Source organism: Nannobrachium achirus (genome assembly GCF_963921795.1).
Source record: "Nannobrachium achirus genome assembly, chromosome: 12".
NCBI lineage: Eukaryota > Metazoa > Chordata > Actinopteri > Myctophiformes > Myctophidae > Nannobrachium > Nannobrachium achirus.
Window position 1 is genome coordinate 34,573,257 of NC_137832.1, and position 130,000 is coordinate 34,703,256.

Sequence of the window (130,000 nt, forward strand, 5' to 3'; positions counted from 1 at the left end):
AGCTTGGCTCTGTGAAAGTCTGTGCAAAACACCACAAGGCCAGGTCACTGTCTGGAGAGCTCTCTGCCTTATCAACTGTGGCGCCAAAACAACAGTCTAACTGGCTTTGTGGAAATATACTAGGACGACCCCCACATGTTTTTGATGGATGTGGCAACCTTGTCATATTGTCAGGAACCTATGAACTTGTCCCACGCCTAACTGTCATGTACTGTATTCTCTTATATACGAATGTCTGACCACCATCTTGTCAGAGAAAGCACAAACCTTGGAACCATTATTTCTGTACTGTTGTACCTGCCGGATGATGACTCTCTCTCCATGTGTCAAAGGTTATATATATATATATATATATATATATATTTTTTTTTTTTGGTAAAGATCCAACCTAAGGGGGAAAAAAGTAAGCAGTGGTGCGTGTGTGTGTGTGTGTGTGTGTGTGTGTGTGTGTGTGTGTGTGTGTGTGTGTGTGTGCGTGGCCGTGTGTGTAACAGTTCATTTCAGGGTTGCGTGTGTGTGCGCACGCGCGTGCATGTGTGTGCGTGCGTATGTGTGTGCTAGACAAGTGTGTGTGTCTGTCTGTGTGTGTGTGTGTGTGTGTGTGTGTGTGTGACGCAACAGCGGCACTTGGTCACCAGCGGTATTGCAGTTAATTCCCAGGCTACATAAATACACATAATACGCATAAATACATGCATAGATAGTAAACCTACCTGTCCTACACACACACTCACGCTTAAGAGTGGTGTGACCACCGCTAAATAAAAAAAGGCTTCTGTAATAATTTGGCTTTTAAGAGAAATGTGGGACACTAATGGTGAAAAAATGTCATACTTTACATGGTAAACATCAAAGACTAAGCTGTACACTATGTTGTCAATCAAATAAGAGAGAGAGAGAGAGAGAGAGAGAGAGAGAGAGAGAGAGAGGTTAGCCTACTCATGTCATAATAAGACCTCATGCTACGTGCATAAAAGGAAATCATACTATGGTTTGGATAAATACGTCAGGCTATATAGCCTACTGTTATCACTATCAAGTCTGACATACTATGAATTGTGTGCACAATACTTCTGCAGAATCCACATAAATACATCTATGGCACCACCTAGAGGATTCATGAAGTAATGCTATTTTAGTTTGACTAAACATGCAATGTTGAAAATGAATTTACAAATGCATATTTTTAAATCTGTGTAACAGATTTCTTTCATCAGCTCATTTTCTTAGACGAGATTCTAGCGACCGTTGGGTACCTCTTCTGGACTGGCTATCCATGTCACATGGTACTGAGTTAAGGGCCAATCGCAGGACAGTACCCCAGGAGCGCCCTGAGTTTACCGCTCCTCCAGGCTATGGGGGAAATTAGCAGTGTTGGCAAAAGTACTCAAATGTTTGTTGTCCCTGCTTAGCATTGACTTAGCATTGACAACATTGTCATGATCGTAAAACTATCTAGTTTCAGCCAGGGGGAAAAAAATCCATGAAGGACACGGAATGCAATCGTTCACTCGCCGTTGGAAAATTGACTTATTAGACTATTCTGGATGTGTGGCTAACGGCTAACGCTAGCTACGCTAGCTAGCGCTAGCTGCAGGCTAACGCAGGCATGTTACACACAATTACTCATGGAATAAAACGGCGACCCAACTCTATTTTTGCTCTTCTACAAGCTCACAACGCGAGGAGGTTAAGTCTGTCAGAACCGTCAGATTATCTTTCTAACTGAAGTTACACAAACACTGATTATGCTACATTTAGCAATGTTAGCCCGACCAATTTAGATAGGGCACGTAATAAATTCACTTCAACCTCGTGTTGAGCAGTTAAACCTATTTGCTATATACGTACGTCTACAAAAACATTCATATTTCAAAGATAAAGTGCTTGCTGAAGTCTCACAGATGTCACAGTATGGTACGCTCAAGCAGAATTACCCGTATCTTTCGTATTGTTTAATAAACAGCATTTTAATCCGATCAGACGTCATTTTCTGTTGTTTTTCAGCCATGCGACCCCATCGGTTGCGAGGTGTACTGCACTTAGATACATTAATACCTTTTTAAGGAAACAACGACCGATCGGATTAAAATGCTCCTCTTTAAATAATACGATCATTACGGGACATTCTGCTGGAGCGTACCCTATGGTGACATCCGTGAGCCTTCACTAAGCAATTTATCTTTGTAATCTGACCGTTTGTGTAGACGTACGGAGCAAATTGGTTAAACTGCTCAACAGCAGATTGTGTTGAATTCACGGTTGGCGCAGCGTAGCGTCTTTACATTTAGCCCAATAATGCTAATCTACAAAGCAATAACTACAGTTTAAAACATACATAAACCACTTTAGCCCTATGTTATACCAAGGCTATTTGAAAATAGCCGATCTACAAGCTCACAACGCATTGCGGTGCGACGCGTTGTGAGCTTGTAGATCTGCTATTTTCAAACATTTTGTACTTTTACTTTTGGTACTTTAAGTACATTTGGATACCAATACTTTTGTACTTTTACTCAAGTACATTTGTAATTCTGGACTTTTACTTGTAACAGAGTGATTCTACATTGCAGAATTGATACTTTTACTTAATTATAAAAATGTAGGTACTTTTTCCACCACTGTGTAAACGTTTGTGTTCTCATGCCAATAAAGCTTCTTTGAATTGAAGATTGAATTGAAGATTGCTCCCCATGTGGCGGAGTACACAATAATGGTAAATAAAGTAGCTTACTCTAAAATAATCCATCCATCCATCCATCCATCTTCAACCGCTTATCCAGCATCGGGTCACTGGGGTAACAGTTCCAACTGAGATTTCTAGAGTTCCTTAATAATAATAATTAAAATAAACAATACTAATGATTATAATTGCGACCGTCAGGTCGCCGTTACTATGAAAACCTCCACCGCCTGTCTGTCTGTCTGTCCGTCAGTCTGTCTGTCACGTCACATCACACTTTTTTGCCCCTATCCATGTGAAATTTTCCACACACAATCCTTGTCTGCCAATCCACAACCTCCACCCTTCCAGGGACCCCCGCAGCTCCAGGGACCCCCGCCAAATTTTTTAAAACACATTTTTGAATACTGCTCCTACAGTTTTTGCCCTAAAATCACACAAATCGCTACACAGTATGTCTACACTTATCTCATCGACATGGATCTGTCCCATATAGCGCCACCATCAGGTCGATTTTTTAACACATTTTTGGACCTAAACCTTTTTTTTCTAATTTTTTTTTTTCAAACTTTTTTTTTTTCAAAAAAAATTTTTTACAAACTTTTTTTACACTAAAACGAGCACACAGATTTTATATTGACTGTGTCAATTCTTGTTTAAATGACATCCATAATAGCCTATGTCCCGTTTTCTTCCACATAATTAAAATAATAGTAGCTGTTTTCAGTGGTTGCATTGACATTTAACATGTTCTTTTCATGAAAACATGCTCAACTAACCACCAGAAAACATGAACAAATGCATTGCGTGTCTGAATATGGTCTGAAATCAACGCTGAGACTGTTTGTCAATCACTCACTGCCTTTATGCAACCCTGTGGTGTGTATGTGCGCGTGTACAAACGTTAGAGAATGGGCACCCGCGTGCGTGGTAACGTGCGCATTGAGGGTCCCGGTTTTAGGCAACGGTTCACGTCCAGAACTCTATGTTCACGTCCCGCCCCGGTTTGAGCGGCCCACCCTATCCGTGACCCACAAAGGGGTTCCCAGTGTTTGGGAAATCGTGTATCTTTCCATACCATAGGATTATCTTTGATTTGAGTGACGTTTCCACTTTAGCAGCCCCCTGCCCGCTACATCCAATCACTGACGAACCCGTTCTTGTATTGCTGCGTTTTCAGCCAATCCGCAACATCTATCAACATGGTTCCGACCAATGATGTTGCAACATGTTCACCAGTCCAGCCCCTTGTTCAGTTCCAGGAAGTTGATGATGTGTATTTTTGTACACAGCCTTGACTCGAGAGAAGGGTTAGCGTATCATTCATCTCACATTACCGTCCGAAGCGGTTGTCTATTTTATTATTTTTCTTATAACGGCGTGATAAAGGCGAGCGCTCTAGAAGCGGGTATGTGTGTTTGACTCTGTCTGTGTGTCTGCCGCCTATCTCGCAAACAAACAACTGGACCGATTGGAGCTACATTTCTTTTTCCCAATGCCAGTGGGCCAAGGAAGTTAATCTGCGAATATTTTCACATAATTTTGTTTTTATGAGCGTGTGAACTGTGAATATATCTTTCACTTTCACACTTTCTGAAGTCATCATCTCCGCCGTCACCTCCATACTTGGGCAAGACTGATGACGTCGGAACCACGGAGAAGCCAGACTGTTTAGACCGGTGTAACTGTTTATTAGACCGGTGTCTAACTTGTCACCGGTTACAACAACACCATCCTGTTGTCACTGGTTACATGGAGATGTGACGTGAGTTCATGGTGAAGTGTTGACAGCTGTTATGTTGAATGTGTTTGCACTCCTCTCACATGCAACGACAGCCACGTATTGTATAGCCTACATACCATCAACTGGAAAAGTGGAGTTGTAGATGGGGTATGTGTCATTTGAAAATGTATGTAAACGGTGATGGCTGCTATAATGATCTGGCGTTACACCAGCTGCCGCCTCCTTGGAGGATGGGGTCCGCTTCTGTGTGTTCTTCTTGGGTCTTTGGTGGCACTCTGGATGCCAATGGTAGGGGTAGAAGATCAATGCTGTTCCATGCTCAAGGGCATGGCCCAGTTACGCTGCCAGCTCTGGGGGAGCTCCCAAAAGCCCACTGTTCAGTCAACCAGTCTCACGGTTCCCTTCACCGCCCTTGATGTCCTGCCTCTTAGGTCCAAACCAAGCAAAGGTAACTAAGCAGTCAATTTCCAAAATTAGGGCTGTGCTATTCTGTGTTAAAATATTGCAGTGACAAGAATGTATCTTCTTTTATTACAGAGACTGTGCTGGAGTCCAAAGCAGCTCTGCAGCTGGCATTGGAGATGAAAAAACAAGGGAAGAGAGATAAGGCTCACAAGCTGCTGATGCACGCCCTCAACATGAACCCTGACTTTGTGGATGCCCTGACAGAGCTTGGGACCATTCTGGAGGAGGAGAAGGATGTTGTTCAAGCAGACCACCTATATACCAAGGCCCTGGCTATCTCACCTTGTCATGAGAGGGCTCTGGTGAGCAGAGACCGCACCCTCCCTCTGGTGGAGGAGATTGACCAACGTCACTTTGGTATCATCGACAGCAAAGTGCGCAGGCTCATGTCCATTCCCAAGGGTAATTCTGCCCTCCGACGGGTAATGGAGGAAACATACTACCACCACATATACCACACGGTGGCCATCGAAGGTAACACGTTGACTCTATCGGAGATCCGCCACATCATTGAGACGCGATATGCCGTCCCTGGCAAGAGCCTGCAGGAGCAGAACGAGGCCATTGGCGTCGATGCAGCCATGAAATACATGAACACCACCCTGCTGTCTAGAGCTGGAGACATCAGCGTCACAGACATCCTGGAGATCCACCGGCGAGTTCTTGGCTACGCTGACCCCGTGGAGGCAGGTCGGCTGCGTACCAGCCAGGTGTTTGTAGGCCACCATATTCCACCACACCCTCAGGATCTTGACCGACACATGCAAGAACTGGTCCAGTGGCTCAACAGTGAGGACACCCTTCAACTGCACCCTGTCGAGTATGCAGCACTCGCCCACTACAAACTGGTATATGTACACCCCTTTGTCGATGGCAATGGACGTACATCACGGCTGCTAATGAACCTGGTACTCATGCAGGCACGGTACCCACCTATTACAATTCGCAAAGAACAAAGGTCTGAGTATTACGCAGCTCTGGACACGGCTAATGAGGGTGATGTCCGGCCTTTCATTCGTTTCATAGCCAAATGCACAGAGATCACTCTGGACACGCTGTTGATTGCTACTACTGAGCATGCTGTGGGTTTGCCAGGAGCTAATCACAACCAGGCCTGCCCTGACTGCAAACAGACTATCCCGGTACACTCCTGGGAAATGTGATGGAGCCAAAGTGATGATCAAATTGGGCATGCAGCGTTGTTCATACTATTTTGTCTGAAGATTCTTTGATAACATATTTATATTTCTGAACTTGGCCAAACACCTGGCTAAGCTTAATAATTTGTTTTTTATTTGTTTTTGAGTCTGACACTGTTACAGGGACATTTTGGCACCTCCGTAGCATGGCGCTAGGTGTTCAATCTCTCACTCCTGCCATAGACTTTGTCGAACTGAACTGAAATTAGATTGTTGCTGTGCTTGTTTTTGTGGACAGATACCTGTACATCTCCAAGGAAAATTAACTTCACACTTCTAGTTTATTCTCAGATAGGTAATTATGTGCTGCTGAAATGTGGAGGGATTTAAACATACTAGTAGTATACATTCATGTAGTACTATATTCAACCCTCATGTTTACCCCTGTAAATATGAAAATAAGTCTCATGCATTGATGTCTGTTTTATTTGGGATGCTTCACATTCACAATGCTGACAAATGGTATTGAAAATGTGTAGTTGGTGCTCAGATTGGCTCCCGATTTTCTTTATCTTTAAAGATTATTTCTCATTTCTGTCAAGCACTTTCACATTTCTAAATTATTTTATTAAATAAACTATTTTATTAGCTTCCAGTTGTATTGCTGTCAACCAGTACAAACTGTTCACTCAGAATACTGTGATCAAGGTTTTTTTTATTTATGAAAACTTAGACCAGAAACAAAATAGCATGACATGACATTTTACAGCAAAGGGTAGAGCAGTAAATTTAAAGTTATCAAATACTAACAATCAACTGTTCAACATGGCCAAAATATCCAGCTCTGGTTCCAATAAAGTCATGACCTTTTAAATTATTCCAAAACAATGCACAACACACCTTTCTATAGGATGTTTAGAGACCAATACTTTTTTAGATTAGGCCACTGTGGTGATAACATCAATACATATAGCTTTTATTCCTTCTTCTATGAAAGTCTAAATTGTTAAAACTATAGTGACCTGCGGGAAATTACAACAAACACAGAAAATATCCGTCCTGATCCAAAGGACAAATTAACTGACCATGGTACATGGAAAACCACTGTAGCAATACAAGGACAAAAGTGTTACTAAAAATAAAAAATAAATGCCATATTAACGCTTTACTTAATGCAAATGCTGCATAGTTTTATTTCCTCTAATAATGGTGGACTACGCAGGACAAATAAAAAAAAATCCAGACTATTTCAGAGCTGTCAGCTTATTACCCACTGGGACAGTAGCTACATACAGTAAGCGAGAATAAAATCCTGATCATAACATATTAATCAATGTGTGTATTTCCTCGGTTACTCTGCAACCGAGTTGATTTGCAAACTGCAAATAAATTATACGGGATTCCAATCACGTCAATGTTAAGCCAAATGTAAAAATGAACACAATATGAGTATATCCGGATCTGTCCTGTTGAATATCTTCCTAGTTATAGAAATGTTTTGTCAAATAATAGCCTAAGCCTTGTGCACAGTCACATTTTTCTTTACCCTGCAGTTCAATAGTTTCAGCAATTATAACCTTTCTCCCAATAAACCTAAAGTATAGTACTGAGTTTATCAGTAACATGACGCGTAGGGCAGGCATTTAACATATTTTTCTGCACTCTTTGACTTTTGCAGTTTTCCATTATGTCATAGAGGTTATTGTAACTCAGATGAAATTACATAATGAAAAGGGGGGGAGGAAAAGCAAACAACTGCATGTTAGCTGCGTCCTCTGTGTTCAAGATAAGCTGCACAACTTTGAGGATTTCCTGAAAGTATTTCTTTACGTTATTGTAATAAATACAACTTGTATACACACACAAACCACTTATAACACATCACATCTGAAATATCAAAGGTTTGCATATAACTTCTTAACATACATCATGTTTGGCTGTGAACATTTACAAAAATACTCTTCCCCTATGGATTTGCCAAACTGAATTACCTTTCATCAAGTCAGCATACCAGAACAATACACCCTGCAACTTGAGGTGTATAATTTGACATATTTACACAAAGTATTATGGATTTTCTTTTTTCTTTATAAAATATATTTGCCAACCTCCCCTAAAAAGCTGAACAACAGGTGGTCATTAAACATTCTATCATACTGGTGAAAAAGAATTTCCATCTTTGTTCAAAGGGATTTCTAAATAGGACATGAAGTGGGATTAAGGCTTTCTCACAGGAACTGACATAGGGACAGGACTAGATTAAAGGGTAGTCAATCAACCTAATGGCCATATTCACATAGTGACCAATGACCATTTTGCTCTTGCATCATATCTCTGTGTGCAGACTGTGCGCTCAATACAGTAAAATCACCACCACCAATCTTTAAAGGGCCACTTCACCTCTGGGACAACCCGATCTTATTTTATTGTTGTTTGGGACACGATCAACACAATCTTGAGTTATTTTTTTGTGTTCAATCTGTGTTTTTAGATATTTTGGTATTTCAGCATGTACTAGTGATGCATTTTGCATCATATGATGCAAAACGCATCACTGATGATGCAAAATGCATCACTAGTACATGCTGAAATACCAACATATCTAAAAACACAGATTGAACACAAAAAAATAACTCAGGATTGTGTTGATCGTGTCCCAAACAACAATAAAATAAGATGGGCCTTTAAGGACACAAGATGGCTTTGTCAGAAAGGTTGTCATCCTCTTCCCCTTCATCCTTTTACTTCTGGAGAAGCATTCTGGCAAAGTCTGAATTAGACAATTGTTTTGTCTGTGCCTCGACCCCAGTTTCTCCAGTTGCATTGACAACTGTACTGTCTGTCCCTGGTATGAGTTTAGTGGCAGTCCCATTCTCAGCTTTGTTTGCAGACCCACTCTGCCGTTGTAGCGACCGAGGAAGCAATGAGAGCTGTGTGCGTCCTCTCCCTCTCCTGGAAAAATAATCACAATACCAGTTGCAAGAATGTCAATATCACTGTAACTATAGCAGATGTCTATAGATGGTGCCTACTACCTAGCTTACACTTGGTATTAAAATGCAACTCGAGTAATCAGACAGCTATCAAACAGAATGAAATATTGCTAAATCCAATCTTTGTTTCAGCAATGATTTTAATCTGTTTATAATAATATTAAATTGTGTTTGTACTTTGACTTTTAAGATCAAATTTGACAAAATGCAATTTAATCAGTCTAATTAGATATACTATCCGTAACATTTACAATGAAAATTTATCAATTTAAGAGGTTTTAGTTTGAGGTGTGTTATCAGCAAACTTACGCTCCAAAGACCTGGCGAGGCTTCATGGCTGTCATGGGCGCACTAGAAGCCAGGTTATCCTTATTTCTTCGAGGTGGGTTACTGATGGCCACAGCTATGTTATTGCCCTCTATAACCATACCATCCAACTTCAACACTGCATGGGAAGCCTGGGCTTCATCAGCAAACTCAACATACGCCAGGCCCTGTAAAACCATGAAAAAGAAATGTAATGCAGGTTACACAGCACATCTGCTATGCATGCCCTATCATTCAATGGATCTTTTAGATTAGTGATTGAAATCATCCAGTAACCTATTTCCAATGGTCCAGCATATATACAGTAATTTGTTTAAACTTAATGTGCATCCCAAAAACAGATACTGTATGAATACAAAGTAACACATGCTAAATACAGTAAACCCTCCCTGCCTAAAAACAGCTTCAATTACACACACACACACACACACACACACACACACACACACACACACACACACACACACACACACACACACACACACACACACACACACACACACACACACACACACACACACACACACACAGTGACTATTACTTTTGTCATTCCAAAAGTCCAGATTATTATTTGTTGCATGCCTACCCCTTTCAGATTGTAGCTGTGTAATTATCATCCTACTTTTCAATAGCTGTCAACTTGAATAGCCCCAATGTCATTTACTGTTGTCCCAGAACTAAAACCTAAAGTGACACCACGGTAGTGCTTCTAAAGGACTTCCTACTCCTGATTCCAGGTCCACTGCTAATACAAATACTGGTTCAAAAATCTCCATTGCGGTGCAGATTCAATAGGCCTTAGATTAGAACAGTCATGGAAAAGAGCCATGCTGTACTTCCGGCTCACCTTGGGTTGGCCTGAGCGATACGTGACCAGACGGACATCTATGACAGTGCCATGATCCTTGCAGATCTCTGTTAACTGCTCCTTGGTGCATGAGTAAGGCAGCCCTGAGATGAAGATCTTGTGTTTCTCCAGAGTTTCATTGTATCTGAATACCTATAGAGATAATCAAGTAGACATTATTACTGCACAAAAACAAAAAGGTACACCGCCCTCTTGTGTCCAGTGCAAATACAATCAAACTTGTATTTACCATCCATTAAACCAACACAAACACAACAGGCATTTTTACCTTGAAGTTAGGATTTGTGTTTTTGTCCACACAGGGTGATACAAATACAGGTCTTCCTTCCACCTCTTGTCGGTCCAGCTTCAGGGCTTCAGGGACTGATGCTTGGCCTTCATACTGTATGTAACCATAACCTTTGAACTTCCCCTTGTTGCCGAAGACGAGGCGCACCTGCTGGATGGGACCACAGCGCTCAAACAGAGTCCGGAGCTTGTCTTCGGGCTCCTGCAGTGTGTATGCCAGGTTGCTGATGAATACACTGCAGTTATCGTTGCGCAGCTCGGGCTTGTCATCCTGTTTCTTCTGTTCAGTAACTGCCGCTGATCCCGTTTGGGCCCTTTTAGCACCAGGTGGTCCAGGCCTGTGACCAGTGGCCCCTTTCCGCCCAAATAATCCCATCTCTGTCTCCATTTGCTCCTCTGTACCTGGGTCAGCATCTACTCTGTGCCTCTTAGGAGCATGTCCTGTCACACAAGGATTATTATGTTATTATACTCAATTCCACTGATCATGTGTTTTCTTGAGTAAAAAACAACATTGCATAACTGAAAAACACAGGATATGTCTTTACCACCGTCTTCATCCCATTCATTCTGATAATCCTCCTGCTTGGCTTTCCTTTTCTCCCCAGCTCGGTTTCCTTTCTGACCCTTCTTCTGTGACTTCTTTTCTGCCCTATTCTTCTGCCGCTGATCGATCTTCCCTTCCTCCTGAAGTGCCAAGATGGCTTCTTTCTCAGCCACCTATGTGATGGATGGAGGAGATTAATATCAGCAGGCAGCAGTGAAAAAAGGCTATCTATTCAGTGTTGTGCAGACAAGAGTGCTTACTTTGACTCTCTGCTCATTGACTTTGTTCAATCGAGTCTCCGTCTTCTGCACTGCTGCGTCCCAGTCTTCCAGAGAACCTGAAGGTTACAGACATCTGATGAATGTATTCACTATCCCAGGGGTGGAGCGTCCGGTTAAGCTGAGTACGCGGCCGCTTACCGGCCCACGGGCCGCAGGGGCCCTGCCGTCAGCTATGGTCAGATCACATGATCTTATCATCTTTAGTTTATTAGGATGTGGACGCACTTTGCGTGCTCCGCCTCTAGGTGGGGCAGGCGGGCCCATTTAAAGCTTTATCATCTTCATGGTGCACGCTATGTCATCACCAATCACTTGTCAACACAAGACAGCTAGCCAGCTAGCCTTCAGCAGTGTGTTGTTTACGCATGGCTTAATCATGAGCGGAAATGCATAATATAAACTGTGCCGAGCGGTAATTCTCAAAATTGAGAAGGATTAAAAACTACTTGAGAAGCACAATGGGACAAGAGGGCGATCATTGTGGCTTGCATACAGGCCCGGTTCTGACTTGTTCCACCAGTGCACTATCCTACAACATTTAAATTTGTATTCATCCGGTGACAAGTCTGCTGAGAAACTGTGTTAAGTTTGCATTACATTCAATTCAACATTCAACTTGACCAGTAGACTGGGATAAACTTGTTTTGCAGTTTTCTGATCTAGTCTAGTGATAATCAGCGAGTGCGAACACAGCCTGTGTTCCCAAAAATAATTCCGTAGGAAACCAGGGGTGTCATAGTGGTAGGGCCAACCCATAAACCTCTGCAATCTTCTAATTCATCTTGGTAATGTTATGTCTTATTTGTTATGTTTTATTCAAACTCATACTAGGCTACTCAATTTGGCATTCATCTGAAGGAAAAACAACATTACGGTGCCTAACCGGATACAGATATTAGTAAGTAAGCCTTGCCGAGCCATGAGCCAATACTGATATTAGTCAGGTACTAATAACCAACCAGGTCACACTAGTGGGCTTTCTGCCATGTGGAAAGACTGGTGACGGTTTAGGGCATTACAAAAGGCTGATTCGCTGGTCAGGGTAATAAAAGGGGCAACAGTTCAGTTCCAAGCTCATCCTATAACATACAGGCTACCACTTGCTCAAAGTTTGTCAAGCAGTGTCCACTGAAGAACAAGATTTGACATAAAAGGCCATTACAGCTTTCCACATTGTTATTTTATTTTTTCCCCCATAGAAAATGACTGCATCTGTTGTAAAAACAGGTCAGTACCATTATGACCACAAGATGGCGCTCTTGGCCAACATATTGTCAAGAAAAACTGAACACTACTACTCTGTATTTATTTTCTGACTCCTGACAAATTTCAAGTAGGCTAGTTGCAGAATCAGTGTGACATATAGTGCAAAAATGAAATTACTCTAGTCTACAGCCTTTAGACTACTGAAAACAAAAGGTCAAATTACAGTTACTGACCTGAATCGATAGCCAATGAGGAGAAAGAAATGAAAAAGTGATGACTACTATAAACAGACAGCGTCTGTTTATTGACAGCTTTGGCAAGCTGTAAAAAGTACTGACCTGTTTATAATGTTTATCACTGATCTTTTGTCAAGTTGAGACATTAGTTGAGGAATTAGCATCAAGTATTATACATTTCTCTGCAATCTTTGTGAGACATACAGACCATTGATACTCCTCTTTGGTACCACCCCCAACAGAGCTCTGAAGTGATATTGATGAGAGCTATGTTTAAACACTTTCACATTAGAACAGGGTGGTGGTGTTGAAGATAGATCAGGTGCCGGCCTGAAAGCGCTAAAAAGTGCAGACTTTTCACAAGAAGTTGATGCCAAAACAGCGCTGTTGGTTCTTGCTTTGCTTTTCTTTGATGGATACACAGTATTACTTGGCATTAAGATGCAACCAACACATTCCATTATTCACCTTTAAATTGAACTCACCCTCTACTCTTTCGAAAGTGAGCAGGACTTCACACACATGCTCTGGGTAGTCTGTAGTGCACTGGACAGCCCGGTGTAGGGCCTTCCTGCAGTGCATGGGATCTCCATAAGACCTATTTATTTATAAATAAAAACAAACAAATGCATGTCGTTACATTATTGCTTACACATTATGCTTCTCTAACTTCATTTCTGGTAATCAAGACATACACTGGCTGACCTTTCAAGGTTATAGTACTCCAGCCACATGTTGGCATATTTGGCATTTCCTTTTGTCAAGATACTGTCCCACAGTTCTCTGGCCTTTTGCATGTTCTTGCAATACAGAGCCTGGCAAGAACAGGAAAGAAGAAATCAATTTATTTGTATCATTTGCAAATACCAAGGTTCATGGTTTATGTTGAATACTATTATCTTGAGGCACTGTACTGTCTCTCTGCATTCTATGCATGTGATTACCTTGATTATTTTAAATCGCTCTGGATAAGAGCGTCTTCTAAATGCACAAATTGTAATTGCATTCAGAGGCAGAATACACCACAACAAAAAGGTGTATTAAACTAATCAATGAATTAGCTCACTTTAAAATGTAGGAGCACATTTGTCTTTTAATTGTCACTGTCTTTATCATCTATATTACAAGATCTATTTCTAAGAACTGAAAAGTAAAATACTTACACTGCTACATTAAAAGTATACCATTTCTTTTTTTGTATTTACCTCTATCCTTGCCCAGATCTGCATTATGGTACAGGATGGATCTCCACTTTCACTGAACCCTGCAAGTGCACATCAGTGAGTGAAATGAAGTGAATTAAACTATAATTATAATAAAATGCAAATAAATGTGACATCAAAACCTACTCTCTTCCACATCTTGCTTCATGTAGTCCAGAGACCGTGAGAAGGCTGCCCGCAACTCCTCTAACTCTTTACTTGATTCTGAGGAATCAGAAACGTAATAGAAGCAGAAGAGTCAGAAAGGGACTGATCCACAAAATACAATCTCTCTTTTATTTAAATTTGCTCGAACCTTTGCTGAAATCGACACGCCTCCTCAGGTAGTCAAGGTATGCTTGCCAGATGTCCACATAATCGGTTGCTTGTATAAAACCAGCATTCAGTGCCTTTTCAAAAACATCTGTAAAGAAAACAGCCTAATGAATTAATAGCCTACCTAGTGACACACACACACACACACACACACACACACACACACACACACACACACACACACACACACACACACACACACACACACACACACACACACACACACACACACACACACACACACACACACACACACACACACACACACACAGGATTCGAAGCAGCAAATAATAATAATAATCATCATTCTAACTTTCTGTGAAATGCTGTTCGAACAATTCAGTAAATTATCGTTACAAATATGTGCGTGAAAACATGAAACATTTTCTCTCTCAGGGCTTTGACCATATGAAAGTGTCGCGGGCACGCACGGGCATGCCAGTGTATCTGTGGGGGTGTGCTTGTTGGTCAAAAAAGATGCTAGCAGGTCCTACGCCATAGCTACATCCCTGACTATAATAAATATGTACCACCATGAGATTATTGGTTACCTGACACAATATGATGGTCTGCATCATGCCTCTCCAGGGCTAGCAAGTAGCTCTTCCACAGACCCATTGTCCAGGGGCAGTTCCTGACAGAACGCTCATGAGAAGAAAGAACTAAATCTTTAATCTTCAGTCGGCGGTCCTATGGAGCCCAGAGGGAAAAGAATTTCAAACTTTAATGGTAATTAAATACATTTAATTTGTGTATTGTGGATTGCAGCACTTTCTAAAATTCCACACATTCTAACACATTTAAACGGTTTCAGGGCCTCAGTTCCACCCCGTTGATGTAGGCCATGTGCTCCTTGGGAGCCTGAGTACATCAGTTAAAATCCGACTCCAAATCTCTCTCACAGTCCTTGGTTTCCTGTCTCTCAACGATCTCCTCATAATTTGAAATATGACTCTTTAATTACGAAGCTAAAGCATTTCAATTAGGGCATACCATTAATTTAATTACTTCCCCCAGTAATCGGAAGGAGACTTTCATCATATGCCTAGAAACTTTGTATGTGACCTTAGGGCTCTGCATCTACACACTTTTAATCCAAGGGTGAAACACATGGGTCCAACAAGACATTTTGTGACAGAATCCAATGCAATACAACCAGCACTGTTTTCTCATCGTCAGGTCCGGGGACCACCAGGGGGTCCAAATGAACAAATGGAACCAAATGGGCCCCTTAACGGGTCAATTTGGTTCCATTTGTACACTCTCAAGAGTTAAATGAACACTGCAAATTTTACACTTTGTATTAGTTTAGATTGAGTTACGGACATGTACACGTCCATTGGGACCGACGTTGAGAACCAGTGCATTAAATGATCTTTCCACCAATCAAGACACGCAAAATGACCGGCATCTTGATGAATTATTGGCTATTGTCTGGGGTTAGCGTTTGCCATTTCAGCATCTCATTATCACCCCATTAAAGCAATTAAAACCCCCATGAATAAATTTCAGCGGGAGATGCAGGATAGATAGATGTCAGAGTAATTAAAATTAACACAGTGAAATACTGAGCCCCACACTGCGGCTTAGAGTGGGGGAGGTGATACTCACCAGATAGATGGTGTATTTTGCCCACATGTCTGGTACAAGGCAGTTCTCTGCCAGTGTCCGCTCAAAGATGATCTGGATCCGCAGCGGATCTCCTTCCTTCAGTTCATAATCAATGTAGGACTGATATTCTGCCAACTTTGGTGGTTCTGCCATAATCTGCAGCAAGACATTGACATATCAAAATGTAATTTGAACAGAACATTTCAGTCTAATATATGGTTAACATAATTGTCTTGTTTTTGGAGCTGTGTGAAGCACAGGCTCCCTATACGTGGCCGTGTGGGTCTGTCTGTCTGTGTGTGTGTGTGTGTGTGTCTGTATGTAGCCTGAACTTCCTAAACTTCGGCACGCTACTAGTCCCACAGTTTTGCCACCACACACTCGCGCCATATGTCAAATCGACCGGCTTACTCGGGAATCGTGGGCTAGTAACTTGCTAAGAGAAAGGTTCAATAGTTTAATTGATATTAATTTATTCGTGAATTAATTTTCCCCATTGACTTATAATGGGAATCGCAAAAACTCACATTCAATTATTTGTCTCTCGCAAACCATAGGGGCTAGAGTTTCAAGACTTGGAGAGGAGGTTCATAATGATTTCAAGGATTAAATAAAAAATAATTGTGTCATTTGGCCGCATGGTGGCGCCATAACACCCCACTTTACGTTTTGGCCTGTAACTCTTGAACCGTAGGTCGGAAAATTAAAAATATTTTTTCCCTGGATTCCTTGGGTCATGACGCATCTCCCCATATAGGCCACGCCCATTTGCGCCATGATAGATTTTCCGCCATCTTGAATTTTCTCCAAAACACACTTTTTGCTCCTTTTCCTACATATTTTCTTCAAATGTCACAAAAATCGGTACACATGATCCACACACACACACACACACACACACACACACACACACACACACACACACACACACACACACACACACACACACACACACACACACACACACACACACACACACACACACACACACACACACACACACACACACACACACACACACACACACAGCTCCACTTCACACGGGTGTGATTTTTTCAAACAGACAACATGAAAGGGTTTTATAAAATAGGTACCAGAGCATCTTCATATGGCTTGGACTTCTCCATCTGTTGCAGGATGCTTTTGTACAGTTTTGAAACCTTCTCAGGCACCCCCTGGTCAGACCACTCATCATACTCTGCATAGGTGGCCTCCATGTCTACAAGTACGCAAAAGAAAGTTTGCTCAATTGTAAGACCTTATGAATGTCCTTTTTCCAATCAAGATCATAAAAACAATGCAAATTATTATTATTAATAGTAGTAATAGTAGTATTTTACAAGAATAAAAATCCTAACATATTTATATGATTTAATTATCAGAGTTATGTTAAAGTGTATTAGATCAACTACTACATAAGTGGACATTTATTTTCCAATTATCTTTGTGTCATATTCGGTATAAAACTCTACAGTAAATAATTAAGGAGTGACTATAACCAGACAGCTGGCACACGTATTAACAAGATAGGCATCCAGAAATGTCCCCAGAAATTACTTTCATAGGCATTCAGCAGGAGCCAAAAAAAGGCAGTGGGCAACGCCAAACCATCTGGCTATCTCGCACAGTATTTACCCCTTCACTTAGCCAAGAGGCTAATTGGGCGCCATGGAACTGGGCCTAGTGCGGAAGTGTTAATTTTGTCAACATGTTAAGATTTTTCAAAAGCAGCAATTCAGTATTTCCTCAGATCTCAGAGTCTAGGCCGGTCACAATTATTACATAATCACCTAATTACAATTATTTGAAATAATCGATATTATTTTACATAATCATAACAATAATGCTGAACATCTTTCATGCATTTTCCAAAGATTTCAGAAATAGATCTACAAGTGCACTACATGTTGCATCGCTACTTGTTGTGAGCTTGTAGATCGGTTTTCCTACAATTTGTTTTATTTCGAAAGTATAACATTATTAAATGTCAGTCATTTCAAGTTTTTTGTCATATCTGTCCTGTGCAATATTTGTCTACAAAGTCTAAAAAGGTTCAACGAAAAGAAGAAACACAATTAAATCGTTAACCGGCACTATTTGTTTGACAAATAATCATCAAGTAAAATTCCATGATCGTGACAGCCCTAGTCATGATACTATTGGGCACTCCCCAATTTAGAGCACCTCCTCTGACCAGAGGAGGTGTATTCCATACCCATTAAAGGGATGGCAAGCTGGCGGCGGAACAGTGTATGAATGCGCTCAAGCTGAGCGTTCAGTAGCTCCAGCTGATCACGGGAGGGAACGCTGCCAGCGGGCGGCTGAAATGATGCAAAAGTAAAAAGGCATAAAAATATCAGTACCATATCTTTGTCTAGAATCCCAAGATTTCAATCATGCACATTGAATTTAGCATATTCTATTATTGAGCAACAGTGAGCCACCACAAATTGAAAACGTGGTACAACATTGCTTTTTTAATTTTTAAAACAAATACAAATTTTCATAGAGGCACACCAGAAGATTTTGATTGAGAGGATTCTTCTATGTCAAAATCTAACAACTTGGAATTTACTTATGCATGCAGCAAAGGCTGTGGGCAGAAACAAACATGCTAGAAATGGACACTTAGTGAAATCAGCACCAAGGAAGGAAACTCAGACCTGTACTGTGGACAGTATGGCATTCTCAAACTCCCTGTAAGCTTCCCACACTGATGCTCCCTTGGCCATGTGAAGGCCCACAGCTGTCAGGGCTCGCTCAAAAATGGACCTCGCTTTGTCCATCCCGCCAGGTAATCCCATTCCACCTATTGAGTACTGGGCATATTCAAGCCAGATATCTGGACCTGTATGTAAAGACAATGAAATAAATAAATATAATACTCGTTCTATGACAGTGTCAAACCAAAGGCAGTAATTATTCTACAGAGCACTTACAGATGTAGTCCTTCACAGCCCTCTCAAAGAGTTCGTAAACTTTCTCCCGGTTAGGCTCCTCCTCGGTTAGGCGGATCTCATCCTTGAGCCAGTCTAGCCAGATCTCTGCAAGGTGAAGATAATTAATACTTTGTGTTACATGACGGTGGGACAGCCATAGCTGAATGTGATGAGAGGCCAACTGGGAAACAGAAGGTCCTTGGTTTGCCCCCCAACCCCAGGTTTATGTGACCCTGTGCAAGACACTTGGCCCTAAGTGCACCCCAGGTGCAGTATTAATGTAATTTAGCCACTGCTTTTAATAGTTAGGATGGGTTAAATGCAGAGGACACATTTCACATTATATGCAAATGTACTGTGGGACCATAATATTATATTATTATTTCTTATGATGGTTCCCCAAAAATTAACTAGCACAACCATGTAACTGGTTGAAAATAACTCGAAACCAGTCATCCTCAGTGAGTGTGATGAAGTATGCATTTAGTCTTTAGTCAAATCATAATGTTAAGTTAACCAAATTGAACAATCAGAAACAGAATCAGCTTAATGAACACATCACATTTTTTAAATTGTAAAGAAGTGGGTGGAATTCTTTTTTTTGTTTGTTTTTTTTGTTACAGGCTCCAATAAATATATTACTGAACTTGGTCTGAGCTCTCTTTTTGCTGACCTGCATCTAGCCCCTTTCGGGACCCTAGTTACCTTTTTTTGTGTTTGGGAAGGCGGTATCTACTATCTAGGGTCCCTTCCTTGTCATTTCACTCTCCCCGATACGCAAGGGTACGAGCGTACCACTGTCTGATCACGGAAAGATCTCACGTCACTCAAGTGTTACTGACTGAGATTCAAGATACAGTAGGCTATTTTTGAAATTATTTTCCTCACTTCCCAAGTCCTGTGTTAGGGTGCGTTCGGATATGTACACTGGGAGCGCAACGAGCGCACTGTTACGGTACTAATACCCAATATGTGAGTGCACTCTCACCTCCCAGTGTACTAATCCGAACGCACCCTAATGTGGGACATGGAATTGGGAAGTGAGAAAAAGAAGCTACATTTCAAAAATAGATTACAAATACTTAATGCCGATTCACACACGTTTCCGTGGTAGCCTACTGCAATTCTTGGTATCTTTGAAGAATCTCAGTAACACTTGAGCAACGTTATATTTGTATGTGACCAGACAGTGGTACCAGACAGTATCAGGGAGAGTGAACTGACAAGCAAGGGGCCCTAGATACCGCCTTCCCAAATACAACAAGGTAACTAGGGTCCCGAAAGGGGCTAACCTGCATCTGCATGACAAGAAGACAGTTAACGTTACATACACACCTACCTTCAGTGAGTGGGAAAAGTTCACTCATTTTCTGCCTTGCCCTGCGCAGAGGGATCAGATCTCCCTCCTGCCTCAACAGCTTGATGAGATCCACATGGCAGTTGTAGTCAAACGCATTGATGGATAACTGAAAATACACACACAAACAAAACCTATTTGTACACATTGCCAAATGTGGCTGGGTTATCTGCTATACAAGTAAACATTAAAATATCCACCTCAGTCTGACTCTGAGATCATCAGACGAGATTACGAGAATACATTTCTGCAGTAGTAGTACGGTCTGGCAAGACTGGCAGTGGCAACCTGGCATACTAAACAGATTGTGACGTTGCTACAGTATGATTTTACTGTATTTTTCACACTGTGACTGGGCTGTAAAAGGTCCAAAGTCTTTAATCAAAAAGGGCGCGTGGGGAAAGGGAACTATGGTGGGGGACCGGCGGGCTAACTAACTATTAGCATTTGATATTAGCTAGAAAGCTAATGGGTTAACTTTGATCTTGTGGTCTTGTGAGTGCAACTATATTGCACTTGCAGGCACTTGCTTGCTCCGATAAGGTTGCATTGCATAACATATTATGATCAGATTCAGTTCACTGTTTTGAGGATCCCAGGGACAGCTAACTTTTGCTAATACTATAGCTGCTGTGTTTACCACCCATTCATTCATTCTAACGTTGTCCATTACCTGCTCCTCCAGGCGCTGGATTTCGGCTTCATTTTCTTTCTCGTCCTCTGATGATTCGCCTTCACTTTCATCTTCTGAATGTTCGACACCCATGCCCTCCTCGTCCGATTCCATCTCTCTTTCCATCCCTGCATCTTCCTCCTCCATCTCTTGTAAGTGCGTTTCCTCTGCGTTGCTGCTTGCAGCTGCCATGTTGGAAGGGCTGTCTGCCTGGTAACAGATTACTGACAACACGCTGACGCTGGCTCAGCGCGTCGCTATGCCCAAGACAAAAAAGTCAAGAGTCTGCGTGAGCAGCGTGAAGTAGGCGGCCCATGGGCGGCCCCCTTTTGTAGGAGACCGGATGCATGTTGGAGTCTTGGACCCGATCGTCACGAGCTAATCTTCCCAAGTTTTTCATACTAAAATGGCTTTTTGCAGAGAGACAAATCAGGAGAAATCGACTTTATTATCGACCTTTCCCAGTCACAGCAATTGATTTTTGCAACATAGGGTACCATTCGATTTCGACTTGTGTGGCTACAATTGGTACAGCGGACCTTTAAAAATGTATCATCTTTGATTTTAGCGTGTAGATAGTTGGAGGTGGAGCCTCCTCACGTCACTGAGCGCCGTGCTGTGAAGTTCGCTCGTTTACGGTCGCTCGATTCCGTCAAATCATCGTTTGTCAACAACATGGCGTTGGTGTCCTTACAGAAGTGTGCCTCTCTGATAGTATTTGGTCGAAGGTTACTGTTCCCGGAGCTAAAGGCGATTTGCCAATATCACGAAAAGGTAACTAAAATCATGTTGTGACCATTTAGGTTCGCATGACATTGGCATGATTCGCAATTCGCATGAACCTTGAATGACCGTGTACTTAGCATAGCAATAGACTAGCCACATGACTAGGAGCAGAAACGACAACAACACAATATTCTTACGTCTGTCTGTCTGTCTGTCTGTCTGTCTGTCTGTCTGTCTGTCTGTCTGTCGCTGTCGCTGTCTTAAGGTGGTGGACCACTATGAGAACCCAAGAAATGTGGGTTCCCTTGACAAAAACTCAAAGAATGTGGGGACAGGATTAGTGGGCGCACCAGCCTGTGGTGATGTAATGAAACTTCAGGTATGCCAGCCCTTGGATGGCTGTCCACATTCTTCAGTCTTTTTAATGGCCCATAATAAGCCATAGCTATTCATTTTCTGTTAACATTCACAAAACAGTGACTCTTTTTTTGTTTGTCTAAAGATCCAGGTGGATGACAATGGAAAGATTGTGGATGCGAGATTCAAAACCTTTGGTTGTGGTTCAGCTATTGCCTCCAGTTCTCTTGCAACCGAGTGGGTGAAGGGGAAATCTGTAAGTCTGGCTTATTTTAGCCCTAGAATGGCTTATATTGATTCCTTACATTGCATGTATGCCATAATATACACAGCACAGGGATTCTAACTTTTAGCAGTCTGTCTGTGTACTCAATCAATAATGAATTACTGTGACTTGGAGTCAGTTCTTGTCATCTGGTATTATCCATTTGAAAGTTCTGGCAGAAAGCATGTAGGTAGAATGTGGTCCTTGTGAATCTTATGGAATATTTTACTGAATATGTATTGTGCCAGAACATTCAAATGGAAACTGATACTCGATAACAATAGCTGACCCCAAGTTGCAGCAATTAGTTATTGGGTAAGTTTACATGCAGCACTACAAATGAGAACGCCCCATAAAATGTACAGAGGAAAAGTACAGAGGTTTCTATGTCTGTGTATATGCAATGTATGGAATATCAGTCTTTCTAGGGCTATAGGCTTGTCCTGTTACAAGCAACCATAGCCCATTATATCATGCTGCAGTTGTTTTGTTGGATTTCTTCATATTCTATATTCTTTCATGCAGGTTGATGAAGCTCTTAAGATAAAAAATACAGACATTGCCAAAGAACTCTGCCTTCCTCCCGTCAAACTTCATTGCTCGAGTAAGTTTGCAAAGAAGAAACAAAGGCAAACTTTGCTTTTTTGGTTCATTCATAGATTGTACTGTTGGTTTATTGTCCCATATGAATTCCATAATTTCCTAACGTGTTGAAGTTCATGCTCATGTCATTTTAATAACCTCGCTCATTTATTTGTAGTGCTCGCTGAAGATGCCATCAAAGCAGCTCTGTCAGACTACAGACTCAAACAAGTGGACAAGAAGAAGGAGGTTGCAGAAGTCAGCATTTAGTGCCATAAATATGCATGGTTTGGTACATGGGTTACTACACTCTTAATCTAGAAATGCAATAACATCCATAAATATGCATGGTTTGGTACATGGGTTACTACACTCTTAATCTAGAAATGCAATAACATTTACAAGAGTGTGGAGGGGGTTGTACATTCAACAGGTTGACCATTTTACAGAATATAAGTTCTGAGTGTTGTTGCTGCTGGTTAATTTGATCATCGTTGAAAATGAACATAAATACTGTTACTACTGTACATTACATTTTGAGCAAATTTGGAGTTTGTCATCTCTAATTGATAATTCTAATCAGTAAAGGGATAAGCTCCATCAATACTTCACAATGCGTATCTCTTAGGTATATGAATAGGCATTTATAATTTGAGGTGTGTATATTTTACAGTTGGGTTTCTGGATGTATAAATATAATTATGGGATGATTTACTTCAATATTCAGTTGTTTCATCAGATAAAGTAAACATACAGCCCATATACAAATTGAATTGTTGTGTATATTGTATATGCTTGTGTTATACTGACATAAGGACTTTCCATTCGCTAAATTAAAAAAAATGCTGAAATATAATTTTAAAGACACATTTTGCATTCATCTTTTGTTCCATACCACCATACAGTATTTACAAAATTATGTTTGCTTTAGTCATTAGGATTGTTGAAGTGGAGCCACCCGCTGGTGGTGAAGGAGAACCATTTTCAGCACCAGTAACACTCCCAATATTAGGAACGCTACCAGCACACACAACACAGCCAGCAGGGCGATGACTACTGGGGATAACTGTTGAGAGAATGGTCCAGGGTTGGGGGTAGGCAAGGAGCCAGCCTTGAATGTGGAAAGTAAAGACCCTGTTCCAAGTGAAGTGGAATTTCTCACAGGGTACTGTACTGTGATGTTGTCTATCCACATTGGTGGTTCTTCACTGGGGATAGAAGTTGTGGTTTTAACAAGGAGTGGAGTTAGTGACTGTGTTATATTGAGAGACAAACAATCCTCATAGCTAAGCATGTCTAAAGAGTTCTGTTCAGACAATATATGAGTCATTATACGAATGTCCTGAGGTTCAGAGGTGGTGGACGCTTCATTTGTTTTTTTCTGTGATGGAATATTTATCAGACCATCCAAATACCTTTTATTTACAAATGAATATTGGAAATCGGGTGTTGTGGTCTCCACTATGGAGTTCAACTTTCTCTCCAGTCTAGAGACGCCAAGCCTTAGGACCTGCTCATTTGGCTTTAGGACCCGGGGACAGATGGCCATGACCGACAGGTTTAGAAGAAGACGATGTGCAAGATGAGTTGGTTCAGTACACACAAGATCAGTGGCCATCTTCAGCCTGCCACTCAATAGCCAGCGATAAAGATACAGTATGTCACACTCACACACCCACAAATTATTTGCCAGTTCCACAGATCGGAGTCGAGGCAGACTGTCAAAAGCACTCTCCGGGACTGAGCGTAGGCAGTTACTGTTGATCTTCAGCACTTGCAAGTTGACCAGTGTGGACAGCGAGGGCAGGTCCAGGGCACTGATACAGTTCTTGGACACGTCTAGGTGGGTGATGGAGGCCGGCAGATTCAGAGGTAAACGTGTTAACTTGTTTCCCTTCAGTGTCAGGATCTGCAGCCTCCCAAGTCCCTGAAGTGCTCCAGGCTGTATGACACGAATGCGGTTGTCTTCCAAATCCAGGCGAGTTAGGTTCTGCAGTTGCCGCAGGGCACCAGAGGTGATATAAGTGATGTGGTTCTCTTGAAGCTGCAGGGTCTCCAGGCTTGGAGGTAATCCACGAGGGAAACGGGACAGTTGGTTATGACTGAGCCTGAGCTCCTGCAGACCAGAGAAGGGACCGAGTATGTGGTCTATGTTACAAAGCTGGTTTCTAGCCACAGAGAGGACTGAGGTGTTGAGTGGGACGAAGGGAGGGAGGGACTTGAGGCCCAAAGAGTCACAAAGTACCAGGAGTCCTGGATGAGGACAGCAGCAACCAGGGGGACAAAGGGACATCACTGGGAAAGCTAAAGGACAGACATAGAGAACCAGCACAATTTAGGCAGATGCTTATCCAGAGAGACAAGTGTGAAATCTGAATAAACAAACAGTAAGCATGAACTCCAGTCAATAAACAAGGTAGTCACCTAGAGTGCAGCGAGAACAGATAGTGCCTAATAGAAACTAGGATATTAGATAAACAATGAACCTAGTGTCTGTCAAAACAACATGCTATCTAACTAAGGATACCATGTAAACAACAAACCTAGCATTTGTCTAGTAAACAACATGCTATCTAAATAACATTCTGTACAATTGAAACTATAGGATACCAGGAAAACAATGAATCTGTAGTTTCTGTGTAAACAACATGCTATCTATTCTAAATAACATTCTTAGCATTTGTGGTAGAGAAATAACTAATCTAAGAAACAAAACATGAGAACAAGTGTCCATTATATAGCTGCATAGTAAACTAGCATTAAGAAGGTATACAATGTTTACTTGTGTGCCAGATCAACGCAACATAAATACATAAGCCACCACACGTGCGAGTCTTGACCAGGCCTGCCAGTAGGACACCACATGGGCACCAAGACATGACTCACTGTGAAAAGAAAAACACTAGTAGAAGCATATTATAAATACTTTAGAGACCTAAAATCCTGAGTGTTTATTTAATTCTGAGGGCGGAAAAGTTAGCAAATTGTATACTTTTACACACCCTGTGTACTGATTATAATTATGATTCGCAGTGTGTTACAGTACAGATTAATTATAACCATAATAAATAAAGTATTTATTCACTACCATACAAAGCATCTTAACTTACCATTCTCCTTCGGTTGTATCATCTGCACCTCCTAAGAGACAGACAAGCAAGTTTCCCAGGAGTCCAGGACCATAAGACTGTCGGTTTCTAAAGATAACCACCGCTTAGACAGAATTCCAAGCAGATGCTCATCAAACTTTTATCGTGCCCTTAAGGTGCTCTATTACCTATACTAACTGTATCCTCTTCATCATTCAAATTGAAAGCGCACTTTGCCACTATTTGTTCATGACGAACACAGAGGTACATTAAAATGTACCAAAGAATTGTGGAATATCTGCTGTGCAAAAAGCAACATAGCAGTCCCCCTAACTCTTATCTTATGAAAGGCTACTGTGGCTTGGAGGTCCATAAGTTGAACTAATAGTGTCAGCATTCTGGGCTTTGTCATTACCTTGTTGGGTGGTACTGTGGCTGTGTCCCTTTCTATTGTGGGAACAGTGAAAGTAATAGTAGTATTTTCCAGAATTATTTAGCACCTCATTGACAAAAGAGCAGGGAATCTGACCCTAGTGCCAGGGCCCTGTCTGAGCTCACATTTCCACCACTACAAGGTTACACCTGCTTTTGAGCTGTTCTGCCTTCATCTTTGATGTTTGCTCTTTGGTAAGTTGACACTGAAGATCTGGAGGTTATCATGGTTTGTTAAAAATAAGCTCATGTTAAGGAGCAAAATGTTCTGTTCCTATGGTACTGTACGTTGACCACTGTTGAAGCATGCATGTAATCATGTTTCAATTAATCATAACCAACAGCTAGGCTCTATTGCCTTTTCTCTTTTGTTTGTGTATGACATCATACGTACGTAAGTAGCTGTGCGTGTTAGGGTGTGCAGGCTCGCGTTTGCATGTGTGTACCTTCACTTTGTGGCAGGGAGCACATGATTAATTAAATGTTAATTGAACAGAAAGCTGTAGAATTTGTGGATAATGGATAAAGCTGACAGTGTAATTGCTTTAAAAAAATAAACAGTTATTCTTGAATTGAAAGCTTGCAATAATAGATCCCAGTTATAGTTAAACATGTACTACTATAGGCTACTGAGATCCCTGTCCCTGGTTTCTAACCTATTTTAATCCAAGGTCTCCTATTTAAGGCAGACTGTAGTTATGGGTCTTTCAGATGACAACGTTTTACATTTGTTCTACCATGTAATGCAAAAATGAAAGATTAATCAAGATTTACAATTTATTAAACTGATGAACTTAAGATGAATACATACAAAAAGGAAATATCCGTTAAAATCCTGGGTTTAAACTACAAAAAAAGAACAGCACAAAAGAAGCACATTTTCCTCCCTGGTTACAGTAACAGAATATCACACACATTTACATACCTACAGTCAACAGTATATAATGTGGGACAGAATTGAAACATTTCCCTGCAGACACATTTATTGTATGACATGGATTTCACATAGATGTAAAGGCGAAATAAGCAGAAAACTATTTCTAGTTGTCTTAATTAATGAAACTGGCCTCCATGAGTCATTTTTAACCATGTTAAAACAAAGGTACATGCACACACAAAAAAAGAAAAGCAAATGTTTCCAGTCCCAGTATTAGTTTTTGACTGCAAATAAAAAGATTCTAATGCTAAAATCTATCTTGTATATAAATATGCCCATTAGTCATTTTTAGACATTTGTTATCGTTAATAAAGTATTTATTCTGAAAACATGAGGAAAAAATGAAAACGAAATAATAATACTTTGGAAATACATCCAAAATGTATTCACAATAAATATTCAGGAAAGGAAATATCCGCAAAATAATGTTTTATCAGGTGCAATCTTTAGTATGTTAAAGCTTTGTGAACTACGCTCTAATATTATGTAAAAACAAAATTAAAAGTTAATATAAAAGTGAATACAGTATAAGGAAAGAATTTCTTACCACTCAATTAAAATAACATGTTATACATGTTTTTCTTTTTGCATAATTTACAGCACCAAAATGCTTATTTGATTCATCCAAAACAAGCGCTTCAAATCTTCACAAATAGCAATATGGATACACACCATCTCCCCTTCACAACTATCAATATTTCAGGATCAAATCTAATATTTCACAACAACTAATTTGAGCTCTAATGGTAATGCATGTACAGTAGGCTATAGAATATATATAACGTAGTAGAAAATCAAGTTAATAACAAGTTCAGCAGACACATTTTGGGTTACAGCAGTATCGTTCTATAATGTTTAAGAAGAATCCAATGTGTTAGCAGAAATATGCAACTATTCCTTTACATAAATTTGGAATATGTATTAATTGGAAATTTGGGACTATGGTTTGGCAGACATCCAACAAGAAACATCCTGTGATCATAGCCATATATATCTTATTATTATTATTATTTTACCTCAGATTTAAACAGTATCTAGTATTATTCACCTTTTCAATGTTTTAGGTTTTTATTTAGGATACAAATAACATATTTTAAATCTTGTTAGCAGTCACAATTCCATTTAATGGTCATTTTGCTTTGTGCTATAATACATTTTGAGGTATTTTTGCGCATGTCTGTGTGTTGTAATAAACAAATTCCTCCTTGTTTATTTACTTCCTGGTTGGATCCCCAACTTAGCACCTCTTACGTCAACAGCAGTGGTATATAAAACCTAGTGGTGGGCCTTCTTCAGATGGCAAGTGCAGACAACAGGCTGACTGAAGCTGGTGCTTGGACTGGAGCTGTGGTGCACCTCCTCTCTCTGCCTGGACGGCTCTTTGTACTTGGGCTCGTCCCTCCTTTTCTCCACCTCCTCTGCCTCTCTTACTTTTCGGACCTCCTGTCGAGGAGATGACCTTACATCCCTGCCCCTCTCGCCCACTAGTGCCTTTGAGGGCATGCGCAGATTCTTGGGTGATGCCATGCTCTGTGTCTGAATTCTCTTGACGTGGTCGACAGCATACGGTCTGTCCTGGAGCTCGCTTGCATGCTTGGCACTTGCGTTCTTGTCTGCCACGTGTTTCTTGGTGGCATTAGTAGCAGGCGGCTTGTAGGCCTCCAGCTTGCGCTTATGGCTCATGGCAGATGCACAGCAGATGATGAAGACCATGACAATGAGGAGAGAAGTCACAACAATGATGATGAGTAGATTCTCCTGTAAGAAGTCCACCACTCGGCTGAGGACAAAGTCCTTGAGTCGGATCATGGTGGTGGTGATGGTGTTGGTGAGTGTGGGAGCATCAGTGGGTGAGGTGACGTCAACAGGGGCGCGAGTAGAGACGGCGATGGGGAACAGGAGCTCAGGCTCCCCTCCATCACCGCTGCCGTCCATCATGGTGATGTTGTACAGTAAAGGAGAGGCATGGCCTCCATGGCCCCAGAGCAACACCAGGGCCACGCACGTCAGGTTCAAAACAAAGTGGGACTTCATCCTCTCTTCTCAATCCTACAAACACAAAGAGACTGCGTTGACTCAATGCACAAGTTTCATTGTTTGACAGTACAATCATCAGTGTATTTTGGATTCATGTCAATTTGTGTTTTCAGATATGGCCGGGAACACATTTTAGTGTATTACAGTACATGTACAGTATGTTGCAGCATATTTGTTTTTGTAATTTTTGAATAATATTGTTTTTCAGAAAACTTAGGTCAGGCCTAAATGGGTTAACCACTTGAACCGTCAATACTTAATAAACTTGACCTTTCACTCTGTAATTAGTCTGCTCTTTTTCCCCTCTACACCAAACCTCTTTGCCAAAAATAGCCGATCTACAAGCTCACAACGCCTCACAAGCTCACAATGCGAGGCGTTGTGAGCTTGCCTTGTAGATCTGCTATACGTTCACAGAGTAAGGACACTAGGGTTCATATACAAGAGTTTCTATCACACAAAGATTTGGAGGACCTAGGGGACCCGGACCCCCTGTTGAAGACCCCTGCTCTAGAAATGTATGGTACATGTTTCAGAAAATATTTCAATTTGTAAAAAAAAGTAATTCAAACATCCATGACTTTTCTCCCTGCATCTATTTTCAGGCTGAGTAGGCTAGGCATCATTTATTCGGGGTGGAGACTGTGAGTTTGGTGCTCTAGGGCTTATAATTTGTAAAGTGTAGGGAGGCCACCCATCCACCACACCAAAGCCAAGAGGAAGCTATATATGTTCCTCAAGGAGCCGAGAGGCGTGGGAGACCTGTGGCTGTGGCCTCTATATTTACACAGAGCAGCTGCTGCTGCTGTACAAAAGACTGGACTAGCAGTAGATATTAATGCATACAGGGAGGGTGTTGTGGATTTCAATTAGCTATTGTACCAATTAACTGGCTTTAATGTTTTACATGACCAACTAATATTAGTTCTATTATCTCTCCCATCCATATGTCACCCACCCACCCATCCATCCATCCATCCATCCATCCATCCATCCATCCATCCATCCATCCATCCATCACCTAATTCATCCATCTATGTATGTATGTAGGTATGTACAGTAGGTATGTACAGTAGGTATGTACAGTAGGTATGTTTGTATGTAGTATGTATGTATGTATGTATGTATGTATGTATGTATGTATGTGTCTGTCTGTCTGTCTGTCTGTCTGTCTGTCTGTCTGTCTGTCTGTCTGTCTGTCTGTCTGTCTGTCTGTCTGTCTATCCTTTAAGATAAGGTTTTATAGACTTCACCTCACCCATAGCTTACTGAGAAAACTTTTCTCAGTAAGCTACAGGTGAGGTGAAGTCTATAAAACCTTATCCTGTAGTCAAAATTGCAACCTTAAAGCACAGAGTCATCATTACTATCTTAACGTGGTATGTAATTAGACAAGGCTTAACTGAAAAGTCAAGCTACTAATCAGAATGTTAGAGCCAACCTTGACCAATCCAGCTTTTCCTTCTTTTTTCCTTTTTCTTTTATATCTTGAATAAATACCTTCCCAATGTCTACTTGTGTGGGCATACTGTTCTATATCTACGTAATATATACTGTAAAACCAGAAGATCACTGCTGTATGTACAGTACAGCTATAGTACATAATGCCCCATCAGTGCACCATTATATTAACTAGACATAATCATACCTCTTGGAAATCATTGGACATTCTTTAAAACTTCAGGTGAAGGACATTGAGAAGCCAAACATGCAAGTATTACTTTTTCATCCACACGCACGCACGCACGCACGCACGCACGCACGCACGCACGCACGCACGCACGCACGCACGCACGCACGCACGCACGCACGCACACACACACACACACACACACACACACACACACACACACACACACACACACACACTCACACACACACACACACACACACACACACACAAACTGATAGTTTAGTAATTATTTTAGTACACTATTAAAGGTAAGGTAAGTGATATATCTTTGTTAAAAAGCACTGTATTCTGATTCTTTCAGTAACAGGGTGTCTCTCCAGCTCTATTAAACAGAAAATAAAGATCAGGTCGAGATATCAATTCGATCCGATCAGGAGAGAGATCTCACGCAAAATATAGATTAAACAAGACATTGGAAATGATGACACACTGGAAACGCTAACATTTAAGCTCACTCCTGATTGGCTGAAAATGTCAACCCAGCTGAAAATATATTTTCTGTTTATTATAAAGCTGCAGAGCTTCTGAACAAACACTCTATAACAATTATTATTATGAGAATATAGTGCTTTAACCTTTTAAGATGTTATTGTTTGTTTTAATAAAAAAGATATATATAAATTACCTTAATAGCTTTTTTATTTTTGCATTTACTTGCAATAGAAGCACATAAAATATTAGACAGTCACAGCATATTGTGAGAAAAGGTCTTTGTAACTCTTGAACATGAACAGGAAATTGATGCAAATGCTCTTACTTCGGGTACAGTTTGCATCACCCAAAACACTGTATGCATATTATCTACCTTTACTTGTCTCTTCGTTATGTGCAAGTTCAGTTAAATGTATGTGAAATATGAATATATAATGTAAAAATGTAACAAAAAAGTCAGTATGTGTACTTACTAGATGTAATTTCTTGGGCTTGTCCTCTGAGCACAACACAACTTGAAGGAAATAGGGAGAAAGAGAGAACAAGAGGGAGACAAGAGTAATGAGAGGAAACTGAGAGAGCTTCCAAGCATACGCCCTCGCTTGGAAATTATACTGAGTTTTTTTCCCTGAGCTCTAAAAAGCCTGTTCATTGCAAAATGATGTCCATCCCTCTATTTTCGTCATCTCCTCCCTCTCAGTCTACTCTCCCCATCCTCCCTCCGCATCCAGGAACCAAGGGCGTCACAAGGGGGGGAAAGTGGGACTGGGTTACTATAGGGCCCAAGGTGGAGGGCCCTTAATTATTTTATACTTTAGCTATTGAAAAATAGCAGATATACAAGCTCACAGCGCGGCACCGAGTGCTGTGCTGCAAGCTTGTAGATCTGCTATTTTTGAAAAGTCGTGAAAATGTGTGCAAATCTTTGAATATATGTATTTTTAAGCGAACATTTGAAACTCAAATTTTGCTTCTGGGGGGTAAATATTTTGAGATGGGGGTCCGTGGCCAAATACATATCATTTTGGGGGTCCTTCACATGAAAAGGTTTGAGCACCACTGACATAGAAACATAGGTTTTTCAAAAAACCTTAGAGGGATTTGAAATATTCCGATTTTTCCCCCCAAAAAATAGCAGATCTACAAGTTCGCCGCGCTGTGAGCTTGTACATCTGCTATTTTTCAATAGTTAAAGCACAAAATGTGAGTGAATCCTTGTACCCAGGGCCCAGAATTTGGTGCGACAGCCCTGCCCCCATCCTCCATCCGCATCCAGGAACCAATCCAGGTTCAACCAGATTTTTTTCTAAACTGCTGTAGGCAACATCTCATAGTGACTGGACATTTTGAAACAATCTCATACATGATTAAGTCTTGAACTAAAATCAAGTGAATGTCATATCAATATAGTTTATTGCGTAATCATGTTTACTGATGATCATCACACTTGAGATTTCCATGTGAGATTCCCAAAACCATTACAGTTTGTGCATCACTCCTATGGTGAAGGTTAGCGTGTATTTCTGGCAGGGCGAGTCCCTAGATTTCTCTGCCTCCCACTGAGTCCTCTCTAATTAAGTTCCCTTGATTACAGCCTGCCTCGATTGGACATACAAGACCTATGAAGAGAGAGTAGGCACGCCTTTCATCCCAAAACATATGTACAGAGTGAACATATACGCTTTATGGTCTTGTACAAGTATTTATCTCCAGACGTATGCAGGACTTCTGTTTGGAACAAGTAAAAAGTTGTTCACAATTGGTGGAGGATCTTGATATTATGGCTGGTCAGCCGTTATCTATATTATCTATCTACATGCATAAGTGTTCAGAGAGGGCATTTGTACCATAAAATTCATCAAGGCATGGATTGAGCTTGTAGACAAAGACAACGCAAAGGCAAGTTTTCAAGGTCGCAAGGTCTGTGTTTTTCCTCCCTCACTTGTCAGCTCTACTGTCAGGAAATGGCTGCTGCTTTGAGTAACATGTAGCCTTGATACATGACATACATTGTATCACAGTCTTAGGAGTTTAGTTCAAAATAGTCTTTGCACTTTGACACCTGGGGTCTGTACATCTAGCCTACATAATATACTGTAGAAAAAAATTGGGGGGGGACAAACCCCCTAAAACACCTGAAGTGCATAGACAACTAAGCATGGCACACCTATAACACACAATACAAACAACAGGTCTTACACCTGCATCAGGCTACAGCATCACACTTGTTGGCGTATCTGTAATGTGTTGTTTTACAGGGTGGGGTTGTTAGCCTCGCGCCCCAACTCCATTCCTTTTTTCTTCTCTTTTTTGGGGGGCCCATTGGCCCACTGGTGTAGGCGGTATGCCAGATGCCCAGTCCACCTCTACTATCTATCCATCTCTCTCTCTCTCTAATATCTTGTCAGTTTATCTATCCATCTACCTAGTCGTAGCATAACATTACAAATAGTTTAATATTTTTTTAATTCTAGATTTTTGCATGTTATCATGTTTGGTGGGGAATTTTTGACGAATTAAAACTATATTTTCAACTTTTACAAATTTAAAACACCCAATAATTGAGAATTATACAGTGAAGCCACTTTTTTAAAATGTGTTTATTAATATTTCTTATAATCAACGTTTGATACTTGAAGCAGGAATAATGAACAAAAACGCTGAGCACACCTCCACATGAGGCTTAATCCTGGTATGTTTCTTCTGTGACTGATTTGTTTCTGTGTGTAATACCTGTGATAAGGTGGAGACTTCTTTTGTAATCACATGAGGGGTTATGGCAAGGCGCAGGAACAGAGAAGGGGAAACATTTAAAACATGTCATTGACCACATTCACAAGGTTGCCATTTTGTTTTATTTAATACTTGGGTATTAAGTAATTAATTAAATAAGAGTAAAATGGCCACTGTGTGAATATGGTTAATAACCCAACTCCCATACAATACCCTCTTCAGCACAACCACAATTAACAAAAACTAAAAGAAACAAAATAAAACAGAGACAAAAAACAAAACAAAAACAAAAAAAACATGGTTATTTACACAGCTTTCAATAATTTGCTAGGCCTTTATTTCAAATACTTCTACCTTGCAACTGCACATTCCTCCGACCTACAGTGTCCCTTTGAAAAACTATTCATTATATTCCATTCAATAGATCATAGCTCCTGTTCCTAGAGTGCTAAAAGAGACCAAAGACTATCAGTCTAATGTACACGAAAGGGCCGTCAGAATCAACATGACACATTTCCTTTAATATTAGACACATTTCTGTAGCATGTTTTAGATTTACTTTCACTGGTGGTCTGTGAACAAATGGTGCTGAAACCGAGCACGAATCAGTGGGCCTTGAATGTGGCCAGCAGCTGCCTGGGTTGTATTTGCTTTGTTGTTGTTTTCCCATTTTCATGTTTTGGTGGAAACCAATCAAACTTTGGGTGCATTCAGCAGTCACTCAAAGGAAGAGATACGATTTATGAATGCATCAAACCATATTTTAGCAGAAATTCTGTGTAGTACAAACAGTATACTGGAATGGGAAGGACTGAATGATGTCATCCAGGGGACTGAGTATGCTATAGGAAAATACAGGGTCCATTAAGGAGATGATTTGTGTCAAATACTTTCTTCAGCCCTTCAACATGAAACTTGGCCAACCTATCCAATGTCACTCCTATGCAACTCAAACCAATTCTATTCATCACTCCCATGGCACCACCTCTATGGCACTTTCTGGTCTTTTCAGTGGTAACAAACTTTAAAGGCAAACAACAGACTGAACGGTCTCACCTTCCTTCTAGAACACGTCCGCAACCAAAACAAACAATCATTTATCAACAGTTGGCAAACCCACGAAAATGTTTTAACTGAACAATCCGAATGCTTTGCTCTAATTACTTGGCCATACAAAATTGGGGCATTTAAGACATAACCATAAATAAAAAAAAGAGTGATAGTGCGAGGGAAACAAGCACAATTGAAAAGAAAGAGAAAAAAATATCAATGTAGCAAGGAATCAACAGTTCAATTCTCTGTAGTTACAGGCAAGTCTGTCACATTCCACTGTTCATTTCATAACCAACCACTTCATCACATTTCCTGTGTGTGAAGACAAAAAACAAAAAAACTAAAAAAAACAAAAACACAAAGAGCACATGAAACATTGTAGGTACATCCTTGCAATAACACCCGAAAGGCCAAAGACACCAGGCACGTTTTCACATACACTTAACGCTACACTGAAGCAATTTGTGCATTTATCAAACAAAACCTAGGGGGATCAATTACGTAGTCATTATTTTTGCACAAATTCCTGTCAGACATGTTCTAGGTTGTGCATATGAACAGGAATGAGCCAGTGGTGGCACATAATGGACTGGAATGATGGCAAGAGAATCCCCACCACACATGCCCTGAATTATACTTAGTTGCAGTCAGTGTCACACAATGACAATAGAAGATCTACAAGCCCACAACGCATCACACCTGCAATACACTGTGAGCTTGTAGCTCAGCTATTTTCAGTGCACAATACCATGCGCAACAAAGTATAAATCAGGCCTTGGTCTTGGAACACAAGCAACCTCACACATACAAAACATTGAGGTTGGCTGAACCCCTTATGACAACAAAGCAGAGCTAACACAGGCCTTTTCTTTGGAAAATTGACAATCCACAATGTCATTGGTCCTTCCAAGGGCAGACTGCAGAGGGGGGAAAAAAGAAAAGTCCACTAAACCTCATAAAGTTCACACTAACAGCCCACCGCTGTAGCAGAATCGGCACAATGGACCACAGTGAAGTGTTGACAGAGGAGAGAGAGGATTTTACAAAGTGTTATTTCTCACCCAATAAATGATGAATGAGATTCATCTGAGCCGTTGATCATTTTATACTCCTAAGTACAGGAGGCATGGTATTATGTCAGCTATGAAAGGACTGCATGCCTACATGACTTGCTGTGTGTAGTGATAGTAGAACAGATAAGCTTGGGGGAGAGGAGGGGGAATGAGGAGAAAGCAAGAAGAGTAGGAATAGGTTTACACAGATGTGAAAGACTGTGGCAGCTTAAGTAGTATACAAGGTCAATATTGATTTTCTTCCTAATTACAGGGTTTTTGAGTTGTCAGCCCATTGTGACCAACAGTCACGCTTTCCTTGATTGATATTGTGTAGTAAGTGATTGACTGATAGAACTCCCCTGCTCACATTAGCAGTCTACTGCGTTGTCCCTCACGGTTGCATTTTCAATCTTCCCACAAAAAGAAGACAAAAATACTGTCAAGGAGGTGTAAACAAAGTTACTTAAATTTGGCAACAGCGTAAGTAGGGGAGGATAAGAAATACTGATACCTGCTTTAAAAAAAAAGGAAAAACAGAAGGAAAAAAACATTTCAGTATACCAAAACATGGGACACACAGGATTCTTTCTTGGTCGTAATTCTAAAAGGAATGGGAAGAGTTAAGACTGTTTATACAACCTATGGACAAAACAAAAATGACTGCCACAGATTAAAAGGAATAGATTTCTCTTTCAACAACATAAAGAAAAACGAATATTTTCCATAAAAAAAAAGAAAAGAAAAAAAAAAGAAGAAACTGTCACACGTCCTTCTTTAATCCATCTGTGTTAACTGAGGGCTAGGGGCTGGATAAGAAAAAAAGTTTGTCTGGAATGTTGCTAGGGATTGTTGCTAGGTAGGCATCAGGCGGAACGCTGTCATTGAGATTGGCAGTGACGGGTCCCGCCCACCTCCCAGCCAATGGAACGTCCTGAATTGTAGCGGGTTGAGGGAGGGTCCTTAAATGGCAATTTTGGACATCTGCTCTTCAAGTTTGATGATTCGCTTCTCCTGACTGCTGACCAGGTCTTTGAGAGATTTGATTTCTTTCAAGATCTCTTCCAGCTTGGCTTCACTTTTCTGTGGGGAAAAAAAGAGAAGACATGTATGTGTAACATTTTAATGACATGACCATGTTTTGTGTTTATTATACCAATCTTTCAACAGATGCTATGAACATTTGCTGAAGGCAAATTTACAACTGCATTCTGATTAATGTCAAAACCTATAGCTGTGCACAAAACAGTCAATAACAGCAGCTCCTTTTTTATCAGTACTACCTACAGCTGGAGCTGCAAGTGCCATGTGGCAGAGCCTGGAACCCTGAGGGTTAACTCGTACTGCCTGGAGCCTGCATTTCAGGAGCCAGTGTGAGCTATGATTATAGGCCAAACGTGCAGAGAGCAGTGGAGGCATGGGCTGGGTCCCAGGGAGGGAGGCTGTGTTGTGGGCGAGATGGGGCAGGACGCCCAGTGGCTGGGTGCGCAGAGCACCAGCACACCCTCAGTTTGTGGGTCAGAGACAACATCTAAAAACCACTTCATGAATTCAGCCCGTAATCTTGAGCCTGACAATCCCTGCTGGTCTAGAGAGTGAAATGAAACATGATACATCCAGCACTGAGGGGCAGCCATGAGACGCAGCCATGGAAAAGCGCATGCTAAGGGCAGCGTAGTGATGGGGAGGACACTGTATACACAGTGGCAAAAATGTGAATGAATTCCTATCCTTGTTTGCATTTTCAAAAGCAACAGTCATGAATATGTGGTGGGTGTCTGGACTGGACTAATCTGGTACTGCATGGAACAAATCAGTACGTTATAGAGTACATCAGAGTGGGTTAGCCGACTCACAATGGATGGAGTTGGAGAGGCAGACTTGTTGGGGGGAGCCGCGTTCTCCGCGTTCTTGGTCAGCTTGCTGTCCAGAATGTTCTTCTTTACCACCTTGAGGTCGCGGTTCTTGCCCGGGACATAGCCGTGTTTAAGGGAGATAAGGACGGGGTCTCCATTCTTCCCATCAAACCACTCTTCTGCTTCCAGAACTGCGTCTGGACCTGCCGTGTCCGGATACAAGTCGTCCTGGAACAAGTCCGACTGGAGGGTAGAGAAAGAACAACACATTTAGGTACATGCCTGGCAGCAACAAAGAGAGGTGAAAAGAGGCCTTATATTATAGCAGTTTGTGTGTGGTTTAGGACAAGTGGTTCTCAACCTGTGGGTCGGGACCCCCAGGGGGGGGGTCCCCAAATTATTTCTGGGGGTCCGCAGATGATTAACTTAATGTGCAACATTGTTTTCTCACTCAGCAGTAAACAAACAACATAAAATGTAAGTGTATAGAGGGTATATGCACATTTCTAAAGTGACAATTTAAGGACTTTTTAATACCTCTAGAGGCAAAGATTGTGAAAATAGCGTTGCGAGGCGTTGTAGATCTGCTATTTTCACAATAGAACCATGTTATACAAAATGTAATTCCTCAACTCTTAGTGCTCGTCAGGGTAGGGGGGTCCCCAGTTCAAATATGATTATTTTGGGGGTTGCGGCCTGAAAAGGTTGAGAACCACTGATGTAGGATTTAGTCTCACCTTCCTAGGTACAGTCATGATGATAGGTTCACACTTCCTTTCATGGAGCTTATAGAATCTGTCAACACACAAGAAGAGGCCGATTACCCACTCTGTAATGCATTAAAAGAATACAAGCAACATACAATTTCACTGAGCCGTGTGTCGTTTCTTTCTTTCTTTTTTTATTTTACTGTGTGGGCATGCCAAGAGAACTTACTGATTGCATTGTGAGGAAGTACTACCTCCTAGTGGAGATGGCAGGAACAAGTACCCAGGGTTGACTAACAAAAACCTTTTTTTCTGGCCGTCAGATAATTTTTTTTCTTCAATTTTATTCAGAAGTCAGGACCACTCTTTTAAGTTAACATTTATTGTGGGCTCGCCTGGAAGGCGAGCACACGTATGTTATCTTCATTATTTATTTCTATACTATACTAGTCAGTATCCTCAAAACTTTGGCGCGCTTCATCTCTTAAACGCTTACACCTTTCAACACCATTCAAATTTTTATGTGTTCAGCTTACTGAGGACAAGTGTGCGTGTATTTTTCTTTTTGAAATGTTTTGTAGTATAATTATAAAAAAATAAAAATGTTTAACTTTAAGCACCCAATGCATTTCCAATGGGTTTAGTGAGGAAAGGGACCCATGTTTATATTAAGGCGCTGTGGCTGCAATATTCACACTTCAGATATGCTATTTATATCAATGCGTTCACACAGGTCTGCTCTCTGATTTGATCCAAATATCTAAGCTGTGTGATGTATAAAACTATAGTTATAGTTAAAACTATAAATAAATGTCCCTCTCCACTCTACTGATTACACAGCTGTGATCAAGAATCAAGTCCGGGCGATGGGATGTAAATCCCATAGCCATATATCCTAGAGCCCGCAGGGACAGTCAGCCATATTAGTGGTTGTTGTTGGTTGTCAGGGAGATATCAAAACCAATGCATTTCCAAGTCAGATCCACAAACACAATAAAAGCCATGCTCCACTCCTCAGTCTGGAGTGGCCACATAGAAGAACGCCTTGGTTATAGACATAGTGGAGGACAGATGTGATCTGGGATTGTTAGCCAATATGTATATGCACTCAATATACTCCACTACAGTTGGAGTCCATTTGACAGTTGCTGGTTCCCAAACACAGAATCAAAAATGTAGATCTAGAACACATAGAATATGTACAGTACAGTAAGGTTCAGTAGAGTACAGTAAAAGTACAGTAAGGTTCAGTAGAGTACAGTAAAGTACAGTAAGGTACAGAAAGGTACAGTACAGAAAGGTACAGTAGAGTACAGTACAGTAAGGTACAGTAAAGTACAATACAGTACAGTAAGGTACAGTAGAGTACAGTAAAGTACAGTAGAGTACAGTAAGGTACAGTAGAGTACAGTAAAGTACAGTATAGTAAGGTACAGTAGAGTACAGTACAGTAAGGTACAGTACGGCACAGTAGAGTACAGTACAGTATAGTACAGTAAGGTACAGTAGAGTACAGTAAAGTACAGTACAGTAAGGTACAGTACAGTAAGGTACAGTAGAGTACAGTAAAGTACAGTAAGGTACAGTACAGTAGAGTAGAGTAAAGTACAGTACAGTAAGGTACAGTAAGTTACAGTAGAGTACAGTAAAGTACAGTAAGGTACAGCAGAGTACAGTAAAGTACAGTACTGTAAGGTACAGTACAGTACAGTAGTGTACAGTAAAGTACAGTAAAGTACAGTAACGTACAGCACAGTAAGGTACAGCAAGATACAGTAGTGTACAGTAAAGTACAGTACAGTAAAGTACAATACAGTACAGTAAGGTACAGTAGAGTACAGTAAAGTACAGTAGAGTACAGTAAGGTACAGTAGAGTACAGTAAAGTACAGTATAGTAAGGTACAGTAGAGTACAGTACAGTAAGTTACAGTACGGCATAGTAGAGTACAGTACAGTATAGTACAGTAAGGTACAGTAGAGTACAGTTAAGTACAGTACAGTAAGGTACAGTACAGTAAGGTACAGTACAGTACAGTAAGGTACAGTAGAGTACAGTAAAGTACAGTACAGTAAGGTACAGTAGAGTACAGTAAAGTACAGTAAGTTACAGTAGAGTACAGTAAAGTACAGTAAGGTAAAGTACAGTAGAGTACAGTAAAGTACAGTAAGTTACAGTACAGTACAGTACAGTACAGTACAGTACAGTAAGGTGCAGTACAGTATAGTAAGGTACAGTACAATACTGTAGGGTACTGTACCTTACAGTACCTTAAAGTATCCTATTTGTTGGGTTGGAATCGAGCCCACACTGTTTCGAAGGAACAGTATTTCTAGTTATTAACATTATTTTACTATAGCAAAACATTTATGTTTGGCGATATGGTCGGCATTTGATCCAGCCTATTAGGAGCAGTGTGCTGTTCAAGTGAACGCACATGAAATTGTGGATCAATGAAATGTTCCGTTTCTTGCTCATGGACATCTAGAAATTAAGCCAGAAATTGAAACAGGAACCTTCCGATTCAAAGACAGCTGCTCTACAGTATGTCCTGACCAACTGCTAGTCCCTTTAGTAAAAGGTGAAAGGGCTTATTTGTCATGAAGAGAGACCTGAATAATTCAATTTGATTGGTGTGTGAATCAGCTGAGCTGTCAGCTGATGTGGATAGTTTCTCAGCTGAGCTATCAGCTGATTATCTGTAAAAGAGTTAGGAGCTTGACTACATGGCCTGTCTGAATTATCATGATACCCAGTAGATCTCAAAACAGAAAGCTCTGACTTACTGTATATAGGATCACTTTATTAACAGTTAGTATCTAAACCTCTGCCCTTATGTCAGTGAGTGAGTCAGTCAGTCACGCCTCATGTCACGCTCCATATATGGCCATTCATTTATAAGTTAATTAATTTTCCCCATTGATTTGAATGGGGAAGATTCAAATGGTAAGACAGAATGCATTTGCAAGTGTGACCCACGTTACGGCAACCACATAAATTAATTCTGTCCATGTCCCTTTGGCCTTTTATGCCCATATATGGAGATCCCTGATGTCATCGATATTAAGTCCATATCTGGACATATTGTGTTAGTTGATAACCAGAGTGGTTGCCGCAACGCGAGTCACACTTGCAAATGAATTCCGTCCATGTCCCTTTTATGCCCATATATGGAGATTTTATACCCATAGATGGAGATCGCGACCTCGCTCGTGTTTTACTAGTATTAAGTTCAAGTTGGGTGGCATATACCTATTATATTATCCTAACATTTTGCAAGACTAAACTGCCAGCCATAGAAAAATCTGCCAAAAGAGGAATAATAATGCAAACAGAAGGTTAACAGTTTTAATAGGCGATCTAAAAGAACTAAAGGCAACTGTCCTGGTGTTTATGTAATATAAGTAAACAGTATAGGTCGCACACACAAACTTTAGAAGGCAAATGTAGGCAATCAGGAGGCAATATGGGAAATGGGACAGATCCATGTTGATGACATGACTTTAGAGATACTGTGTACGCTTTGTGTGATTTTAGGGCAAAATATTTAGGAGCCGTGTCCAAAAGTGTGTTTTGCTAGAATCGGCCTCATGGTGGCGCTAGAAGAGGGCCATGTGAGAAATGAGGGATGTGGTTTGGCAGCCAAGGAGTGTGTGTGCAAAGTTTGGCATGGATCGGGGCAACGGTGGCAGAGATATGAGTAGGGCAAAAGTGTGACGTGACAAACTGACTGACAGCCGGTGGAGCTTTTCATAGTAACTTGCGACCTGACGGTTGCAATAATATACATACAGTAAATATAATTGCGTCACACTCGCATCATTGTCTTGATATACTGTATAACTGTGTTAGCCTATTTTATGTTCTCATAGCAAACACCCAGGACGGTGTGCGGGTGGCGTGCTTGGACGTGTCGATGTCACTCAAGACGTCTGAGGGGCCGTGTTTGGCCCAAACCTCCGGAAATCATGCGCCAGTAGGCTGTGTTTTGACGAATAAGTTCTACTGATTGCTGTAACCTACCAACCCACCAGCACTTTCTTCCCTCTTTTGTGGATCTACACTGATCCCATATACTGTTTGGCATCTATGCGTTCCAAATAACAGAAATCCGTCACTGAACTTAAAGCAATAGCAACAATTTGACCTTGAATGAAACACAACCACAATCAGTATCATTGGTAACACCTGTGTTTACCCAACTATTTAATGCAAACATGGCTTGTGTGGAAAAAACAAACCAGTGGTTCCTAAATGGTTTGCAGGGACCATGGTTTGCTCTTCAGGTGTGGCAAATTCTATACCCTCAAAACAATATATATTTAAAATGTCTTATTTGGCATTAGTAAATAAAAATGATTTGTAGTTATTTTCTATGGATATGAATACAGGTGAGATGTGACCTTTGAGGAGCCTTGTGGACAAAAGGTTTGAAAATCACCCTGTAGTCCAGCGGTCCAGGCACCTACTGTAAGCCAAGGGTCTTCAACAGGGGGTCCGGGACCCCTAGGGGGTCCTCAGAGTTACTACAGGGGGGTCCTCCAAATTTGTGTGTGATTATTTTCCTCCTTTTTTATATTAACCAACTGAACCCTAACACATCCATATTCGGCGAACTTTAGCCAAAAATAGCAGATTTACAAGCTCCGTGAGCTCGTAGATCGGCTATTTTCGGCAAAGAGGTTTGGTGTAGAGGGGAAAAAGAGCAGACAGAGTGAAAGGTCAAGTTTATTAAGTATTGACAGTTCAAGTGGTTAAATATCTGAAAACACAAATTGACATGAATCCAAAATACACTGATGATCGTGCTGTCAAACGATGAAACTATATGGAATCTATGAAAAGGTTGTGGGGGTCCCTGCTTCATATCTCTCTCAACTAAGGGGTCCTTGGCCTGAAAATGTTGAAGACCCCTGCTGTAAGCAGCCTCGTGTCTCGTTCCCGACGAGCTTTACCGCATGTCTCTCCCCATCTCTCTCCCCTGCTTCCTGTCTATCTCCACTATCAAACCATAAATAAAGGCAGAAAAAGGCCCAAAAATATCTTCTTTGAGCTTACCTTGCTATTTCACACTTATTGACATCGAGTCCCCTCTTGGGCATGTAGCCCATACCCCTCTGCGGCTCCTTGGTGGTGAAAGTGTTGAGGTAGTGGACAAACGGAGCCTCGTCCGTGATCTCAAAGTAACGAATGCTGCTGTCACCCTGTCAAACACCAACAAAATATAAAGTGGTGGTATTATTTCTGGCATTGAGCTACATAGAATTTGACCTAAAACTTCATTTGAACATGGTTTACAGGCAACATACCTTCCCACAAAGGTAGACCACATTGGTGTCTGGGTCATAGAAGGGCAGGAGGACTCCGTTGCTGGTGTCCATTTCATGGACAGAAATGGCTTCACCCATGTTTTGCTGAAAATGAAGCATGTGGTCAGAGTGGTCCTGTTGATGAGCTTCAACTCTAGAGGTTTTCATGGGAAAAAGGTCTCCAGAGAGTCCAGATACCAGCAGGAATGTTTGTTTTGTGTCCTATTGTACTATTGTTAGTATTATTTAATGTAAGCCTTTCTGGTTGCCTGTCAAAGTGAAAATCCATTTAGTGACTTGAATCTGCTGTATGCTTGTATGTTTTTAAACAAAAGAAAATCCCCATATATACGGAGTACCATGATGACAAGGAACCTTACCTAAAATACTGTCTACCCCAGATTTAAGGGCAATAGAAAGGAACCCTTGTCGATGTACAACATTTCATTTAGCACAAAAGTAACGCTGTGATGTTATATCATATCTCCATGGAAAGGCAACCTACCGGGTCCCAGAGGGCGAGCTGTCTCTCACTCATGCGGCTGAAACCTGTGGTGAAGACGTTCCCATCAGACAGGAAAATGGCCCTCATGGGTCGCGCTCCCTCATGTGCCTTATCCTTCTCCTGTGAAGTATAGGTCGCAGATCAACATACAACTCTTATCTGGCCATGGTTAATATTTGTATTCTCATCCCTAGTTGAAATTTGAATGGAACAGTACCCTATACTAGGGGTTTTCAAAGTGGGTGACGGGGCACCCTGGGGTGCCGCGACGGCAGTCCAGGGGTGCCTCGAGATAATTTGATAATATTTGGGATTTATTTGGACACTTGAAAAAATATTTAGTATCATTTTAAACTTGAAATGCAACGTTAATTTTGTCAGTTCAAACCAAAATGGCTATTATCTCAATGTTTTCCTCGCAACATAATCACTAAAATATCGTCACTGTCAGGCAGAAACCTTGTATCTCCAAGTTTCAAATGTGTACATCTTTTGGTAAAGCAAAGCCTTGCTTCTTCATACAAGACTGTCGCACAAAACTAGTGAAAACAGCAGATCTACAAGCACACAACGCCTTGCATTTTCACTAGTTTAGTACATTTTATAGATGATAAATACAAAATGAACGGTTTTGGACATACAAGGTTTCCACCCGACAATGACGATGTGCTATAAGGTGCTGGGAGTGAAAATTATAATGTAGGGGTGCCTCGGATTATTTATGGGGTGCCCTGAGACAAAAAGGTTTGGGAACCCCTGCCCTATACTTTTCCATCTTCCTCCCAATTTAGTTACGTCAATTCCCCACATGTTTATCATCCCTGTCACTGCTGACTCCTGTGGATCTAGAAGGGTCGACAACATGTCTCCTCAAATACACATGGCATTGCCAGACACTTCTTCTTCACCTAACAGTGAGGAGTTTCACTGGGAGGACGCAAAACGTGCAGAGGAACACGCTATCCTCTCCAACCCATTCCCTGCTCAACAACCTGTAGAAGTCACTCGTGCAGCAACAGAGAAAGCCAACTGTGCTGATGAAGCGACCAGGCAAGCTGGATGCAACGTGAAGGATTCAAACCGCAGTTCCCAAAGTGGAGGGCAGGGTCTTTATCCTGGATGCCCCTACCCTAGATTTTAAATATTTTTTATTTTTATTTAAGTTATTATATATTTCGGTTAACGCCTTCTTCAGGGTGTTACTGAGTGAGTAACACCTTGAAGAAGGCGTTTGCCGAAACGCGTTGGTGTTTTTTTTTCTAGCCTGTTGTCCAAAAAAAGGCCTTTTATTTCCAAATCCACCTGGACCTGGATTTTTTGTGCCTCTGTGGCACATTCTGTCCTCTTTTGCTCATTGTATTCCCTTTCATGAGCACCGGTGGTTTGAGGGATACCAGTAGCGCCCCTACTATCTTCTTTCTCCAAGTGAGATGCGTTGTCCTATACAGAAGGACGGCAAACATGAACAAATCAAAAACCCCACTCACAGCCACGAGCATTTCCTTTCGTGGGTCGATTACTCGGATGGCCTTGTCCTTGCAGGCAGTGCAGATGAGGCTGCCATTGCGGTTCCAGCATGCGCTGTAAATAACGTCCGGATGCATGTCCTCCAGGTTGATCATGGCCTCCCCCGTGCCAACGTTCCAGACGATGATCATGTTGTCACAGCCTAGCAAAAAAAAGAGCATGCATGCATTAAAAAAGCTATAGTACTTGACTGCTGATTCCAGATTCTAGCCAGAGATCTATGTTGACTTTGAAGCTCAGCAAGGGAAAAAGAAAGGGATATGTGGAACTTGATTTGATCACATAAGCACACAGCACTCCAGTACCACAACACCAGCACCGTATTATAACAACATGGTATTCCTAATTCATTTTGTTTCAGTCCAGCAAAAAAAGGACAATGTGAAATATTGTATTTAATTTTCAGCTTTGCACAATGCTTACAAATGAATGGCTTCATAATATTTTATACCCCAGCAGTAGCTTTCAAACAGCTTATTTTGGTCCTCCCAGGGCCAAGGAGGAAGGCACATACCTGCGCTGAGGAGGACGTTGCGTGCTGTAGGGTGCCATGAGATGATGCCAACCCGTTTGGAGTGGCCCTCCAGGACCACCACAGGTTCAGCCAGCGCGGTGACCAGACCGTTTTCAGGGATCTGCCATACCTACCAAGAAACATGACAGACAAACATCAGTAAACAAAGACCAGGGTTCCCACACATTTTTACCAGTTAATTTCCAAAACTTTTCCAAAACTTTTCCAGAATATTTAACCCAATTTCCAGGACTATATAACAATAATTCAGCTCAATAACAAGTCGCTTACTCCTACGCGCAATGCCCAAATACAGGTAGTGTATGCCAGTGGTTCTCAACCTTTTCAGGCTGTGACCCCAAGAGTTGAGGAATTTTGTATAACACGTTTCTATTGTGAAAATAGCCGATCTACATGCTCACAACGCCTCGCATTGCGAGGCGTTGTGAGCATGTAGATCGGCTATTTTCACAATTTCTGCCTCTAAGATTTGAGAATTTGGCCAATGTTTAATTTGTCATTTCAGAGGTATTAACAAAATCAATAACCAAAGACAATGCATAGCTATTTTTTCCAGGACCTTCCAGGACCCTTGATCAATTCCAAAACTTTTCCAGTACTGGAAAAATATTTTTCTAATTTCAAAATATTTCCAGGAATTTCATGACCGTGGGAAGTGGAACCCTGAAAGACAGACAAGGAGCAATACATATTCTTCTGTATATTCGGGTTATAGAAAGGCCATTAAGTCAAGTCCACAAATAACACATTAATACCAACATAACACACGGCTCGGCCGTAGCTGAATAGGCAGAGAGGCTGTCTGGGAAACAGAAAGTTCCTGGTTCAACCCCGGCCCCAGTCTATGAGTCGAACCAAGATACTTAACCCCCAACTGCTCCCGGGGAGCTGTAGTTAATAGATGGATAAATCTATGGGACACATTTCACAGTATGTGCTAATGTACTCTGACAAAATATAAGTGGGGAAATATATTATTATTATTATCAGATGACAATTCTCTCACAGATCCAGAAGGGGGCAGCAGAGACTAAGAAGTCAATGCATTGCATAGGATTTAATTTGATGACAGCATATAGACACAATTAGTTTGAATTAATCTTAATTATACAATTGAACCTCACCATTCCACGCGACACACACACACACACACACACACACACACACACACACACACACACACACACACACACACACACACACACACACACACACACACACACACACACACACACACACACACACACACACACACACACACACGATAAGTAAGGAAATCTTAAAACAAAACTAAACAGATCCTAGGCAGATTTTCCGTCCCCAAGAGGTTAAACTAAACGCTGGAAAGAAATCAAGTGATGGGTCCACTAATGCAAACATACAGGCCTGTGGAAACACTGCGTGTATTCAGTCCTGGGTAGTTGTATAGCCCTGAGCAGGTTAAACAGGGAAGTTGACTCTTTCAGGTAGAGCAAGTGGTAGCAGCTCTACCTACGCATCTGGCACCCACCGACCTCCCCTTCATGGGCCAAATAAGGACACAGTAAAGTATGTGTAGCACTAGATTCAAACAAATCAGTGACGTCAGCCCAATAAAGCAGCTACATCACCGCCCAGCTCTGATTCCTATGACACATATTTGTGCCTAATCTGATCCAGAGGGTGAGGTTTGTACCCATCCTGGGGCTATGAAAATCTGCTCTTTCACAACCAAAACATGTAGTCTCAAGTCAGTTACTAGCTGAAGTGTGTGTGTGTGTGTGTGTGTGTGTGTGTGTGTGTGTGTGTGTGTGTGTGTGTGTGTGTGTGTGTGTGTGTGTGTGTGAACAACTTGTCTCACTTAAGGTGTGCAGGATGACATCAAACTTACCATGACTGTGCAGTCCTCTGAGCCACTGGCAATGACCTGGTCATTGTGGGGACACCAGTCGATGTCTAACACAGGGCCTGTGTGACCACACACTGTGGGGTAGGATTTGTCAATGCGGCCTGTCTGTAAAGAGGAAGATAAATAAACAAGTAACAAGATTAAATTAGATAATTTGTTGGTGGCCATAAGTTGACAGGAAGAATAAATAGACCACAATTTAATTTGGTTTCAAACTCAAAACACAAGTGACAGCCGTAATATTTATATCTTTGCCTTGATGACACCATACAATCATTATTTTTGACAAAATAAAATAAATCTATCTTCTATAGTTATTCTATTAACATATTTTCATATCCAAGATAAAATATCCCATAGCACTGCATTGGTAGCTGTTGATGGTTGAATGCTGGCTGCCTGGAACACCTATCTGATGTCTTTATCCCTCTCTGACATCAATTTCTCGTCTCTAAATTAAAGCAAAACTGCCAAAACAGCTTCTCTTTAAAAAAGGAGACCTTTCCAGCCCTATCCACCAAACAAAACACTCCCATGAAGTTCTGTAAATGGAGCCTAACAACACGTTATTAGTCCTATTACATGGTCCATTCACGCATTATGTGCAGAGAAAGAGAGGCAGTCTGGGAAACAGAAGGTCCCCGAGTGAGAGAGGGGCGTGTGAACCCAAAAATAAATACCTGACATTGGTCAGACTAGTTTTGTCACTTTCAGCCAATATAGAAGCTTGGAGTGCATTGCAGCTATACCGAGCAGGCAGGCTCAGTATAGCAGAGAAAAAACTGAGAAAGAAACAGAAAAATAACCTTTTTTTACAGAGCACAAAGTAAAGTTTTTTATGCTTAGAAAAGTCAAATCAAACAACAAAAAACTTAACATTTGCTATAAAACGTCAACTTCAAAATTATGGAAAGGCCATTTGAAAAGTGCAAGATGAAATAAAATATTAAGAGAATGGGATCTATGGAAAGTTACACCCGTTTACCAAGCCCCTGATGCATGACAACAGATAATTCGTTTTCTGCATCTGTTCCTTTCTTAACTAAATGATCACTCTAGTCTGAGCCTTTTATATAATAATGCATTTGTACAAACAACCATGGACCAGACAACCACAAATACATTTCCGCCTGAAGGAGCGACACATAAGGACATGCACACCCAACTGTGTCAAACAATAGTCCTTTTCCACTAACTGTTCTGCTAGATCTAGTCCTTAATTCAAACAGACAACTAAATGTAAAAGCCAGGAATATCAGCTGCCTTCTCAACACACTGTTGAAAGCAATTAGGCCTGTCCCAATTATCATCACAAAATAATATATATATTAAAATGCAACCAGAAATGTAACTGGTATTCTTATGTTCTAATGTCCAATGCCAAACAATTGTTATTTGCAATTATTTGCTTGATAATTAAGATTTAGAAGATGTCATACTTGTGACAGCCCTAGAGAGCAATGCAGTAATATGAATTGAATATGGATGGATGATTATTATGAGACACGCCCTGTTCTTTGCTGTTGATTCCATATCAGGGCCATACAAGGGCCAGATTAGATGATGTCAGCTACAGTGATGCATGCTGCTGCTGCAGCACTATTTAAAGTATAATGGTTTCCCTAATAAAGAAATTACAAAAGATCTCACTACCCACAGACATTCTACCATTAGACTGGGCACAGTGACAATAGCTCCAGATCATAGACTGTAAAAAAAATATGGACGGTGGAAAGCCATTGGTTTCTATGCTGCGCAAAAGAAGCTTTTTTTAGCCATTGTATTGCTGACGCCATCATTGTAGAAATCAACATTCATTGGTAGCAATGGTACCACCTCGAATGCTATTGGCTGCCAACGGTCACGTGCAACCGCAGGGATACATGGGACATTGTCTTGAGCTTGCAGAAAATAAAGCACACAAAGAAGAATCATCACAAGCCTATGATCACAAGCCCCTCCTACAACATACCCAGCTATAACATCAAATATAACATGAATTGGACCATATTTTCACAAAACGCATATCATGGTGATTGAAACGAGCCTTTAAACTAGTGACAGGAACCATAAAGTATTTATGACAATGTTTATTAAGGTAAGAAAATCAAATGTAAAGGTTCGGGGGAAATGGATGGAATCCTATCAGTGACGTCAATACGTACGCGTCCCACGTCACGCACGCGTTCACATTGCCCAAGAACGCGTTCACGTCATGGTCCTGGTTGGGGACCATGACTGTCCTATGGAGAACAAGTTGCTTCTGGTGCCAGCAACTAGCGGCCGATCATAGGAACTTTCAGTTCCGTGTTGCTTCATTTTAAATCGGGACAACAATACCCCTGTTCCAGATAGGCTAAATGTAAGCACTATGCATTCACTCATGCTCTGGGAGTGTAGATTCTTTTTCCATGTACTTTAGAGAACAAAAAAGCGGAACACAATCCCAATGTTGTTCTAAGAAATAGATTCAAGCTACCCCCCCCCCCCCCCCCCCACACACACACACACACACACACACACACACACACCCCTTTCCAATAGACTAGAGCATGAAACGATTACAAACCCCAAAGAAGAACAGAAAGGGTGAACCCCATCCTTTTCTATGTCAGTAAGAAGAACCTAGTTTCTAGGTGTTAAAAGGGATATTGAGAAATAATCTAACGGCCCAAAACAAACTGATTAGGCTACTGCTTAACTTTCCATCTCATGCTCACTATACCCCTGATCATTTTGGCTCAGGGTAGATGACAGAGTACAGCATCTTGCAATGGGCCTGGTGTACAAGATACACTACACCACTGAGATACCCATGTACCTGACAAAATACTTCAAAAACGGATGCTCACAATTACAACAGAGGCAGCTCCACAAATAACGTCCAAACCAGATTTTGCTCAAACAAAGAGTTAAATTAATTTTCCTGCTATGCTGCAAAAATGTGGAATGCCCTACTGACGGCCCTGAAGGAGTGTAAATCCCTAACCCTCCTATAAAACCAATCTGAAAAGTCAGGTGGCTGCAACTCGAAATGGGTAAAAATGACAAAGACTATCCTTACACCCTGACCTTTTTACTGTAAATAACATCTATTTTCCGATGACATTTTCTGCATAGTATTGTGTTTTATTTGTCATTTAATGTTGTATGAATATGAATTGTAAAAAGGGACCCCAGTTGAAACAAGCTCAAAAGCTTTCTTGTGGTGTTTATCCTTTTTAGTTGAACTTTTCCTATGCAAACTTATAATAAAGTATTCAAATCAAATCAATCAATCAATCAATAAGCTACAATCTGTACGTTTTTATGTCTTCTCCCAGCAGAGAGAGGTACAACTGTCACACCTGGGCTTTGAACCCAGGTCCCCCGGAGGGGTGACCAAACCTCTAACACTCATCCAAGATGGAATGACATCTTGATCAGGGGAGATTTTCCAACTTTTTAAATATAATCTTTTATTTTTTGTAGGAAGAGAAAAATGTGTATTTTTACGAGTCATGATCCATAAAAATTGGTCTGTGACCCACAAATGGGTCGTGGCCCAGTGTTTGGGAACCAGTGCTGTAAGTGATCTGGGCCTGAATAGCAGACAGCGCGTCCAGGATATGAGTCAGTGCCTTGTTCAGGATTTCCAGTTTTCGGCATCACTTCCTTGCCTGCCTGGTCTACAGCAGACAACAAAGCCTAGCAGAGGTCGCCTCCAGTCTTCTGCCACAGCACAATACACTCCCGCAGTACTGGTACAAAAGTAGAAAGTACTCATTATGCAGAATTTCCCATTTCACAAGTTTTCGAATGTATACAAATATTTGAAAATCTACAAGCTCACAATGCATTGCAACGCATTGTGTTGTGAGCTTGTAGTTCGGCTATTTTCAAATGGCCGAAATGTATATAGGGCTGAAGTGGGTAATGTATATTTTGTAATAATATTCAAAATCTACAAAGTAACTAGTAACTAATGTGTTCAGATAAATATAGTGGACTAAAAGTAAAATATTTGCCTCTGCGATGTAGTGGAGTAGAAGTATTGGAACTTGGAAATACTCATGTAAAGTATAAATACCTCAAAATTGTACTTAAGTAAATGTACTTAGTTACTTTACACCACTGCCCGCAGTACTGTGGTTGCCATATGACTCAGATCTTACAAGGCCAGAGTCAATTTAGACTCATTGGAACATTTGGCCTGCTACAGTAGTAGGCCAGTGGAGGACTACAGAATGAGCAGAGCTACAAGTCAGTAATATCTATAATATAGTGGGCCTGTCCCTTATGTAATCACCTGACTGAAGCAGAGTTGGGCTAGACGGTGACACATACTACAACTCCAAGCCCGGAGATCAAAGTCCAGTGTAAGTCTCTGTGTGTGTGTGTGTGTGTGTGTGTGTGTGTGTGTGTGTGTGTGTGTGTGTGTGTGTGTGTGTGTGTGTGTGTGTGTGGGAAAGAAAGAGAGAAAGATAGAGATAATCCCAAGACCTGTGTCAAAAGCTGACCTGGGTGCGGTCCTATGACTACACCCAGTAGCCTAGCCAGCCTGGACCTGTAAGTCAGAAGTAAAGTGCCAGGTGACGTCGAGGGGAATCGGGAGATAATTGGTGACCCATAGACTAGTGAACAGGAGGTACGGTGGCGCAGTCACTAGTGCTGTCGCCTCACAAGGTCCTGTGTTCGATTTCCGCCGGGGACGCTGGGGGCGTGTTCTCTCCTCCGCATCATCAGTGCCCATACCCTAGTAAAGGCAAAAGGGCCTTTCTTTTCTTTTTTTCATAATTTTTATCCCACGATTTTGTAACCCATTTTTCACCCGGTGTCAATTATCTAATGCAGGGGTCTTCAACAGGGGGTCCTCACAACGGTGTTGTGAGCTTGTAGATCGGCAATTTTCGGCAAAGAGGTTTGGTGTACAGGGAAAAAAGAGCAGACTAAGTACAGAGTGAAAGTTCAAGTTTATTAAGTATTGACAGTTCAAGTGGTTAAATATCTGAAAACACAAATTGACATGAATCCAAAATACACTGATGAGTGATGATTGTGCTGTCAAACGATGAAACTATATGGAATCTATGAAAAGGTTTTGGGGGTCCCTGCTTCATCTTAGGGGTTCTTGGCCTGAAAGGTTGAAGACCCCTGATCTAATGTAATCCTGGGCGCTACACTCCCTTTGCCAACCTGGGGAGAGCAACAGACTGACCTCATGCTTCCTTCTATGCATTTGCCAACCCCACTTAGGGTGGGGTCCGCTCAATATGCCGACAGGCCGCTGTTCCGACTAGCGTCGGCAGGTTAGTTACTCGTCACGGTTACTGAGGTTAGGTTTAGGGTTAGGGTCGGAATACCGGCACGTCGGCATATTGATGCGGACCCACTTAGGGTATGGGCACTGATGACGAGGAGTAGAACACGCCCCCAGTGCCCACAGCGTCCCCAGTGACTGCGCCACCGTGCCTTCAGTCAAAATAAAGAAAACTACTTTGCTACTCACCTAACCAAAGGTAGTTTTGCGTTGTTGAATGTATATTGTCTGTGGTGAGAAACCTTTCAGCACCCCTCCCACTCTGTAAAATACACTATTTTTGTCATGAAATAAAACGCATCCAACTCGACGGCCACTTATTTCCGGGTTGTGTCTGCGGTGGCTCGGGGTGGGTAGACCAGAGAAATGCTGGTCTAGTCTCTGAGTCACGCGCCTGTCAGAGCGTCAGTAAGAACTCGCTGACGCTCTGGACCAGAGCTATGACTGACTGCACCTTGTGCTGTTTACATTCAAAGCATTCAATCAATCAATCAAGTCGAATGAAGTCGGGAGATCAGTCGGTTGGAAGGAAAAAGTTGCTGAATGCACCTGAGAGACAGACAGCTACTATCATGCTAAAAATAGCCTGGATGTCTTTTACAACAACAAATACATGAACATGCTTAAATCCTTTGTAAATTATAAAGATAACTACTGAACTGCAGGGTGCTTAGGGCATGTGAACAAGGTTATCTGTATTTAGACTATTTTGGTGTATCATATCTTTCATAATTAATGTTAATTAAAACAATAAACAGCAGCGTGCCTGCAGCAAGCGGCAGTGCAATGCACATTGCACACATGATCATATAATTTTGCTTCAACTAGTCTAATGATCAATATAATCATATAATAAAGTTTGAATGATTAGGGGGGAAAAAAATCTCATTTCTGTTCGAGTAGCCTACTGTAGGATAGGCTACTCGCCACACAAGCCTTGCGCATCCAACGTTTCATCATCATAATCATAATTTTTCAAATAAAAAATATGACAGCTGACAGCTGGTGTTTAAATGATGAGCTACATGTGAGCGCTCACATGTGACGTCTTACGCTTTGTCTGCATTTTGAGCACACATGGAGCTGTATATACAGTGGAGCTGTATATACAGTGGAGCTGTATATATACAGTACCATGGATAAATGTACCACATTTTAGAAAGGGTCCGACCCACACACCTCCCATTCAACATGAGATTTTCAGCAACAGACACTTTCCAACGCTTACCACCGCAGACGTCGGTGTGGTGGAGAGCACCCTGGCCACAATATCCACTGTGGGCTGCATAACTGAAGTGGCGGAAGTGCTGCGGTTAAGGGAAGTTACGTCACGCAGTGCATGTCTGTTTACATCCGCCAGCGAAACAAACCTAAATAGATTGTAGCTCTTAACTCGCTCTTTTAGGTGTAACTTTGTCAAAACCATGTTTTTGTTTGGATATTGTTTATTACGAGCGCAACCGAAGGGTCGGGAGAAGTAGAACGTTTTTTTTTCGCCAGCGGGGAATACACCACACTGTGAAAAAACAATAACATCCGGGGAAATTCTCCCGGCGGAAGTAGCACCATTCTATGCAGTCTCAGCCTCACGTCGTAACCAGGCTTTTCTCTTTGCAGATGACTCGAGTAAGCCTGGCTACGCGAGGCTAGGTGGAGTGCTACCTTAAGAGTGAACAAACCCCAATTCACTCAAATCTGTCATTACTTGATCTTATACATTTTGCCTACTTAAATAACAACCAAAAGAGAAGTTAGCTTAGTTTCAAGATTATGAACGCATCTGATCTCACTGTAGTGTTTTCTGCCCTGAGCCCCTCTGTTTAAAACAGGAAGTAAAACAGGGAGAATGCTGAATTGCTGACTTTACAGATCATCAGTTATAGTTGAGGCAGGAAAGGCACAAAAAGCTCAGATAGAAAACAAACTGAGTGAGTGTAGATAAGCTGCTTCAATCAAAACCATTTTAGCAACATTATAATCACTGCTACAGTTTGTTATGACAGGACCAAAGGATTATTCTGTTGATCTTATTATGTCACTTTCTCAAATCCTCTTGGTTTTTAATCAGACTGGGTGATTACATGTTAAGTTAGTGCACTACAGAGCTTTATATCCATCATATATCCATCCTATTCTCAGATGATACCGTGGTGGTCAGCCAGATCTCTGCCGACAACACGGCTGAGCATGATTCTTGGTGAGCGACACATTCATACAACTAAATATAAGTTAGGCTTAAGACGCTAGTGTATTTAAGACATTCATATTCCACAAACAATATTCTCTTGTGGTCAATATGTAGTAAAGTACACATATTGTAACGAACTAACTATAAGAGTACAACAAAAATACCAACAAGAATCACACACATCAAGCACACATACAGAACAGTGCTACTTCCTGTCTGTCTGGTATTTCCCTGCTCTGATGAATGCTATCCTCCACACAGCAGGCCGGCTGACACAGCCTGTGAAGATCAGGACCGCACACTCTATGATAAGATAAATATGTATTCAGGTGTCATAGCAGCAACAATAGTAAAGAGTGAAACACAAGATAGGTAAGAGTTGTGTCAAGAAGAGCCAAAGATACATATAATAGATACAGTAGATATAAAATAACAAAATAAGCTCTATAGTGCCTCAGGACACCAACATTTCACTTTCACAAAATCCAGTCCAGAGCAGACAGTGACACACTGGACTGTATATGAATTCCAGTACCGTCTCATATCAGACATTGCTCATGGTCATCATGCCAAAAATGATTAGAATCAGGTTTACTCGCCATATGCATTTTGTATGTTTCAACAACATGATCTGGTGGCATTTAGATGTGGGGTAAGCACATCACAAGCTCTTAAGTTAACAGCCTACTACTGTACATGGTGGTTTTGTGGCCGTGTAGGCCAGCAATGTTAAAGTTAAGCGCTGCAATCTGACATCCTGACCGGCCCAGACCAGAGAGCACGCCAGGGCTCGTGTCTTGCCACATTTTGAGGCAGCTGCCTGCCAGTTCACCAGAGAGCCAGGCGTTCCTCACATTCCACACCTCGGCCCCAGGCAGCTCTGGTATGGCTATGACTAAATGAGAGCAAGGGGGCTGCTGGGGTGTCAAATGTAGCACCCTTGGTGTTAATCATGTTTGTGTCCGATATACACAATTAAGAATTCCTAGGACTGAGCGAGGAGCACAAGTGGATCTGCCTGCACAAACATTACTCAATAGTGTGATTATCTACATAAGGCAGGAATGCGGTTCGTATGGAGTGAGGTAACCGTAATGGTTAGCACAAGCCAATAAACTGTGAAAACACCTCTGATGTGGAGCAGGTGTCACCACGCCAATTAAACAAAGCTCAAATTAGAAATACATGGTTTTTGCAGAGCCATGAAACACCGGTTGTACCAGAGGCCATATTAAACAATGTTCATAATGCTGAGCTTAGTTGCAGTTACAACAATGAGATCAACATTGAGAGCAGTGTAGACAAGTTGGCCTGTGGCAACCTGTCCCACACTCGTTTTTGCTCCTAGGAAGAGTCAGGGCCTAAGGGGTATATTCACACCCTGATTCACACCCTAAAGAATGTTCTACCCTTTACCTGCGTGTCCTACCGATCACAAACACTAGAATAAGTGATTCAGGAGAGGTTAGTAGTACCAGGTAAACCCAGTCCAATGTTGATATAAACAACTTTAAGGCGACATTCACACAGGCACGTTTTATGACGATTAAAACGAATCCTATAACGTATTGTTGGAAAATACACAGCGGTTGGGCATGTGTGAAGACGCATCCGTATTCTTTTTCGAATAAAAGAAACGAATGCAAATCCACAAAAAAACGGTGGTTTCGATGCGCTACCGCAAACGCTTCCCTGTTGGTGTGAATCCATCCGTCTCAAATACATGCAATGGAACATTGTGGTAGGCTATATAGAGCCATGTGCGGGTTAAATCCATAGCTATTTATAAAAGGTTAAATCCCCCCGTCTGTTCTCATTAGATTTCTGACGATTCTGGCCGCCTCCTCCCCTCAGTTGATTTCTGATCACCGCTCCCTCGATCGCACATGGTGTATTATTTGTGAGGAGTTGTTGCTCACAGTTAAATAAAAGGAAAGTGCCACAGGAGTCACTTGTATAGCTGTATATCATATAATATAGGCCGATGTGTGGGTCTTGCTCGCGCGCGCGGCTCTCTGTGCCAAATCGTGCGCAAAGAGGGAGCCAGCGGAGGGAAAGACGAGGGTCAGAGAGAGAGAGAGAGAGATAGACTGAGAGAGAGACTGAGAGAGAGAGAGAGAGAGAGAGAGAGACGTTGACGCTCTACTCTTCATATCTTGCTAAAGTATTTTCTGTCTGGTTTATTGCTGGTAGATTTTGCGAGTCCCTCCCGCCGCCGCTGGTTTTATTTTGTGATCGCCCGTTTACGACCGTCGACCGCAGATAAATAGGCTAATGCGGCGCTTGCGGGGGTCCTGCGGTTACATTGTGAGTTGAACTTGAAGAATTAATAAACACAGGGAGATGGAGGAGGCATTATTATGCAGCTTGGATACATACATGTCCCTGGACAGACGTGGACGATTCCTTGTTTCGGATGACAAAGTGCTGTGCGAGCGCAAACGTATCAATTAAATATGCAAGAATGTGGCAACTTTACCCCTCCCATTCGCACGACTAAACCGAATTATATTATGAGAATGTGGCCTAAGTGACAAACATTTGCTGGCCATAATACTGCAATGTCCCGTTTCAATTCTGCCTTTGGAGTCGCCCTCTGTCTGCCCTCACTTTCCTGTCCCTACATTATTTTAATAAACAAGGCTTAAAAAATTAAATAAAAACCTAAAATAAATCTTTAAACATTAACCATGTTAACTAGTAACTACGGTTATAAATCTGATATGGATAGAGTCTTATTAACCTCCGTCAGGGCCTTAGAAGTAAACGAAGGGGTTACTTGGCAGAGTGGTGGGTGACATCACAGGACACTTTCACAACACTGGAAAAAAGGCTGCTAACAGAATAAACCCACCAAGCAAGGAAAGGCAGAGCAGTGATCATCACCAAGGCAACCAGCCCAGAGGGAGCGTGGTTAGATGTAGGAGTGAGCATCATTCTGACCAGACGAGGGAGGTGAGAGCAGAGAAAACTGATATCTCCAGTGAAAAAACTAACATGTCCATAACTACACTAGACATTTACATCCTAGAGAGGAATGTCTGCAGCCAGGCAGGCACACTCACTTGTTGCTATGCAACTCATACGGCTGTACACAAATACTATACAAAATAAGAATGCATATCATTGCAGGAGATAAAAGCAGAACCGTTTGTACACAAAAGGAACGGATAAGGAAGAAGGACAAAAATGACTCAAAGCAATAAAGAACATTATTTTCACTCACACGATAAGCCGGGACACTTACTCACAACTCAACATGTTGCGCATGTGCGCACGCGCGCACACGCACACGCACACACGCACACACACACACAGAGGATCTTCCACCAGTGTGGCTCAACACACTTCATTGCTCCATGGAAATTTCCACTTTTCCTTTGCCTCTGTTGCCTTGAGAGACACACCGCTGAAGCAGTAACAGTAGCAGTTGCCCAGTCAGACACATGACTTATGTACACACAGTATATGTGATTTACAGCTTCTGAATGATAGGGGACCTACACAGTATATACTGACTACAGTCCAGTACAATACAGTTCAGCACAGTAGGGGGCGGGCAGACTTAAAGCTAATTTATACGTCAACGACGTACTTGAAATGTGTTGTGACTTTTTTCAGTTGAAAATATGTAATAATTTCTCACATGTGACAGGTTGTTTGACAAACTATAAGTAAGTGTTTATAACTATAAGGCCACTGGTATATGGCTTGTCAAGGTAAAGCAGGGGCCATGGAGGGTGATGAGTAGCAGTCAGCACCTAATTATATGCTACCTTTGTCTCTCTCTTTTCTAACATCACTGGTTCTGCAGCTGGGAACTAGCAGAAAGTATTCAATATTGAATGACAGATGGTGGTTCTTCTAGGAGAGAAACTACTGATGACAGAACTGTAGAGAGGGGACTGAAAATACAATTGCTCCTCAAGAAAGGATGCTTGATAAAAAAAAACGAGTTGTGTTTTATGCCATTTCTATCAAAGCAGTGGACAAAAACAAAAACACTGATTGGAATAGATATTATCAAGGGGAATATTGGTGCAACATGTCAATGGCATACTACCACTTGACTGATTAAGCCGTTGTCAAATATTAGAAGAAGAAATTGTGAAAATAGCCGAGCTACATGCTCACAACGCCTTGCGTTGAACATGAATATCTGCTATTGTCACAATAGGGCCGTGTTATACAAAATGTCCCCAGTTAAAATATGATTATTTTGGGGGTTGCGGCCTGAAAAGGTTGAGAACCACTGCTTTAAATTATTAGACATAATACTAGATTCCACAGAAGAAAACAACTTAAATCAATGAGTATACATTACATAATGTGGCATTGAAAGCCAGTGAATGACTGTGACACACAGGCAAACACATGACTCTAGAAACGCTTCTCTCATCCTGGCCGCGCTTCCTCTTCCAGCCTATCCCAGTATTCACATGTGTGCCGGCACTACGAGCAGCAGCCAATTGCAAGGCAGGGAGGAAATGGTCTTGGAAGGCTGTCAGGCAGGGAGCAGTGAATGACCATATATGGTAAAATCTGCAGTCAGCAGGACTCAGCGGCAGCAGTGGTGAAGGCAGAGGCAGCGAGGCAGTATAGACTCAGAGGTCCTGGAATACAGATTGAGCAGAGTATGGGGAAATACCCTTTGTATTAAGCACTTTAACCCTGCTATCCCTATCTTGGGCATGTCATTATAAGCAAGAAAATCTTCAAAAAGTAGCCAAAAAGTCAAAACAGCGTCATCAGTGACCATACCCTAGGTGGGTTTGCAATTTTTGAAAATAGCAAGTAGCTCATCTATATTCTACAAGCTCACAATAATGTGTCACATCGCATCACTTTGTGCACTTGTATTTTTGCTTGGAGTATGATTACGTTTATATAGGTCTTAAGTTGTTTAAACGGGGTTAATGTATTTGTATGTGTCTCTGTGTATAATGAGAATGAGAGACGTAGTAAGTAGCCAGCCGTGTGTGTTTGAGAGAGGGCAATAGAAAGTGTGTGTTTATGCACACGCCCAGGGATTTACTTACACCAAAGGTTGAGTAAAGGTGAATGGAGGATTGAGGGAATGGATCCAAATAAAACACACTCCAATTTCATTGTGCTGTTTGTATGAAGGCGGTGTCAGAGGTGCTAGCATGGAACATGCCTTTTACAGTACGCAATACACGATTTGGTGTTACAGCCATACTTTTAGACCATCTCAGAAAGAAAAGCCCAAAGCAGAAGCCAGAGATGCTAATACTGCCCTAAATATATTACACAGTAACTAACACTTGCAGACAGTGCGGAAAATGAAAATACTCCAGACAAGGAATGAGAACAGAACCATGTCATGTTTGCCTGCATCAAATAAGCAATTTCAAGGCATGGGGAATATATAAATCTATGGTCATTCACTGAGAGAGGGGGGGGGGTGCAGGAATGTCTCACTGCATGCTTGCTAGTTGCTGCATTCACACACCCACAGCTTCCTTCATATGGAAATAAGGGAATAAATTAGTGGGAATCTGAGAAAAATAGGGGAGATTGAAAGCATAAGGGAAGGGGATGACATGTGTTTAGTCAGACACCTGACACCCTCTCCACAAATCCCTATGTGTTCTGACAGGAGGCAGAAACAATGCTCATGGCTGAGTTGAGTCATGCTGGACTGCAGCACCAATCTCATCCAACACACACACACGCACACGCACACACACACACACACACACACACACACACACACACACACACACACACACACACACACACACACACAAAGAGCAAGCCAGACACTGGTCAGCTCCACTCACTGACCACTCCTATAGATGAACGTCAGAGCTCGGGTTAGGTCACAGACCCCAGACATTAACCTCTGCCCCCTGCAAGAAATGCTTTCTATGTCCAACTAGATGGAGATACAGTAAACGCAACAGACAGTGGCCTATAACCAAGGTATGCAAAAAAAGCAAGATGCCATTGTGGACGATTCAATAAAGTGAACGCAAGTGTTCTTGTGCGCCCATCATATTGTTAAGACAGAGTTGTACACTCTTGGGGCATATGAGACATATTTGGGGGGGGGGGGGGGTAGGAGCATGGTACCTCCACCTCCCCCCCACCAGAGTGTGGCAATGACAAAGGGCTTGGCTGGGAGCGAGTGTAGGACAAAGGCCTTGAGCAGCTGGCTGCCCACATAGGCTGAGAGCAGCACAGCATGGGCAGATGGACTATCCAGCCAGATGCACCCTCACACTGGGGGGAGGGCTGCGTGTCTTTGCAACAAAAAGGAAACTATACCCAATCGGTCTCGTCTGAAACCCATGTGCCCTGCAGAGATGCACAGAGCTTTGGCCATGGTGCAGGGTTAAATCCCACAAAAACACATGCATGGCGTAGAAGCATCTTCTACATTTCTGATACAAATCTATACAATGGTGCAACATCTATGAATAGGAACAGAGGTTTTGAAGGGCAACCCTGTAAAGGTGTCTACACACCAAACAGCCTACAGGAGACTCCTTCTGACTGTACACAGACTGCAAAGAACTGCAAAAAACTAAGCACTTATTTTTTATTTTATTTTTTTCAGACGACGCCGTCTGTAGTTACTGTATGGCAGTGGTGCCAGGTCTGCTCCTTATAAGCAACGTTGATCCTGTTTTCCTATAATGTTGCTAGATGTGGGTTGCTTTTGTTTGGGCTTGTTTCTGAAGTGTAGTTGCTTATTTGGCCTTGCTTTCAACATTATTTTATAAAATAACTAATGTAATAGAGTTCAGAGGTGAAACTGGTCGCGCTTTTGGGCTTATTTTCATAGACCTGGTCGCGTATTTCACTCACAGAATCTGGCAACACTAACCCGGCCGGAGGCAGCTCTGTTCTCCGTGCAGAGGAGGAAAAAAAAGAAAACAACAACACGGGCACTTGATGGACTATTACTAGCCTACTACTAGCTTTGCTTTGGATCCGATTGGAATAGGAATTGAGAGTTGAGATTGAGAATATGGTATTTAGTAAAAATATGCGACGGGAAAATGTCTCTGGCTTGTTTTGGCTTGGTTTTGGAGCAGTAGTAAACTATTCTACAACTCCCTCAATCTTACCGACGGCGAGGGGCGACTGAACAAAACTGAGCAAGTCCAGTTTTCCAGTTTTCGGTCGATAAGGTTCCCGACCCGCTGCCGAAAACCTGACGATGAGCTCCCGTTCGGCAACAGACGCTTTCCGCCGCCTTCCGCCGCCGAATCGTCGCCGAATCTGTGCGGTTAAAAGTGGCCTTAATACTGACCACTGCAGTGTATCTGTAACGGAAGTCTAGTCTCAGAACAGACTCTCCTCTCAGTCAGCCAGAGATCTGCGCTGTCAGCATTTAGGCGCTACAGATATGTCCAGTCTTGTTTTATAAAACATTACACGGGAGTTATTTGGAGATAACATAATAACAAAAGCCTTATAATACCAGAAAATACTACTGCAGTGAAGATTCCAAATTTGCGTTCATATTTCTTTTTAAATTATTAATATTTTGTTTTATTGGAATAATTATTACTAGAGACAAAAGTTTGCTCAGGCGTGATCTGGCTCAGCTGTAATCTGTACTAATTCTGATACTAGTTCTGATGTGAACGGTGTCACAAAAGGTAACTTCCGGACTTGCAAGGCTGATCTGCACCAAACTTGGCACAAACACTGTTCAGGGGTCTGCCAAGAGAATAGTCACACTAGGGCCACATGTGGCCCCCAGGGGGCCCGTCAGGAGCTCCCGGGGGCCACGGGGGCACATTTGTTCCGACCCTTACTAAACGTGGTACAAACACCATTCAGGGCTCTGCCATGACAATAGTCACACCGGGTGCCACAGGTGCACCATTGTTCCAATCCTTATCAAACTTGTGTTCCCTTTCTAATCAATGAAGGGTGCTCCATTGCAGTTCGGTGCTCCAGACTCAGTTTTCTTATTTTTTTACGCCAGCACGACGCCCGAGCTGCAGTGGTGCCCTGGTGTAAGAGATGCTCTTAGTTTTAGGCCTTCTATCCTTGGACCAGGGATGATCATAAATGCTAGATTTAATGGTCTACGGTCTTCTTAATGTAAGTATGTAATGTAATATTTATTTATTTAAGTTTATGTGTTCTCAGTTTGACACACCACAAAATAATGCGTTATTATTAACCAACAGACAAATTTTAATGATTAAAAACTTCGCTTTCAAAGTTGTGGAAAGAACAAGCTTTCATGGAGCTTGCTGTGGGAGTGCGTTGTTTGCATCTCTGGGAGCAAGCTAGGAGGGGATCAATAATAATTCATAATAATATGAATTTGGTCCATAGCTTTTTGGGTAGTTTTTTGTCACTGCATAATTGCAAATAAGTGAAATTTGTCCTCCTCATTTACCCATCATATAACCACTAGGAGCAGTGCCATTAGTACAGAGCACAGGAAGCAGTTAGGGGTTAAAAGTGTCAGGCACACTTTCCCAGGGCCGGGAATCTAACGCATGTATCAAAACAGCATCCCGGTATCGGCAGTGGAAGCTTGTGATTGGCTGAACCAGAGGTAGGGAGCGCTCCGTTGTGTTCCCCTGGACTGCGCGGAGGTGATGAAATTCGGGGCGCCGAAGATTTACTATTCTGTCCATAACGGCACATAAGTCGGTAACGGCGCTGAGTCAGCTCATGCGACCGTCGCAACGCTCGACTATGCGATGTTTCATAACATATATAATCATACACATTGTATATTTATAAGGTCAAGTATTAAACTTAATTGGGACTAATTAAGAACCATTATCATAGTTATAATAGGCCTACATTTACAGGCATTTTGGTTTGATAAGGTTGTGGGCAGAACAATTTGTCCTTGTTTGTTATTTGACTATTTTTACTTTAATTATAATTAAAGACACTTCATAGTGAATTAGTGATTATAATAAATAGCCTATGTCATGATTGCTAGATCAGATTGTGTTTATAATATAACGCCAGCGTGCCTCCATCATCTCCACCGAAAATAAGCGCTCCCCCTTGTTCCATCGTCGAAACCGGGATGCTGTTTTGATTCACGCGAATCTAACCTGGGACTTTCTGCTTCCCAGGTGGGCGCTCTACCCATTCAGCTATGGATGTACAAAGCATGATCAATGTATTTATCAAAGTCCATTTTCTTTAAAGGATCTCTAATTGACTGGTGAATATTCTCCTTTAGCTCCTCCTTAGTTCTTCAATGCATGCAATAATGAGAGGGAGGAAACACTTTGTGAGAGATTACTGCATGTCTCCATTGACAGCTTGTATGTGGGCAGATCAAAAATCAAGAGATTTTTTCAGTTTCTCACTTGCAGGAAATTGAACAGGCTTTACTTTGCACACAAAGACATCAGTCTCCGACCACTTTTAATTCAGCGCTGAAAGCAGACTTTGTTCCGTGAACACACCATCACTGTACTGCGACATGTCAGGCAGAGGGCAGTCCATTTCCAAGACGGAGACACAGAGAGGAGGACAGAAGGAGTGTGAAGCTAGCTAATCTAGCTCCCGGCTCCAACTCTGGGACAAGGCTCCGCATTCAGTGAGGTGCTGAGAGGCGTAAACTGTGTGATGACAGGCCAGGGGATCCGGTACCCCGTGCCAGAGCCGACTCATATGACACGCCAGTAATTACAGGCCCAGGTTGGATCTGTCAACACCACAGCAGCACTCGTGTCACTCATGGTGTTGTGTCTTGGACGCTGGGACACAGCGGGGGCAGTCAGAGACATTGGTAGTGTGCTGCTGGTGCTACTGCCAACGAGCAATTTGCCATCATAACATTTCCAAGGAGCAGTGTCAGGGGGTCCTGAGTGGTTAGAGCAGTCCTAGAGGTTGTGATGAGTGTTTGACCCATTGAATATTAAAAAACAAAAAGTAGATTTGCTCATGATGACAACCGGTGTAAACAACTAAATTGTTTACAGGCAAACTCTCTATAAACACTGCCTTTTTCCAAACACGCTTTGTGGTTGGAATAGAGTAATGGAAGGCCCTTATATGGATGGAGGTGAGGAGAATCAAGACAGATCCACCTCCCGGGCTTTGGTGTGGCTTCGGTTGCCATCTGTGTGAAATAGCTCTCTGCTCAATGTTAAGACCCACAGTATTGGGACTCAAAAGAGTCAGCAGTGCTGCTCACCGAATGTACTGTACGCAAAATAGTCATGAACAAAAGACTGAATGACAAAACAGTCCAGCTAGAGTAAAAAATGTACATACATCCACATTTTGTTAGTTCAAATGTCATCCTGCCGACCTGCAGATGTCACAGCTTTATTATTCCATTCATCTTATTGCTGACAAGACGATATAAAGGCTTTCTTCCCTCTAAAAATACCCTTTGGTAATCCTGTTACATCATCTGCATATGCATCAGCACACGCATAACTTCACTCTGGCAAGGGAGACAACAAAGCCTTTAAAAGGAGTTACAGCAATCAAATGTACAATTTCTCCTTTCTCCCTGAACAGCAAACACAATCTCAGCTTTAAAGCAACTTCTGATTACAGTACACGTCATCTGGAGCCAAACAGGTCATTAGGCTTTGAGGAGTAAGAGTGACTGCACTGACTGTGACGCCTTGCACCGACTGAGAAAAAAAAGAAAAAGACGATGAGACTGTATCACGGTAATCCCACTGATTCTACTAGCAGCAGAGCTGAGGAATGTGAGGGACTGCTGCAATACTCTGTGCTGCAACACATTGACTAGCCACTGGTCATCATAACATTCACACTCGCTCGCCAAGCGGCTCGCTCGGGCGCGCCCCACAAGCCTCAAGGCCTTACTGTTGGTGTGCCTGTAGATCAGCTATTTTCAGAGCACATCATTGGAAAAAGTACAACTCAGTGCTTAAAACTTAAATGCATCAATGCATCAACTGAAGAGAATCCCCCTACCACATTGCGTTTGTCTGCCTGCTAGTTTCGTATCCTATATCCATCTCCATAATCCATAATGATCGTTATTATGATTTTTTTTAGGGACAAAGTTCCCTCACGTATTCTTCTTCAGAAGTGTGCACTGCTATGCCCTGCTAAACCACGCCCATCAGGTTGAAACACCTGGGTTTTAGTTAGCGCATTCCACATCAGATCTAGTCTGCATGTCTCCACTCTCCACTGATCACCTGTGTGTCTTGTACTGAGCGAAGTACCAGTATAAAACCCACTCAATTAGGCCACCAGAGACCACACAGTCACACACCTAGAAGCTCTGCTAAATAGCAAACTGAGGCATAGCTCTTTAAAGGAGTGAGAAACCCCGCCTCTTTATTTGTTTTATCAGAATTCAGATGATGAAAATACATCTAAAATGTAGGCATGGTTATCTGTTGTTGTGATGCGAGGGGGCGGAGTAATCTGTGCATATCACCAGTAAGACTCCCTAATCGGGAGATAAGCGTCCGTCAGGTCACAGCGTGATTTTAGGGCAAAATGTGTAGGAGCAGTGTCCAAAAATGTGGTTGAAAAAATCGGCCTGATGGTGGAGCTATATGGGACATCCATATTGATGAGATGAGTGTAGACATACTGTGTACCGATTTGTGTGATTTTAGGGCAAAATCTGTAGGAGCAGTGTCCAAAAATGTGTTTTAAAAAATCAGCCTGAAGGTGGCGTTAAATGGGAGAGATCCATGTTGATGCCATGAGTGTAGACATACTGTGTAGCGATTTGTGTGATTTTAGGGCAAAATGTGTAGGAGTAGTGTCCAAAAATGTGTTTGAAAAAATCGGCCTGAAGGTGGCGCTAAATGGGAGAGATCCATGTTGATGACATGAGTGTAGACATACTGTGTAGCGATTTGCGTGATTTTAGGGCAAAATCTGTAGGAGTAGTGTCCAAAAATGTGTTTTGCAAGAATTGGCCTCACGGTGGCGCTAGAAGAGGGCCATGTGAGAAATGATGGAGGTGGAGGTTGTGGTTTGGCAGGCAAGGAGTGTGTGTGCAAAATTTGGCATGGATCGGGGCAACGGTTGCGGAGATATGAGCAGGGCAAAAGTGTGACGTGTGACAGAGACTGACTGACGGACGGACTCACAGCTGGTCGAGGTTTTGACAGTAACTGCGACCTGACGGTCGCAATTATATTCTGAAAGTAGCCACAGAGTGACTGAGCTTAAAACTAGGCACTGCAGGTGGAAAAATGATAAAGATTCCGCATATATCCCGTATATTTACCGGTAAACTAAAGATCTTACTAACAAGCCATCTAAGAGCCGTATCCATGATTTTAGCTTTCTCCACCCGTACTCTGTGCTGTTTTACCGCAACCGGAGCCTCGCAGGGATGTACACATTGAATTCTGGACGTTTAATTGTAACAGAGTGGTTCTACATTGCAGTATTGATACTTTACTGAAGTAAAAAATGTGAGTAGCTATATTTTCCACCTGTGTGTCAGACGACAGGCTGTCCACAGTGTTCTGTCACGTCATGTAAACACATGACGTCATATAAACACGTTTTCAACCTAGAAAATGGAAGTACACAGAAATAGCTACAGAGACAGCAGAAAGCTCTGAATCCACAAGCCCATGGGAAAATTGAACCATATCACTGCTCCCTATCACAAGTGACTCATTTATATATCTGTCTCAATCTGGCAGAGAGCCAGTCATCTCGGGAATTGTCATTATTCCCTACAGCCTATATGACGTTTTTTTTTTTTTCTCTCTAAAAAGATAATGCCACAACAGCATCTCATAATATCTAGGCTACATTTCACTTAAACGCCAGAGCTTAACTCTGCATATAAATAAGACTTTTTTTAATTAATGTGAGAGATCGAGACATAATTCTGTTGGTCCTCCCAGAATACAGCTAACATGCTAGTTTTCACCACCCTGTGTTAGCCATTTGTAGCCAAATGCGGTAATATCGGCGCTCCATTACCTAGCGTTGCAAATCACAGTATTTATCCCGTTAATGTAGTGCCACGTATGTTCCAAATGAACCATGTTACGTTGTTATAATGATTTAATCTATTATTTATTTATTTATTATTCAGCCGTTGACTGTTCTTCTTCTCGACTTTTGGGGGGAAAATGATCAGTTTCCTGCCTGGACCGGATGGCGAGGAGTGTCCTTTCTCACTGAGTTAGCTTAGCTTTGACTTAGAACAGTGTGTCATCGTAAACTATCTAGTTTTAACGTTCAGAGCGTTTTCTTTTTGGACAATAAAAACATTCACAGCCAGGAAAAAAATCCATCAGAAGGACACATGGAATGCTCGTTCACTCGCCGTCGGAAAATTGACTTATTAGACTATTCTAGATGACTGGCTGATGACTGGCTAACGGCTAACGCTAACGTTAGCTAGCGCTAGCAGCAGGCTAACGTAGGCATCTGTTGTATAAAAGGCGACCAAACTCTATTTTTGCTCTTCTACAAGCTCACAACGCGAGGCAGTTAAGCGTAGCCTATAGATTGTGGTTCATTATCAGAGTCAGATGATCCTTCAATCTGACTGAAGTTACACAAACACTCGACGATGTTATATAAAGCACAGTTAGCACAGTTAGCCGACAGGCTAACGGTGTTGCGCACGTAATAAATTCACTTCAACCTCGTGTTGAGCAGTTAAACCTATTTGCTACGTACGTCTACAAAAACGTTCATATTTCAAAGATAAAGTGCTTAGTGCTTACTGAAGTCTCACAGATGTCACAGTATGGTACGCTCAAGCAGAATTACCCGTATCTTTCGTATTGTTTAATAAACAGCATTTTAATCCGATCAGACGCCATTTTCTGTTGTTTTTCAGCCATGCGACCCCATCGGTTGCGAGGTGTACTGCACTTAGATACATTAATACCTTTTTAAGGAAACGACGACCGAACGGATTAAAATGCTCCTCGTTAAATAATACGATCATTACGGGACATTCTGCTGGAGCGTACCCTATGGTGACATCCGTGAGCCTTCACTAAGCAATTTATCTTTGTAATCTGACCGTTTGTGTAGACGTACGTAGCAAATTGGTTAAACTGCTCAACAGCAGATTGTGTTGAATTCACGGTTGGCGCAGCGTAGCGTCTTTACATTTAGCCCAATAATGCTAATCTACAAAGCAATAACTAAAGTTTAAAACATACATAAACCACTTTAGCCCTATGTTATACCAAGGCTATTTAAAAATAGCCGATCTACAAGCTCACAGCGCATTGCGGTGCGACGCGTTGTGAGCTTGTAGATCTGCTATTTTCAAACATTTTGTACTTTTACTTTTGGTACTTTAACTTCTTCAGTGCCATATGCAAAGTGGGACCTCTTATATTGCCACCAAAGGGTACAAAGGGTTAAAAAATAGTGTGCACGCTGGTGCACAAATTCGTGCACAGATCAAGCACTATGCATGTGCATGCTTTTCACAGCTTTCAAACAAAAAAATCCGCTTGGAAATCCGTTCAGGCATTCAGGAGAAAGGAGCCCTTATGTTTTCTTCAAATGTAAACAAACATGGCTGCCATGTTTGAAAGATGTGGTTGGTATGGGGGTTAAACATGCAATTTCGCGATCATGCCTAGTACACTGTTGGAGGTCCAAAAAAAAAAATTCAAAAATTTTTTTTGAAAAAAAAAAAAAAGATTTTTTTTTTTATTATTTTTTTAAAAAAGACGTCCAGAAGACGTCTGGCAGGGAGGTCCATAGTTAAAAAGACATTTTTATTATAGAAACGTCTTTTTTGGCAGGGTAGGTGTTAAGTACATTTGGATACCAATACTTTTGTACTTTTACTCAAGTACATTTTTAATTCTGGACTTTTACTTGTAACAGAGTGATTCTACATTGCAGAATTGATACTTTTACTTAATTATAAAATGTTGGTACTTTTTCCACCACTGTGTAAACGTTTGTGTTCTCATGCCAATAAAGCTTCTTTGAATTGAAGATTGAATTGAAGATTGCTCCCCATGTGGCGGAGTCAGGTCATTGCAGGTTAGAAATTTATTTAAAACTTGAATATCTCAAAAGTCCTATTTCAGCATGGCATCATTCTATAAGCCATATCTTCAAAACTGTTGGGTCAATCTCCACAACCAATATATCATTTTGTAGCTATGATCCCCAGCTTTCAAATGAAATGAAAGAATGAAAATGAAAAAAATTGCAATGACTGGCTCTCAGTGAGATTGGGACACATATATATAATAATATATATTAATATATATTTATAGAAAAAGTGATTTTGGGTTTCATGACTCTTTAAAAAATGGATGGAGAATGTACTCTTTGTAAATTAATATTTTAAGCAAGATAACTAGTTTTTCATCAGTACTGCAGCATGTCTGATCAATGTATGATTTCCTGCTGAGTGTGCAACTCTCAGTGGATGGAAAAGCAGTAAATAGTGCGACTAATTGCTGTCTGTGCTGGATCAGTGGCAGGATGGGATTTCAAGCCACACAGGTATGTGAAGGTATGTGGACCTTACGAGGCCCTGAGGTACTGTAGACAATGTACAGTAGCAGGCCAAAGTCAGCCATGTACTGTAACTTTACTAATATACTCTAAACCAGTGATTCTCAAACCTTTACATGTCAAGGTCTCCCCTTAACTCTAGACAGCATACAAATGGAACCCTATTTGGTTCCATTTGTATACTGTTAGTTACAGACTTGTATGGGTCAAGTATTAGACGCCCATAAAGGAACCCACAAAGTCCCTGAAATCCACTTTGAGAACCACTGCTCTAAACCATTCAAAACGACAAAAACAACAATTATTTTATGAACCTGTATCAAACCCTTTATTGGAAAAGATAAACATACCTTGTGAAGAGGAAGAACGAGGAAAGCTCCACCCCCACTGGCTTCAATGATTAGGGCAACAAATCTGGGGTTGACCGCACAGAAGGAGCTGTCCCATGTAACCCTTGATACCCGGATATCGTCGTAGCATTGGTCATTCTTTACCGCCTGGCCAAAGACATGACGGAATTTGCTCGCCCGTACAACTCGTCTGAACATATCTGTGCAGAGAAGAGGTGAGAGGATAATTCAGCATTGTTTGTTGACAAAATTAACCTTTTATCAATGAAGAGCACTGTTCAGTATGTTGTGTCAACTTTAAAACTTAACTATGAACTTAGTTTTACTAGATATTTGTTGCTGCTGAAACATGAACAGTAACACACACAGGGTACTGGAATTAGTTTACAACTTATGAGACTTTAGGGTGCAAAACATCCCAATACATACAGTATGCACTGCAGCTGGTACAACAGCTTGAGATCATGTGTGAACTTTTTTGTGTTAAACATTCCCCATCCAGATGTTTGAGGCTCTTTGACTCCAAATTTGTGTCGTAACAGACGCTCCCCTTGCCTCTCCTCTCTGACAGACCACCAACTGTCAGCAGACATGAGCTAATGTGGCTACCAATTAGCACATGGCTCAGTTGCAAGAATGGGGTGGTTATCACTGCTTTGCTCCTCCAACAACACGCATCAACTGGATACACGAACAAGAAGTTGTACAATGGGTAATGAATGTAATGATCAAATATGGTGAATTTATTGAACAGCTAGCCATACATACAAATAGATTCTTTATTATCTACACCAGGCCGGAAAGGATGAGGATTATGTTTTCGCTCCTGTGAGTCTGTCCATCCATTGGCGTGTGTTCATGTACACTCCCAGTAGGCCAAGGACGAAACTCAACCCAGATTTCTCAAATCAGCCTCATAGTGACTCTATAACAGGCTGCTCCATGTTTTGACCCATAACTGTTTGAACCGTACAGTAAAAAGAAATCCCCATGATTCCAACTCAACTCCCACGGCCACGGTTATTTGTGCCACTTTGTGATTTTCGCAAAACAACACTTTTTTTGCTACTAATAATTTTGTTCAAAACTCACGCAAATTGGTACCCATCATCTCTGGAGCCACTGGTGATCAAGATGTACAAGATTTTCCACATTCCATTTTGACTCCTACGACTTCCAAAGTTTGCAGGCCCGGTGTAACCAATCCTGGCTATAAAAAACACCTCATCTTATCTACGCGTCATAGAAGGCAGTGGAAAACTCGATTAAGCTGTCAGACGCTCTGAAATCCCTGCCCAGATCCTTACCCTAACCATAACCACACCACCAGACTGATGCATAACCTTACTAACCGTGCTTAACTTTAACCTAAACTGAACCAGCTGCAAGCTATTATAATTGGTTAAATGGTGCAGACTTTTGACTGTGCAGAGGGTCCGGATGCTGAATATGACACTGAATCCACTACCTGCTACGGCACACTCCCAATCTAAACAAAAACACTTTGTTGCCGTTTCTGCTGAAATTCTCAGCCAGGCAGACATAAAAAAAAAAGAAATCTGTTGGCAGACAAGAGAGGTTTGGCAAACAATCCTATTCCAAGAGCTACAAGAGCCATTACTCAGCCTACAATAACAGACCACCTCCAAAGACTACAGGAAAAAAGTCCAGTTTAAGATCAGTGTATAAAACCAAGTTCCAGTCGCATCTAAAACGCATGTTAGGACAAGCTAATTTAATCCTTCCTTATTGATACACTTTATGGTTCACAAACGTGATGTAGGACACAGGTTGCTGATACAAGAGACAGAAGAGATAGACAGAGAGAACAAGCATGAGATACATGCATGGCACGTTTTTCCTACTGCGGATGGATCCGATCCCAAACAGGAAGTTCATAGAGATATGGCTCAGTAGCAGGCATTCTCAACAATGTTACTTTGTAAAATTAGTCATTAAATGAATCTTTAACACATTTTGCACCATCTTTGAGGATAACAACTCCAAGACTTGGAGGTGAATAATTTGATGATAAAAAAACTGGTTATGGGTCCCCTTAACTTTTTCTCGATATTATGGTTCGGCACTATCCCTACTGGTAAATGCCGCATTTATAGAGCGCCTTTGTCCAAAGTCCTTTACAATGTGCATCACATTCACCCATTCACACACATTCAATCACCAAAGACAGGGGAGGAAACCATGCAAGGCACAAACCTGATCATCGACTGCAGTTCGGGGTAAGTGTCTTGCTCAAGGGTACATTGAAACAAGCCCAGGGCGAGCTGGGGATTGAACCAGGAAGCTTTCGGTTCCCACAAGACCACTTTACTTCCAGAGCCACTGTTTCATTAGGTTTAATTTTTGTGTAGCTAAAGTGTCTTGATAAATTAAATGAGATTCCAGCAGAGGTCTGAACAGACAAGCAGTTACCACCACCATCATCATCATCATCATCTTAAGACAGCTCAGCAGATGGGAGGATACATATGATTTAATCTTTTATTGTTATAATACTCAGTAATTTTATCATGGTGAGTTTTTCCATTATAGGGATGATCGTAAGCTCAGATGAGTGTGAAGATCCTCACGAGTGAGTCACTTGAAAACTGCTCAGAACGTACCAGTGTTCCTTCTGAGAGTTTAGTGCCAGAGGGCAGAAAGCCATATTAAGTGAACATGCTGACATTTTTGCACTTCAATCTGTCTTGAAAAAGACCAAGGTTTGGCATGTCTCACTCTCTAGGCTACAGTCTAGCAGTAGTGTTTGATGACACAGTGTTGTTCGGGTTACAGAGTGGATCCTTGGAGGCAAGCCACCTAGAAGAGCATCTGTGTGTGGGTACAGTATGTGTGTGTCTGTCCAGACTCCAGGGCTGGGGATATCAATCACATATTATGAAGATTTCATTTTTGAACAGTGCAAACCGCTCCTATGTTTCACTTTGTGTGTGTGGAGTAACCCCAACTTGTCCAATTTTATTCATAGAATAACCCCCAAAGTTTGCCGAACTACTCCTCACACAGTTTTGGCGGCACACACTCGACATCGGGAATCGTGTGCTTGCATTTTGCTAAGAGCTACATTGTTGTTGAGATAATTTATTAGTGAGTTAGTGTTCCCCATCGACTTAAAATGGAAAATGCAAAAACTGCAACCACACTTGCAATTTCCCAGAATTGCATCTTTCTAGTTTATTATCATTATTTATTTAAGACAAGTAGGAAACAAACAATAATGACATCTTTGTTTTAAGGGTTGAGCAACCATAAGGTCTGTTTACCTACTGTCCACCAGTAACTAAAGTAAGATATACCAAAGGTAGCTGGGCTGCAGTGGAAGTTGCATGTGAACCCACACCTAAATCAACAATCCTGCCCTCCCTGTCGAAGGCCAACTGACGCCAAGTAAAAAACCTCCGACATTTTCTCACTTGACCTTTTCAACTCCTAAACTGTCTTACATTAGCCTTGTCCTTCGTCTGCTTATTTCCGGAAACATAACAATTGTTGCTATTATGCCATAACATTTTAATGTGGGTTATCTATAATTGAATACTACTACAGAGAACAAACCAGCAACCACCATTCCTTATGCTGATGTAACACATGGAGAATATGGAACTCAAGCACTACTACATTCAGTGGTGTGATATTTTAGAAGTGGAGTGGTGCCCCTCTAAATTCGTGACGTGTGCGTGCTTGCGCGCGAGGCGGAGAGGCACGCACGCGTGCAGCTAAATAAGTCTGGGCTCGCCGAGCCCAACCGAGCCCACGGCATCTCACCCCTGACTACACTCACTGCCTACTACAGTAGCAAGCTGTGCAAGGATAACAGTCAGCCTAGAGTGGAGAGACTCACTGGGTGTTTATTCAGCATCTATGCAACCTGTGTGTGAATGTTCTGACAAGAAAATGTGAAATGTCATGGCAGTTAGGCTATGTTAAAGGAACAATTTGACCACACATTTTTTAATTATTCACTTTCCCAGGATTTCCAAACCCATACACATGTGCCTGTGTAGAAAGGAAAAGGCCCCAAGTTATTCGAACAATCTGCTGATTGTCCTGCCAAAAGCGGACACACACACACACACACACACACACACACACACACACACACACACACACACACACACACACACACACACACACACACACACACACACACACACACACACACACACACACACACACACACACACACACAGGTCAATGGTTTGAACAATGATAGTCTCAACTTGTCTGGTTCCGTTGTTACCTGTGCGTAACGTAGGGCAGTGGTTCTCAACCTGTGGGTCGGGACCCCCAGAGGGGTCCTCAAATTATTTTGGGGTGTTTAGCTACATCTTAACATTGTTTTCTCACTCAACAGTAATCAAACCAACACACAGTATAAGTGTATATAGGGTATCTGCACATTTCTTAAGTGTCAATTTAAGGACTTCAAAGACCTTTTTAGTACCTCAGTCTGGTCAAACACTGGTCAAATCGTGAAAATAGTCGATCTACATGCTCACAACGCCTCGCAACGTGAGGCGTTGTAGTATGTAGATCTGCTATTTTCACAATGGAAGAGATCGAGTCAAACTAAATGTAATGCCAACTCCTAAAATTCCAAGTGCTTGTGCAGGGTGGGGATCCCCAGTTCAAATATGAATATTTTGGGGGTCGCAGCCTGAAAAGGTTGAGAACCACTGACATTAGGGGACTGGTACTGTTGGCTGCTACATAAAGAACAGTCCATCCAACCTCTGCAGCATGAGATCCAATCAGGGATGGAACCAATTCATTCTGGTGTGTAAAAGACTAACTCTAGGCTCTAAATCTGCCATAATAGTATTCTGCCACCAGATTTCTAGTAGTATTTAAAATAAATAAATACAATTATTACATATATTTTCTATGATTAAATCAATGCATAGGCCTACATGGGATGGAAATATAAAATTCAGATTCTGATAAAGAAAATATAGTATTTGCCACAGAAATGCCAGACAAGCCACAGTATTAATATTAAACGGAGTGTCTGACAGGCACTTGGTTCTATGACAGGCTAAATGAGGGTCACTTCAAGTGTTCAATCAGCAGCACTAGTTTCCTACTGTTTGCAGATGGGACCATATGCTCTCTTGGCTGGAGTATAGTGTTCCCTGAAAGGGAGGAGTAGAGAAATGAAGGACTACACAACAATAGGCTTATCTGGCCAAAGAAAGCAAAGTAATCATCCTCTTATTTAAGTGCTTTTTAGTTACACAGGCTGGTCCTATATCTGAAACCGCAAAGTACCTTTAACAAATATTTTACAAGAGAAAATGGAACACTGGAATGACAGACACTGGTGTGCAGATTGGTCTACCACCTACTGTAGGTAATGTCTGGATTTTCAGATGACCAAACCTTGTCTCCTGGCTTGCTCAAGACCTGATCCAACTAGTGAACCCTTGGCAAACCTCAGGAAAGCACCTTGCTGCTCCAGATCACTCTCCAAACCTTGTGTCTCCCTTTGGAAAGCCTAATTGTCTCCACCAGCCGAAGGCTGAGGGAGAGTATGTTTTCCCCTCCGTCCGTCCGTCCGTCCGTCCGTCCGTGCGTCCGTCCGTGCGTGCGTGCGTCCGTGCGTCCTCGCAGTTTGTGAGCAGCTAATCTCAGTCACCGTTGGCCCGATCGCTGCCAAACTGAGCACACACACTCCCTGGATGCCAATCTAGAACCTCTGCCCCAAATTCTTCAAATCAGCCTCATGGTGGCGCTATAACAGGCCGATTTGTGTGGCCTGGTTGTTACCAGCTAATCTCCGGTGCCGTTGGCCCGATCGCTGCCAAACTTAGCACACACACTCCCTGGATGCTAATTCAGAACCTCTGCCCCACATTTCTTAAATCAGCCTCATGGTGGCGCTATAACAGGCCAATTTGTGTGGCCTGGTGGAGACCTGTGCTCGGAAGAGCACTACTTCTAGTTTTATGCTGCTTTCATGTCACTTTTCATGTCATGCCCACCTTACCGCTCATCACCACGAAAGTGTGGGGTGACTCAAAGTAGCTGACAGTCAGTACAGCATCTTGCAATGGGCCTGGTGTACAAGATACACAACACCTCCAAGATACCCATGTACCTGACAAACTACTTCCTAAAGGTCAAGGATGTCCACGATCACAACACCAGAGGCAGCTCCACTAATCATGTTGAACCTTAGATTTAACACTATAAAAGTTCGTTCTCCAGATATACCACCAACATGTGGAACGCCCTTCCGCAAGCCTTAAAGGAGAGCAAATCTCTAGCCTTCAGAATTGGTATGAAAAGTCAACTTCAGGCGGCTGCTACTCGAGACTTGTAAATAGACTAAGCCCCCATGTTTCCACCCCCCCCCCCTTTCTCCCCTTTTTCTGCTTTTGTAATTGATGTTATCCTATGTAAAGTACTATGTTCTATCCGTCTGTCTTTCAATGTTATATGAGATACATAAAGTGGTTCCTGTGTAAATAAGCCGTAAAGCTTACAATGATCTCCTTTTTAATAGTTGACCTTGTACAAGTGATTTGTGTTGTCATGAAACTTTTTCCTAATGCAAACTGCTAATAAACTCTTCAATCAAACTGTTAATTTCACACTTTCAAGTTGGGAAGTGGAAAAAGTACAAATACTGTACGTTCAAGTGCTTTTAGTTGTAAATATACCACCAGAATGAAGCCAGCACTGTAAAACAGCCACCCATCGATGCAAACAGACATGCTCACAAATCTTACAAATCATGAACTCACATGGAAAAGGTTAAACTTCAGTACTAGCAAATTAACACACTTTCTCCAGCCATTCATGTCAGTAAACAGAAGGAAAACGACATTTAAAAATGTATGATCCCTATTGGACTGCACTATGAGAGGGATAAAAAAGGGCAATTGTAGCAACAGAGTGACAGGTTGAAAAATATATTTTTTGTAAAAGGAGCAAAAGTGAGAATGACAATAAGAACATCAATGGCTTTGTGGAAGATCCACCTCAATGAGGTTGTATTGCAGGAAAATGCATTTGGGGTTGGTCAGTTGCAAGCCATGACTCACTCATGCCTCGGACTCGACTAGGTTCTGCCAAGTTGCAAAGAGGTCTCCAGGCCATGTTTACTAACTTAGAGCTGCTGCTTAGCAACATCAGGAAAATATCAGCACAGGAATGTAAAAAAGAAACATAACGTGTTATGGTCAAAACTTGGTCAAAACTAGAAGGCATGGCCATTAAAAGAAAGAAAGAACGGCAACACAAATTATGCCTTGTAAGGTTTAGAGTATCAGAAGTTGTCGAAGTCTTTTAAATAAATATTCGTGACATGAAACTGTCCATTTGCTGTTAAATGAGACAAGAAATCACAAAGGAGTCTGGAACAACTGTTATCTAAACCAGTGTTTCTCAAATGTTGTGTACTAGAGGGGGTACGTGAGACTTTGTTTTACTGTCCACAAACTTTGCGGATCTGTACTAAATCAAGTAGCACAGCTGTTATTGAATAGAAAGCAGTACTTATTTGTCATTAAGCTTTTTTATTTTGACCAGATTTACATCAAAACACTTTTTTGTAATACTGAAAAATGTAGTATTTTTCATAAGGTAGGTACTGATCTCAACAACCTGAAAATAATTGGATGTCCAATATCAACTGCCAGTAAAAATGTAACATTAAGTCATTAACATGTATAATGGAGCTCAAAAGAGGAAGTGAGAGGGTTTGAATCTCGATCCTGATGACCTTTGCTGCGTCACACTCCCCTTCTCTCTCTCTTCCCATCAGTCTACTGTATCTATCAATAAAGGCAAACAAAAAATTAAAATAAATAAAAGAGGAACTGAGAACAGCACAAGTAAGACGTTTACATGGAGTAATAAACAGGGCAGCATCCAATAGAAACAATGTTTTATTGGTCACCCTGCCATGCGAGGATTCTTAGTACTTAAGTCTTAGTGCTAAATGAAAACAACTGTCTTGTTACCATATAGTCTGGAATGGATAGGATTGCTATTGGCTATTAATTTTGCAATAAAATTGTATGTGAGGAGGGCATTGTCTTTGTGCACCATTTTTAACACAATAGTGTAGCTAGCCTCAACAGAACTATCTGCATTCTTGAGGTCAATTTGGGCCTGCACACAGTTTACCAGGCACACACCATACACAGCACTACAGATGTATTATTGTCATATGTTGCTATTAAAGCTAATCAATGACAGAGAACAAACCTGGGCCAGTTCTGTTACGTACTGATATTGTACCTGCAGTTGTAATATATTATGGCTTTGCAAGGACAACTGGATTGACTTCTACCTCTACAAAATGTTTTGATTAAACAGAAATTATGGCAATTTTCACCCCAAGACTATACAAACTCTCACTGATGAGGAGATCATTGATTCAAGCCAAACTTGTGGCAAAGGCTTGACACATCACTAAAGGCATGTTTTCACTACAGTTCCTGAATTTTTCCTGCAAAATAATTAGCATAATCATTTTCAACTTGCCAGGAGTTTTGTTTTTTGGGTGTTTTCACATGAGCAGAAATGCTGGCATAGCCATAAAATACATCGTTTTCACTACGGTATGAAAGTCCGTGTTGCCAGACTTTGCGAGAGAAATAAGCAACCAGGTGTACGAAAATCAATCAATGGCTTGATCATCACAAGTATACATGTTTGGTCTGTGTGCCTTCTGCCTAGAGAGAGGTCAAATCATACTGGATGCTACAAGTGTTTGTACAGCAAACAGGCTGCAAAAATAGGTTCATGTTCCACTGAAGACCCACATCAAGGAGGATCTTGGGGAAATTACACAATAAGTGGAAAGGTGAAATATTACTGCTAACCTACATTTAATTATTTATGTACAGTATATTGCAGTTTAGAAGACACATTTTAACTCTTTCTCAGTGTCTAAAAATGAGACACTGAGAATGGACAGATGTTTTAAAGAGTGCCTTTAAGAGTGGGCTTACTGGGCTAAATTAAAATACGTCATCGTTCACGTTGGCAGTACTAAAGAACAACATCCAAAGAATTTGGTTTCAATTTACACATACTTTAATTAGGCATGTTAAACGACTCATCGTGAGACGACGTGTCGAAGGCAAAAATCGATGTGTCGAACGACTTTTTTATTATTATTTCTTTGGCCAATTATTATTTTTTATTTATTTATTTATTTGCTGCGCAGTTGAGAGATAAGAGGGCAAAATGCGCTGCTTGTCACAAAACAAGGCTCACGGAAGCCTTTCCTCTCGACAACACCATACATATCAAGGCATAATATCTTCAGCTATCATCTTGGCTGTCAGTGATCCTTTCTGCTGTATAGGTTTGGTCTGCCTCTCTCGCTCTCTGACCGTGTCCACACGGGTGTCTCGCATTACTGTGACTGGGGCAGGAGGAAAACATCCAGTCAGACCAGCAGTGTTTCTCAACCAGTAGACCGCAGACCTGACTAGCACATGCATGCAAATCTGTGATGCATGCACCAACACAGACATGCACACAACACAGACATGCAACAAAAAAAGATTATTTCACATCTCTATGTCTTAAAGAATATTGTATAAACTAGGGGAAACATTCAACTAATTCCAAACAATGCAGTATGCACTCTCTCACCTCACAAGACTAAAAAGACTTTATTATATAGGCTACATAAGGTTAAAGTAACACACCAATTCAATGCAACTTTGTACAAATATTGTCCTTTTCGCAAAGAACACCCTCGCTTATACAAAGTGTTCAAGTCAATGCAGTGTTCCTTCTTCATAGAAGCTAAATTAGAGGCATTATATATTACCCATTTATAGAGGGAGGGTAGCGCTTTTACAACTATAGAAGGATACATAAGTGACTTGGGTGGGGTGTGCTGCTGGTTGTGCAACAGTGAAGCTTGGCCAGTGGGTGTCATTCATTGCAGTAGCCTGACATTGCTTGTCAGGAGGAGGACACTCCCGCCATTACTTTACTGTTGTTGGATCTTCACTATTGGTGCCGTTAAGAGCTAGTGAGTCAGTCCGTCAGTCCGTCAGTCAGTCAGTCTGTCCGTCTGTCTGTCACACCTCACACGTCACACTATTGCCCTGCTCATATCTCCGCAACCGTTGCCCCGATCCATGCCAAATTTTGCACACACGCTCCTTGGCTGCCAAACTACAACCTCCAAGGACCCCCAGAGCTCCAGGGACCCCCAGGTCCCTGGGGGACCCCCAGATGTAAAAAAAGACCAAATGTGCAAAAATGACCAAATGACCACTCCAACATGGCTGCTCACGGGGAATTCCCGGGGACCACCGACTCCTGGTGCTCCAGAACGGATGCCAAAGTGGTGGCGCCCCCAGTGGAGGACCCCCTCCACTGCAGCTCACATAAAATGCCGTAACTCGGGCTAGGAGCGTCCGGGAGAGCCGGGGCCGGTACCTATTCGTCCGCCAAGGCAACGCGGAGACCCCACCCCTCATTTCTCACATGGCCCTCTTCTAGCGCCACCATGAGGCCGATTCTTGCAAAACACATTTTTGGACACTGCTCCTACAGATTTTGCCCTAAAATCACGCACATCGGTACACAGTATGTCTACACATTGCCCACACAACTAGGAACCAATGGCAGTTACAGCCCTCTTTGTGTGTACATGTGACCTACGGTCGCTTATCTCCCGATTAGGGAGTCTTACTGGTATATATTCGGTATGTCACTAGGAGGTTGGCTATTGTTTGAATTTTATTTGATTACTTTTGATTTCCGATCACCTGAAAATACTGGTGTTTATTAAAATAACTAAACAACATAACTGTCCCTGAAAATACTAACAATAATAGTCAGGTTTAAGAACTGTAATTAATATTAAACTATTATGAATCTGTATATTAATTCCACGACAAAAAACAATTTGTGGAAAATAATAACTTTCTCAAAACTTTCCCTTTATCATCAAGGATAATGGTGTTGTCACTGTCATGGCTTGCTGTCCCTGGCTCTACTGGAGATACTAATAGAGCTGTCGCAGCCATGGTATTTGTAATGCTGATTGATGACCCAATTATTAAACAATTGCCAACAATAATCATCTCATTGGGGGAAGTGGGATGCCATCAGTGCACACGTGCAGATTATTTTGACGACATTGTTGTGCCATATCCACCTTGGAACTCCTTTGACGCAATCTAACAGCAACTCCAGTAATTTATCCTGAATGTCATCATAGGCAGTCTGTAGGCAATTCTGCTGAATTTGTTTGTATTACAACATACAGTACATGTTTTACAGCAGATGGTGGCTGCAATATAGTTCTGCACATCAAACATAAATAATGGAAAACTATGCAAAAAGAACAGATCAGAGAAGGGAATTACTCTGAGCTGACCAAGCCCCCAGAAAGCTTGTGGAGATTTAATTTATGGTGATATCGTCCTCCGTCATGCACTGGGATCAATTCATCTTTTGCCAAGCTGCATATGCGGTATCACTGTCTTAAACCCTCCAGAATTGGTAAAAGGTACTATATAATATACGTACTTGATAGTTGATACAGTCTTCTTTTCACACTCTATCAAAATTTGCCTTTGCCAAAAAATAGCCGATCTACAAGCTCACACCGCGTTGCAACACAACGTGGTGTGAGCTTTTAGATCTGCTATTTTTTGGCAAATGTTCCGTCCCCGGATAATGGATTTTGATTATCGCGAATATACTAAATCGCGATTTCTTTTGTCACAATAATACTGATCTGAAATCTTCACATCATCCCATCCCTAATTGCAAGTCGTCCACATTTAAAACGCTACTGCGCATCCTTCTATCATCATAGTGTGCATGCTTGGTGCTCAAAGTAGAGTGTACTGAACTTCAATGACATGAATAGGTGGGGGTGGGACCGTCCATACACTGATTATAACTCCATGGAGCTGACCCGGTAACAACAAGGAGCAGATTTCACTGGCACAAATCAACACGCAAGAGAGAGATGAAAGAAGTGTGAGTGATTGGGCATTGGCAGAGAAGATTTGTCCCATTTTTCAAGGGGCGCATACTCAGCTGCGCTGCTCAACCCACAAATGCATGTTCCCTACAAATGGGGAACCATTTAAAAAAGTGAAATAAACAGGGTTTCCAAATGTATTAAAGTTTTATGTAAAGTTTATATAGACACTTGCTCCATATGACTCACGGCTCACTTCTGTACGCTTGCATCATGAAGAACTGCCTGTCTTGTTAAAATAATGCTATACATCTTGGAAAGAAATAGGATGAGGGTTTTCAAAAACCAAAATAACCACTTCTGTGCACTACAGATGCCTCTTAACTAAGCGGGCAAAATAAATAACAAAAATCAATTGGCCACCGATCAATTGGCCAATTTCCTTTCCAAACTCTTTTTAACAAATTTCAATGGCACTTTTATTTCTATCTGCATAGAGTAATTTGTGGTGGCAATCTAACTATTAATTTAGCGAATGTCTGTCCACATGCTGACATCACTGATACTGAACAATGCTCAAATGACATCAACAAAGCCCAACTGACATCACTGACTGACATCACTACAGTGCCCTCATTTGGAGATGACATCACAGACATGGAACACCATATATGGGCAATTGGGCATAAAAGAGTGCCAGCCAGACAGACGGATACAACGATCGTGACTATTGTGCCCAACGGGCACCAGGTCTGGGTTCTCCAACATTACTTCTGAGACTCCTACATTCAATCCCTCATCACACACCCCCGGGCACAGGACTAGTATACAAAACTAAGCTAAAAATAACACATTCATTACAAAGGAACAGGCTGTTGCACAATGACATCATCAGAACTGCAGCAACAGTACTGACAAAACCTATACTTCATTGTGGAAAAAATACTAAACAAAAACTGCTTCTTCTACAATATTGACCACATTTGCAGAAAAATATTAATGATAAGCTACACCTACATTTAAGAAGGTAAAACAGAACAAGTATGCTTTATATTAACATGGGTAACAACAGCATACACTCTTGTCTGAACATAAAATGTGTTTCACCGGAATGCCTCAGCCCACTCTTGCTGCACCAGGCATAAAAAATACTCTGGCCTTTTACAATAAAAAGATTACTTGCATAAAACAATCCACTTCAATGCTGCATCAACTTAAGTGAGCCTATATTTATACAAGTATCTTATCTAATCGGATATGCACCACTCCATAGGTCACTGATAAAACACATTGCATTATGCTATAAATATGGACTCAAGGATGACTGTTTCACTGTTACATTATAAACATAAAACATATAGGTACACATTAGGAATGCATCTTGGTGGGCTGGATTGAGACAGTCAAAGGGCTGGGTCCGGTGTGTGATATAGAGTATATATTATTATGTGACTTTAATTTAAACTATTGTCGTACACTACCAACAGTGGTTTCCTATGGAGACACAAAGAGTCTCCTTTGTGTTTCCATATGGATATGGATGTTGATCAGCAAATTACTGGCTTAGGAATGCAACAAAAACAAAAGAAATATCCTGAATTCAAGTCTTCATGGGGTCTGTAATCGATAGAATAAAAGTAATATTTTGGGTGAACTATCCCTTTAAACCTTAAAGGGATAGTTCACCCAAAATATTACTTTTATTCTATAAAGGGATAGTTCACCCAAAATATTACTTTAAGGTATCTTTAAGCAACCGTCTCGCCTATATGACCTTCAAGTGCATAGCTTGTCTGACTGCAAGCAAACATTTCCAAGCTCCCAATCTTTGACATAGTGCTCAGTGAGGCTTAAATACGTTGTGGGACCAAACCAGTGGTTCTCAAATTGGGGTCTGGGAACCCCCAGGGGGTTCCAGGGGGTCCCAAGCTAAATTATTTCATATAGCATGAACAAATGTGAATTGTTATAAATGTTTTTGAAACATTTGAACAACACAAATATTGTGTGTGGCAGTGATGTCATTACGTGCGCATCCCGCATCAAAAACTCATTCAAGTCGCCCAGGGACTCATTCATGTCATGGTCCTGGGGTCCCGGGGATGCGCCTCCATTGGAGTCCATTATAAAATAATTTACTTCTTCTACTTAAGTTGCTATATTAGTTTAGATAGTTTAATTCGTTTTTTAATGTATTGTGTAAGATAAACACTGTAAAGATTTATTATCAGTTAAACCTGGAACAGCTAAAAACTATTTTCACTAGTGGTTCTCAAAGTGGGATCCTGGGTCCTTGAGGGAGTTCCAGGGGGTCCCCAGATAAATGATAGTTAGGAACCAAATAGAACTTTATGGGTCTGTAACTCGGTGAACAAATGGAACCAAATGGACCTGTTCCATTTGTACTCTAGTATTTTAACATTTAATATAAATTGGGGTCCCAGTGATATAAATATAATTAAATGGGTGTCTGTAGCCTAGTGTATTTAGAAATCCTAGTTCTAAGTTCAAACATTAGCCAAATTGTAAAATAAATATAAGAAATAGGCAAACATTTTGAAAATAGCCGCTCACAGCGCTCGAAAACATTGTATTGAGGACTTTTCTGGGACCCATTTGAATGACCACCTGTGGGTCCCGGCACCCATTACATTGAAAACCTAGTAACATCACTGGTGTGGGTCCCTGTCACGAAAAAGCCTGTCATCACCACAAGATCTTTCACTAAAGTCTTACAGTCTATGGTTGTTTGCCTCGGTATCATTTTACATGTAACCAAACCATCACCAAATGACAGATATGACGTGTCCTCTTTTGTCTCTGCTTCTTCCTTGTCGTTGTCTACCAAGGAAGAAGCCCTGCCACTGACAGAAACGCAAGAACAATTAAATCATGTGTTCAACTTTGAAGTACAGTAATTTACAAAATAATACTCAGTCAATATTACCTTTTCCGTATCGAGCATTGATAGTATTGAATCAAAACGAAGTTCACAATATATCGATTCACCCAGCCAGCAAAGTCATGGAGACTGTCGTGCAATAATAAGGAAATGCCACCACTCTGCGGGCCACTGTCATGTCAGACAGGCAGACACATCCTGGGGGCAAGCAGTGACAGCAGCCACACTAATCTGGGTCATTGGTCACTGGAGCAGTAGGCAGAAAGACCCACTGGTCAGATCTATGGACTGAATGGAGGAGGCCATACCCGCCCATTCATAGCCAGCAGGACTGACTGTGAGGACAGGAACTCTAGAGATAATTACACCTTGTGTTCGGCTGTTAGCCAATGAAATGTGTGTTCTTGAGAAGTGTGTTTAGCTTGTCTTTGATATCCTATTGTAATAATTAAGGTTATATTCATGTATGTTCAGTTGATCAGACAATTTAACAAATACAATCCCAAAATCGAAATTGAATCCAAGAAGAATATCTATAAATTAGAACATGAAGAGTAAGAATCCGTAAAGGAATATAGAAAAGTAGTACTGTAACCAGACCTGGAAATTTGTCATTTTAGGGGCCACACATTTCAGGCCACTTAGCCGGAACTGGTTGAATTTAAGGGTTAAGGATGATAACCTAATCTACAGTGAAAGAGAAATGGTGTTATTACAATCTGATCCATGCTCAGCCCTGTACCAATCGAAGTCACTGGATTGGTTTAAAGATGGGGACTCGGGAGAGTTTAGATTTCATAATCTCAACAAAAAAATACTGGTGTCTGCATGAGAAGAAAGAGACACCGGTGTCGGCTGTCTACATATTGACCAGAAAGAGACAGAGGAGAAAGTGGTACAGTCAGCTGGGGCATTAAGGCCACTGTGGCCTCAAGTCATGCCATTGGTTTGAGGGGTACAAGGCCAAACTGAGGGGCAACAGCGGCCATGGCCTTCATGGCCTCCATGAAATCCCTGACTGTAACAGTCAACTTAGTGTAACTAGCAGACAGTACGGTATTCTATTGTGTATGGTAGGCTATGTACAGGCTGAGAGGATCATTATCAAAAGTAAAAAAAAAAATCTATTATGCAATTCTAACACTGACAAACACTATGCTGGAATTCCGCCAGACCAATTTAGCCTTGGCGCACCGCTGAGGGAGAGGCTAAAATCAGAAAGATATAGGCTTCCACAATGGCATGTACTTTGGTCCATATCGTGCAGCCCCAGTGAGCGTACAGCCGTGCACGTTCATGACCCCCACATGCTCCCCCCAAGGGTACGTATTTTCCTGTAGGAAACCCTGCTATGTTGTGAATTATAACGAGGAATCTGCGATTTCTGCGATTGCATAATTAAGTCACTTGGTGCAGCACTTTTCTACAGGTCACTATGATGCCCGTGACCGATAGAAAAGTGCTCCCCCCTGTCTGTGTATGCACAAAATGGCAATGTCCGCTGCAAATGTATTTTTTTTTTTACATTGACGTTTCTCAAGTTTTCTAAGATTGTTTCAACACAGATTTTGTTGTTCATTAACAAGGTATTAGGATGCGTCCCATGGATGATGAGTTGAATGCTTAATTATATGTGTCAGACACAGGCAATGCGCAGCGTTTCAACATCACTGAGCCGTAAGACTTTTCTGTTGGCACGCCTGCCATGTTGTCAAGTGATGTAAAAATCACAGTGATGTGGCGTGGTTTGCGACGGCTTAACATCCTACTCTGCAATCCACAACTCCCTCCATACAGACATTAAGATATGATCTACAGCTCTGACAGCAAAACTCTGTAGGGTGGCATTCATGGTAAGTTTATTGTTGTGTCTTTCAGTAGTTACAGTAGTCTGGCAAAAACTTGAACATACAGAGGCCAAGAGATCTCTTGTTCCATCATGTCATGTGATATTACCAGGTCACACTTATCTCAGAAGCAGCTATATTATTGCAACCCTGCCATGTGCCATTGGTGTTATATACATTAGACAATCTGACAACATAATCAATAAGGCTGCCCAGAGGGAATGGGCACACTGTGTGTGAAGTGATAAGGGAAGGAATCGAGGTCACTCAGCCTTGACTTTTGGCACACAGGGAGTAAGATCTTGCAGCCTTTTCTTCTCAACTCTATCTTAACTAATCAGGGAGGCAAACGGCTGCCTTCTATTAAACCAAGATGAATTGTTATGCCTTGAATGAAATACAGGAACAGAACACAGAGGGAGAGGGAGAGAGAGAAGGCTAATATCTGCCCTGATTGCCTTCTTCTATTGCCTGTGCTGAGATGGTGTCTCAACACAACAGTGATGAATCACTGATGGCCTCCAAGGCTAGATCAGTCACCCATATCCACAAGTACTCATTCATTAAGACTTAGTCATAATAAATAATGATCATCGCACAAGAAGATCAACGTCGTAGCTAATCTTAAATCGTGTGCTGTCACTGAAAAGAATAAATAATTATTTGGTCCATCTCTAGAGGTCAACATAGTTCTTATTAAATAGCAATACTCATCCAGTCAACCCACCTTTAGGCCCACAATCACAACCCATGATTTCATGTGAGTCTGTGAGACATATTACATTAGAAAGTTTCCAATACGAATACTTTCATAAATCTAAAATATTTCAAGCAAAAATAAATTGCATAATTTACTATTGAACTTAGCCTATGTTAATGTTTGGGGTTTGGCATTTAATTTTGATGAGAAAATACACTCCTTTTTTTTCCAGACCTAAAGATAATACTCTAGAATATAATTCCAAACGCATGTGTAACTGAAAATATAATATAGTGTATAAAACTCGATCTCATATATTTCCTGGAGAGGTGTATAATCTCAAGTTCTCAACAACATTATACAGCCAGTACAGTTTGCAAGTTATGTGTATGCTACTGCTATGCATTAGGCTATGAATCTGTGTGAGTTTCACAGCAGTGCATGTACAGTACACTCAAACATAAACATCTGAGGATTCCAGCACCCTTTTTTGGTGACTAAAGCAATGAATGTTGTCCCTGCCATACATGGTGACTGACGTTCATGCATTCTAATTAAGGCTTTGGCCACCCCGTTCTGTCAATGGCTATTTGTACTCCAACTGGTTTGTCATTGAGAGGGCTGCAACAGAGATACTACTGCCACACCCTGAGAATGAGCCACAGGGCTGACAGTAAAATACAATAGCAATGAGGAAATGGGCCTACATTCACAAACACAAGTAGCGACAACTGACCTAAGCCAATTTCAGGTATGGAAAATGTCTGGGGAATCAGGTTGGGACTTGGGACACAGTGTTGGTCGTTCACACATGTATCAGGCAACAGGAGAATGTCCGCTTTGAATGCGTTCACACTTTAAAAGGAGATATTTCTGTTTTTCTCGCATACTCGCATTCCTGGTCCAATAATCTCCTACCGACTGAAGACCTGGTCATCGAATTATTGGCTTCGGAATGTGACAAAAACAACAAAAACTAAAATTCAAGGCTTCATGGGGTGTGTAATTGATAGAAAAGTCATTTTTGGGTCAACTACTCCTTTAAGGTAAATACTTCAGGTCAGGTGAGGGGCGGGGTCTGGGTCTGGGTAGTAGATGCACACATTAGCTACTCCCAAGTCAATATAATACAGGCACAGCCTGAGGGAGATGCGAGGATCAAATGCAATATATCTCAATATACAATCAAGTGTGCACTGCTTGTTGTCTCCATAATACAGCAGTGCAATGCACATGTCTGAAAGTGGCTCTACTGATCAATCTAAAATCTAGATACAGAAAATAGCAGTCAGCAGAAGAGCCAACAGCCAAGCTCCAACATCCAGGTACAGAGATTACAACTGCAAACCTGCCAACAGCATCATGGATTGAAATACTCATAGCATATTACGTCCTTGTGTTATGATATAGGCTTATCTGGGATGGATTTAAGCTTGTTGATTCCTTCCAAGTGAACAATGTCACTGTCAGTCCAAATTGATTGTTCATGCTACTCTATCTCCTTGATATTCATATCTGGTTGTTGGGGAGCAGGAAAAAATAAAAAATAAAAGATCCATCTGGTGTTCTACACTGTACAGCACAATGTCACAGTACACTATAGTACACATCTTAGTGAGTGAGGTGTGTTATAATAAGAAGGGTTAGGGACGGGTTAGTGTTAGATATTAAATTCAGGTAAAGTAAAGCATACAGATTTTCACTAGGGATGGTCCGATCAGGTTTTTTGGAACCGATCACCGAGCACCGATCACAAAAGTTTGATCACCCGATACCGATTCACCGATCCGATCAAGTTATTATTTATATATTATTTATATTTTCTAAATGTTAATGTTTTAACTTTAATTAATTAATTCACTCATAAATTCATTTATATATTTGCCTTATAGTTATTTACCAGCATTACTATGTATTTATTATCATAGCAGTAACTAATTATTCCTTCAGCACTGTGGAAATCAATACCCCAAAATGGCCTCAAGTGGGCATACTGAACGGCTGGTTGATCGGATGCACCGATCGGATCGGATCGGTGAATTTACCTTTTGATCTAAACCACCGATTATCGCCGATCACGCTTTGATCGGCCCGATCCGATCCATTGCCGATTGATCGGTAACATCTCTAATTTTCACTCAGGGTTTCTGAAAGCAGTCTGTCCAATTGTGTCAATACCTATGGGCAATATTTCTAACCAGTACTAGGCATTAGTCAAAAACAACCATCGGGGCGCCCGCTGGCCTACTGGTCCAGGTGCATACCACATAGGCTCAGTGTAGCCTGACAGTGTGTCGCTGGTTTGATTCCCGATTCCGACCAACCTTTGCCGCGTGTCTCTCCCCATTTCCTGTCAGTCTACTGTCCCATCAATAAAGGCATAAAAAGCCAAAAACATATATATAAAAAAAAAATCAAAACAAAAACACAACATTGTCAATAAAGCTCAAAAGTAGGCCTATAAGCAATGTAGACTTTTTATATAAAACATGTCCAACTAACATTTTTACTGGTACTTCAGAGGAATTAACCATGAGGAGTATTTTCTTTTTCATCATCAAAGGATGAAACACTGAAGCTGTATGCAGAGACTACAGAATATGACCATCATGACCAGAAATCATGACCAGAAATTAAGACCTTGGCAGTGTGAGACACTTTGTCATTTGCCTTGTGATTTCAAATTGTGTACCACAGTTATTGTAATATTCAACTAGGACCAGGCCCGAAAAGTAGATTGCGTGTTTTTTTATATATATTAAACAAATATAGGAAACAGCAGAAAGCTATAGTTGTTACACAAATATATTCTAACACTATATACAGTAACACTAAATACAATCTTTACTACATAGACACAACCACTCTCTTTTCCCACAGTCTGCTGCCCATATTGCCCCATGGTTCTCACCCCCAATGCTGTCGCCTCAGTGCTCTACATACACTGGGAGCCTTTTGCCTTTTGTCACCAAGAACGCATGAGACGCCACCTAAATCCCCTTCCTGTATCCAAGTCCATGGACCACCATTGTAATCAGATTCCAGCTACATTCCAGCACTTTTTGCAACAATGAATTAAGGTGCTGCTTTTTCACCCCTCTCTGCCCCAGAGCAACCATGTGGTCCATACTCTACTCATTGTAAAATACAACGGAAGCACAATGTAGTATGCATGTTTAATTTGCATGGGTGTCCCATGGGATGCTTCTAATAATTAATGGGACAAATATCCACTTGCTAATCATTATTAGTCAAAACAAACAGAACCATCTGCCATATCTAGGCCAATTAAAACTGACATTTACTAAAATGTCAATAGCTGCAACAGTCAAATGATGAGATTGCACTGATTTTCAGATACCGAAACAGGAACATTTAAAAACAAGGATTTTGACTGTCTCTAAAAAGGTTGACTGTCTCTAAAAAGGGAGGCTGTCACCTAATAAGCTGGTTATTATCCAGCTTAATTTCAAGTTCTGAAAGAGACTAGGTTACTTGAGAAATCCTATAAAGCTACTTAAACTTTTTAGAAGTGCTTTTTTTTTACATATTGAAAGTGGGGGACTCCTCACATTGCTTATCAATTACAAAATCATTTATCTAATGATAAAATCAAAATTGAACATAAATCTTTTTTAAAAAAGAAAAAGAAATAACCTGACTAATAATATTAGTCGGATAGCATGCGAAAGAATTTAACTTTATCACAGTCAGTGAGACAAAAAATACTGTACTTATAGTACTTCCATATATGACGGGCTGAGCCTGCTCCGTCCTCTTCCTGTTCAGCCAGTTTCCCCTCCCCCAATGAATAGTCCTCCCAGCCACTGCCCCATTTCACCAGATGTTGTCATGTGGGTGTAAGAATGAATGGAAGAATTACTATTAGCCTGTGCATCTGCTGGACGTTTTGTGTTACAGAGCATTATAACACTCTAAAAGCAGAATGGGCAAAATGGAGAAAGGCACTTGAATTCCTTATGAAATAACAAAAAAGGTCCTCATTGCCAATGCCCAACGAAATGGGCTACGAAAATAAAACAAAACATGGCTATTGGGGATAAAAACCATATTTCATGGAAACAATACATTTTTTATGACTGTAAGGTACGGTACGAAGGGTGAGGCCACTGTCTCGCAACAATCACAGTACTCTATGTGCTGCTGTGCTGATTGTTGAGATTTATTTGAATTGTTAACTTCCCATGTTTGTTTTGTAATGTGTGTGTACATGTGTTCCACAGTAACTGACTGTTAGAGAGTGATGACTTATGAGTGTGATTAACCTTTGCATGTACTGCAGCTTTCAACACTCACTAGGCAGGTAAAAATAAAGAATGTCGTTCTGCGCAGGTATCTTCCCACCTGCCCTCCTCATGCATTATTAGAAAATAAATACTGCAATGAAATTAGTCAAATGGAGTTAAGTCTTTACATTCTGAAATATTTCAAGAATACTTGAGCGTGAGGACTGATAACATCTGCTCTCACACAGACAGGACCTGACACAAACTGAGGAATGTCAAACATGTGAACGGACTGAGATCTGGTAAAACATGAGATCTATTCTACAAAGTGTAAAATTCCAAATACATTTTCTGATCAGCCAAGATTCCTCAAAATAGTGATTTTCAGCAGAAAGACTAAATCAGAGACAGAGTGACATGAACCTGAATGAAGAGAACTACAGCCAAAATAACACAATTTAAAGGACAGGCAACTTCTTGAAAATACCACACAAAGTATTTTATGGCTATGGTCACATGGTAAATGGGGGTCAACATACGTGTAGCTGCTTGCCTTGGAAGTGAAGTCAGACTTCTAAACGTTTTCATCTTAAAAAGCACAACATCTCTCTCCACAGCACATCACTGTCTTGCCCTGCTGGTTAAATAAAAAAATAAGTCTGCCCCTAACCAACACTTCCTCACATCTCATGCTTCATTTCCCTGTGTTTCCTGACCCACTTCCTCTCTTAGAACAGACAGGGGAACGCAGACTACCCACTTCTAAATACTTTGTGTATTGCAACATAAAGGGCCCTCAGAGGTTGATGTGCCTAAAGTGGACAGCAAGACCAAACATGGAACTGAATGTTGACATAAAACCCTTCAGTCACTCACTCATCAATCAGTCAGCCTTCACCTGCTCCACACCTCCACAAGAATTATAAAAATCAACCAGGGAACTCCCAGAAGCCCCAAGTCAATTACACAAGTGCAATGAGTAAGATAGTTGTAGTAGTTTACACCCTTTTGGTACACCAACCATGGTCATCATTACAACTCAAACTGACTTATTGTCATTATGTGAACACATCAGCCACAATGATGGAATAATGACAGGACTATTTGGTTCATCACCAACATAGACACCATGTTCATCACCCTGGAGTATTTGCAAGCGTTTATGGATCCGATCCAATACATTTTTGAAATATTGCTCTCCAAGAATATGATAATTGTGATTGCAAACTAGAGCCAAGTAGGGAATTACAGGGCAAATTTAACCAATTATTTAATGAACATCTTGATAGGCAACCAGATCCATAAAATAAATAATGGGAAATCAAAACAAATATTAATAATAATGTTCAATATAAGGCACACTCAACACATATTCACCCTATAATCAGGCTGAGGACACAACTGGTGTGGTTCAGGGAGAGCTCTCCTTCACTCCTTTACACATTTCCTTATCCAGTTTGTCCATCTCATGGTTCGGTAGACATCTCAGAATAGACTGACTAAAGCAGTATGGTTTCAAGTTCAACATATTATGTATATAGAGCTTAGTTGCATTATGTTGAACATAATGCAACTAAACTCTATATACATTATAAGTAAGTACCACCCATAAACAAGTACAAGAGCACAGTTATGAGAGTATATATACTATATTATAAATAATACTTATCTGTAACCAACCTATAAAGAAACCTATCACAACGAAATTCTGGGTTATTGTGACTATGCTTTCCCACGTGTTATGGCTAAACAAGCGGAATGTGAAAGACCATGACAGATACACACAGGAACCATGCAGCTGGGTCATGATGGCCCCAGTTGCAAGCATGTCTGTCAGTCCACACCATTCTTCCTTTAGTCCTCACTCCTCACCCACACCAACCATAACCCCATATTATGTCATTCATTGCATTAGTAGGTCACTTTTTTAAACCAATCCTGTATCGTGGAGCTAATCTTAAAGCTGTGTATATTTTAAGCACACTTCCCCAGCATGGCAAGGGATGTCTTACTTCTGACTACATCAGTGGTTCTTAAACTTTTTCATGTCAAGGACCCCCATTTGAAGAAAAAAAACATGCCAGGGACCCCCATAAGAGAAGATTTTTACAGCTCTAGCAGTGATTCTTAAACATTTTAATTTCAAGGACCCCCAGTTTGACATTCATTAGGCTACGGACCCCCATTTAATGGCATTTCTATCTCTGGGACCCCAATTTCTATTGTAAAATCAAGGTTACGGTAATTTAACTCGAGAGTGTACAGATGGAACCAGGTCCATAGTTCCATGTGTACACTCCCTAGAACTCCCTCAAGGACCCCTGGGGGTCCACGGACTCCACTTTGAGATCCAGTGTTCTTTAGCACGTTTTCAAAACTATGTCGTGGCGCCCACTATTCATCGCTGGAGGGGCTCCCATTAATAGATCCCATTGCCACGGGCCTGGGTGCGGTTGCACTGCCTGCACCTCCTGTATCCCCGCCTCTATGGATCTATCGTTGATAAGTTATGCTTCCGTAATAGCGTTAGCTACCCCACCCCACCCTGCACGAGCGAGCGACTCACTGGACGTTTACTGAAGAGACTACCATGGAAAACTTACCAACAACACAAGGCGACACAGGTCAAAACACTGTCTGATTACCTTTGCTTCACAAAGATGGGTGTGCATTCATTCTTGGACGTGTAGGCTACCTAACGTCGGCTAACGCTAGCTGCAAACCCAATTCACATTCTATGGACCAGTCCAGTTCGTTTAGCTAGCGCATGCACTTTCCTGTCTTGATGGCCACAGCAGATAAGCTCGCGGCAGCAACACAAAAAGAAAACACCAATTCGGGAAGAAACACGACCCGCCAATTCTGATTATATATGATTGAAACATACCTTCCCGGGTGAAAATAAAAATATTCCTGAAAAATTGAGTGATATAACAGAGAGCACAGCCCAACGTTTATCCAATTCCACCCTGCTGGAGCCGCTGCTGCTGACAAGTCGGTTGTGTGTCTCTTCCCTCACTGTCTGTCAGTGCGCGGCCGTTCGGTGCAGTTTGCAACGCCCTCCCGTTAATCCCGCCTCTGCGGTGAGCGGCAGCCACGGCCACCAATCAACGAGCAACAAACCACATGCCTCTAGGGCACTGTTTCCCAAACACTGGGTCGGGACCCATTTGTGGGTCACGGACAATTTTTTTAATGGGTCACGACTCGAGTAAAAATCCCATTTTATTTTACGACAAAAAGATGAGAAACCTATTAAATTTGTATTTATTTATTTATATAGCCAAATTTGATACTTTGGCAAAACAAACAAGCAAACACATCTATCTAAGAAATTCCATGAATATATCTAACATATAATTCACCAAATGTCTGAGTGAGTGTCTGAGTGAGTGTCTGAAACAGCGTTTCTCCTCAGTGGCTGGAGCAATTGATCTGAAATCGCATCACCATTAGCATATGAACACACCTGACATAACTGTGAAGCCCGTTTGTCACTTTCACAAATCATATGCTGTATATTAGCATTTTTATGGTGTATCTACTATCCATTCTGCTTCTAGCATGAGGCACCATGTTTAACCAGCAGGGGGGGGTGTCTGGCCCTGTGGGGTGTCTGGCCCTGTTACAGATGTTGTCCAAAAATCATGCAGATTGGTACACAGTATCTCTGTAGCCATTAAACTGAACAGGCCTGGAGCAATTGATCTGAAATCGCATCACTTGGGGTCCTTGACATGACAAAGTTGGAACCACTGATATATAGCATGTTGTTCATGCTATATATCAAACTGTTAGGATTTACAAGACCTTTCTTAACTCAAGAATGCTGTCTCTTCTATTATCTGAGGAATGTGTGTGAGTGTTTGTGTGTGTGCGTGTGCGTGTGCGTGTGTGTGTGTGTGTGTGTGTGTGTGTGTATGTGTGTGCAGGCAGGCAGGCGGGTGTGTGCGCGGGCGGGCTGGGGGGGGGGGGGGCCATTAAACGAAACGGGTATTTCTGACATTGATGCTCCTACATATTATCATGCAAGCACCAGTTAAAGTTACTTTCAATCCCTCATATACTGTATGCACAGTGCACACCCCATAACCCACACACTGCACATCATTTTGGAGCTCATATCTTTGAACGGGTAAGGGCTAGTAATAATAATTAAGAAGCAGAAAATAGGATCTACAAGCTCTCGAAGTTGTGCGCTTGTAGATCTGCCATTTTCACTGTTGGGTCCCGGGCGAATGCGTAATTTCTATTAGGTCTCACTCACAGGCTAAAAAGTTTGGGAAACATGACTGCTCTAGGACTGCCTGCCTGCCCTGCCAGCCGCTCTGTCTACCCGTCGGACTGTTGCATCTTTTGGTACCATGATGAGGTGAGCCCAGATGAGCCCAGCCGCTTTGTGTCAGTGTGTGTGTGTGTGTGTGTGTGTGTGTGTGTGTGTGTGTGTGTGTGTGTGTGTGTGTGTGTGTGCGCGTGCGTGCGTGTGTGTGTGCATGCGTGCGTGTGTGTGTACCGTGATTGATTCTGTCGTGGTGGTTGTACATGTACATCCCAGTATATGATAATTATGAAGGCAATTCTTTCCATTTGGAATCTATGTAGGCTCCAATTATACATAAGACAATGTGTGTTTATGTGCTTCAATAAAGCCATAATAATAGTTCACACTTATTAATAAATAATAATACATTTCAATTCAGAACAAAATGTACCACTGATTTAATTTACAACACCACAAGATGGCACTATTTCAAATATTAAAATGTCAGGCGTCTAATGGAAACAGCTGTATTGCATCATGCAAAAAAAGAAAAAGCTTTCTTGTTTTGTAGATTAATGTGGTACTTGTGGATAATTTGTGGCAAATCTCTTAACTTAACCGAAATCCTCAGGTCCTGCCGTTAAACAAATAATCTTCTGGACAGTTATTTACAGTTCACCATGCACCTTCTGTTCTTACTTGACACTGTAGTGAAGCAGACTATCTTTTAATTCCCTTACCTTTTCTCACAGATGGCTTTCTCTCAAGTCCCTTTTCTGGGGATTTATGAGGCACGTCAAAAGTTGCCATCATCTCTGCAATCTTCACAGAGTGCTCTGAAGACCCATCGTGTTTGACCTCCACTGGCTTTGGCCTATCCTGTTGCTGCAGCTTTTCAAGAAGTAGAACGTTCTCCTTTATGAGATCTGAGAGAGGTCTAGATTTGGGATGGTGTGTAGATTTGTCTCTCAGTTTGGCACTTTCACCTTTCTCCTTGTCAGGCTGTTGATCAGGCTTCACTGCCATTTTATTCTCTGTCACATGCTGAGACAAACTAGCATCTGCCACCAGTGAAGGACTGTCATTGTCTTGAATGGTGTCCTTTATCTTGTTTATCCTCTCCACAGACTGAGCATTCAGGGTCTCTGAGATGTTTAATTTGTCATTACATGATGGAGATGGGGGTATTTCAGTAATAGTGACCATCCGTTGTTTCTCATTGTTATGTAAACTGAGTGAATCTGTGTTGTGGTCATCATTTTCTTTGGCAGAAGGTTGAGCATCTCTGATGTTGTCAGGTGCAATGGATGATGCAGGAGAGTATTCATCTGTAATCATGCTGCTCACTTCACAGGGCCCGCTTTCATCAGGAACAGTTGACTGTATGTTCTCTGGGGAAATGTTTTTAAAGGTTGCGACATTCTGTAAGATCTTCTCGTCCTGGAATGAGGCATAGGTTGTGTTTACTTCCTGCTCAAAATGCTGGCAATCAGCATTTGAATGGGATTTTGTTTGCAATATCTCACAATGGGTCCCAGTTTCAGCAGATGCCACGCTGTCAACATTTCCAATCTGCTTCATGGTCTGCTTTGGGCTGTAGATGGCATTTTGGACAAGGTTCATGTCATGTGGGGACTCTGTTGTATCAATAGAGTTGAGAATAATCCCCTCAGTGTCACAAAATTGCAGAGGTATATTTAGGTCAGACTGATTAACCTCCATAATGGTGATCTTTGCTGCATTTTCTGACCAGACACTTTGGGAATGTAGGCTTCGCGTAGCACTCATGTCCTCGGGGACACTAATGGCAATCTTGTGTTCTGTGTCAACCACTTTTGTCTTTGAGAGATCTGGGGTTGCCTCATTTTTATTTCGTTTCAGTAGCTTCTCTAAAATGGAACTGGGTTCAATGGACATAGCTGGTGTTGAGGTTGACCATTGTGGGCTGTTTTGGCTTTCATCATTTTCCTTTTCATCCAAAGATGTGTCTTCTTCAGCGTTGTGAGTTTCAAATTCATCCGCTGATGGATGCTGTTTCTCCGATGTTGTAGGCTCTGAGAAAATATCACAAGCATCTATGCTGGTAGTGTTCTTGTCATTCTGTGATGCTCTTGCCATGTGTGATGACTGGCTCACAAGCTCACTTTGTTTTTTAATATCCGACAGCAGTGGATTCATCTCATTAAAACTATTGCTCTCTTCAAATTTGGTATGAATGTTAACGTGTGAACGCCTTTCCCCTGCCATGTTATTTTTTACCCTCTCTCTTGGAGGACTGCAGTATAAAGTACCACTTATTGCTGATAAAGACTCTTTATCCTGAATGTTTTTCAAAGGAGGTTGGAGTTCAGCTACAGGCAGTTCCTTCATCTCACTCAAATGGCCCACTGTTTCATCACAGCGCTTACTATCTTCACCCTGAACTTCAACCATCACAGTTTCCCTCTTGTTTTGTTGAACAGACATTGCCAAGTCTCTTCCTAGTCTCCCATCCACCGAGGTAAAGGCCACAGTCCCCCCAATGGAAGGGCTATGCTTCTCATCAGAATCTCCTGGTGAGAGATTTCCATGTTGGTTCTGGAAGTGTGGGTCTGTTTCCTCAGCTTTGTACTCCATGTTGGTCCTTGATAAAGGGTGAGTTTGCTGCTTAGCTCTCTTCTCTCTGTTGACCTGATGGAGTTGTGTGTATGTCCTGTCCCTCTCCTGGATCTTTGAGCTACTCTTCGGATTCTGGCTATTGTCCGACTCCTGTGGAGCTTGCCGAGCACTTCTGCCGCCTTCTTCTCCTTCTTCGTGTTCTCCTCCCTTTCCTGCAGCCCCTCCCTCTCTCACCTCCCCGTCTGTGAAAGGACTCACCCGTCTTTGCAAGCCTGTGAGTTGCTTCATAGAGGAAGGTGTTGTTGGCTCCCCATCTGGGCTCCCATCCAAGCCCTGAGCGTCTGGTTTTCCTGCGTCTTCCCCAGTATTACAAAGGCCTCCGCCCTCTGTGACACCACCTGTATCATTACTCGCATCCCCCGTGTCAAGGCAAGGCCCTTTCTCCTCGGATCCTTCACCGACGGCCTGCTTTCCCCCTTCCACTTTGACTTGGTTCTGTCCCATACTGGTCTGCGGAGAGAGACATGCTGTTAACCTCACAATAAAAGACCGGTCCTTCCAAATGATGCCATGTCTGTGGCATGCCAGCCCAGGAGTTTTATTTTTATTTTTTTATGTCTGTCGACTGTAATACTGGTCTCCATACTCCCATGTTTTCTACCCCTAACAGCATTCTACAGGTCTGACTGTGAACCATTTGCTGTAAGCAGAGTGGCAAATTGGAATATGAAGTGGAAATGAAGTTAGGAAATTGAAATATGGGCAGGGAAATTAGTTACCAGACACCCAAGTTAAATGTCTGAGCCTGTTACGTTAAACTATACAGTGCATACTTTTGACAGAGTAGAAATTTTGCATGACTTGAAAGAAGAGAGAGAAGACCATTGTGGCCACTCGAAAAGAATGAATTGTCACACAGGAACCATTTTCATAGAAATAGGCAGACTGGCAGAGCTAGATACCCTATGACTGGAATCACTATAAACTCTGTTCATTGCTCATGCTCTAGCGATGTTCACCCTCATACTGTAGGTCAGCTTTAAGTTAGAAATTAGTGTCACAAGTTTTCCTACAAGCTCACTGCAAGTCAAGACCACATTGGAAACAAGCGTTTCATTCCACTTTTATGTGTTTATTCGGGGTTTAAGTATTATGATTACTTGTATTTCTTTGACCAAAATCAAATTAAAAAATCATCAAGGGCTCTCTCTTTCTCTCTCTCATTCTTAGAAAACAGAGAAATGTTGTGATCAAATATCCAATCCAAAGACATAAAGTATATTTGTTAATGAGGTTTTATGCAGCTCTTTCTGAAACATTTTACCCATGCAGATTTTAAAAAGAAACTATTTTGCTGCTATTTTACTTATTAGTTACTTAATAGTAATTGGAATATATAGTAATTGGAATACAGTATGATTTATGAAGTAGTGGCCTTAAAGTTTTTCTTTTTCCCTAGAAAATGTTGCTTCAACTGCCATTCAATCTGATCATTCTATAATGATAATAATCATAAAATAATAGTAGCAGTAGTAGTAGTAGTAGTAGTAGTAGTAGTAGTAGTAGTAGTAGTAGTAGTAATAATCATTAGTAGTAGTAGAAGTAACGGTAGTAGTAGTAGGACTACCATTTGTATACCAGTTTCTCTCAACCTTTGTTGCACTTTTGAATCCTCAAGGACTATATAGTATATAGTATAATAGTCCTATATTTTTTTCTTAAAAATAATTTTAAACATTTACATTAATTATCTGAATGAAGCACCTGAAGTATTTTATTTTTTCCGATCGCCAAAATAAAAGCCTGGGTTCCCGAGGCTACACCTGAAGTAGCCTACAAGCTAAAATATGTCACAGATTATATTATTTAAACATTACATACACAAGGTACAATAGATAAACATTTTTATAATTTTAAAACATTTTCCAATGGACCCCCTGTAATCATGCCGCCTGTATTATACCACTAGTGGTCCATGGGCCACTTAACTGAGAAATAGTAGACCATGATGATATTGCCTTATTAACCTACCATTGGACCGTTTCCTGAATGTGAGCAAAGTTGGAGATACCTTCAAGCATCAATGGACATAATGTAGAGTGACATAATATCACATGAGATTATGGCTGTTTTGTCAAGCGCCTGAGCTTACACTGTCCCACTGAACTGCAGTGGTAAGCAGAGTAGATGGTGAAGTACAATGAACAATGATCAGGAGCAGGCGTCTGCTTCCTGTCGATGGCCTCATACTGCCTCTGTGTTACAACATATGGCTGTCTTATCATCTGACAGGACTGAACATTCACCAGAGACATTAGCTCATGTTATCTAACTAGCACCCTGCCATAACTGTGCGTAGAACTTACAAAATCTAAGAATCAACAACAATGTTATTACCTACATTAAACTTAAAAATACAGTACTGTTTCTGAGCACTCCCATGCAAAGTAACCAACAAATCATGTGAACTCATCACCTGTCCTCAAACTGCATCCCAACTTCATGTTGACGTGACAATCCTTTGCCCTTTGGGGATCCCATCCCTGTTTACAACTAGACCATTGTATGGCATCCTCCTCCCTGTCTGCATAAGGCTGATCACTTGATCAACTTGTGCTCTGCTGTTTCAACATTCACAGACATGCAGGAATTTCAGCCAACCAAACCAAGAAACCTTGGGGGAAAAGTTGTTCAAATCTTTACATAAAAGTAGACAACCAACTTATTCTGGCGACCCTGATAACTCTAATTGACATGAAAGATAGTCATTTAGGCCTGGCATACAACACTACTCTACTTACATATATTGTACCGACCCGTCCTATTCTGTCCAGTTCTATCAGGGCTGACACTCACCGGTAAGACGTCTTCCACCCGATTGCTCTCCCAGGATCGACAGAGTGCTCTTTGTTGGTTGTTTGGTGATGTCCAGTCCTCCCTCAATTGCAGAAGCAATGGGAGCCTTATATTCCAGCCATGTGATGTCACAGCACATTTGACTAATACAATCAGAGAGAGCTCTGACTAGTGGGTTTACTTTCTACTGTGTGAAAAAAACATAGAAAACTCCACCTGAATATTTTGTTCATATTCATTAGGGAAGAAAAGCGATTGTGTTTTGTGTATGAGTTTTATTTTAATTTTTTTGCGTAGAACACTTTTACCCACCACCTCAGACAGAGGGGAATGAAACTGCATCCATGCAACTATGACCAAAGTAGCGCCAGACACTATAATTCCATAACTCCGTCAGAGTGAAGGTGAGGAATTGTATGCTTTCCTTCCTACCCACCACGGTTCACATGCCAATGCCATGGCCTGTACACAGAAAGTCATGCCAGAAAACCTTCAGATAAGCAGCAAGTAGAGGAATGTTAGAGGAGTGTGGCTGTGTTAGAGGTTGAGTTACTCTCCTCCGTTGTAAATAAAATAAATCATAACCATCCTGGGCTCGTCTAGCCAGGAGGACTGCTAGTGTAATTGACACGAACAATAGCTGAGAAATTTCTGTTTTTACCTCAGTCTCTATAGTAACACCCAAAACAGGATACTTGCTCTGATAATAAAACAAAGGCATGTGCAGCCAAGAATTCACCAGCACCATCGGCAGAAGAAGGGGAGGGGGGGCTCAGCCCACAGCCTGTTGGTGTAGATGAGGGGTTACTGTGCTGACTATACATGCAGGTAGCTAGTGTTCACTGAAATTATTCTACTGGAAACTAGTGTCTATTTGTTTATTAAGAGTGATATGGCACTAACATTGCATTGTTGTAAATCATCAGCAAAGCTTACTCCAGATATCAGCTATCTGAAAAACTATTCTAAGAGTATGGCAGTCAACCTACCCACACACACTGTCCAATACAAGCCAAAGATTCAGAAGAGCCTCTGAATAGTGAATACGTCTCTTATTTGACCTCAGAGACATTAAAATTGTTTAATAGACCTCTACCTGTTATTCATATAGGATGATAATAGTTCCATTTAACCCAGTGTTGGACAAACATTTTCAGCAATGACAGGAAATAATACTGATCCATCATTGTCATGACCAACTCCACAACCAAATAGATATCTCTCGCAACCCAAGTTTGGGTTCTGATCGATCCAGTTTGTGCATCAATTAGGAATGTCCATCACTGAACACATTTAAACTGACTGACTCAAATTCATCAATGTACCGCTTTGTACCAGACAGGTTATGATAGTACCAATGAACCACACCATCATTTGGTAAAGACGAGGTTTAATAAAACCATCCTATCTTTGTTTCTGTATATATTTACATTAACATAGCTATTGACGTAGTCTCTTTCTCTCCCTCTCACACACACACACACACACACACACACACACCACAACACTTAAAGTGTTTCATTGAGGTAATGCAAACAAGGATGGGCAGACAAATTGTAAAGTATATAACTTGACTGTTAGAAAACCCTTTGTTGCCATGGTATAGGCTACAGGTAGGGGTATTATGATGTAATGCTATTTGAGGAGGTAGACCATCAAGCAGGTCTTGGCCATCATGACTGAAGAATTGTTTTGCAATGTTACTTGATATTGAGAATTACATCTTACAATACAGTTAGTAGTCATCAGGACATTGCTCACTGCTCAGTATGCAAATCAATGCAACTACTATATGACATGTAGTGTAGTACAAGAAAAAAAATAATAATCTCAAAATACAATGCGATCCATTCCCTATAGTTCAGTAAAAGCACAAGTTCTCCTCGTCTTCATACAGTTTAACAGCACTCAACATTAATGGACCCAATTGTCAAAAATATACAGTACGTATAAATGAGTAAAAGACTTATATGAACAAAATGTGTTACTGTATACTACTGTGCACAGGCTGATTAACAAATGGATTTGGTTAAATTATAAACAGGGATCATAATATGAAAGACATTTTATTTTCATAATAAACACATACAGTACATTTTAACAAACATAAAAAGTGCAATATGCATTCAAACTACAGCAAATGTACAGTAAAAAGAAGTTACTGCATAATTAAATATAAAAAGAAAATGGTTACAAAAACTGTAAAGTAACTTGTCACATCAGCTTGACAACAGCTGTGAATTTCATTGACGATATGAGCAAAAACATGACAGCTATGATACTCCACTGTCTCGCCTGTTTCTTTCAAAAGGTGCAAACAAGATGTTACAGCGTTTAAATACCGTATATGATTGACATTATGACTCACAAGTTTTATACAGCTTCAGTGGTGTATCCAATTTGTTGAGACAGCCATAGAACTTTGGTCTTCCACATTTCAATGAGCACATATGAGTTTTAAACCTTGGCAATGCTCGTGAACATAAAAATATAAGACATAGAAGATTCAGTAGAGTATGGAATATTCTGTTTTTTGTTTTCTATACTATAAAATGTTCCGAATGCATAAGTCTGGGCGAGAAAAAAACGTAAAGGTTTCACATTATTTGATTTGATGACCTAAAGTCTGTCACCAGAGGTGCTCTCGCATTGTAAGATGATTTCAAGCCATGCAATGTGACCCCTCACCCTGCTCTTCCCAATAACACAGTAGAAGTAGGGAATAATGAGGTCAATAACATTGTATTAGTGTTATATTGGAAAATAGCTTTTGTACTAGCATCAACTCATTACAGGTAGTGCAAACAAAAAGGAAAACCATACATACACAACTTTGACTCACCCCTAAACACTCTTGTAAGAAGATAAAACCTTCTCTCTTCACTCTTATCCTGTTCACCCAAAGACTCATACGCTATTGCATTCATGCATTATGAATAACTTTGCATTATGGGTTTAAAATGTATTTCTGTAAAATTCATATTTGCCTTTATATAGCTTATTTGTGAATTCAATAAGAACTGAATTGAAATTCTAAACCAGTGTTGAGTTGAGAAACAACTCTATGTATGTACCATGAGGTAACCCTTTATTTTACAATCTACCACTCTACCATCTAGTCAGATATATTGTGTGGTAAACCAATTTACAAATACTTTGCTTTCCACCGCATTTCAACTGAATGACTCAAGTTTATCATGAATATACCACTTTGTACCAGACAGGTAATGATAGTACCAATGAATACCACACCATCATTTGGTAAATACGAGGTCATAGTAAGAGTGTAAAAGACTGTAAAGTTAAGGATTTTACCCCATCATAGTCCTTGCCTTACACACAGCTCTGTGCCTCTGCGCTCTCGGGTAAGGCACTTTAGTGTCCATGATCAAACCAAGGTAGAGGTGAATTGATGGCTTACATACTTGACAGATACAGCAATATGACCCTCCTCACAGTAAGCAGCAGTATCAGAAACAAAGTGGCAAAGGAGGGTGTTGATGGGCACTATACTAAACACTTCATAACAAAGGTTGGCATACGTATTCTGCAGGCTCCTTTATTCAACAAGCCAATTGTATTGGCACACACATATTTTTCATCCATTTCATGAGACATCTCTCCCCTTTCCAGAATCTGTCTGATCCCCTCCAGCTCACCAGAGGGAGGGATGGTGGATGGGGGTGGAGGAGTGTACCTCCATCCTTCCTGTCAGCTTCTCGGCTCCTGGGCCCGTGCTCTCTCTGGGCTGTGCAGGTCCCTGCCTGGCCGAGGCTGGGCAGGGATGGTGTGGCAGTCCCAATCTAGGCCAGGGTCTGGATCTGGGGACAGGGAGAGGAGCAGGATAGTGCCTGCGTCTGAGGAGCAGGCTGAACATAGGTCCTCAGAGGAGAAGTTGAGGCTCCCCAGCTTGGCGAGTGAGTTAGAGCGTTTGAGTCTGGAGGGTACAGTGAGGCCCGCTAGGCGCATGCGTGCCTCGATCTCTTGGGCCCTTTGACGTACTAAGCCGGGTTTCCCCCGCACGCTACGCAGGCTGTCACTGCTGGAGCTACGTGTCAAAGTGGAGCCATGAGGTGAGGAGGTGGGCGTCAGCAACCCAGACCCCATAATACCCAGCAAGGCCTCATTGGTAGGTGGCACCACCAGTGGCTCGAGGCGTAACTGGCACAGTGTGGAAGCTTTAGTGAAGTCGCCAGGTAAGACTGAGAACTCCTCTTCCTCCTCGGTGTAAACAGAGCTATACTTGGGCCTGCAACAGGAGTGAAAATGCCGCGAAGAGGGAAGGCCCTCCTGGGATGAACCTGATAGTCTCTCCAGTTTCTCTGCCCGGCGACGTACAAGCCCAGACCTCTGAAGCTGCATTAGCATCTCCTGCTGCAGGCCAAGGTAGCATGTCAACACAGGCTTTTCTTCCTCCAGAACCAAACTCATCAACTCAGGGAGATCCTCTGAAGCCCCTGGAGACGGCAGAGTCTCCTTCTCACCCTCTACCAGCTGATCCTTTCGGTCAGTGTCAGCTACGTCCATGGAAGGGGAGATGGCACAGTTGGCACTAGGGCTACATGGTTTCAGCAGCTGCCCAGAGGAATGCAGAACATCTGGGGTGGAAGAGAGTGGGTATGAAGAACCAGGGGGCTCAATGGAAGCAGGGTCGGTGTTAAGGCAAAGTTCAGTGACCAGAAGCGAAGGCCCTTCTTGCTGCCTCAACTGACAGTCCCAGCGAGCAAGCAGACAGGGATCAACCAGCTGAGTGTTTGAAGAGGCAGTTTCCTAAACACACAGAGAAGAATGGAGCAGTGAAGTGAAATTCCTACAAACTGAAATACCACTATGGTATTTCCGTGACTTGAAAAAAGCTACAATGTGGATCTTTAACTACTTGCATAATCCAGCACCACATACTGCCCCTGCTGCCCAAAACTTACATTGAGGTTGTGCGGCCTGCTCAAGTGGTTGTTATTGTTGCAGTTCTCATTCAGTGTTGCCAGGTCCATCCCGTTACTCTCTGTGTCAACCAATTCTTCTGCGTCATCACCGTCACCCCCGCCTCCTCCATCAGGCTGCATGAACACCTCCATCTCAGCCTCCTCTTTCTGCACCTCCTCCTCGTCCTCTTCCTCCACGGTGCTGAACTCCAGCCTCAGGCGCAGCTCCTCCAGGGGTTCTGGACCACGGCAGCAGGTCTGAGCAGCTGTGCCCTCCCCGGATGGAGCAAAGTGGGGAGGCGGCAGGCCTTCACGCCCCTCGAAGGCCTCGTCATCTAGCAGGGCATCCCGCTCCACATCCTCTATCTCGATGAAGACTTTATCCATGTTCAGGAGCGGAGGGCCACGCACAGGTGTCGATGGCTCACTGTCCAGGGCAGAGTCAGAAAGCCGGCGGAAGTAATAGTTGTTGTAGGCGGGGTCTACCTCCAATGCAACAGTCCTGTGCGGGGTGAGGCATGCTGCCCCCTTGTCGGTCAGAGCTTCCTCACAGCAAGGAGACATGCCTGGCTCTGGGGTGCCTGTCTCCTCCCCTACACAACAATGTGTCATCCCCTGTTGCCCCTCCGCCATTTCACAGTCTGGGTCCGGACGCCACAGCTTGTTGTGACGCTGTTTACTGAGACACAGCAAAATGGAGAGGATGAGGGCAAAAGACATTCAAATGAGAAAGCCAACTAAAAAGAATGCAAGGCTGTGTCACACACACACACACACACACACACACACACACACACACACACACACACACACACACACACACACACACACACACACACACACACACACACACACACACACACACACACTTTAGAGGGTTCTGTACCTAGCATCCAGGATTCCCTCGTACTCTGCTAGCTGTCTCATAAAGCTTGCATTTGGTCGTGTGATGCTCCTCTTCTCCTTAACAAAGTTGTAGGCCTTCTCTAGTGACCAGCCAAACTCTTTCATGGCATAGGCAATAACTGTGGAGGCAGACCGACTGACACCCATCTTGCAGTGGACCAGACACTTGGAGTGGTTCTTCCTATTCAGGATAAATCAAAATAACAAGTGGTTTATAGATTACCGCAATAGTCCGTAAAATGTGAATGAATAGTGGGCGGCACTTGTCAAGACTACTAGCTACATTGTGGTAACATAATTGTAACTATAGTGTAACTATAGTCTGTTTCTATGTCCTTCGCCAGTAGATAATATTAGGTAATACCTTCTCTGTTATGATCTAGTTGTTTGCGAAGGAGGAAACATAGGAAATAAGATTTCACTGATTTGGCAGTCAGCATAAAAGAATGGCATATCTGTCTCCAGTGATGACGACGTGTCTCTAAAACATGCATAACATGCAGTGACTTATTGACCTCTGTGGCGTTAACGACTCACTTTGCTTTAACAATGAAGTTGTATGTGTCATTCCAGTGAGCCAGCAGGTCAGTGGCCTCCTCATCATAGACGCGTATGTTGTGATAACTGAATGTGCCTGGAAAGAAGTTGTCAATCTCCCTGGTGACATTGAGTATATAGCCCACCCTGGGGAGGAAAGACAGTGTTACTGGACACTTTTCCATCAACATTTCTAGTTGAACAAAACGCAGTGAAAGATGTTTTGAACGAGGTTGCTCTATCTTAGCGCCTCTGTAATTGCAAAATAATTACCCTGTCTCTTGTAGCTCTTCCAAATTGGAGGCATTCCATTCTGATCCCTGCCAACAAATGACATGAAAGTGCTGTTTATACTCTGCAGATTTTCACCCACTTAGAAAAAGAATAAAGGTTCACAAGCAACATTAGTCAGACACCGGACATTCACTGAGCTCACCAGGACAAGAGTCCAAGTCTAAAACCTTTCACAGTAAACCATAGTGTAAATGCTTCAGCAGATGTACGAGGTGACATGAGGCGTCTTACCAAGTACAGATGGTCAAAAATGAGTGAGGCCTTGTCCATCTGACCCAGGATCAGTAGCATCTCGTTGTCGATGAACTCTTTGTACTCGTTCAGGTTACAGTTCATGTGCTTCTCAAGCTCTGTACGGATCTGGGAAAAGCATTAGATCGCAGACACTATGTTATTTTAGAGGCTCAAAAAGTAATACTCTTACAAAGACCATACTGCCTACATGTCCTTGTCTATTCACAGCCATAGCCATATAATGTACATTAACAGACCATTTTCCTGTTAATGGATTTATTTTTTAGATATCGCCTTTGTTCACATTTTCTCCATTGAAACGTGACTTAATTTACAAAAAGGTTCAGTGTTTCATACTGTACTGAAATGAATAGAAACCAATGGTTTCCTTGAAAATCAAACAAATAGGGCATGATTTGGGAAATGGTCAGCAGTGATCTCAAGTAATACCATGTGTCAGTCAATGGCCAGATGGCCACAAAAAGAAATGGGTTGTGCTCAAAATTATTATATTAATATCTTCATCAACTAACTACCATTCAATGTGTTTCATTTGATCTAACTTTGATTGGGGAAAAGAATATTCTTGAATATGTTTTCTTTTCACCTGTTTGGAGGTGACATTCTCCAGATCCTGGCACATCATGAGGCTTCTGAGTTTGGCTTTGATAAGGCACTCTGTCCTCTCTCGTTCTGAAGGCCTACCAAAGATAACAAGTCTTGTTAGAGACCTACAATTAAACAGCATTCACACAAACATGGCCATTTAATAAATCAGTACATTTGTTGTATGTGTGAATGATATACTCTGCTTCAGAGCCAATTTACGTCAACTGACCCAACAAACATGGTTGGCGAGTCAGGCCGAGTGGTCTCCAAATCCTTCATGGCATTCCACTCATTGATACAGCTCTGCTCTGAAGCAATACAGCTCTCATAGTAGCCTATCCAGGTGAGGGCCATCCCCCCTGGGAAGTAGTTGTACCTGCGTGACACCTCGCACGCCTTATGCAGGACCTGCAACGCTGACCTACATTGAGATTGTATGTTAAAGATTAATGGTCAGAGTCGATGCGTTTATAATTCATTCATGGTGGTATTTTCTTTTTTAAGATTTATAATTGTTATGTGTATTCTTAAGCATAATTAAACTTTGGTAGAGGTCAGAGGCTCAGATTGCTTAGAAGAACATTGATTTTAGCACCATGAGATCAAAGCAGATTCTGAAATGTTTTTTTAAACTTGATTACAATTTGAATTAGTAAGAAGATCCAATAGGTACCGTATACTTAATTTCGACAACAATGGCAGCTTTACTAATCATTGTAGACAGATGGAAAAGAAACGTGGGGTCAGGTTTTGTAATTTTATTATTGGCAGAATCCAATGGGAAGAATTTATTTATTTATTTATTTATATCTATGGAGCAACTATTTAAAGGAGCTATTGTCAACTTTTTCTTGAAAAACGGATGCTAAAATAAAAATAATGTTTCGAAAATATTTTATAAAAAATAAGCTATATATATCTGTTTCTATTCAAAAATGACCACAAACAGCGTAAAATAATGATGAAATAATCATTTTGGCCATTGTCAGACCGACACTTTGTTGCGACCGTAAGGTCGCAGTTTAGTATGAAAACCTCCACCGGCCGTCCGTCGGTCACACGTGCGGTCGACCGCACGTCACACGTGCGGTCGACGTGTGATGAGGTCACGATGAGTCATCTATGCCCAAATATAGATTTCTAGGTCAGATGGCCCATAGAGTTTGTGATGTCAAACCTAGCAACCCAATATAAACAAACCTGATGTCAGACCTGAAGTATCCTTTTATACCCATATATGGAGATACAGAGATCTCCATATATGGGCATATTAGAAAGCCCATATATGGGCATATACGGATGACATCAGGGATATCCATATATGGGCATAAAAGGGACAAGGGCTTACAGTTAAGAGATCTCCATATATGGGCATATCAGAAAGCCCATATATGTTCATATACTGATGACATCAGGAATATCCATATATGGGCATAAAAGGGACAAGGACTTACAGTTAAGAGATCTCCATATATGGGCATAAAGGGACAAGGACTGTTACAGTAGATATAGAGATGTCCATATATGGGCATAAATGAACAAGGACTGACAAACACTGAGATCTCCATATAACCTATGGGAATATAAGGGACGAGGACTGTCAGCTTGTAGACCTATTTTCTAAATATTGTTGTACATTAAAAACTTGAAATGGGTCGTTCTGCATAGTACTTGGGATTTGTTGATGTAAATGTTCACATAGAGTGTAATAATTGGTAAAACAAACTTTTGGCCTATTTGTGGAGATAAGCGACCAACGGTCGCTTATCTCCCGATTAGGGAGTCTTACTGGTTTACATTCTAGTCTATAGACTAGGATGTAAACAAAGTGTCGGCCCTACAATGAAAAAGTTGACTATAGCTCCTTTTTAAGATATCTAACCAATATTTTCAGTTACATCATGGCTAGGTAACTCACACAACCTAAACCTTTACCAAAGCTTTAAGTCTATGCCAACTTGTACCAGCAGGTGGCAGAAAGGGTCTGCACTGCCTCAACTGACTGGTCTTTGGAAATGTTGTGGTGCAAATGCCTGTCATGTGCAGTCAGAAGATTTATCGTCACGTGCGACTGATTTATTACCCTGTATAATTTGTACGGTGCCAGCGTGGCTCCATAGGTTGATTGTTACTCACCACATTGCCTGTACTGACACAGGTTTGAAGACATGAGTCCGACCTGCTGTGTTCACTGTAAACCCCCTGGAGAGAAAATAAAACAGACGATCATTCCCTGGAGAAGAACAGGTCTACAATAGTTCAATCGGTGTCATGTAGTAAACCAACATAAAATATAATCTGTATCTTCATATTTCAGTATATTCACAGTTCACACTAGGTCTCGTGACTGTGTCCTGACGGTAGGAGGTTATGGTGACAGAGGGAACTTACCCATCTCCGTCCAGATGAATCTTTGTATCACTCCACAGAGGTAGCACCATGCCTATGGAACAGCTTTTGCTGGAAAAAAAATATAATAAATAAATAAAGAATAATACAAAACATCTGTGTTTCTCTGAAATTGCTCAATTGCAATGAGGAAGACACATTCAGAAAGTAGACTATAGTGGAAACCTGCCCAGAATTAAAGTTTAGAAATAGCTACAAGCTATGATATTCATATTGTCTGGGAAAGCCCAGGACATCATTAACAAATTGTTGAGCAAAAACTAGAAATCAGAGCGGTATATGCACACTTGTGACAAATATGGCACTTGTGATCATGTGTAATTCTGCAACTGCTCCACTGGGAATGCTTTTATAATTAATGGAACAACTTCCTAGAACCTTGCAGGGAATTTCTTTTGACAAGGTGATAACAATACGACGGAACAAAGTTCACCTGGGTATAAAACCTCAAACAAATACACTGTTGGATCATGTCCAGACTTAATACCCGACAAATGTCTGAACTGTAAGTCTAAGATGACACAGGTGCACTCAATCACAAACATGTTTTTAAAATACAATTACTTTGCTGTCTACAAATCACAAATATGTTTTTAAAATACAATGACTATATTGTCTAGTTCAATAGAGTGTAGAGACCGGTGTCGTATCCAGATAAACTCCAGGACTTACGTGGACAGCGCACAAAGCCCAAAAATGCACCAAGACTAAGTGATTAAGAATCACATTATTGCAACCTTAGGTCAAGTTTACTATGAAAACGGTCACAGCTTTTCTGAGTATCTGTCACACTGACACTGTGGTTCTCTGGGCTCTGATTGTCGACATCATGCTCTGATGTCACTGTGATATCAGGGGAACCACTCTCAACAGAATGGGTTTGCCGCTCTGACATCACGCTCTGGCTTGATGTCCCTTTTATGCCCATATAAGGAGATCGCTGATGTCTTCACAAGTCACACTTGCAAATTAATTACGTCCTTGTCCGTTTTATGCCCATATATGGAGATCCCTGTCCCGATGTCATCAATATTAAGCGCATATCTGGGAATGCCCATATTTGGTAATGTCCATATATGGGCATGATCTGACATCACATTGTTGACTATCATGCAGGGGTCTCCATATATGGGTAACTGGTCCAATATACATCACTTGCCAGATGGCCAAGAATTGGCGCGACCTCGCATGTCGCCCTGAGGTGTCTTACTAGTATACATTATATATTATTTTCTTTCAATATTAGTCCCTTTGAACATATATTTGCTGGTCTGACAAGCAGGTCAGGTGAATTCCTACCGGTTGTAGAACCACATGTTCATACCTGTCCTTGTTGTTGAAGTCCATTCCCAGCAGGATGTTTTCCTCTGTGTCCTGTCGCCCGCTGGTGTAAACCACCACCATGTAGCGCACACGGTCTGACCACGCACTCTCCAACCGCACTGCCTGGAAGCAAGATAGGCCACATGTTACCTGCCAGTTCACCACTACACTGATTTTAGGCAGGGGTCTTCAACGTTTTCAGACCAAGGACCCCTTAGTTGAGAGAGAGATGAAAAAGGGACCCCCACAACTTTTTCATAGATTCCATATTTAGTTTAATTGTTTGACAGCACGATCATCAGTGTATTTTGGATTCATGTCAATTTGTGTTTTCAGATATTTAACCACTTGAACCGTCAATAAATAATAAATGTGACCTTTCACTCCGTACTCGCAGCGCAAGGCGTTGTGAGCTTGTAGATCTGATATTTTTGGCTAAAGTTCTCAGAATATGGACGCTAGGGTTCAAGTGGTTAAAGGGATATTACACTTTCAAAGTCATTTTATCGTCTAATCAGGCTTTTATGAACACCCTGAACAGTTTTTAATTTGCTTGATTCAATATTTAGATATTTGATGTAAATGTTACCAGGCCCGACACGCCCAGGCCCTCTCCACATACACACCCATTGTAACTTCAAACTCCATTTTAACCGTGATAAATTCATTAAAAACAACCATTATTTTTTCTGGTGACTCAAACTACCCTCCTAATACGTGAGCAGGCCGTGTTTTTTCGATAACTTTTTTCATTTATTTTTAATAATCCATTTTTGTATTAAATATTTTTCATTTTCCCAAATAATTATTAAAAATTAATGAAAAAAGTTATCGAAAAAACACGGCCTGCTCACGTATTAGGAGGGTAGTATGAGTCAACAGAAAAAACAACGGGTGTTTTTAATGAATCTATCATGGTTAAAATGGAGTTTGAAGTTACAATGGGTGTGTATGTGGAGAGGGCCTGGGCGTGTCGGGCCTGGTAACATTTACATCAAATATCTAAATATTGAATCAAGCAAATTAAAAACTGTTCAGGGTGTTCATAAAAGCCTGATTAGACGATAAAATGACTTTGAAAGTGTAATATCCCTTTAATATAAAAAAGGAGAAAAAAGTTTTCCATCACACAAAGATTTGGAGGACCCCCTGTAGTAACTCTGAGGACCCCCTAGGGGTCCCGGACCCCCTGTTGAAGACCCCTGTAATACGGTATATTGATACCATCCCTATCAGTTGGACTTGTGCCAGATGCAAAAACATGTGACAATATAGCGTCAATTACTAACCATCTATTTCTCTCAGCTAAACACATGGAGTTCATTCAAACAAAGTAACTTTCTAGTGCCCTCACAGACAGCTGGTCAGTACTGTATGGTATGTCCCTCTTATTGTGCAAAGGTACTATAGTGTGGCAATTAAGTCCTCAAATGTGAGCATCCTGGCAGATAACATAACCCTTACAAACACTAAACTAACACACACTGTTTAACACACATCCATGGAAACATTTGGTAATGCTACTCTGTGTGTTCAAACATGTCTTCATGAGCTAATAATTATAGCGAGCAAATGAGAGTCTTAAGTACACAATAAAATGCATTCAGAAAGTGTGCTATGCCAGGGTGCCAGGTTGTTACTCACTGACCTTGATTCTGTGTGTGTGCGTACGTGTGTATGTGTGTGTGTGTGTCATCTCTCACCAGTTTGATTCTGTCTTCAGAACGAAGAATGTTTATCATCACTTGCAGGTGCTGAGGTAAGTCGCCTGTTGAGAGACAAACAAACAGATCCATGACAACAGCTGTGTGGCGATTCAATATCATCTTACAACATTGTTTAATGTGATTATAAAACGATGTAGTCATATTGCCAATTAATCTCAACTTCAAACCAAATGAGATCCAGCCTATATTACTGGCATATTATATGTGAGATTAACTGCTGAATGGCAAGACATTTAATGCTCTGCTCTAATCTGCAGAAGGAGCGAGTACATTCTCCGGCAGGGCACCGCCGCACGGGGACCGGCAGTCGCGCGGCTTCGCCGGTAACTGCCGCAGGTACCGCCGCACAGAGCGGCAGTATCACCGCACGGACCGGCAGTGGAAAGTTTACTGTGACAGAGGCACGCCGTCTCACATTAGTCCGACGGTGGTTAGGTTTAGGCATACTGAGGTTAGAGTTGAGGTTAGGTTTAGGCATAGTTTTGACTGAGGTTCGGGTTAAGGTCAGGGTTAGGTACAGTCGGACTAATCAGACGTCGGGAACAATGCACTGCCGGAGAATGCACTCGCTGTCCCTCCAAATCTGGCTTAGTTAAAATAGTGAGACAAGAGTGCTCCCTGGTGTTAAAGTCAAAATATTCAAGATCTGCACTAGTCTGTACATGGACTGTGGGCACATGTTATCTTGTAGTGTGTGATTAAAACCTGTTGCCTGTCGATCAGTAGATTACCGTAGCCAATATTCAATATCCATATATTGTCAAATATGTATGAACAGTGACATTGAGTGAAAAATGTCTGCGTGTTTGCTACTGGATGTCAACGTGCATACTTGAGGCTCTCACATTGGCTCCATCAATACAGCCTAATCATATAAGGCTTCCTTGACTTAATCAGCTGAAGTGCGTCATCAATATAATGTTTCACAATGAACTGACAATACATTTTCCTTCTTTGCGCTAATGAACGGATCCTCCTCAAATTACATGGTTAACCATGATACCATAACAAAACACTTCCTCCTGTGTTCTGTTGGCAGTTCTTGGTGTCTTCTGTGAAGGTAAATTAACCCAAAAAGTGGGGTGAGAACAAGGGCTGTGGAATACGGTAACAACTAGAGACTCAGAGAGGGAGCCAAGTAGGGCTGTCACAATTACTACATAATCGTCTAATCGTGATTTTTTTGAAATAATCGTGATTATTTTTCATAATCGCCATAATCGTTTCCATGTTGAAAAATGTTCATATATTTAGAAAAAATGTCAAAAAATAGTGGAAATAGCAGATCTAGATCGGCTATTTCCACTATCAATGTTATTTTTTAAGTATAAAGTTGTCAAATATGTCAGTAATTCTTTTGTATGGTTATGTGTCATGATTGCCATGTGCAGCTTCAAAGCCTAAAAGCCAAACAGAAATGTAATTATCAACGTCAAAAACACAATTAAATCGTTAATCGCCAACCATTTGAGTGACAATTAATCGTCATGTAAAATGTCACATCGTGACAGCCCTAGAGCCAAGTATGCTTCAGTGTGTCACAACAGGTAAGAACGAATGCCCTCCTAGGTGGTTTTAATTACTGCTTTCAGCACAGTACCAAGCCAAGCCATCTACCTGGACATGCTCCTTTCTGCACCCAGTGACACAGTAGTTTCTCATCGTTTTCATGCATACATTTAACAGATTATTATTATTATGGAAATATTTTAGTTTCACAATTTTCAGAAGTATGTGCACAATCACATTCACAAAATACAAAAAGAAACTCATTGAACGTTTAGCATCAGGGACTTCACAATGTTCCCATTGACAGCAACAGGAGCGCTATCAATGAGGCAGGCATGATCCAAGTGCTCTCCTCACTGTTGGCTTAGTTGCACGCGCTAGATTGATTTATCCTGTTAGAATACGCCTGGAGTTGGATTTTAATGCAATGTATGGGACCCTACTTTAAGTACAGGGATACTATTATGCCTTGATAGCATTTCATTAACCATTCCATGAACACCGGTTCATATGACCCTCAACTACAATCCGTCAGTTGTTTTCAAACCGTTTCCAATCTCAGATCCCAAGTAGGTCAGACTGAAAAGCAGTCTTAACCCCATCATGTAAGCAATTGTGAATCGAAGGGGGTTCCAATGAACCACAATGCCTGTCAAAATATTTTAAAGCACTTGAGTGCATACAGGGGTTTAGCTCAAATATCTATACCTAACTCGACAGCCAAGTTGGCATCTGTTCTGGATAACAACAGCTGGAGGCTATAGGTGTTCTTCCCAGCCAGTCGAGCTCTGAGGCAGACTGGTAAATGGCCATCTGCCATAACCAGAAACAGAAGTCTATACAGACATATCTGTTAAGGATGTCTGAAAGTGCAGGGCACAAACATTGTGTGGACAGTCCAGGTATGGGCAGGTTTACAGATTATTTTCATAATTTATTCATAATATGGCTTATTGGTTTCAATACTGTGTTGATGAATTTCCTACTTTGGCTGTTTGTAAGAGCACTATATCCATAGTTTGTTGAGAAATGCAATAGATTCCTTTGCAGAACAACAGTCATGTTTTCACATTACATATCAATACTTTTTACATCTTATTTTCAAGTCTTAAAAACAGAAGAGCGGAAACAGCTTTTCACTGCGATCATACAGAGCCATGCTTTGTGAGTTTGTGCGACACCACAATGTCACTAGGTACGCACAGACACAAATACTGAGCCTTGCGTGGACATAATAATAATAAAACTTTAGCACCTTTCATGACATGAAATGCAGCTCAAAGCGCTTTACGAGCAGAAAATGAAGCACAAGTGCTTAACAGAAAATGCCCCGATGGACGTATGCTGAGGATCGCTACTGCATCATTTTAGTCTAGTCCAGTCCATGTATGTTACAGTACGTCTGGTCTATTAATTGACCTTAAGGCCAGTTGAGTCAGTGTTTTTTACTGATTGCAAGCACATTAGCATTGAATTTGAGATTTGAAATAAATTATTCTTATCATCCATGTATGAACTCCTTACTAGTGAGTATTTGCTATGGGCGATACCCAGTGACAAGACAGAGCTTGTAATCCATGATGTCACACCAATGAACAAATCTGATGGGAAACAGGGAAGAGACGGAGGTAAATTGGGATGATTTTCTCAGGACCAGGACATATTTCCTCTCTAGGAAGTGGGAGTGGGTTTACTTTGATGTGCAAACATATTCACAGATTTATTAAGTCAGTAACCCAATTGCAATTAATGTAATAGGTCGAAGATCTACAATTACATGACCCAAATGGACCTGTAAGGGTCCATTTACAGTAGTTCCAACGTGCAATATGGGGTAAATGGCATAACATGACATCATGGTTCACGTTGGCTCACGTCGCCTATGCTATTACATTGGTGTAAACAAACAGCTGTGATAGGAAGTTGAACAGAAGTGGTTCTACAGGTGCGTGACTGGTCTATCTGGCAGCAGCACGTTACATGGCTACCAACTGTAGCAAGCACACTACAGTAGTTTCAATCGCTTTGGCATCTCCGTGTAAACGCAGAATAAAAAGTGAGAACGCAACGGCACTTTATTGTTTTCTGTTTTGATCTTTATTGTGTAAACGTGGAGATTGAACGGGTGGGGTATCTAAAGTCATAAGAGCTGTCATAGAGCAAAACGTGTAAAAAGCAAGCCGTGTCCAAGTGATCTCATTGTCTATGCAGTAATTTACAAATTGCAACATCAACTTTCCTAACTAAAGGCCACAGTGACTGCTGGTAAATTCCCCAAATGCTTTCCCTGCCAACTAGGTTTGTAGAACAAAGTAGGACAGGGCCTCCAAATTGTCTGGTTACCTGCCAACGTGGCTGGTAAAAAAAAGACAAACTTGCCAGCAGGTGACTTGATAGACATACAGTAGGAGGATTTGGCTGGTGGCTGGCATACAGATTTCCCACAGTTCCACTAGATAATCAGACCAGGCCTGTATGTTTGGAACATTTATCAGTAGCTTTGAAAATGACCTCCGATTACCAGACCTAGGCCAGGAGATTTCCAAAGTCAGCATGCACTTTCTCTATATATTTAACCATATGTGTAATCACTTGAAGTAGACTGCAGCCTGCATAGCACCTTCAATGTCCTCTTGTTTAATCCATTTTGTATTTAAATGGATTAAACAAGAGGACAGTGACGCAAACTTCTGCAACCGCCAACTAAATTCTCTGAAACTAAATTTAAAAAACAAACACAAATCTTACACAAGCGGACACACATTCATTCACATGCTTTAAGTTATATGAACTGTATGAGGAGTTGCTGGGGCTCAAATCATCAGTGTTCTTTATCCGTTAGTCATTTCTAAAAGTTGCTCTTTACACCACAACCAACTTCAACACATGGTGTATACATCCCTTCCTTCTACTACAGTCTATTCACTATATTCACATTAACGCTATCATAGAGGGTGGGTGGATATACAGTATGGACAGAAACACTGATGTCCTCTCTTGATTGTGAAAATAAGGTCTGCCCACACCCCACAGTTGTACCATGCACAGCACTTGCTTGCTAATCTGCTCAATCTACAAGACTGGAACATGCCTATCAACCGGGCACCTTTCCCCCAGCTCCACTCAGGAGCAAACATCTGAACATAAGAACTATCAAACAAACACACAAAATAGTACAGTAACCTTGATCAAATAAAAATGAAACTTCTGAAATGAGGAGGTTAATTGAGCATTTTCACTCAGCGGCTATATTGCTCTTGCTGCAGTGACTCAACCATGAAGTAAGAATACATATCTACTGTGTGACCATGGTTTATGAGCTCAAAAATACTGCTTCAGTAGCAAGTGTATTCATAGCGGTTTGCCTAACAGTGTCAACTTCAGCTTGGACTTGATAGTGTCATGCCTTGTGGTTCTTACCTGCATGTTTGTGGTGGGGATGTACTTTCTGGCCCTGAGCACAGCTTCCCTGTAGAAAGAGTGCAGCCCCCTTCACCATGAAGAAGCTCTCGCTCAGGCTGTGAAACAAACAGGAGACAGGTGGGTGTTAAACTGTACTCTCTAGTCTCTATCAGACACTGCAGCAGGGCCTCAGCACTGCACATCAGCTCTAAATGGGTCTGCGTTCCACCTGTTTGTTAGAAGCATCATTCCATAAAAAATTCAGGGTGCACTGTGTGGTAGCTGAGAAGTGAAACAAATGGCATTCTGTATCAATACGGAGGTGCAGTACCAAATGAGATGAGGATAAATCATGGGTGTCTGCTGCCAGTACATTACCATGACAGCCAACTGGGGAAAGCCCAGTTGTCAGCCACCATAGAGAGGGAGGCCCATGGTTCTGCAGAAGTGATAAATCAGGCTTCAGCCTGAATGCTTATCTGGCCTTTTTTGTGCTGCATGAGCTGCATTCTGATTTGATTTGTCGAGTCTGCTGCTGGATGGGCCCTAATGGACAGCAGACCCAAATAATTGACCCAACTGCAGTTGTTTGTGATACCAAATGTTTCTAATGCCTGAGAAATGCGTCTTTTGCATAGTAAAATCTGAAGTTTAATGGAACTCTTGAGAGTGTAGAAATGGATGTAAAAAGATCAATTAAAACTCCAGATTTTACTGTGTGCTATTCACACCTGCCTTTGTAAATAAAATCCTCTCAAGTTTCATATGCTTCTGGGCAATCTGACACCAGAAGAAGAGACTACAGTGAAAGTGGAACTGAGGTCCTGCCCCTGAGCTTGCACCAATTATTATTGCACCAACTGTTTGACTGTTCTTACAAAGTCACTACATCGGCATGCTCATAAATCTACCTGGCTGGCAGCAGGTGGAACACACACTCTTAGTATTCTGTGCGATCAATCTGGCAAACCAAGACGTCATTAAAAAAAAAAAAAAAAAAAAGCACAGGTGTGATGACAGATTGAAACATAACAAATCCCAACCAGAAACACAAACAGTACTGTGTGCCAGCAAATCCCAGGTCTTAACAGATGTATCTGGGTGACTTGTTTTTAAACACTACATGAATGAAGTTTCTTATTTAGTCTGAATGAGATGTGTTCCCAAAACTACCCCTCTCTGGCCAGACTTGACTGGACTAAATAGGGAACAACAGTCCCTGTCTTGTGCTTCTCACACTAAACTCCCCCCAAACCCACTAGAAAGAGAGAAGGTTCCACAGTGACCATAATGTAGCTACTCAGGTAGCGTTTGTCTCACATTTGGTTAGTTTTCCTTCTATCTATTCTCTCTGCAAGAGATGTACTGTATGAGGATGTGAGGCGGCTACTCTGTCAGGGGATGATGGATATTATGAGGCAAGAGCTGCAATAGCAAGAGAAAAACATAGTCTGGACAATATAAACTCGGCTAAACAGTATTGTGTGCAAACACCAACTGGTCATGATTCAACCTGCTTCAGCTGGTAGACCAGCATTGGGTTCGGTGGACTTAACATGATACCTGATAAGATATCTGTGCAAACAATTCATTCTGTTGAGATCTGAGCCAGGATGTGTGAAACTTGCATTTCTCCTGAGGTGTAAAAAAGCTGTGGCCACCACTCTGAAGGCCATAGTCAGACAGCCTAATTAAATAGCCTCAGCTCAGCTCTGGTGTCTCTCACCCTCCAGCACCCTGCTATCAGCCTCTCCACAAACGCTACAGCTAAAAATACATCTGGTATCAAGGCAAACAAAGACTGACAGAAAGGCTTGCCAGAGAGCCGCAATGATTCCACATGATTATAACCTACAGTACCTACAGTCCAAAGACATTCAGCACTGGCTCTTCGCCATAGTTGGCAAAAAGAAATCAGGTTATACAGAAGAGTAGTAAGGAAAGACCATGTCCTAAGCATCATATCCCATTCAATCAACTGTTTTTCAATTCAATATCTCAAAAGAACTCAAGGACCTAAGTTACTGATCTAGTTCACTGGTCTGACTACAGCTCTAAGTAGTTCTGAAGTTTACTGTGTAAATGATCAGGAGACGTCAAATCATAAGCAGATATTTGCTAATTTTGCACTAAAGTAATTCATTCGAAGGACACTTTGAAGTTTAACTGTAAAAACAGCAAAACGAAAAGGTTTAACAGTGCCTTGGCTTTCAGAATCATAAAAAAACAAACAGAAGCTTAGCTTAATAAAATGTACTGAGCATACAGTTTACTTAAGTTTTAGATCAACTGATCTCACATAAGCCACTGGAGTGGTTTCTGTGCGCTAAACTCACATGCGGCGTATCTCCCGCTGGTTTAACACAGCATTCTCCACAAAATAGGGCAGCATCTTCATCACAGCCTCCTGAGGTGACTCTACAACCAGATGCATCCTGTTAACCCGAGCTATTGAGCTACCTCCTCTCCAGCAGCTCCGAAAATCAGTAATGGAGCGTAGTATGAGAGTAGATACAATGTGCCAGGTCTCATCCCGCACTTCTGAGTGACAGACAGTTCAAGCTGAGGAGTCTTCGCGTTGATCAGTGCATAAGCGCTGCCTATTCATATGTCAATCCCTCTGTCCGCCTCTGCTTCTTCATCTGCGTGTGAGTAGAGTTATAAGGAAAAGCTTTGTCAGACTCCTGCCTGGAGGGAGTTGCTGCAGTCTCCACCCGTTGCCTGAGGCTGAGAGGGTTGTGCTTTCTGTCTCTCCTTCCTACTTTCTCCCTCTCTCTTTCGCGTACGCACACACTAACTACCTATTCCATGAGCATGAAAGTGTGATTGTTTACCATCCTCCATCAGATCTGATGCAGACACCCAACAATATCCTACTTTTCAGATTTAAGTAGTGAGATGTTACCAATTTAGCTGTGCGAAACATGTCCGGACCCAGGATTTTGCAATGCTTTATCCAACAGACAACAGCTCTACAGAACAGTAAAGAATGCCTCTTTTCTCTCCTGTAGCCTGGCACCACAAGCAACACCCACTTTCTAAACTGTAAAAGACAAATAGGAAACAAGAGGAGTCTTGGCACAAACCCTTCAAATGGGATATCTTGATCTTTTTAGTGTGGACTTTAGTGCTGCATACCAATCCAAGAATCAACTGACTCCCAGGCAGCACTACCAGGGAGCTTCCCACATGGGCCAAGCATGAGTGGAACGGACTGGATGAACTGGCAATGGGTTCTCTCCAAATCTCATTACATTCAGGCTCATAGGGGAGGGATTCCCTTGCTGGTGCCATCATACAACTGCTCCTCACTGAACACAATGTGTGACATTGACAGAAGTTGCAATGATAATTTAAGGAGAAAATATTTCTAAAAAACCCCAACCCCTGATGAAATAGCCTTACAACAGGCATTGTTCCTTATAAAAGGTAAATACCGAGGGGGAGATTCACTGAACTCAGGGAAAGAATGTTACATAATCATGTGAAGGCTAACCTAAACTTGTTTAAAGGTTAGTGCACAAATGGGTCCCTGTTAGTGTAAGGTATGCCTCAAGTAGACAACAATCTGTCATAGACCCCCAGGGATCACCACTATAACTGTGAAGTTTTTAATTGTACCAACCTGTTGCACATACTGTAGAACACACTGTGAAGTTGTTTACAAAAAGTTAAAGTACAGTAGCTACTACGGGGAAATAATGCCATTGGTGTATACAATACACCAAACTTTATGCACATGTACAGCTGAGGATGCTTTTTTCATTCTCTTTGCTCTTTTGCCTTTTGCACTCTATTTCTTTCCTATCATTATTCATCATTATTACTTATTACTTATTATTTTATCTTTCGATGTGTTGTTTTCTGTTGTTCTGCTTTATTCTATATATACCACTGCATTGTCTGTAAGGAAGCCGAACAAATAAGTTTTACTCTTATGTACCTGTACAAAAGACGTAACAATTAAGTGCAACCTTGAACCTTCTTGTCTCTTGCAATAGGATTAGGCTTGCTACAGGTAGCACCTCTATACAGTAGGAATGGAGGCTGGTTTACAGCTAATTTAACTGTCATACGTCAACACGTTTTTAAATGAAAATCTGTTCTGTAAGCCTGCGATTATTACTAGGGCAGAGGAGTAGCAGGCGTAATCTTAGCCACTGCTCTGAGTCACCAGGCAGGTATATGAGAGAGGTGCAGTGGATTACACAAACATCACTACAAAGAGGCTACACAGAGGCAGGCTAGTTTATTGTTACGCTTTCTCTGTGATCTGCACACACTAGCAGCACAATAGAAGAGAAGCAGCTTCTTGTGGCTGGCTGTTGCATAACGTTGCCGCTGTCTCACTGACTCCATTGACAAAGATTGAATTGAAATTGAAAAGAGCAGGGGGAGGGTTAAGCAGAGTACACTTGTACATGGAGTAGGAACTCTCCTCAGGTGTTAGAGCAGCACAGGATACAATGACATCAGCATGTTCTAAAGAAATGATAACCTACAGGCCCAGTTCTACTCCAAGCACACCACATGCACTGCAGACACCAGTCCAGCCAAGATTTTCATGGTGATTATTTGCAGTTCTGAAGTGTGCCTTTTGAGTATGGGTTGCATGAAGTTCAATATTCTATTCAAGTTCTATATACCCCGTTCTGTGTTTGATAACCCCAACAAAACGTGGTTGAGGATGCTTCTTTGGAACCCCTCTTCTCACATTTGAAAGCTCTCTACAAACAAAGACTGCAGCATTCACATGCACACATGCACACAGCAAACACACACACACACACACACACACACACCTCTGCAGCTGTCAATTGAATATATACAACTGGAAAAACCGGCACCTCAAAATAAAAACTATAAATGAATAACTAATGACAAATGATATAAGCTGTGTTGTACTAGCAGTAACCTCAAGAAACTGGAGAATATAGGGGCATGACAAGCCCTGACTCATAATGCATAGAGTTTTCTCACAGCATTGTTTACTGTGTGAAGCCTTTAATCAGTAAAGTCCAGATGATAACACACAGCAGCTGATCCTAATGACTTTCAGACCAATTGCGGAAAATAATTCAAACTAGGCTCTCTTAAACTCATATAGTGCCAATCCCGAGAAGACTCGTGAAAAGTACTCGAGTACCCGGAGTGCCAATCCCGAGTATACTCGTGAAAAGTAATATATTACTGTAACGGCGGATACATTACCGAGTACAATGGCCGGAGGTCCGGAGACGAAATCCGTCGCTGATTTCGCATCATCACGGCTCCACGAGCACAAAATAGTCATCCCATAACATTGAGGTGGACGGGGGATCTCATCTTTAATGTCCATTATCTCAAAACTACACTTTAGAAGCGAAGATGGAGGCAGATGCTCGCTTATGTTACACATGTATAAAAGCTCCGGTCCGCCATTACACAACTCCACGTGGACAAGGATCGGTTCCGGCGCAGGACGCGATGACGTCAGACCGGAAGTGTTTATGCTGTGGACTTCTGGCCTTCAAAATAAGATAACGGGAGTGATGCCAGCCTGAAGGTGGCATCGTGGACTTTATAATCCGTTAATTTCAGGGGCACTAAATGAGTTATTAATATACACAAGTGAAAACAAAGTAGAATGTTGTAATAGATTGCAGCTTGTGAGCACAACTTCCAGGCTGCTTTTATGTGTTCCAAGTACTACACAACATTCTTGTTAGTGGAATTTCATTTTCATTATGGTCCAAGAGAGGAATTGTTCAATATGTAGCCCACGATACCCTTGATTCCCTAAGATGTGACTGAATGCCCAGATACAGAAGGGGACAGCCTTTAGCTGATAATTCTAACCACAGCAACTTGAACATCATAATCACCAGTAAGACTCCCTAATCGGGAGATAAGCGACCGTTGGTCGCTTATCTCCACAAATAGGCCAAAAGTTTGTTTTACCAATTATCAAGACATACGGGCAGTTGACAGTTTGCCATGGTTACTCATTGAAGTTGAATCTCCATATATGGAGATAACCTACGCATCACACTAAGTCTGACCTCACCAGCCCATATTTGGGCATGAGCAACTTATGTCTCCATATATGGAGATATGATGACATCACACAGTCCTCAGCCGATGATGTGGCGTGATGTCATACAATACACAAACGAGCCCTACAGTATAAAGGGGCAATTCTTGCCAGGAAAGAAGCATTTCTTCGACTCAGACCTTATCGCCAGGGTTGGCTTATAGCAGCTGTCGGTAGGACCATATATGGATTCTGTTAGTGTGGATCTCCTAACAGGGCATCATCTGGGATACAATCCCTTTTATGCCCATATATGGAGATCCCTAACAGAATCCCTTTCATGCCCATATATGGAGATCCCTAACAGAATCCCTTTTATGCCCATATATGGAGATCCCTAACAGCATCCCTTTTATGCCCATATATGGAGATCACTAACAGCTAACAGAATCCCTTTTATGCCCATATATGGAGATCCCTAACAGAATCCCTTTTATGCCCATATATGGAGATCCCTAACAGAATCCCTTTTATGCCCATATATGGAGATCCCTAACAGAATCCCTTTTATGCCCATATATGGAGATCCCTAACAGAATCCCTTTTATGCCCATATATGGAGATCCCTAACAGAATCCCTTGTATGCCCATATATGGAGATCCCTAACAGAATCCCTTTTATGCCCATATATGGAGATCCCTAACAGAATCCCTTTTATGCCCATATATTATGGAGAAATCCCTGCTCTGAGTATCTGACATCAGTGTGATGTCACCTGTTTATGCCCATATATGGAGATCCCTGCTCTGCGTATCTGGTTGCTATGGTAAACAGTTGGTTGCTAGGGTAAAAAAAACATGGTTGCTATGGTAAACAGTTGGTTGCTAGGGTAAACAGTTGGTTGCTAGGGTAAAACCATGGTTGCTAAGGTGGTTGCTAACGTACACTAACAGACCAGCAACAACAGACTGTTGCCACAGCAACGTACACAAAGGTTTGTGTACACATGTGGTGTGATGTCATACTGATGCGGAGATATGAGCAGGGCAAAGGTGTGACGTGTGACGGACGGACGGCCGGTGGAGGTTTTCATAGTAAACTGCTCCCTAACGGTCGCAACTACTGCCTTATGCAGTTTTATTACTTTATGACTACCTAATGCCTTATGCTGCCTTAATGCTACTGACTCCTGGCTGTCTTAGGCTCCCTTATTACTGCCTTATGCTGCCTTCCCAGCCAGCACGCCCACATGGGTCCCGCATGGGTACAGGGTGGGCTTCCCTACATGGGCCCCATGTGGGAATGTCCGCGGTTTCCACAAGGGTCCCTCGTGGGTTAGCCCACGTGGGCTCTGTGTGGGTTCTGCATGGGCCCTGGGTGGGCCCCACCTCGGCTAATTTATATGGGACCCAGGTGGGAACCACTTGGGCTAGCCCACGTGGGCTCAACGTGGGTTCTACGTGGGCGCTGGGTGGGCCCCACCTCGGCAAATTTATATGGGACCCATGTGGGAACCGCCTGGGCTAGCCCACGTGGGTTCTATGTGGGAATGTCCGCGGTTTCCACAAGGGTCCCTCGTGGGTTAGCCCATGTGGGCTCTGTGTGGGTTCTATATGGGCCCTGGGTGGGCCCCACCTCGGCTAATTTATATGGGACCCAGGTGGGAACCACTTGGGCTAGCCCACGTGGGCTCAACGTGGGTTCTACATGGGTCCTGGGTGGGCCCCACCTCGGCAAATTTATATGGGACCCAAGTGGGAACCACTTGGGCTAGCCCATGTGGGATCAACGTGGGTTCTGCAGGGGCCCTGGGTGGGCCCCACATCGGCAAATTTATATGGGACCCAAGTGGGAACCACTTGGGCTAGCCCACGTGGGCTCTGGGTGGGTTCTGCATGGGTCCTGGGTGGGCCCCACCTCGGCAAATGTATATGGGACCCAGGTGGGAGCCGCTTGGGCTAGCCTGTGTGGGCTCTAGGTGGGTTCTACATGGGCCCTGGTTGGGCCCCACCTAGGCAATTCTATGCGGGAACCATAGGGGATAAACGTGGGATCCAAGTGGGCTCAACCTTGCTCATAGGAAGATTTTAATGGTAGACTAAAACAGTGTTTGACATGAACTGTGTTCATTATTGAAACACCTAAAATACATTTTGGATGAAATAGACAATATACTGTATATTTGACAATGTTTATTACAAAAATAAACAAGATAATAAAATACAATATAAATAAAGATAGCAGCAGCATGAAGGCAAACAGATCAAATGTGCAAGTGTACATACAGTACATTTAAAAAAAAAACACTTGAAAAGAGATATTCCCATAATGCTCCACAGACTGCTAACAGAACAAAATAAAGGATAAAAAATGTCCAAAAACATAAATTGTGTAAGAGGTGCATCAAAATCTTGAATTTTGTAACAAAACTGTTTTAGGGCATATGTTTTCTGGAATCCACTGTTCATTCATGTTGCATTCATCAATCTGGGTCCGCTGTGCTTGTGGGTGTTTTTTTTAGCCAACCACAGGGGGGAGAGAGAGAGAGTTTGTCTATTGGGGTGGCACATCATCCAGATCTTTTTCTGTTGTATGTCCTTACACTCCGTTGCAGCAATCCAGTCGAGTGTGTCATTGTCTAGGTCATGATCCTTCTCGGCCACGATCACCATTCAGTGGCTGGTATATAGGGCAGCTGGTCATCACATGCTACACAGTCTGTGATGGATCCTGTGCTGCACTGAAACGTCCCACACCTGTCCTCAGGTGATTGAGGGTTGTCCACTCCTTACGGGGGAGGTGCTGGTCAGGAACATCTGTGAGATCCTTGATGAATTGGTGAAGCCTGGATGGTTCTGCTGCGTTCCAC

The 130,000-nt window shown here is 41.7% G+C and overlaps 6 protein-coding genes across 6 annotated transcripts in view; 2 read left to right on the top strand and 4 right to left on the bottom strand.

Moving 5' to 3' along the window:
* The first annotated feature begins 4,319 nt into the window (after positions 1 to 4,319).
* Positions 4,320 to 6,488, top strand: ficd (FIC domain protein adenylyltransferase). Its single transcript, XM_080738389.1, has 2 exons — positions 4,320 to 4,875; positions 4,965 to 6,488. The coding sequence occupies exons 1-2, from the start codon at positions 4,608 to 4,610 to the stop codon at positions 6,053 to 6,055; spliced, it is 1,359 nt and encodes a 452-aa protein (XP_080594515.1). The 5' UTR covers positions 4,320 to 4,607; the 3' UTR covers positions 6,056 to 6,488.
* Positions 6,489 to 8,738: 2,250 nt separating this feature from the next.
* On the bottom strand, positions 8,739 to 21,087 carry sart3 (spliceosome associated factor 3, U4/U6 recycling protein; the record flags this gene model as incomplete). The annotated part of the gene is made up of 19 exons (XM_080738017.1): positions 8,739 to 8,983; positions 9,334 to 9,518; positions 10,199 to 10,351; positions 10,488 to 10,948; positions 11,056 to 11,227; positions 11,315 to 11,391; positions 13,263 to 13,375; positions 13,483 to 13,592; positions 13,983 to 14,041; positions 14,127 to 14,204; positions 14,296 to 14,403; positions 14,867 to 15,005; positions 15,927 to 16,082; positions 17,021 to 17,145; positions 18,142 to 18,247; positions 18,590 to 18,774; positions 18,866 to 18,970; positions 20,205 to 20,331; positions 20,896 to 21,087. The coding sequence occupies 19 exons, from the start codon at positions 21,085 to 21,087 to the stop codon at positions 8,773 to 8,775; spliced, it is 2,862 nt and encodes a 953-aa protein (XP_080594143.1). The 3' UTR covers positions 8,739 to 8,772.
* Positions 21,088 to 21,538: 451 nt separating this feature from the next.
* iscua (iron-sulfur cluster assembly enzyme a) lies at positions 21,539 to 23,676 on the top strand. The gene is made up of 5 exons (XM_080739511.1): positions 21,539 to 21,669; positions 21,887 to 22,000; positions 22,124 to 22,234; positions 22,769 to 22,847; positions 23,004 to 23,676. Exons 1-5 carry the CDS (start codon positions 21,571 to 21,573, stop codon positions 23,093 to 23,095), a joined length of 495 nt encoding a protein of 164 aa, XP_080595637.1. The 5' UTR covers positions 21,539 to 21,570; the 3' UTR covers positions 23,096 to 23,676.
* Positions 23,677 to 28,558: 4,882 nt separating this feature from the next.
* On the bottom strand, positions 28,559 to 29,317 carry tmem119a (transmembrane protein 119a; the record flags this gene model as incomplete). The annotated part of the gene is made up of 1 exon (XM_080738593.1): positions 28,559 to 29,317. One exon carries the CDS (start codon positions 29,315 to 29,317, stop codon positions 28,559 to 28,561), a length of 759 nt encoding a protein of 252 aa, XP_080594719.1.
* Positions 29,318 to 34,151: 4,834 nt separating this feature from the next.
* Positions 34,152 to 96,537, bottom strand: coro1ca (coronin, actin binding protein, 1Ca). The gene is made up of 11 exons (XM_080738986.1): positions 96,415 to 96,537; positions 71,894 to 72,093; positions 48,592 to 48,714; positions 46,701 to 46,830; positions 46,147 to 46,328; positions 44,660 to 44,779; positions 44,155 to 44,259; positions 43,904 to 44,049; positions 38,877 to 38,934; positions 38,140 to 38,382; positions 34,152 to 37,366 (listed from the first exon to the last, which is right to left on the bottom strand). The coding sequence occupies exons 2-11, from the start codon at positions 72,089 to 72,091 to the stop codon at positions 37,247 to 37,249; spliced, it is 1,425 nt and encodes a 474-aa protein (XP_080595112.1). The 5' UTR covers positions 72,092 to 72,093; positions 96,415 to 96,537; the 3' UTR covers positions 34,152 to 37,246.
* An 8,904-nt stretch (positions 96,538 to 105,441) lies between these two features.
* The window catches only part of ssh1a (slingshot protein phosphatase 1a), a 42,134-nt gene continuing 17,575 nt past the window's right edge, over positions 105,442 to 130,000 (bottom strand). Inside the window, exons 3-15 of the mRNA XM_080739423.1 lie at positions 121,136 to 121,233; positions 116,183 to 116,247; positions 114,481 to 114,602; positions 113,139 to 113,207; positions 112,884 to 112,949; positions 110,977 to 111,168; positions 110,746 to 110,839; positions 110,136 to 110,264; positions 109,884 to 109,930; positions 109,611 to 109,757; positions 109,054 to 109,254; positions 108,168 to 108,846; positions 105,442 to 108,012 (exon numbers count right to left, since the gene is read on the bottom strand). Of these exons, the coding sequence (XP_080595549.1) occupies positions 106,954 to 108,012; positions 108,168 to 108,846; positions 109,054 to 109,254; positions 109,611 to 109,757; positions 109,884 to 109,930; positions 110,136 to 110,264; positions 110,746 to 110,839; positions 110,977 to 111,168; positions 112,884 to 112,949; positions 113,139 to 113,207; positions 114,481 to 114,602; positions 116,183 to 116,247; positions 121,136 to 121,233 (2,968 nt within the window). The 3' untranslated portion in view covers positions 105,442 to 106,953. The remainder of the gene's footprint in view (positions 108,013 to 108,167; positions 108,847 to 109,053; positions 109,255 to 109,610; positions 109,758 to 109,883; positions 109,931 to 110,135; positions 110,265 to 110,745; positions 110,840 to 110,976; positions 111,169 to 112,883; positions 112,950 to 113,138; positions 113,208 to 114,480; positions 114,603 to 116,182; positions 116,248 to 121,135; positions 121,234 to 130,000) is intronic.

Coding starts and splice junctions, on each gene's coding strand:
- iscua (XM_080739511.1), top strand. CDS start 21,571: ATGGCGTTGGTGTCCTTACAGAAGTGTGCCTCTCTGATAGTATTTGGT. Junction 21,670..21,886: donor TTTGCCAATATCACGAAAAG/GTAACTAAAATC, acceptor CGCTGTCTTAAG/GTGGTGGACCACTATGAGAA. Junction 22,001..22,123: donor GTGATGTAATGAAACTTCAG/GTATGCCAGCCC, acceptor GTTTGTCTAAAG/ATCCAGGTGGATGACAATGG.
- ficd (XM_080738389.1), top strand. CDS start 4,608: ATGGCTGCTATAATGATCTGGCGTTACACCAGCTGCCGCCTCCTTGGA. Junction 4,876..4,964: donor TAGGTCCAAACCAAGCAAAG/GTAACTAAGCAG, acceptor CTTTTATTACAG/AGACTGTGCTGGAGTCCAAA.
- coro1ca (XM_080738986.1), bottom strand. CDS start 72,091: ATGTTCAGACGAGTTGTACGGGCGAGCAAATTCCGTCATGTCTTTGGC. Junction 48,715..71,893: donor TCGTTCTTCCTCTTCACAAG/GTATGTTTATCT, acceptor TCCTCTTTACAG/ACAGGCCGCATTGACAAATC. Junction 37,367..38,139: donor CCTCTCCAACTCCATCCATT/GTGAGTCGGCTA, acceptor TTTTCCCCACAG/AAAAGTGAAGCCAAGCTGGA.